Here is a 144,179-nt window from a genome sequence, read left to right on the forward strand (position 1 = left end):
TGCGCGGAAGGCTAGGGTGCCCTGGGCGTTCGCCCCCTAGCCGAGGGCGAAGCCCGCAGCCGCAGCGCCGGCCTGCGCGCGCCCGAGGGCTGCACTGCCCCACGCACGAGCATACACGTACGCACGGGAACGCCGGTTCCCGCGTCCCCGGCGCTATCCCGGCGCTGGGAGCCGGCGGGAGCTCTTGTCGGAGCGGAAGGCGGGAGCTCCAGGCGGGGCGGGTGCCCGGGAGCCGCGCTCGTGCATACGCTCCTCGGCTCTCGAAGCCCCGCCCCTGTCCCGCCCTCCCCTTCTCCCGCGCGCGGGCTCCGCGCGCCCCAAGTCGCGCGCGTGCGCGCGCGTGCGCAGGCCAGGGCCCTCCGGGGCGGCCCCGTAGACTCCAACGAAAGCGTCGCAAGGTCCCGGATTAACCCTTTCCGGGCTCGCCAATTTAGAGGCCCGGTCTGGTTCCGTGCCTGCGCAAGCCGGCGGCGCGCCTTCCCCCTAGCCCGCACCGCGCATGCACGGGAAGGGGGGGGTGCCGGTGGGGGTTTTCAAGGCCGGCTAGACATTCTGTGCTCGTGCTGGAGGAGGGCTGCTACCATCAGGGACGTGCACGGTTCCCCCCCACCCCGCCCTCTCCCCAAACTCTAAAAAAAAAAAAAAATCCAAAACACACTGCCACCCACCGTGCCCCCGCGCCCCGCGTCCATCCCGTCCCCGGCCTGCGTGCAGCGAGCGTGGGGAGCCCACGGCGAGTGTCTGTGGCTGTGCCAGGCTGCAGGTAAGCGCGGGCCGGGGGTGCGGAAGGGGCCCGGACCATCCGCGAGGCGGGCACGGGGGCGGCGGGCGGCTGGCGGGGCGGCCCGGAAGCGCGCTCTCGCCGTGCTCTGGGGCACCAGCCAGCCCCAGGATGTGCGGGCGGCCGGCAGCGGCGCGGTGCGAGCGGGGACGGGCGTGGGCCGGGGCTGGACCAGGCGTTCTGGGGGCTGCGCAGGCGGCGAGCTAGCTGGGACAGCAGCCGGGCGGCCCCGCGCGCGCGCGCTCGCCGAGCCTGGCGGCGGAGTTCATGGCCGTCCTCGCTCGCACCTCCGCAGTGCTCCGCGGTGAGGGCGGAGACGGCCCGAGCCCGGCGCCTAGTGCGGCCCACCGGGCGCCGCCCCTCTGAGCCGGGGACCCCGCCGCACCTCCCCCCCGCTGCCTGCGGAGGGGGCCGGGACCCTCGCGCTCGCACTCCCGGGTGCGCCCGCCGAGCTCGGGAAGCCGGCCGCGCGCCGCCCCCGCCCCCGGCCGCGGGAGGGCGGGGGAGGGCCCGGCGCGAGCCGGCCGGGGAGTGCGCGGGGCGCGAGCTCGGGGCTCGCGGGCGGTACGGGGCGCGGCGCGGCGCGGGGCTGCGGAGACCGGCCACACGCCCGCTCCCGCTCGCCGCTGCCGGGACCGCCGCGGGCTCTGCCTCCCGCGCTCGGAGCCGAGGCCTGCAGCCCGCGCGGGAAGCCCGATGATGAAAGGGAAGGTGGCCTCTTCACCTCCCGGCTCCCAGGCCAGAGCTTTTGTTGGGGAAGGAATACAAACGGCCTTATCCAGCCCCCCACCTCCCAGACAGCAAGAAATGAGAGCGTGGCTTGGAGAAACTCTGAAGGCCCCTCGGTGGCTCTTGCGCTCTGTTCTCCTTCTCCCCTTCTCGAAGTTGCGAGCTTTGGACAGGGAAGTCGGGCCGCCGCCATTGTCGCGGCTGTTCAGGGGTAGGGAGGCGGCTGCCGCTACTTATGTAAGTTTGGCTTTGCTCGAGCTCCCGCTCCCTGTTCTGTAAGGGCCCTCGGCGCGCCAACGATTTGGAGAATCTTAATAAAAGGGCAGCTTTGTTATGGAAGTGTAGTTAGGGCTACAGGTCTCACCGCCTACACATACTGGCAATGGGTATCTTCCAGTTTGACTCACCTGAACTTAGCCATTGGAACATCTCAATAGGAAAAAGTGGCCCAGGGAGAGAGAGAAGGCCAAATAACACCCTAGCCAAAAAAAAAGGGGGGGTGGGGGGAGAGGGCATCAGCACACTGATGTGTATGGCCACGCCCTCTCCCTAGTCCATGCCCTTTTATCCCACAAGCCAAAGGGTACAGGTAGTGGCAGCAGTAGCAAGTGTGACCTGGTAGGAAGTTTGGCCTGGCCACTTTCTTTTGGGGGTGACTACAGACCAGGTTCCATTTAAGGAACAAAGTCAGAAGCATCCCTAGAACTAATTTTGCCCAACCCTCACAATGGTTGCTGTGTTTGCTTTTGGGAACTTTTTGATGGTTTTCAGGGTTTGGGTATCTTGGTTTGTGTCTTGCACCACAGTTTTTGGGTCAGACTATTGCAGCCCAGTCCCTTGGTCTTACCACATTAAAGTCTGTGTGATCACTGTTCGGTAGAAGAAACTTTTTGTGTTTTTCAGGACATTGGTCTGCACGATGGAGTCCCTCTGGTATGACTTAAAATTAGAAAGCTAGAGTTCTGTCCTACCTGGTTTGGCTTAGTGGATAGAGCTTCGGCCTGCGGATTGAAAGGTCCCGAGTTTGATTCCAGTCAAGGCACATGTCCAGGTTGCAGGTTCAATCCCTAGTAGGAGGTAGCCAATCAAAGATTCTCTCATCATTGATGTTTCTCTCTTTCCTTCTTCTCTGAAATCAATAAAAATATTTTTTAAAATAAGAAGCTGGAATTCTTTGAGCTTCTCTGTAGGGATACAGGTGAAAACACCTGGATTTCTCAAATGCAGGCTTAAAGACCAGTGTAGCTTAAATGACGTGTGCTACATTGTACAAAGTGTGGAAAGAAGAAACCAGCTACTGTTCCCTCTCCTCCAATGTTAGCTGTTGGGTATATGAGCTTCTATAACTTTCTATGTATTTATAAATACATATATACATATACACTCTATATGAGCCTAGAGAAAAATGTGGAGGGCCACATACCTAGCAGGAAATGGTGGGGGGAAGGGGCACTTTCTGGCTTTTTCTGATATCTGTGTAGCTATCAACATCTATAAATGGTCTTTGTGAGGAGAAATTCTTTAGTGGCTTTCCAACACATACGCTGCGCACAGCCCCTCCACACTCCAAGTGCTGCAGCCCTTACCTGTTCTGCTTCAAGTCTACTCAGAGCCGGATCTGATGCTGCCAGGCACCCTCCTCTCTGTTCCCAACCTGAAAATGGGTACATGTGCAAGTGGCAGGACAAGAAAGGAAAGTTTATTTTTAAAAAATATTCTTATTTAGAATTTGGGATAGAGGAAGATTCTATCTTACTCTTGTGTGTCCTTTTCTCTTGTAGGACTGGCACGCCCTGATCAGTTATTCTGATCTGAAGAATTTAGTGTTTCAAGCATTAAGACAATAGCCTGAGTTGTTCATGGTAACTATAACTTTGGATATTAAATCTTGAAAATATGGTTTGGTATTTGCTTTAAGAAATATATACACGTGTGTGTGTGTGTGTGCACGCACGAACACATAGTTTATGTGTGTGTGTGTGTGTGTGTACACACACACACACACACACATATATACTATGTGTTCGCACTTCTCTTTCTCCCCCATTTATACTTGCTGAATGAATGGCAAACAATATTTTTAAAAGAAAACATAGAATACATTATTAAAAGGTCATTTTCTATGACATTATGACATGTCTTTTGTGCCAGTTTTAAATTCCTTTTGCTTGTAAAATACTTGCAGCACTTGTCAAGTACATCCATCTTGATGATGTTTTTGTCTGGATGGCAGATAGATTGGCATCGAGAGGGAATGAAACTGCTCATTTTTGAGGGTCATATTAAACCTTAACCCTCATTCAGAAGTGGCCCCAAAGTGGTGTGGAAAAGCTAGAAGACAACACCAAATGGAATATTTTGGCAATGATATCCCTTTCTAGTTCTGCTACAGTGACTTGTCAGTTCTGTCTAGGAAGTAGAACATTGAACACTGTTAGTTATTTTACTGAATCTTTCTCTGAAATTAGACTATACACAACATACATGACTGATGGATGCTTGCCTCAGAACTGTTTTTCAAACCTTGAAACTGAGTTATTTGCCTTTATTAACTCTACTTGTCAGGAAGCACACGTTTTGGAGCTAGATTGCCTAGATTTAAGTCCCAGCTCTCCACTAAATAACTACAATATTGGGCAGGTTCCCAACATCATCTCTGAAATGGAGATAGTAATACCTATCTCATACGTTTATTTGATCTTTACATTTGCGAAGAGATGGAAAGCACATAGAACAGTACTTGGCATGTATTATGTGCTCAGTAAAAGTTGGCTATCATTATAACTAGGCAAATACTTAGTAAACTGAAGATAAATAGAAATAACAATTTGGAAATCCCTAAGTTGGGATGTCTTTTCCTACTCATACTCTTGAACCACTCTTAATGACTTTCTGAAATAGTTAGGTACCAAAAATTGATTAGAAAATGAAAATCTACCTGTATTTTCTGTGTGGAAAAATGTTCATAATTATCAAACTTTCTTTTTAAAAATTTTTTGTAGGAGTTTTTCATCAGTATGTCTGAAACCATTAAATATAATGATGATGATCATAAAACTCTGTTTCTGAAAACACTAAATGAACAGCGCCTGGAAGGGGAATTTTGTGATATTGCTATTGTGGTTGAAGATGTGAAATTCAGAGCACACAGATGTGTTCTTGCCGCCTGCAGCACCTACTTTAAAAAGCTTTTTAAGAAGCTTGAGGTTGATAGCTCTTCAGTAATAGAAATAGATTTTCTTCGTTCTGATATATTTGAAGAGGTCCTGAACTACATGTACACAGCAAAGATTTCTGTGAAAAAAGAAGATGTTAACTTAATGATGTCATCAGGTCAGATTCTTGGTATCCGATTTTTGGATAAACTCTGTTCTCAGAAGCGTGATGTATCTAGTCCTGATGAAAATAATGGTCAGTCAAAAACTAAATATTGCCTCAAAATAAATCGCCCCATTGGAGATGCTGCTGACACTCAGGATGATGATGTGGAAGAAATTGGAGATCAAGATGACAGTCCATCTGATGACACTGTAGAAGGCACACCCCCCAGTCAGGAGGATGGCAAGTCGCCTACAACTACACTCAGGGTTCAGGAAGCGATCTTGAAAGAACTGGGGAGTGAGGAAGTTCGAAAAGTAAATTGCTACGGCCAGGAAGTAGAATCCATGGAGGCCTCGGAATCGAAAGATTTGGGGTCTCAGACCCCTCAAGCCTTAACATTTAATGATGGAATGAGCGAAGTGAAGGATGAACAGACACCAGGCTGGACAACCGCTGCCAGTGACATGAAGTTTGAGTATTTACTTTATGGCCACCATCGGGAGCAGATTGCCTGTCAGGCATGTGGTAAGACATTTTCTGATGAAGGCAGATTAAGGAAGCATGAAAAACTCCACACAGCAGACAGGCCATTTGTTTGCGAAATGTGTACAAAAGGTTTTACCACACAGGCCCACCTGAAAGAACACCTAAAAATCCACACAGGATATAAGCCCTACAGTTGTGAGGTGTGTGGAAAATCATTTATTCGTGCCCCAGACCTAAAGAAGCATGAGAGAGTTCACAGTAATGAAAGGCCGTTTGCATGCCATATGTGTGACAAAGCCTTCAAACACAAGTCCCACCTCAAAGATCATGAACGAAGACACAGAGGGGAAAAGCCTTTTGTGTGTGGCTCATGCACCAAGGCATTTGCCAAGGCGTCTGATCTGAAAAGGCACGAGAACAATATGCACAGTGAAAGGAAGCAGGTTACCCCCAGTGCCATCCAAAGCGAGACAGAACAGTTGCAGGCAGCAGCAATGGCCGCCGAAGCGGAGCAGCAGTTGGAAACAATAGCCTGTAGCTAGAAGTGATGGGACACGAACACTTTGCCTGAGCCGTGGAGACTGAGATTGCATTGTTTGTAATAAATGAACACCAGTCACTGTATTATTATTATTTTTTTGAAAACTTATGGAACATTGTACTCACTGGACTTAAGGCAGTGCCTGGTTAGGTATTTTTAAAATTTTTAAAGGAAATAACGTTCCTTGATTCTGACCAAACAGTTTCACTGTCCTGTCTGGTGTCTAGTATTAATGTTGCCAGTAAGTCTTGCCCCTTCTCTCTTTTTATGGTTTTAATTTGAGGACTCCTGTGTCCAGTTCAGAAGTGAGAGACTTTTGTTCCAATTTTTAATATCTCTCTGCACTTGCTGCACTGGTGAACGCACTGCACAGAGTGATGATTGAGTAAATTGATTTCCTAATCACAATTATATGTGGCTTTCGGTCAAAACAGCATTTTTAGTAACAAAGTACTTCATGTAGATGCAGAAAATACTGGTGGGTGGTTGACCAAGAACACCGCAAATATGAAAACGAGGCCTGGAAATGTAGAATGGTCTTAGGTTTGTATTGATTTATTAATTTTCTATCACTGTTTTTTTCACAGTTTTTGTGGACAAATAATGAATGGTTGTTTTGCTGAAGTGTTTCAATCCATTTTGATTGACCATACCTAACCCAAAAGATGTGGTTACAAGTCCCAAAGGCTGAACAAATCCATAGGGATATTGGTGATCTGGTGGCTGAGTTCCTTCATTCCTCTTATTTGGGGCATTACTACTCTGAAATTAAGTGGGGTTAGTGGAGTGGACCAGTGCTGAGAGGACTAGAAAGCAGTGACTAGAAATCTGGCTCTCAGAGACAAGGTTTTCACATATGCAATAATTCCAAGATTTCCTAGATCAAAATACATTTTAATTGATTTTGAAATTAGGGCAAGAACAGGTATGCGTCCTCAGATACATTTGTGTAACAGACTGTTATCAAACTTTTGGGTTCTCTGTAGCACATGATTTATCCATAAAGGAGATGCAATATCGTGACTTAAATTAATACATTTAAAATCTTTAAAGTGTGTAAATAGTATAGAAGTGTTGGTCTTACGTATTTCAAGGAAAGTAGACAGCTGCACTTTTTTTTTTTTGCACATTGAATAAAATAACTTCTATCAGCAAGAAACATCAGTCTGTTGTTAACCAATATTAAAGAGTGTCAGACCAAATGTTTATGTTTTTGAAGTATATTTCATCACTGGCTACAGTTTTAAGTAGAGTTGATTGCCTTTTCATAGATGTAAGAATTTAAAAGCTGTTCCAATTTTGGTGTATGAAAAATTTTTAAACCATTTATTTAGGAATATAGTGAAATACCAATAATAGTTTGAATTATGTTCTATAATAAAGCATTAGTCAATTATTTTAGAATGTACAATTTTAGAAAAACGTTGACTTTCAAAATTTATTTTTGGTTGCTAGGGTTTTTGTTTTTTTTTAAAGAGACATTAAAATAATTGCATTTCATAGCTTGTTGCATTAACACCTATATTTACTACTGTGGGAGAAATTTTATTTTTTAAAGGGTGTATATGTTACGCCCAAGATTGTAGGATGAAGATACTACCTTTTAAGAAACATATTTATTGGTAAAATGTTTAATTTAGTTTAAAATTAATTTAATTTCTTTTCTTAACAGTTGTTTTTTCCATCTTAAAGTAGTCCTGTCACTGTTTATATGCTATTAGTGGAAGGGAAATTGATTGACATTCCTAGGCTGTTTTAACCAAAGCAAAAGAAAAATAATTTCACATCTGGTTGATAGCTACTTCAACAAACCATTTTTGGGTCTTCACTTTAGTATATATAAGAAAATATACTTCTATCATTTCTGTTTTCATAGTAATCTTTCACACATCTGGGTTTCTACCAAAGTACATTTTCTACTATCTTCATCATGGTTTTTCAGAGTTGCAAGTTATGTGGTTAATCCTCATTGAAATCACATAATCATAGTGGTACCCAAAAAAAGAAAGCTTAATTTTCAGCCCTTTATTTGTATTATGTAAATATTTATCATTTGTCCTATTTTGCATGAGAAATATATTTGTGTTGCAATTTCTACCGCTGGTACTGGGTTTATATGTGTGTTAGGGTGCTTGTCTGCTTGGTGGCAGCAAAGTCATGACATGGCAGCTTTCCTGTCTGCTGGTCATTGAGACTGCCTCTCTCCTCATCCAGCAGGTTTTAGTAGCCTCCTGATGGTGAAACCATAATGTTAGACAGTTCAAGGGGAACTCTAATCACAGGGGGTTAATTTTGAAATATCCTTACACTGAATCTATCATGTGAGGGGAAGGAAATTCTAAGCTATCTTTTCCATTATTTAAAAGTTACTTTTTTCTGTTTGAACAAAGAAAATATCTGTAAACTTAATTTTACCTTTTATGCCAACTTGCATTGTATTGGCAGTGGTTGAGGAAGATAATTTTAGGAAGTCCAAACTTTAGGTCATTTATCTACTAATTAACTTGATCACAAATTTAAAATTGTTAGACAGTATAGAGGTCGCCATCAACTGAGCCTGATACCAATAAATTCTTCCTATACTTAACTGAAATCAGTGAGCACGTTCAGTGATGGGAGCTCCCTACTTCCCTGATGTCCCATGCTCCCAGCTTTAACTGCTCCTTATTCCTTGAATTTTGTCTCCATTTTTGCATGTCCCCTTGTAACTGAACTTCCTTCCCCTTGGAACTATTAAAAATAAACTTAATCCTGCAACTACTTGACAACACTTGCTTTGGACCCAACTAGCACAGTTTGTTCCCTTTCCCAGTCTTGTCGTAAGCATTATTTTTAAACTAGGGGCCCAGTGCACGAATTTGTGCACCTTGAAAGGAACTGTAGGCTATGGTGGGCACGGGGGTGGGTCTCAGCCCATCCTCTGCACCCCCACCTGGCCCCTCCCGCCGCGGCCCCTGGTTCCCTGTCTGCCTGCAGCCCCACTCGCACCACTGCTGCTCCCACGTGCTGACAGCGCCAGCCCCACTCGTACCCCCGATGGTGTGGAACGATTGGGGCCGGTGCCAGCAGCAGTGCGAGCAGCAGCTGTTGCCCCAATCACCCCTCAGGAGCAGGGGGAGGTGGAGAAGCCCTCAGGGGCAATCAGGGCCGTAGCCACCACTCACACCTGCTGACGGCGCTGAGCGATTGGGGCCAGCACCAGCAGTGGGTTCAAGTGCCCAGCAGGACTGTGGTGCGTGAGAGCAAAGAATTTTCAGTAGCCACCAGAGGCTCACCCCAATGACAGCGACCGGTGCCCTGCCTTGGTCTGTCACCCCCACTCACCTACTTCAGGCGCGGCCCCTGGTGGTCAGTGCACGTCATAGCTACCAGTTGTTTGGTTGTTCTTCAGTTCAGTCTATTTGCATATTAGGGATCCATATAGATAGATAATTTGCCCATCGCCTGTTATCCATAATTTCTTAAAGGTCACCATACTGATCTTAATGTCCCTGAATGTAATTTTGTTGGATTGTGATATTTCAGCAGTTATGTGATTTCATGATCTCCAAGAAATATTCCCAATTACCAGTACTCATGTAGATATTTTCAGTATAATTAGGGGGATGTGTGGTTTAGTGAAAAGACTTATGTAGTCAAACTTGAATTGGATCCTGGCACTGTTTATTAGTTAATGTCTAAATTTAGACAAGTTCTTTACTTCCCTGAGCCTTAGTTTTATATCTAGAATACTGATTGGGATTTCTACCTCTTGGTCCGCTGTGAAGATTAAATGTGATAACCAGTACAAAATGTTTAGCCCAGCACCCACTGCTTTTTAGGTGCACCATAAACATTTCCTCCTTAAAGAGCATTCTCTCTAGAGAAACAGAAGCCAAACTGAAGTTCTCTTGACTTTGACATGTCTGTTTTACAAAGTGACTTTTTTTTTTTTTTTTAATTCTCACCCAAGTATATGTTTTCATTGATTTTTAGAGAGAGAGAAACATTCATCGGTTGTCTCCCATATGTGCTGTGACCTGGAATTGAACCTGCAACCTAGGTTTGTGCCCTGACTGGGAATTGAACCTGAAACCTTTTTTTTTTATTATTATTATAATGTTATTTTATTTTTTTAAACATATTTTTATTGATTTTTTACAGAGAGGAAGGAAGAGGGATAGGTAGTTAGAAATATCGATGAGAGAGAAACATTGATCAGCTGCCTCCTGCACACCCCCTACTGGGGATGTGCCCGCAACCAAGGTACATGCCCCTGACCAGAATCGAACCCGGGACCCTTCAGTCCGCAGGCCAGCGCTCTATCCACTGAGCCAAACCAGTTAGGGCTGAACCTGAAACCTTTTGGTGTACAGGATGACGCTTCAGCTAACAGCCACCTGGCCAGGGCTCAAGTGGCCTTTTTCAGTGTATACTGAGAAAATATATTTGTTAAACATTACCATTTTCATTTATTAACATTCTCATCCTCATTTTTTCCTCATTGGTATTGAATTGAGAAAGGGGAGTATAATATGAGACTATCTTTAAAAGAATAAATTCTGGCATCAAGAAAGAACATGGATGCAAAGAAAATTAGACAAGTAAGAAATAACATGGCCCTAGCCGGTTTGGCTCAGTGGATAGAGCATTGGCCTGTGGACTGAAGGGTCCTGGGTTTGATTGTGGTCAAGGGCACATTCCCGGGTTGTGGGCTCGATCCCCAGTAGAGAGTGTGCAGGAAGCAGCCAATCAATGATTCTCATCGTTGATGTTTCTATCTCTCCCTCTCCCTTCCTCTCTGAAATCAATAATATATAATAACATGGCCTTCCAGCATCTTTGGACAAGGTACCATATATTAACAACTTGGAAGGGTTTTTTTGGGGGGGGCAGGTACTTAATGAGCAATATAGGGTATGTTCAGCAGCAGCTGTGAAATGAGAATTGTGAGTGAGCAGGTATTCCCTAACAGCCTCAAACCTAGCATTTGTTGAATATTTACTAAATATCAGGCACTATTTATACTATTTCTATGTACATTTTGTGACAACTCTGAGGCACACCTTATTACTGATGAAAACCAAGATTCAGAGAAGTTAAAAATCCTGCCAATGTCAAGTTGTTATCCGAGCCAGGACAGAACAGGTAGATCTTCCTCCAGAGCCTGTGTCCTTAGTTACCATGTCATAATGCCCTCAAACAGGGAAAGGAGCAACTGTGGCCTTGCACACATCCTTACCAACTCAGTGCACTTTAGGAGGAGGGAGAGCAGCTGGAGGAGAGAAAGGCATTTAGGCAAACAATTGACCCTAAGCTTATATCATTCATTAGTTTCAATATTTTGATTTCTCCAAGACATTTCTCATGCAAGGAACCAACTACTAAACTAACACTGTTTTACCTTCCTTTGGGTCTAGAGAGGCTCCCCCAAATAATACAGAAAACTGTAGATAAAGTGCCATGGAGGATTGCAAAAAACAGCTACTGGTTGGTTTTCTTCACGTTCCATTATTCTGTGAGCCAGGGGAACCCCAGCAGACCAAAGACCATCTAGTTTGGTGTCAAAATTAACTCTTTGTTTGTAAAAATAGTTATGTGTTAGGAGATCTCCCCCACCTCTCTGAAAAGTGCTAGAAAACTTGAATTAAGGTTTTACCTCTACTGCTTTCAAGCTGACACCACCTTGGGATAGTTGCATAATTTTTCTTAATTTCTTCAGCTAAAATGCAAATGGTGATTTCCGGTCCAGTTTACCCCACTCTTGCTTATTATTTCAAAAGATAAACTCATTTCTTACGTAAGTAATAGGAAATTTGGCTTTAAAATGGTTTTTAAGATCAGATATAATTGATTTAAAATATTACCTCAAGACGGAAAAGGTTAGAAAGGTAAACAGGTGGGGAACTTAAATTTACACTTTATTCTTATGCTGTTTACATTTAACTAAATCAAGGGTGTATGTATGAGTGCTATTTCTCCTAAATCTTGGAATGCTTTAGCCATTCTGTGGTATTCTGCAGTTTTCCAGCAATCTTTTAGCAAATATGAAATGGGAGCCCAGAGCGTGGGTCCATGCACTGAAGGGTTTTGGGTTCAATTCCTGGTCAAGGGCAGGTATCTGGATTATAGGTTAAATCCTTTGCCAGGGACATGTGAGAGGCAACCAATTAATATGTGTCTCTCACATCAATGTTTCTCCCTCTTTCCCTTTTCCCTTCCCTCCCTTCCACTCTCTGAAAATCAATGAGAAAAATATCCTTGGGTGAGGATTAAATATATATATATATATATATATATATATATATATATATATATATATGAAATTGGAAATAGTAACTGGATTGGAAGGCTACTGGATCAGTTGGCCTTGATTGGTATAAACAAGATTACACAGGGTGGAGCAAAAGTAGGTTTACAGTGGAAAATAATACTATAATTAATAATAATAAACTTTTTCACATACAACTATAAACCTACTTTTACCCCACCCTGTTTTTAATAATCTATAATAAATGTGGCATGGAAAAAAGGAATGAGTTTATTTTAGGGGCTATATAATTAATTATTATCCCAAACTTCTGTGAATTATGAGATCACTGGAATTTTCTCATTTTTTAAGTTTTATTGAGAAATAATTGACATACTGTAGAAGTTAAGGTGTTCAGCATGATGGTTTGATTTACATCTATATATATAAAAGCCCAGTGACAGGGACGACCAGAATGACCAATGGCTATGACGCGCACTGTGGCAGCCAACCAGCCTGATCCGGGCCCCAATCGGCTCCCCCAGGCTGGCCCAGTCCCCTATTGACCCCCAACACCCTGATTGGGGGTGGGGCCAGCTGGCCAACCGCCTGCGGCCTCTCCCCCACTGGCCCAGCTCGATGGGCCCCCATCAGGGCAGACCAGCCAGACCCCACCTGTGCATGAATTCGTGCACTGGGCCTCTATTATATTGTGAAATGCTTACCATTACTTAACATTCATCATCTCATATAGATACAATAAAAAGAAAATAAAAATAATTATTGTACTGAGAACTGTTAGGAAAACCTATCTTAACAACTTTCCTATATATTATACAGCAGTGCTAACTAGTCATCATGTCGTATATCCCTAGTTTACTTATCGTATAACTACGTTTGTATCTTTTGACCACTTTCCTCCAAGTTTCCCTCCTCTCACCCCTGCCTCTGGTAATGACAAATCTGATCCCTTTTTCTAATGTAGCTTTTAAAAATTAGATTCCACATATTAGTGAGATTATACAGTATTTGTCTTTCTCTGACTTATTTCACTAATCATAATGCCTCCATATTGTCACAAATGGTAGGATTTCCTCATTTTTTTATGGCTGAATGATATTCCATTGCATATATAGGGATACCTCAGAGATATAATGGATTTGGGTCCCAATTACTGCAATAAAGCTATTACCAGAAAGGGGACCTGCCCTTGGTGGGTCTGCCTAGGGCCAGCCCACAGTGTGTGGGTTCTTGACTTCATGCAGGAAAGATTTCACAACATGAGTCCTGGTGAATTTTAGAACATTTATTAAAGCTAGTGACACAAAAAAGGGCTGGGGAAATGAGTCTAGGCTGCTCTGCTTAGGCTCCCTAAGAAATCAGAGAAAAAGGGCCTTGGGGATGAGTTCAGGGGGTTTGTCTAGGACAGTGGTCCGCAAACTCATTGGTCAACAGAGCAGCAAACAGTGGCTCGAAAGCCACAGTTTGCCGACCACTGGTCTAGGATGAACTGCTGCTGCCCATTGCTGCCCTGGTTGCAAGCCTCATGGGGTCCCTTAGAGTTTAGGCAATGCATGACTATGGAGGATGAAGGGGTGGAGAGGTATGGGTGTGCTCCTGGGAGAGAGCACTCTGGGACCTTCAATTTGAGGGGTTTTAAAGGCTGAGCATTTTAGGGGAGGATCTCAATAGAATATTCATCAGCTTTATACTGATGTACCAAAATGAGAATTACTCTCTTCATCTTTCTTGGGTGTGGTTGGCAAATAGCACTAATGGGATCTTTGCTATCTTCTCCCTGAGTTGTGTGAATTACGCTATTTACCCTCTGGCTGGGAAGAGTTGCAAACCATTTACTTTTAAGTGTCCCTGGTTTAGGATTTACTAGGTAGCTGAGATTGCTTGGCATCTTGAGTTTCTAGATGGCTGCAAACTGCTGTTTAACTATCTGGTCTCAGTTTCCCTATTCCCCTTGTCCTGGCTTACTGGCCTGCCTCACTAATGGCCAGTGATTAGCATCATTTCATGTATCTGTTGGCTATTTGTATATCTTCGGGAATATGTCTATTTAGGTCCTTTGCCTATTTTTTAATTGGCAAATCATTTGCTTTAAATGAGAGGCTTCTACTACATGGTCTTTAAGTTTATTTCAAGATTCAAGTCTATTGTTTTATAATTATTTAATTAGTTCAGTTAATATCCTCCAAATATTTTTTTAATGTAATTGCTTTAAATTTGCTTGCCTTCTAACTCCATTTGGGCACCAAAGGTGATCACAAGATCCAAGTTCTTTAATATTTATGAGAGATAGTAGGAGAGGGGGGTTTGGAAGCCAGTGACCACCTCTCACATTTGTTTCACTTTTAAAAATGAATGGGATGTGCCTAAGTCCATCCAAACTATCACAGCTCCTAGCAAAATAATTTAAATCACACTTGAAGTAATGCAACTAAAGCTTTCCTGCTTATTTTAAGGACATTCTCCAACTTTGGAGACACATCTATGAAAACCATTCCCCAAACAGTATTCCTGGCTCCCTGCGGTCTTTTCATGATTCACTCTCTTGCTGTGGTGGAGGAGCAGATCCTCAATCTGATGAGTGAACAGGTGAACTTTTTGAGATCCATTTTATCTTCTTACTTATTGATGGTAGGGATTGCTTTCTGGATCAGAAAATAAACTGTGAGGAAGTGGATGATTTGGTGTTTCTGCACAGCTAGAGCTTCCTAGCAAACTTTCTGTGGCACCTTGGAAACTATAGCCAGAGATCCGCCAAAGAGATTTAGAGCCTTATCTCCTAATGTGTTTACATTTCAAAAGGGGATGAGCTACAGAGCCTAGAGCCAGTCATTTACATTCTAAAGGATTGTTAATGACTAGGGAGCAAAAGTTCTAGGGCTTCTCAGGAGGGGGGAGGGGCAGACCTCCAATGTGCAGGGTGACATATGGTTGTTATGTCACCCTGTAGGGCACTGGAATGGGGAAACTGGTACAGTTATTGCTCTAAGTAATAAACAACTTTGATTTCTGCTACAGAACTCTCAGCTCTGCTTTCAGGGTAAAAAATGTGGATAAATATAGATATTAAAAACATAACCTATCTTTAAACTTTTGAAAATATATTGAGAAGCCTGAAGCTATTCTGATTTCTGATCCTTTCTGTGTGTCCTATATATTTTTCTCTCTTTAAAGTTTGAAGAATCTTTTCTTCATGCCCATATGGATATTTCCCAGTGTGGATCATTGTACTGGAAATTGGTGGGTGGGTCCTTTCAATCTAGAATCTATGTTCTACACTTTGGGGAAGTTTTCTTGAATTATTTCATTTATGATTTCCTCATGTTTGTTTTCTCATTCTCCTGTTTTCCTAGACAAATGCTCTAAATTTATTGTTACTCCTTTTATCCCCCATCTCTTTGTCTTCTGAGAGATTCCCTTAACTTTATATTTCCAACATTTACATTGAGATTTAAAAGAAAGCTTCTTAATTTAAAATAATTTTAGTTTTATGGAAATGTTGCAAAATGAGTAGAGAGTTTCCATATACACTGATTAAACTTACCCTAATGTTAACATCTTATATAACCATAATACAATTATCAAAACTAAGAAATTAACATTGGAACTGAAAGGGCGGGGAGAGACCGACTCCATGTTCCCTTTGTTCCATGTCCTCCACCTCGTGGAGTCAGGTTCCTGCCCTAGAACCTCTCCAAGAGCCCAACCCACACTTTCGAATTAGCCAATAGAAATGCAAGAGGAAAGTAAGCCGCGTCCTGCATGTGCAACCTGACCCCAACCAATCAGCAGAGGCCACACTACCTCACCCCTCCTACCTTTCCCAGGCCCCCTATAAATCAGCGCGTTTGGAGCCCGGGAGCTCGAGCTAGCTCGATTAAAGGCTCTTTGCTTTTGCATCGGACTCGGCTCCCTGATGGTCTTTGGGGATCATGAAATCTGGGCATAACAGAACAATTCTATTAACTGAACTACAGACTTAGTTCTGAATTTCACCAGTTTTTACCCCCACTAATGTCCTTTTTCTGTTAAATTCAATCCAGGATATCACATTACAATTATCCTATCTAATAAAGAGAGAATATGCTAATTGACCCTCACACCATTGCAAAGATGGCAGCGCCCACAGCCAATAAGGAGGGAATATGCTAATTGACTGCCCCGCCCTTAATGATGGCAGTGCCCACAGCCACAAGATGGCAGTGCTCAGCTGCCCAGGGCTGGCGCGAGGCACTGGCAAGACTCAGATGGCAGCTTCCCAGCTGCCCAGGGCCGCCTGAGGCTCAGGTAACCAGGGCCAGCTGAGGCTTGTCCTGCCAGTAGTGGCAGCAGCAAAGGTGTGATGGGGTGTTGCCTTCCCCTGATTGCTGGGTTGCCTCCTGTCCCTGAGGGCTCCCGGACTATGAGAGGGGGCAGTCTGGGCTGAGGGACCCCCCTTCAGTGCATGAATTTTCATGCACTGGGCCTCTGGTTTGTTATATCTCCTTAATTTCCTCCAACTTGTGATGTGATGCTTATTCTTTTCATATCTTTTATGAGCTTGATACTTTTGGACAGCACCAGTGTGTTATTTTTGCTCAATGGGTCTCAATTTAAGTTTGTTTGGTAATTTCTTATGATTACATTGAGGTTGTGATTTTTGGCAGAAATACCACTGAAATGATATATCTTTCTCTGTGAATCATATCAGGGGGTTCCTGATATTGCTATGTCTTTTTTAAATGTTTTTAGTTATCATTTTAGTGAGGGATAAAAATATCAATGAGAAACATAATTGATTTGCTGCCTCTGGTATGTCCTGTACTAGGAATTGAGCCAGAAACTCGAGCATGTGCCCTGACCGGAAGGAAATTGAACCAGTGACCTCTTGGTTCCTGGGTTGATATTCAACCTCTGAGCCACACTGGCTGGGCTGTTGCTATGTCTTATTACTGGTGATGTTTACTTTGATTGTTTGAGCAATCTAATTTTTGCAAGGTTTCTTAATTATAAAGTTACTATTTTTCCTTTTTAATTAACATCTTGGAGGTAGTACTTTGAGAATATATAAACATTCTGTAGATCCTCAAACTTTCGGTCATTGATTTTAGCATCCAACTTTAGTTAAAATTGCCTACAACAGTTATTACTATGGTGTTCTAATAGAGATTTTTCTGTTATCCTCATTCTTTCTAGATGTGTTAATTGAAATTCTTTTATAAGGAAGAGATGGCCCTTCTCCCCCAATTATTTGTTTAATTATTTGTATTAGAACCCATGAATATTTATTTTATTCTATGAGATATAAGCCAATGCTATCATTATTTAGTTACTCAAATTGTTTCAGCTTTGTGATACCCTAATTGTAATTTCTAAGAGCTTTTTTTTGTTTATTTTTTGAATGCCTTCTGCCTGTTTGTTTTTGTTTTTTTTCCCTTGCATCCTGTTTTTGTTTTATGGTGGCAAATCTGAAGATGGTAATGATAGTTTATTTTTTGATATTCTTCTCCCTGTATCAATAATCTGTTTTCTTAAAGTTGCTTTTTTCTGTTTATTTGCTGTGGTCTCTCTCTTTTTTTAAAAAAAAAATTGATTTCAGAAAGAAAGAGAGTGAGAGAAAGAGAAATATCAATATGTCCTTCCACTTATATATGCATTCATTGGTTGATTCTTGTATGTGCCCTGACTGGGGACTGAACCCACAACCTTGACATATTGGAATGATGCTCCTACCAGGCCAGGGCACCATGGTCTCTCTCTTTGTGTTAGACTTTCCTCAGATCACATCTCTTCTCATTTCCAAAAGCGGATTATTAAAGCTGATGGGAATCCCTGAGCCCATTGGAGGGGCTTCAGTCTTTGGTGATCTGACTGAGATGTTTGTTAGTTATTACCTAAAGTCAGCATCTTTAGATCATTCCTTTTGATATGGTCAGACATACAAAGAATATTTTCAAATCTCCAATTTAGGGGAGAAGGTATAGCTGATAGTATTCTGGGAATTGAAAAGAGAAGAAGGTTGAACAATATCATCATTTAATATGTATGTATTCCCTTTAGTTTCCTTGTTTTCTAAATCCTTGCCTTCAGCCCTGGCTAGATTGGCTCAGTGGGTAGAGCGTCGGCCTGCGGACTGAAAGGTCCCGGGTTCGATTCCGGTCAAGGGCATGTACCTTGGTTGCGGGCACATCCCCAGTAGGAGGTGTGCAGGAGGCAGCTGATCGATGTTTCTCTCCCATCGATGTTTCTAACTCTTTATCCCTCTCCCTTCCTCTCTGTAAAAAATCAATAAAAATATATATATATTTTTTAAAAAATCCTTGCCTTCATCTACCTGCCATTCTTAATACCTGATTTTTAAAATTTTATTACTTTAAAAAATATTTATTGTTGACAGTATTACCAATGTCCCCCATTTTCTCCCCTTTGCCACCCTCCCCCCAACCCCTACCTCACCCAGGACTTCAACACTATTGTCTCTGTCCATGAGTTATGCATATATGTTTGTTGGTTAATCTCTTCCTGTCCCCCACATCCCCATCCTCATCATAGATCTGTAAGTCTGTTCTATGCATCCATGCCTCTGGACCTATTTTGTTCATCAGTTTATTTGTTTATTAGATTCCACATATAAGTGAGATCATGTAATATTTGTCTTTTTTTGTTTGGCTTATTTCACTAAGCATAATAATCTCCAGTTCCATCCATGGTTTTGAAAGGTTAAGACCTCCTTCTTTTTACAGCTGCATAGTATTCCATTGTGTAAATGTACCACAGCTTTTTTATCTACTCATTTACTGATGGGCACTTGGGCTATTTCTAGATCTTAGCTATTTTAAATAATGCTGCTATGAACATGGGGGTGCATATATTATTTCTGATTGTTGTTTCTGAATTCTTAGGATATTCTAGAAGTGGTATCACTGGGTCAAATGGCAGTTCCATTTTTAATTTTTTGAAGAAACTCCATACTGTTTCCATAGTGGCTGCATCAATATGCAATCCCAACAGTTTACAGGTTCCCTTTTCTCCACATCCTCACCAACACTTATTCCTTATTGTCTTTTTTATAATAGCCGTTCTGACAGGTGTGTGTTGAAATGTCACTGTGGTTTTGATTTTTGTTTCCCTGATGATTACTGATGTCGAGCATCTTTTCATGTCTTTTGGCCATCTGTTTGTCTTCTTTGGAGAAATGCTACTTAGGTCCTCTGTCCATTTATAATTGAATTATTTGTTTTTTTATATTGAATTGTATGAGTTCTTTATATATTTTGTATATTAACCTTTTATCAGATAAATTAGTTATAAATATCTTTTCCCATTCAATAGGTTGCCTTTTCCTTTTGTTGATGGTTTTCTTCATGGTGTAAATGCATTTTAGAAACTGCCAACTTGTTTTCTATAATGGTTGTGCCACTTTAAATTCTCACCAGCATTGTATGAGGATTCTAACTGTTTCACATTCTTGTCAACACTTGGTATGGTTCTCTTTTCAATTTTAGCTGTTCTGGTAGATGTGTAATGGTATCCCATTCTGGTTTTAATTTTTAGTTCCCAAATGACTAATGGTTTTGAGCATATTTTATGTGCTTTTAGCTGTGTATTTTCCTTCCTTGATAAAGAGTCTGTACAGATCTGTTGCTCAGTTTTTTAACTAAGTTGTCTTATTATTTTGTTTTGAGAGTTCTTTATATATGCCAGATACAAGTTCTTTGTCGTTCCATTTCTCTTCTCTCATTCTAGGACTCCAATCACACATACATTAATTTGCTCGATGTTTCACAGATCCTCTTATTTTCAGTCTTTTTTCCCTTTGGTTTCTTTTGTGCAGTTTCTATTACTCTGTCCTCCTCAAGTTCACTAATCTATAGTGCCAAATTTGTCAGTAACTTCATCTAGTGCAGTTTTCATCTCAGATATTGTCATTTTCAGCTCTAGAAATTTGATTTTTTTGTTCTTATCTCTCTTTTGTTTCCTTATATGCTCACTAGAGGCCCGGTGCATGAAATTCGTGTGTGTGGGGGGGGCGGGTGTCCCTCAGCCCAGCCTGCACCCTATCCAATCTGGGACCCCTGGAGGGATGCCCATCTTGGAGTGACAGTCAATTTGCATATTACTCTTTTATAAGATAGGATAGTTGTTTTAAACGCCCTTGTTTGCTAATTCTATCTTCTGTGTCATTTCTAGGTTTCCCTTTATATTTCTGTTTGCTGAAAGTCATATTTCCTGCTTCTTGGTATGCCTGGTAGCTTTTTTTCTTTTTAAAATCAGATTGTAGATTTTACCTTGTTGGATGCTTGACTTTTGTATTTCTTAATCGGTTTTGGGCTTTGTTCTGGGATGCAGGTGATTTAATTGAAAACAGTTTGATGCTCTAGGCTTGATTTAAAGCTTTGTTAGGGTCCAGAGCATCCTTATTCTAAGGCTAATGTGGCCCCTTTAGGAGGCAACTCCTGTGGATTCTCCTAGATGCCCCAAGCAGTAGGAGGTCTTTCTACTCTGGCTGCTCGGAATACAAACTACCCTTAGCACCCTGTGAGATCTGAGAGCTGTTCTGCTTGCTTCTTTTTGGTGGTTTTTCCCTACCTTCCATAGTTTCCTCACTCACACGTGTGGATCAATACTCAGCTAAGCACCCAAGGTGGATCCTTCTGCAGATGTCCAGAGCTTGCTCTCTGTGCAGCTCTCTTGGTTACTCTGCCCTGTGAATTCCAAATGCCTTGGCTTCCATTAACCTCAGAGGGATAGCCATGCTCTGTTTAGGTTCTACGTCTCTGCTCTGCCATGGGAAACTCTCTCCAGGTGGTAAACTAGGGCAATCATGGGGCTCCTGGATATTTCATACTGTGGGTTATAATCCAACTAGTGTCCTGGTGCACAGATTTGTGCACATTGAAAGTAAATTAATTAGAAGAAATATTTTAATACTAGGGGCCCGGTGCACAAAATTCATGCATGGGGGGGGGGTTCCCTCAGCCTGGCCTGCACCCTCTCCAATCTGTGACCCCTCAGGGATAGGGCCTAAACTGGCAGTCGGACATCCCTCTCACAGTCCAGGACTGCTGGCTCCTAATCGCTCACCTGCCTGCCTGCCTGATCACCCCTAACCACTCTGCCTGCCGGCCTGATCGCCCCCAACTGCCCCCCACTGCCAGCCTACTCACCCCCAACTACCCTCCCCATTGGCCTGATCACCCCCAACTGCCCCCCCTTCCCAGCCTGATCGCCCCTAACTGCCTCTGCTTCAACCCCACCACCATGGCTTTGTCCAAAAGGATGTCTGGAAGGTCTCCCGGTCTAATTAGCATATTACCCTTTTATTAGTATAGATTGCTATTCATGTTTTGCTAATGAAAAGAAAGTAGGATTCTACCGAGTCTCCTATCTACCTACTCCAGGACTTCTGTGAGGATCAAATGAGATGAGGCATGGGAAAACGCTTCATAAACATTTGGTTAAACTGTGAAATGTTTGCACCTGGCTATAAAGCAAGTCATGTTCCTGGCTGAAGAAACTCCAAGGAGGCTAGTCGCTAGGGAAAGGAAGCCAGGTGTTGCCATGTGACATCATTACCCGGTGCCTACAGCCACCATTTCTGGGCTGGGTTGGGCTGTGGGCTGCATTTTGAGCCATGGGATCTTGGCAGCATTGGCTGCGATTTGGTGGGGTGTTGCTCCAGGGTGATGGTGGGGCCTGTGTCCCACTTGGGAGAAACTGAATGTTGGTTTGTCGGCACAAGGTCCACAGTGCCGTTTATTTTTAAATGGCCAGTGTGCATCATGGCAGCTCCTGTGTTAAACATCTTCCCCCTGGTGGTCAGTGTGTGTGTCATAGCTACCGGTCAGATGGTCAGATGGACACTTAGGCTTTTATATATATATACTAGAGGCCCGTTGCACAAAGATTCGTGCAATAGGCCTTCCTTCCCCTGGATGCTGGCACTGGTTTTCCTCTGGCACCCAGCAAGGTTAGGCTTCTCTGCTCCGGCCGCAGCGGAGAAGCCAAGCCTCTTTCGTCTTCAGTCTTCAGTCGTCTTCAGTCTTCAGTCTTCACTCGGTACCTGTGTATGCAAATTAATCTGTCATCTTTGTTGGGTTAATTTGCATACTCACGCCTGATTGGCTGGTGGATGTTGCAGAGGTACGGTCAATTTGCATATTTCTCTTTTATTAGTGTAGACTAGTGGCCCGGTGCACAAAATTGGTGCACGGGGTGGGGGGTTGTCCCTCAGCCCAGCCTGAACCCTCTCCAATCTGGGACCCCGCGGGGGATGTCCAACTGCCGGTTTAGACCCGATCCTGGGGATCAGGCCTAAACCGGCAGTCAGACATCCCTCTCACAATTTGGGACCACTGGCTCCTAACTGCTCACCTGCCTGCCTGCCTGATCATCCCTAACCACTCTGCCTGCCAGCCTGCTTGCTCCCAATTGCCCCCCCTCCCCTGCCGGCCTTCTCACCCCCAACTGCCCACCCTGCCAGCCTGCTCGCCCCCAACTGCCCCCCCCCCCCGCTGGCCTGCTCACCCCCAACTGCTCCCCCTCCCCCCCTGCTGGCCAGATCACCTCCAACTGCCCTCCCCTCCTGGCCTGTTCGCCCCTAACCACCTCTGCCTCGGCCCAGCCACCATGGCTTTGTCTGGAAGGATGTCCAGAAGGTCTTCTGGAAGGTCTCCCAGTCTAATTAGCATATTACCCTTTTATTAGTATAGATACAGATACTGAACTATTTGAGCTTTTTTTTCCCCACCCTCAAGTTGTTACAGCTTTAATCATTGCAGGCTTTTTCAGGACAGGTCCAAATGTCCCTTTGACAGGCCCCATCTTTTAGTTTTTTTGAGCACTTCTTACTTTCTGGTACTACAAGATGCTCCAGGGTCATCTTTATATTCTCTGCTCTGCCCTATACTTATCCATTCTCCAAGGATCCCTGGTTCCTTTTATTAAAGAATAGTATAAGACACCAAGATCTGGGCACTGATCTATAGAAGCCAATTTATAGAGTTACTGGAGCCTAGATAAAAACTCACAATAATTTCCTGATGCTCTACATACTTTAAGATGCAATGGTAATATGCATTAGAATATTTTAAATAACATTATGAAAATATAAATATTTTAAAATGAGAAGATTGTGCAATTGCAGATGGGTGCACTTAATTATAATTTAATTCAACAATAAAGAGGCTTCCCAAACTCTGGTTACCAATTTTAATCAGTCATGTATTAGGATATGAATAGTGTTGAATTTACATTACAAAATAGACTTTTAAATTAATTGATAATTGAACATTAACAGATTGTATGTATTTAAAGTAATAAAATTTCTAAATTTTAGTTATATTAAATGAGAGTAATTACATAAATTATAAAGCAAAGAATGATTCATTTGAAGCAAAAAGATTAATTCCTATACTCCTAAATAATGTGTTTCAAAATTGTTCCACATTTTTCACTTCTCATAATCTTGTTACTGATCTATATTCTTTGATGCTATTAATGATCTCAAGCCCCATTGTACTATTGTTAGTTAATAATAATTGATTCCACAGTCAAGATGAATTCTAACCTCACACTAGTTGACTGCCCTGAGTGCCATAGTTCCTGATGTAGAAAGCATATCAGGAAAATCCAAGCAGAGAGTGATGGGTCATTTGCTCATGTTGTCCAGAGCCTGTTTCAATGGATCTGTGTTTAAATATGTTTACCCCCACCCAACTTCTTTTAACTCAGCCTCACCAAATCTCAAATAATGTTTATGGTCCTACTAAGTTCCTTCATTTCAAGGAAGCATAGCCAATGATTTCAGCACATCATCTTTTTGATACTTCATAGTCATTATAATTAATACTAGTGGCCCAGTGCATGAAATTCATGCACATTAAAAGGGAATTAATTAGAGGAAATATTTTAATATTGCTATTTGCCCTTTCTCTATAATAGAAGTGTCAGAGATGAAAGAAAATTAGTAAAATGTATATGAAAATCTCCCTCCTGTCAGAGTCTGGGGCACACCATGGGACCTAGAGTCAAGCCCCCACCCACCACCTGCATGCGCTTTGAAAACGCAGGAGACCCAGACCCGGCCGGCCCCGCCCCCATTGGGTGAGACCCAGACCCGGCTGGCCCCACCCCCATCAAGCCCCACCGGGCGGGGGACACAGCCTCAGGTCCCCCGTCAGGCCCTGCCAGGTGGGGGGTGCGGCCTGAGGTCCCCTGCCCCAGCCAGGCACCATGGAGCCTCAGGTCCCTACTGTTTGGTTGTTACGTTACAGCGTCCCAGCCAATTTGCATATTCCTCTATTATTAGTATAGATTTTCCCTCTGAATCTTAACTTTAACCTAATGTAGTACTTTATATCTTCTTTTATTACACTTAGTTCCTTGGTTATTATTTGTTTTCCTAACAAGTGAAGTTAGTTAAGGTCTATAATTTATAAAATTTTCCTTTTCATCAACCCCAGCTCATAGGCTTATTATGGATAATTGAATATACACTGAGTGGCCATATTATTATGATCTCTGAACACATAATAATCTGGCCACTCAGTGTATATCCTATATAATAAAAGGCTAATATGCAAATTGTCCCCTCAACCAGGAGTTGGACCAGCAGGCAGGCCGGCCAACTGCCCACATCCCCTCCCCCTGGCCAGGCCCACTGGACCCCATCCATGCACGAATTCATGCACCAGGCCTCTAATACATATATATGTATAGACACACACATACATACACACACACACACACACACACACACACACACACACACTGAGTGGCCAGATTATTATGCGTTCAGAGATCATAATTGGCCACTCAGTGTATGTTGAGTAGCATTCAAATATAGGGCTACTTATGGTTTAAAAGATATGTAGCTCACAGATTTGGCAAATATAAACATTGAATTCAATATTTGAGTTAGGAATCATGGTTCTGATTACTCCAATCTTTCCATGTTCTTTTATTAATTGATTTTTTTCCCCCTAGAGACAGAGAGGAAGGGAATAAGGGACTAATAGAGAGAGAGAAAAAATCCATGAGAGAAACATTGATCAGGAGATCGATTACCTCTCATAAGTGCTTGGAACAGGGATCAAACCCTAAACCTAGGAATATGCCTCGACCAGGAATCAAACCCGAAACCTTCCTGGTGCGTGGGATGGCACTTCAACCAAGCCAGAGTCCCATGTTCTTTTCCCTACAGCATTATTTACTTTCTAAAATTAAATACTAATTAAAAAAAATTGTTTACCTGGTTTTAGTTTACAAGGGCTGACATAACAAAGTACCACAAACTGGCTGGCTTAAAAGAACAGAAATATTGCTCTGGCCAGTGTGGCTCAGTTGGTTAAATCCTCTCTTAGATTCCCGGTTGGGGCAAATGCCTGGGGAGAGCATGTGGAAGGCAGCCTATCAAAGTCTTGCTTCACATCGATGTTTGTCTCTCCCTCTTCTTTTGTTTTTCTCTCTCTCTTTCTTTCTCTCTCTCTCTCTCAAAAAAAAAATCAATAAAAAAACCCTCAATAATATATATATATATATATATATATATATATATATATATATATATATATATATATATTATTCCCCTGCAGCTTTGGTAGCCTAAGGTCTGAAATTAAGGTGTCAGTCAGTAAGGCCATGCACCTCTGAGGTTCTAGGGAAGAATCTGTTCCATGCCCTCTTCTAACTTCTGGTGGTTGCCAGTAGTTCTTAGCATCCTTTGGCTTGCAGCTGCATCACTTAATTCTGCCTGTGTTGTCACATGCCTTTCTTCCCTGTGTGTCTCCGTTTCTCTGCATCCTCCTCTTATAAAGACACCAGTCATATTGCATTTAAGACACATCCTAACCCAGAATGACCTCATATTAATTTAACTATTTAAATCTGCAAAGATCCTATTTCTATATAAGGTCACATTCTGAGTTTCAGGATGGACATGAATTTTGGGGAGAGATAGTATTCAACTGAGTACAGCCCCATTTCTGTTATTACCCCCCCCCCCCCCCCCCCGCCACACACACACACCACCACCACCCTTTTGCTTTTCTCCTATCTTGCAGGACTTGAATCAGTTACAAGATAAGCAATGAGCTGGTTGTATTTGACTTGCTTTTGATGACTTTTTACAAATCATTCCTTGGTATGTTTTTCTCAGCATTCATGAACTGTAAGAGGATGAATAACTCATGAAGATACATTATTTATTTTAAACACGATCATTAGTCAAGCTTCATATATTTTCTTGGACTTTTTGCTTGTCTTCTTTAATTATCCTGTTCTTTTTTAGCTTGCTTGAACTTCAAAGGTCAGTCAATGCATTTTTCATAACTTTGTTGTTTCATTTTTAATAAGCCGTTCAAAAATGGAAAATATCTCAACTTATTCTTTTCTACTTTTACAACTGGAGATTGTGAGATTGTGTGGCTTTATTTTTTTGATGCATATTTTTAAAAAATATATTTTATTGATTTTTATAGAAAGGAAGGGAGAGGAATAGAGCGTTAGAAACATCAATGAGAGAGAAACATTGATCAGCTGCCTCTTGCACGCCCCGCACTGGGGATCGAGCCTGTAACCAAAGTACATGCCCTTGACTAGAATCAAATCTGGGATCCTTCAGTCCGTGAGCTGACGCTCTATCCACTGAGCCAAAACAGATGCAGATATTTATGGTTACCTGACAATGGCTTCAAACAATGAAATCAAGTGAGAAAGAAATGTATACAATATTACATCATAATAATGGCAATGCTATCCTTGCATCAAAATAAAACATAAATAATTGGAAATGCTTCTTACTAGTATCCCCATTGTTGTAGGCAAAAACAGGCTTCCCGTCTCTTTAGGTAAAGCAAATGAACTACTTTGGGAAATTAAGCAAAAATAACCACAACTAGTGTGGACAATGGACTGCAGGGGAGTAAGTACAGATACAGTTAGGAATCTATTGCCATAATGCCATACACAGAGTAACAGTAAGCACCAGAGCACCAGCACCTCACATGTCTCTTAAGGGCTCTAATACTATTTATGAGGGCTCCATCCTCATGTCTTAATTACCTTCCCAAAGCCTAGCACATTGGGCTTTAGGATTTCAATAAGAATTTCAGAGTGACACAAACATTTAGTCCATAACACCCTCCAAGGCTGAGACTAGGAGAATTGCTCTGTGCTACCAATTCCTGTTGCCATACAGGAGTTCTGCATTATAATGGCCTGTTTGTTTGTCTTTCCAGTTGTAAGCTACTTGAGAGTCAGGGTTGTCTTGTTTATAACTATGTCCCTAGTATACAGCATATTACATGATATACAATTGTCTGATGGCTAATACAATAATCATTGTATGTTACAGGGACCCTTGCTGCCTCTTTTCAGAATTTACTAATGGTTTGGAAAACATAAAACAAGTTTATCAATTTTGTAGATGCTATAAAATAGGATAAAATCAAAATTCAAGAATTCAAAGATTCAAAAAAAGATTTCAACAGGCTATCAGAACAGGGTGAAACCAACAAGGTTAAAGCTCTAGATAGCCCAGCCGGGTGTGGCTCAGCAGTTGAGCATCAATCCAGGAACCAGGAGGTCACTGGTTTGATTCCCAGTCAGGGCACATGCCTGGGTTTTGGGCTCAATCCCCAGTGTGGGGCATGCAGGAGGCAGACAATCAATGATTCTCCCTCATCATTGATGTTTCTATCTCTCTGTCTACCTTCCTCTCTGAAATCAATAAAAAAATATATTTAAAAAAATAAAGCTCTAGAGAGAAATTTAAAGTTCTACTTTTAGGTTCATTTGCGTAGTAGTTCTCAAAGTGTGGTCCTGATCAATGTAGGGGAAATATAATTAAAAAATAAAATTTCTTATCAACCTGAAAAAACTTCTCCATAAAGATAGATGAAAGAAAACAGTTTTATTATGGAATAAACACTAAACCAGAATGTGATATAGAACACAGGAAAGGCACAAGAGAGCAAATTCAGAAAGAAATCTCACCTATTTAGCCAAGCCATGAAACCCATTATATCCATGTTCTCAAGATAAATAATTCTTAAGAAGGACTAATTGCCTTCATATAAAGGAAAAATAAATTTCTCATATCTGTATGACAAAAGGCATGTTTGCAATTTGGAGCCAGGTACCTGTTGAAGTTAGGCTTCTGTACTCCCAGGAAACCAGAGATAGGGGTACTATTTTCCTTGATGATTACATTTCAAAGTGATGGCTCCAAATCCCATTTCAAAGATAAATTCTTGAACTGTAAATGAGGCAAGAGGCTTATTTTGCCTTTTAAGAGGGTTGCATACATTTCAAAAGGCAGAGAAAGAGCCTATAATGACAAGTTTTTTAAAGTAAGTACTCTCTTTCTGTTCTTTGTACTAGGGAGAATTAAATATTTTTCTAATTTCTAATATTTTTACTCTTACACCAAGAGCATCAGTATCACCTAGGAACTTTAGTTATAAATGCAAATTCTCAGATCCCAACCCAAATGTGGTAGATCAAAAACTCTGGAAGTATGGTGTGGCAAACTGTGTTATGGTTTTTTATTTTTTTTAATCCTCACTCTAGGCTATGTTTCTTGATTTTAGAGGGAGGGAAACATCAATGTAAGAGAGAAATATCAATCGGTTGCCGCTGGTATGCGCCCCAACTGGGGATCAAACCTGCAATGGAGGTATGTGCTCTGACAGGGAATTGAACCTGCAACCTTGTTGGTATATGGAATAATGCTCCAACCAACTGAGCAACCTGACTAGGGCAATCTGTTGTTGTGTGTTTTTTAATATAAACTTTCTTCTTGCTTTTTCCTTCAGAAATATTTTTTTAATATATTTTATTGATTTTTTACAGAGAGGAAGGGAGAGTGATAGAGAGTTCGAAACATCGATGAGAGGGAAACATCGATCAGCTACCTCCTGCACACTCCCTACTGGGTATATGCCCGCAACCAAGGTACATGCCCTTGACTGGTATTGAACCTGGGACCCTTGAGTCCGCAGGCCGATGCTCTATCCCAGCCGTGGGCAAACTATGGCCCGCGGGCCGGATCCGGCTGTTCTATCCAGTTCTCTTGCTCTCCCCTCCGCTCCTTTACTTTGAATTTATATTAGTTCACACAAACACTCCATCCATGCTTTTGTTCTGGCCCTCCGGTCCAGTTTAAGAACCCATTGTGGCCCTCGAGTCAAAAAGTTTGCCCACCCCTGCTCTATCCACTGAGCCAAACCGGTTAGGGCTACAATCTGTTTTTTAACAAGCCCCTCAGGTGATGCTGATGCTCCCTAAAGCTAGAGAATCACTGTAGAGAACTGTTGACAGCAGGCCACTTAAAAGGATCTGGGGAAGATGAAGGATTTTATTTTACTTGAATTAATAGTTATCTGAAGGTTGCATTATGTAGGTAGCTACCTGCTTTGTTAGGACATTGCCTTCAATTAACTGGCAAGAAATTAAGATGTCCAAAATAAAGATATTTGATAAATCTTAGTTTAGCCAAGGCAAATTTTAACAAGTTGCATCACAGAGGGAAATAAAAACAAAAGCATTGTAACAAATTATGCTTATCTGGTTCTCCAGTTGCATTCCCTAATTTTAAATATATGAAGAGTTGCCTTTCTAGCAAATCACAAATGCCCAAATCAGGTAAAGCCATACAAGCCAAAGTCAAGAGGAACAGAAAATTGTGCATTTTTTTTCACATGAACCCCTTAAGTTCACCTGCCTCTCTACTGGGACTAATATATCCTTAATCAGTGCCTCTCAATTTTGCACTTAAATTGGAATCACTTGAGGATAAAAAGATACTACTCTCAGGGGAGACTCTGATAGCAGCGAGTGAGGAAGGAACAGTGGATTCTTTGGATACATCCATTCACACAAGCAATCCAGGCACCGAGCCCTGATCTTTCTCGGCACAGGTCACAGGATGTCGCAGACCTTAAATAGAATAACTTCAGAAACCCAGTTGAAATTCTAGGCACCAACACGGCGATGGGTCATTTGGAGCAGTTTGGAACATCCTCATTTAAGGAATCTGCTTTGAGAAAACAGTTCTTTCTACCTCAGATTTGACCCACTGCTGAAAGACAGCTCTCAAATAAATTGGTTTCTGTGGCCATTGAGACAAACAGCATTCATGATGCCAAGTCTTCTTGAGGAAGTCTACCTAAAGCAAGGCTGGTGGTGTTTGATTTCTTAGGAGCTCTGGATATTCCTGTGACTGACTTTCCTCCATGTACTCTTGGGCTGTGGGCCTGCCTCTGTCCATTGGTCCCATCATGGATGTACTGCAGGTTAGCCAGAAGAACCTGGACATGATGATTAAAGCCATGCAAATGGAAAACCTGGAATTGAAAAGCAAGTATGAGGAGCTCCACCTGAAATACCTAGAGATGAGAAAAATTATGGATTTTTAGGGATTGTACCCCAGGTGATGGAGGAGGCTCAGAAACAAAAGGAGATTGCCAAAGCTGAAATATAGGTCTGAAAGAAAAAGGTCAACTTATTAGATATAAACTCCATGAACACATCTTTCTCTGGCCTTTTCAAGGGATATGAGAAGCAGAAAGTGGTGATTAAAGGCTATTCTAAGAATATAGCATCACTGAATTATGAATTCAAATGGAAGGCCAAAGACACCAAGAATTATAGGCCCACAGAGAAGAGAAACTCAATCTAGCAGATGAGGAAATTGCTCAAGTCCATAGTAAAGTTCTAGTGGCCTGTGGCCATCCAGGTGATCCTAACAAAGGGCCAGATGAGGAACCATTCCCTGGAGATCATTCAGCAGAAGACTAAAGAAAACAACAAACTGATCATAACCTGTTATGACCCGATTTCAGATGTGGAAAAATCTGAACGTGGACGTCATTGACCAGTGACCCTTCTCTCCTGGCTACTATCTGCGTAACTGTCTGTGAGCAAGCCTCCTGTACTTTCTTATTCCCCGCTCCCCCCCACCGCCCCTTTTGGTGGAGATCTAAGTGATCCTCAACAATAAGAGATAACTATAGAAAATTAAGTGACATTTTGACTTTACAGTTACATTTTTGATGCTCTATTTGACTTATTAAATGTTGATACTTATCTTTCATTAGAAAAATTTTGTATGCTATCAAATATGTGCTCGTGAGGTTTATTGAAAAAAAAAATTTTGGTGCTATATCCTGTAACTTTTTTTTTTTTAATACTCACCCAAGGAGTGAGGATATTTTTTTTCCACTGATTTTTAGAGAGAGTGGAGAGAGGGCGGATGAGGGGAGAGAGACAGACACATTGATTGGTTGCCCCCTACAGGAGCCCTGACTGGGGCAGAGATCAGACCTGCAACCCAGGCATGTGCCTTTGCTGAGAATGAGAATAGAACCAGCAATCCTCCTGTAAGCAGACCAGCGCTCCAACCACTGAGCACGCAGGCCAGGACTGTAAATTTTTGTTACTATGGGAAAACATTGCTTTGAAATTAACAGTCAATACACCCAAGATTCAGTTTATTTTATTAGTACCTCATATACGATATATATATATATATATGTATGTATGTGTATATATATATATATATATATATATATATATATATATGTATACACACACACACACACACACACACACACACACACACACACACACTGAGTGGCCAGATTATTATGATCTCTGAACGCATAGTAATCTGACCACTCAGTGTATTTGTATCTCAAATGGGTACCAAAAGTATTCTAGACTTTTGCTGGAGATCAACCACCTATTTGCCCTGAGCAAAGGTTCTATTAGCCAGTGCAAAGGGGAAAACTGATCAGGTGCACGGTTTATAGTATCTCTGATATAAAATAAATGAGGTACTCAAGAGAAGTACACTGAGTGGCCAGATTATTATGTGTTCAGAGATAATAATAATCTGGCCACTCAGTGTATATATATGAGGTCTCCTTATGAATTCTAGTAATGCCAACCAGCAATGGTAAAATAATTGCTATAATCTGTCATTAATCACATCTTGCAAAAATACAATTAGAGGTTTTTGCTATGGTCCTTGGGTATATAAATTGTCCACGAAGGTGGCAGTGATGAGTTTTTCTGAATATAAAGATGTCTAACCAAAAATTCAAGAAGACATTTCAGTGAAACTATATTCATTACCAGAATAACAAAATCTAAGGACTTTCAAGGAAAGGCAGTTAGGGATTTTTCTCCTTCAGGGTTTAAAGAACCCCTTTGTTTAAAAGGAAGGCTCAGATCCTCCTTTTTCCTTCCTTTCTTTGGCCTCTTAGGAGAATCCCAGAATTCTGAAACAAATAATCAAGTAATGCCTTTAATTACAGAAGAAAAACTGAGGCCAAAAAGCAAAGTAATTTATAAGAAATGAGGGAGCTAAATTACTTAATAAAAAGGAATGAAGCTAAGTGCATACAGTTCAAAGACTGTACCATTCCCATTTTTTTTTTTTTTACTGTTACATGCATTTTTAAAAACAACATCTTTGCCTGATTTGGCAGCAAATATAAACTGTTCAGGTGGGTTTTTCTCTCTCCTCTGTAAGCTGCATGTGTTTAAACTATAGGGCAAAGTAAAAAAAGGCCATTGAAAAATCAAATATGCCATTCTTTATACACAAAAGCATTATTTTACCAAACATCAGAATATGCACTTCCAATTTTTTCTCAGAACATAATTGTTTCTGAGGACATATATTTTGTCTTGGTGTTACCAAGTACAGTACTAGGCATATAGTAATGTAAAATGTACTTAAATTTTAAAAGTACTTTTTCCGTGTAGTGTCCAGTGCCTGGTTTTCTCTAAAAGGCACTATCTTTGAGACTCTTGTGTTTTCACAACAGAAATGAAGGATGTGAAAAATTGGTTCTTTGGGTAGAATGTCAAAATTTGGCTGCCAGGCCCTACTGGTTTGGCTCAGTGGGTAAGAGCATTGACCTGTGGACTGAAGGGTCCCAGGTTCGATTCTGGTCAAGGACACATGCCCTCTTTGCAGGCTCGATCCCCAGCGTGGGACCTACAGGAGGCAACCGATGGATGAGTCCCTCTCATCATTGATGTTTCCATCTCTCTCTCCCTTACTCTCTGAAATCAATAAAAATATATTTTTGAAAACTGGCTGCCAGGAACAGCAATCATGAAAGCTATCTCTGGGCCTGAGCGACCCCCATCAGTGTCCACGGGGGTTGTGTCAAACTCCACTTTCTAGGTTGGCCCCGATTTTGAAAGGCGGTCAACAACAGTCTTCAGAGTTGGCAGGGCCGTGATCCGGGGTGGCCCATTAATTTCTAATAGTTTCTCAGCAAGTGGCTGTGTTGCTGGGCAGAGTGCGAAGTAGAGCGGGTGGCAAGCACAGGCAGCAGGCCTGTCTAGCAAGGCCCTGCAGCGGAACTGGGGAATTCTTTATGAATCAAAGCCAGGCAGGGCCGGTGGTTTTCTACCCATTCCTGCCAAAGGCCCGCTTCAGTGCGTCCACGGAGCCCTCCTAATGAGCTAGGATGGGGGTCTCCCTCTAGATGCAGGGGCCTAACCACTCCTCTGCCGCCCAGGACAGGCGGCGGATTAAAAATGCCACCTTTAGGTGTGTCGCTGGAGAATAGGGCCTCGAAGAATCTCATGTTAAGAAACCGCTTGGATCAAAAACTAGGGAAGCAGGGCGGAGTCGCCTTCCAATGTTCCGGGAAAAGCCGCGGTGCAAGCCGGCGGACGCACCTGGGCAGCAGGTGGGCCTTCTCGCAAAGCCTCCGCCGCACCTGCTCCACGAGCTCGTGGTTCTCCCTGCGCAGGGCATGGTTCTGGGTCAGGAGGTCCTGCACCAGGACCGTCGGCGCGTCCATCACGCCGCCGCGCGCCCTGCTCCCCTGGGGCTCCGTCCCTCCCTCGGCGGCGACGGAAGTGCATGTGGGATCGGGAGCTGGTCCCGGTGGCGGCGCTGTCTCCTCAGACCAGGCCGGGCCTCGGTCCGAGCACCGGCGGGCAGGATCGCCGGGACTATTGGCCGGAGAAGCGACAGCCAGCAGGCCGGAAGTGGGCGGAGGAAGAGGCTGGAATCTGAGGTAGATGTCGAAGCACCAAGCAACGAGCTCGGCGGAGGAATCTGACTTCGTGGCAGCGCTCACGGACTTCCGGCGCCTGCGCAGGGCGGGGCGGGGCCTCCTGCTGCCTCCGGCGCGGGGCGGGCCCGCAGGTGCTTAAAGTGAAAGCTGCGCTTCCCTGTGAGGTTGTGGTTAACTCTGCTCCTCTCCGAGGTCCGGGTAGGCCAGCTGTTTGTGTTCCGTATTCTTGACCCTTCACACATTATGCCCAAGCCCTCACCGCTACGAGGAGGCAATTCCAACGAAGTGCTGGCGCCTCCAGAATTGACTGTTCCGTGGGGCTTCCAGCCTGACAGCTTGCTGGGTGCCTTACAGAGTCTTAGCTACACCTCCTTTCCGACCTCCCCCCCCGCCCCGCCCTCCTCCAAAGCCCTTGTTTTGGTTTGTTTCCTGAAGACGAAAGTCAGCTCAGAGAGTATATACACTTACTGGGCCACAACGTCAGTGGGACAGTGGGAGAATGCTTCTTGAGTGCCAGGTCTTTGAAGAGAAACTTAAAATTTCAGGTGGTGGGCAGTTTGTAGATAGGAAAGGACCGTGTCTACATTAATGCCATTTATGTTTATACTAATGAAGGGAACAGATAACATCTGGTTCAGTTCAGCCACCATTTACAGAGATTGCATTGAGTCTGTAGATCACTTTGGATAGTCACCTTAACAATATTATGTCTTCAGATCCAGAACGAGGGTAGCATTCCATTTATGTGGGTCTTTAATTACTTTCAGCAATGTTTTGTAGTTTTCAGTGTACTGTGTGCTTGCTTAAACTTATTCCTAAGTATTTTATGGTTTAGGATGCATTTTTTAAAAAAATTTATTTTTGGCTTGTTGATTGCTGGTATATAGAAATACAATTGATTCCTATACCCTCTAACTTTGCTAAATTGATTAGCTATAATATTTGTGTGTGTGTGTGTGTGTGTGTGTGTGTGTGTATTCTTTGGAGTTTTCTATATATAAGATCATGTCATCTGCAAGTACACATAGCTTTGCTTTTTTTTTTTTTATTGTTGACACTATTACAGATACCCAGCATTTCCCCCACTTTGTCCACCTCCACCTAGTCCCCGCCCACCCCACTACCCTGGCCTTCACTACACTGTTGTCTGTGTCCATAGGCTGTGCATACATGTTCTTTGGCTAATCTCTTCAACTTCCTTTATGCAGTCATGCCCCCCCCAACCTCCCCTCTGAGATCTGTCAGTCTGTTCCATGTGTCCATGTCTCTGATTTTATTTTGTTCATCAGTTTATTTTGTTCATTAGATTCTGTATATAAGTGAGATCATATGGTATTTGTCTTCTTCTGACTGGCTTATTTTGCTTAGCATAATAATCTCCAGGTCCATCCATGCTGTCACAAAGGGTAAGAGTTCCTTCTTTTTTATAGACATGTACTGTAGTATTCCATTGTGTAAATGACCACAGCTTTTATATCCACTTATCTACTGATGGGTACTTGGACTGTTTCCAGATCTTGGCTATTGTACTAGTAAATGAAGCTGCTATGAGCATAGGGGTGCATATATTCTTTCTGATTGGTGTTTCAGTATTTTTAGGATATATTCCAAGAAGTGAGATTGCTGGATAAAAAGGCAGTTCCTACAAAAGAATGAAGCTAGAAATCAACTACAATAAAAATCTCAAAGACATTCAAACACATGGAGGCTAAATAGCATGTTAGTAAACAATAAATGGGTTACCAATGAGATCAAGGAAGTAATAAAAAACTTCCTGGAAACAAATGAAAATAAACACACAACAAGCCAAAGTCTGTGGGACCCAATGAAAGCAGTCCTGAGAGGGAAGTTCAAGAAGCAAGAAAAATCTCAAGTAAGCAATCTAACCCTATACCTAAAAGAACTAGAAGAAGAACAACAGGAAAAGCCCAGAGTAAGTAGAAGGAAGGAAATAATAAAGCTCAGAACAGAAATAAATGACATAGAAATTTAAAAATAATACAAAAATCAACAAAACCAAGAGCTAGTTCTTTGAAAAGATAAACAAGGTTGATGAACCTTTAACTAGACTCATTAAGAAACAAAGAGACAGGACCCAAATAAATAAAATCCGAAATGAAAGAGAAGTAATGATTGACATCACAGAAACACAAAGGATTGTAAGAAAATATTAAAAACAACTATATGCCAACACATTGCACAACATGGGTGAAACTGACAAATTCCTAGAAACATACAACCTTCCAAAACTGAATCAGAAAATCTGAATAGACTGATAACAACTAATGACATGGAAGCACTAATAAAAAAAGCTTCCAGCAAGCAAAAGTCCTGGATTGGATACTTCACAGGTGAGTTTTACCAAACATTCAGAGAAGAACTAACACCTATTCAAAAAATTCAAGACGAGGGAAGACTTCAAGCTCTTTTTATGAGGCCAACATTTTCCTATTTCTAATACAGACACTACAAAGAAAGAATATTACAAGCCAATATCCCTAATGTACATAGATACTAAAACCCTCAACAAAATATTAGCAAATCAGATCCAGCAATACATTTAAAAGAGCATACACCATGATCAAGTGGGATTTATTCCAGGTTGCAAGGTTGGTACAATATTTGCAAATCAGTAAATGTGATATATCACATAAACAAAATCAATGGTAAAAATCACATGATCATCTCAATAAATGATGCAGAAAAAGCACTCAGTAAAATCCAGCACCCCCATTTATGATAAAATTCTTAGCAAAGTGGGAATAGAGGATCAGACCTCAACATAAAAAAGGCTATATATGAAAAACCTATGCCAACATCAGACTCAGTGAGCAAAAACTAAGTGTTTCCCTTCAGATCAGGAACACGACAGGGATGTCCTCTTTCACCACTCTTATTCAATATAGTACTGGAAGTTCTAGCCATAGTGATCAGACAAGAATAAGAAATAAAAGGCAAGCCAATTGGAAAGGAGGAAATAAAACTGTCATTATTTGCAGATGACATGATATTGTCCATAGAAAACCCTAAAGACTTCCACCAAGAAACTACTAGATCTAATAAGTGAATTCTGCAAAGTAGCAGGATACACAATCAATATCCAAAAATCAGTGGCATTTTTATATACCAATAATGATCAGAAAAGGTAACTAAGAAAACAATCCCATTAACTATTGCAACAATAACAAAAAAGTAAGGTACCTAGGAATAAATTTAACCAAAGAGGTAAAAGACCTGTACTTGGAAAACTATAGGACATTGAAGAAAGAAATTGAGTAAGATACAAATAAGTGGAAGCATATACTGTGTTTATGGATTGGAAAAATTGACATAATTAAAATGTCCATACTACCCAAAGCAATATATAGATTCGAAACAATTCTTATTAAAATACCAATGGCTTATTTCACAGATCTGGAATAAATATTCCAAAAATTTATATAAAACCCTCAAAGACCCTGAATAGCCTCAGCAATCTTGAGAAAGAAGAACAAAGTTGGAAGGAATCACAATACTGGCTAACAAACTATAACACAAGGCCATTGTAATCAAAGCAGTTTGGTATTGGCATAAGAACAGGAATATAGATCAATGGAACAGAACAAAGACCCCAGAAATCAAACCACATCTTTAGGGTTAATATTTAACAAAGGAGGCAAGAGCATAGAATGGAATAAAGACAGTCTATTCAATAAATGGTGGGAAAATTGGCCCTAGCTGGTTTGGCTCAATGGATAGAGCATTGACCTGTGGACTGAAGGGTCCCAGGTTCGATTCTGGCCAAGGGCACATGCCCAGGTTGCGGGCTCAATCCCTAGTGGGGGAGTGCAGGAGGCAGCCAATCAATGATTCTCTCTCATCATTGATGTTTCGATCTCCCTCTCCCTTCCTCTCTGAAATCAATAAAAATATATTTTAAAAAATCAATGGTGGGAAAATTGGACAGGTCCTTGCAAAAAAATTGAAATGAGACCACCAATTCACCACACACAAGAATACTCTCAGAATGGATAAAGGACTTAAATTTAAGTTGTGAAACCATAAAAATCCTAGAAGAAAACAGGCAGTAAAATCTCAGACATCTGTTGTAATATTTTTGCTGGTATATTTCCTAGAGCAAGGAAACCAAAGGAAAAATAAACAAATGGGACTACATCAAACTAAAAAGCTCCTGCGCAGAAAAAACAAACAAACCATCAACAAAATGAAGAGAGAACACACTGTATGGGAGAACATATTCGTCAATGATATATCTGATAAGGGGTTAATATTCAGAAATTTTAAAGAATTTATAAAAGTCAACACCAAAAAACCCAAATAATAAATTAAAAAATGGGCAAAGGACCTGAAGAGGACATATTGATGGCCAATATACATGAAAAAAATGCTCAATGGCACTAATCATCAGAGAGATGCAAACTAAAACCACAATGAGATATCGCCACACACCTCCCAGAATGGCTACCATTAATAAATCAACAAACAACAGGTGCACTTTTGCTTTATATAAAATTTAAATGTAATTCCCATGTAGCAATAAAGTCCGCATCTTTGTATAATCTGAAATTTGTATTATGAAGCCATTTTCACTGCTTAAAATAGTGAGCCATATTATGTCTTCAAAGTGCATATGTGGCCCTGGCTGGGTGGCTCAGGTAGTTGGAGTGTCCTTCTGTGCACCAAAAGGTTTCAAGTTAGATTCCCAGTAGGGCACATACCTAGGTTGCAGCTTTGATCCAGGTCAGGGCGCGTACAGGAGGCACTGATCGATATTTCTCTCTCACATTGAGGTTTCTCTCTCTCTCTCTCTCTCTCTCCCTCTCTCTCTCTCTCTCTCTTTCTTTCTTTCTCTCTGAAATCAATAAAAACATATCCTTGAGTGAAGATTTTAAAAAAAAAGTGCATTTGTGAAATGTTGGTTTTGATATAAACCTCATAATTTAAAATTTAAATTTTTTAACATTTATTTTTATTGTTGAGAGTATTATAGATGCCCTCCATTTCCACCCCCTGCCCCCTACACCCAGTTCCTGTATCATAAAATTTAAATTAAGTAGGTTACCATTTTTAATACCAACTAAATATGGTGACCCAATATAGAAAGTTGGATCAATGTTAGAAATAAAGACTCACAGTTTATCTCCTCAGACTTGTCATTAACATTTCACAGTATGGTCTTGGTTTTGTTTGTATGCCTCAGATGAATTCAAATTTAAAGATAATTCCACTACAGCATAATGTTAATTAGGCAGTTTCCCCAAATCTGAGAACATCAATGCTAATCTAATCTAGTTGTGATGCAATACATTCTTCAGGATTGTGGAGAATGGCTTCAGAGAAGTGTTTTTGTTCCTGTAATAATCCAATTAAGGAACAGTTTCAGAAATTGTTGGAAGGTGGGTTATTCTGTAGTAACCACATTTCAGTTGCCATGCAGTTAGTCCAGAAACAATCCATTTCAACTTCTGAACAGTTGGTTTAGAACACTTGTTTGATGAATATTCAGTTAAACACTTGGATACGAGCTCTTGCCAGGTCAAATTTCTACCACTTATCTTGGAATGTTTCTAAAGACATTCCACACCTTCTGTTAACTCTACACACCTCTGAGCTTGGATCACCGATGCAATGATAGACAATGCCAACAGAGAAGGCTTAGCTTAAAAAAAAAAAAGATCCTGCAGTGGCATGCCTTACACTGAGCTTCTAATCTTTCAAAATTAAGGCTATTCCTTTTTTTCCATTGTAAGTTCTCTTGAATGAGTGAATAGACATGCAGACATTGGAAGGCGGAAGCAGCTTTGCCTTTCCAACACACCTTCTGAAACACAATCTTTTCCATTCTCATCAGACATTTGATAATTTTAGAATAGTAGTTGAAGATATTAAAAGAGATGGTCTAAACAGAAGCTGGCATTTATGAGAACTAATTGGAGGTTGTTTTTTATTTGACTCAAAATTCTTTTAGAAAACAAATTAAATCAGGAATATTTTAAAACAGCTACTTCTTTAGAGAAGCAAATGAATAACCATGCCTCTATCTGTGAGGAGTTAATCAGAATATATTTGCAATTGCTAAATGCAATTATGACAAAGGACAGTGTGCCTATCAAATAAATGGTTGTTTTTGTTGTCCAGGATCTACCCTTCATCACTTGCTCGCTCTCATTGGGGGATCATTTACAGTGACTCAAACTGTGAGTCAGGAAGTCAGAGTCTCCCTGGTGTCACACTAAAAAGACTTGTGAGACTCATAAGCTACAGGGGCTTGATGAATATATAACCTATGGGATTGAAATAGCACTTAAAGATGGATATATTTTTCTTGCAGATATCCTTGGGAGACAGAATGGGCTTTATTTTGACATGGAACCCATTCCAAGGTAATATTGTTGAATATAAAATTTACTGATATAATAACTGTAAATTAAAAAATCATTCATGTGCCTTGATTTTATTGGGAGTAAAATTAATTGCTCTTATTAAAATATAAATAAGCAAAAGCTGAGTTAGGAGGATATTGTCCTTTGGCCGAGTAGCAGTAGTGTGTTGGAGCAAATGAAGAGGTGATGGGAGGAAGTGATGATGGAAGGTCAGAGAAGAAGTGAGGATGGGCCTTACAGAGAGTTTTCTCTTCTGTCCTTGACCTGTTGAACTGGTTTTTACTAGTTCATTTTACCTCGTATTGCCATAGTAGGCTAATCAAAGGCATTTTTTTCCTTCTACTACTATCTAGGCCTCTGTCTAGCTTGGAAGTCTATGGGAATCCATCTGGATTCCTTCCTTATATAACAGAAAGATGCACTCTGAGGTTGAAGGAGATGTAAGTAATTTATTTCTTTTTAAATGCTGATATATCTAATACCTTGCTACTTAAAATATAGTCTGTGAACAAGCAGCAATTGCAGCATGAACATCACCTGGGAACTGCTTAGAAATGCGGAATCTCAGGCCCCACCCTGCTCTACTGAACCATAATCTGCATTTTAACAAGATCTCCAGTGGGAGTCACATGCACATTCATGTGTAAGAAGTATTGCTTTACCATATTCTTATAAGGTGCCATCTATTCCCAGGGTATCAGTAATTTCCTGGAATGAGTTTAATTGAGGTTGTGCTCTCTCTTAATTAATCCATTATTACATTTAATCCCAACAACAAACCTTGGAGATACATTCATCCTTATATTGCAGGTAATTTAAGAACATACAACTAGTACATGGTGAAGAAGTTATACTTGAGTGTGACTGGTTTCCAAGTATTTTTTCTTTCTCTACACTCTATTGCTTTTTCTTGAGCTTAATCATGAATGATTGTTTATACATTAGGAAAATAAAGCTCATTACAAAATACATTGTAAAGGAGAGCCCTATTGAGTGTGTTAAAAGAAGGAGGTCTTTCATTCATTCAAAGATTATTTCAAATAGTGTTTCACACTTATGGTGATAAAGCAAGTAAGACAGAGTGAAGCATCATTGGTCCCTGGCTTTTGGTGTAACTTGGGAAAATGAGCAGACTGCATCTTGTTATGCCCACACTTCATCTGTCCATCAATTGATTTGCATCTTGTTGCTGCTGAGGCAGGTCCCATCTGTTAAAGCCTGTGTTGAACCAGGTGCTAAGAGCAGTACTGATTATGTTATGTTGAGGCTGTTCATATGCCTCCAGGCAAACTGTGGTTCAAGAGCTGTAAAACTATTTGCCATTTCAATCTATCAGATGGCTTGGAACAAAACCAGTTCCAATAAGGCTATTTGAATGCTTTATGTTTTCCAAAAGAATGTTGAACTGATGGCCACCAATCAAATTATTAAGAAACATTGTATTTTCAGAATAACTATATTTTCCAGGGAGAAGTGCAAGTGAAGAAACCCTATAAAACACTGGAGATGACTCTGATCACCCCTTGTTCTTGTAAACTCCATTCAACTGCGAAAATAGAGGATTAAACCTAAAGCAACTGACATCTGCTTTGAGGCTGGAGGGTCCTGTATCACTTTTAGCACTGAGGTTATAACCCAGAGGTACTTGTTTCAAGCTGGGTAACATCTAGTTTGGCCGATGTTACAAGCATTTCTTGGGGGAACTAGATAGTGCTTTAAAATGAGCAAGGATTAGAAGCGTGAAATGAGTGCGGCATTATGTCCCACTATCTTAGAGTAGAACTGAGTGTATACATGGGAGGGCATAGTTTTCAGTTGGGTAAAGCTAGGGGAAGCAGTAATGCTTCTTGATGGGTTTCAGGGCTGTTTTCACACTTGAAAGGGACTCTTGACTCATCCTTCGGTAGGATGTGTGAGTTTGTCCCTGGAGGAGACCAGCCTCACCGAGGTCTCTTTCCAATTCCTGGTGGGGCCCTGCTTTCTCTAAAGTGATGACCTTGAGGGTCTCTAAGCCTAGGAGCTTTTAGAGCCAGATCCGCTGCCTGGGAGCAGGGCCTGATAGCGACCGACGCCCTTCTCATGCCTTCATAGTCACCCTGTCCTTCCCTCCTGCTGTCTTTATAGTAGCACAAGACTGGGACTTTGGGCCCAAGACTGATTAACTTGTAGGTCCCACCCCTCTGTTCAGAGCCAGCCCAACTCGAAGAACTCAGTCAGCCGCCTCGAGAGTAAAGCTTTTTGCGTTTTTGTTTTTTTTTAAGAAAAGAAAGAAAGAAAAAGAAAGGACAAACCCATTCAAAATATCAGTCCTGTATCCACCGGGGCTAGTGACAGCAGGTAATTGGAAGCAATTAGCTGTCCCCCTGCCGAGAAGCCGGGCAATTACCTTTATCTCTCTTCCTCTTCGGTCCTTCTCCCGTACAAGCTGTAGAAGTGCTTTGCTCTCTAAACAGCTACGTATGCTGAGCTGGCACAGGAATGAGGGATGAACTGAGGGGGAATTCCGTCTCCTCCTCCTGCCGCGGCTGTGGCCGCCGGCGGAGCAGTGCATTGTGGAGGCTGAGCGCGCCGCAGCGGCCGCCGGAGCTGCAGCCCGGGATCGCGCGGCGGGGAGCTGTCCGAGGTGCTGACCGCCCCGGCCCGCAGCCGGTCCGCGCCCTGCGCGCAGCTGCACCGGACCCCTCCAAGTCCTGGCCTTCCTGTCTGTCTCTCTTTACCTAGGGGCGTAACGGCTGGAGGAAATCATGGTGTTCGCTCCAGGTACACCCGCACCTTGCTTTTTCACTTGGTGTCCAGGCGGGGAGTGGGGAAGCGAAGGGAGAGAGTAGGTAGGGAGGGCCTTTACCTTAATGCCCATCTGTGCGTTTGGGAGTTACAGTCTGTGAGAGAGAGGCGAGAGAGTGCCCCTGTGCGGAGTCTTCGTCCCTCTCCCCAGTCCTGCTCCATTTATCCTCTATCTCCAGCCATCGTCCCATCGCTGTTCTTCCTGCTTAGCTCCTCCACATCCCATGCGAGCTCAGGCACCTTGAGAACTGGCACCTTCGCCAGCCGCACAGGCGCCTGAGTGGGCAGGAGGGTGGAGACCGGGGGCAAAGAGTAGTGGGCTTTGGGCTACTTCGGTGGGAATCTCCTTCACCGAACTTCCCGCTCTACAGAAGCGCCAAGTGACCTCCCGAGGAGAGAAGTGGGTGAAGCACAGGGGAGTGGGACGCAGGGCAGAAGAGCGACGCTCCTTAAGGAATTAGCCCTGTAACTCTGGCCGGCTGAAGTCTGCGGCACAGAGGCTGCTATTGCGACGTCGCTGGCCATTGCAGTGTCTTTTGGAAGCTGGCGGTGAAAGACTTGGGTCTCTGCTGCTATCTGTGGCTACAAGTTGGGGAAGTCAGATTTGTCTGCTTTGGGCTGGCTTACCAGCATGTGCGTGTGTGTATGAAGTCGTGGATGTGTGTTTCAGATGAGGTCAGGAGGAGTTAGGGAAAGCTGGGAAAGCTTGGCCCTTGTTAACATACCAAGCCCTCTCTAGGGGTAGATACAAAGTCTTCCCCCGCACCTTCTTAAATTCCAGCCTCCATTTCATCAAAGACTGCTGTGGGAAAAGGGGGGAGTAGGGGAAAGAGTAGAGGGGCCTGGAACTCTTTAACTGTGTCATAGTTTAATTTGAAAGGTTGGTTTGCATTTGCTGTGGCCATGGACCTCAGAGATCTGGGGAGGAAAGGTATTTTTATTTTTATTTTTATTATTTTTTTTATTAAGGTATTATATGTGTACATATCTTACCATTGCCCCCCCACCCCACTCCCATACATGCCCTCACCCCCCAATGTTTTGCATCCGTTGGTTACTCTTATATACATGCATATAAGTCCTTCAGTTGATCTCTTATTTCCCCCACCTCTCCCTAACCTTCCCGCTGTAATTAGACACTCTGTTTGATGCTTTACTGCCTCTGTATCTATCTTTTTGTTCATCAGTTTATAATGTTTTTCATTATTCCCAAATGAGTGAGATCATGTGGTATTTTTCTTTCATTGACTGGCTTATTTCACTACCATTTGTAGGCACCTGGATGGAATTAGAGAACATTATGCTAAGTGAAATAAGCCAGTCAATGAAAGAAAAGGGTATTTTTAAAAGGGAAGAATTGAGTCTGGACTTCAAATATTCCTTAGGAAAACTGAGCAGAGGAAGTTGCATTCCCTCCCCCACAAATTAGGATGTTAGCTGGGAAGGCAGGGATGAGTTTCTGTCAGTTTTGATACCACATCTGTGACTCAGAAAAATGAATAACTTAGAGAAAAGCCCATGAGCGTCTCCCCTAACCCCCCCCCCCAAAAAAAAAATAACAAAGTGAAGAAAGTGTTCTGCATAGTGAAGGACATTCAATCAACCCGGGTTCTGTGAAGCTGGAAAACAACTCTTGGATGAATATGTAAATTACTTAACACTTCATAAAGCACTTTCATGCCCTTAACTCATTTGATCTTTATATTGCCCTTTGAAGTAAACAATATCATGCCTGTTTTACTGCCCCCAGGGAGGCTGATTCCAGATAGTTTTGCCAGCCTCAGCTGGCGTTTTCTGACCTCAGATTCCTATACCTCAAAGCCTATCTTCCTAAAAAAATGTCTAACCAGATCCAGGGATAGCTGCTTTTTGGTTCAAGGTCAGATGTAGCCAAGGGGAAGTATCCTTCCATTTCCAAGGTGGGGGATGGGTTGGTGTTGTCCAGAGTTAGGGTTATTGGATGATGCTAAGGCATTTTCTAAAAGCATTGTGGGTGAAGGATTGTGTAATGAGCAGTGGGAAATTTCTGGAGTTGATTGATTTGGCTTAAAAGTAGCCCACTATTTGGATAGGGCTTTACTTTTCCATTTTTCTTCTAAGTTTTGTATTAGTTTTTTTTCCCCATATGGAAAAAGTATAAGTTATTCATAACTGTCAGAGATGGCATAAATTGACCTGGATAAGATATGTGAAACACTTTTTGAGTAATTACTTCATTATTGAGTTTCTCTTGAAAAATCATAAGCATTTGGGGGCAATAGGAAAAGTGTGATACAAATGTCAACTTATTTTCTCATCTACTGATCATATGTCTTCTAACTCATTTAATGATACTGTTCTGAAAGAAAATCAGAACAATGAATTGTTTTTGAACTCTGCCAGCTTTTCAGCATTACAACCTCTATATCTGGGGATCCAGTTGTTTTGTACTAGTCAAGGAAAATGCCCCCACCTCTTTCTCCAAGCCAGCCTAATGTCCAGGAAGGGAATATGTAGTGATCACTCCAAAAGTCATAAAATGTGTTTGATAACCCAAGCTGAATAAAACAATAAATTAACAATCAGCTGTTTATAAAATTGAGTCAGTGGATACTGTGCACTTCAAAACCCAGTGTAGCTTTTTGAAATTTAGCACAGGGAAATAAGAACCTTGAGGTCTAGTTCTGGTCTTGCCTCATGGATTGTTTATCCTTTGAATGGTTCTGCTGCCTTTTTGCTGATAAGTGACAGAGATTCATGGAGCAAGTTTCAGTCCAGAAGTACAATGGAATGAAGACGGAATGGAATAGGACTTTATATAACTCTAGCTAGAATTTACTCTTATCATATGGTATGACATATTTTTACATTCTCTTGTTTAGGTTAGTTTACACATTGTAAGCTACAGGGCTTTAGTTGGGCAGAGTCTTTGGGTGGTTTCTCAGTTTGCACAAGGCAGACAATTCAGTTCTACACTTTCCCCCTTTCTTATACCATTCATAGACTTTGTAATTTTGGAGGGTTTTAATTTTGTGCACACTAATTTTTAAAAATCTTAATGGTGAAGGGTCATGAATGCTAATCATTTAAGGATTCAGTTACTGGGAGCCTATCACTCATTTCTTCTTTCCTGTAAAGGAACTATACAAAATTAATATGAGTTAAATGAGGAATAAAGTATAAATATATTAATTTCTCTAGAAGTATGATATATTCCTAAATACTGATTAAAGAAACTAAACTGGGGCACTTGGCTGAGGCAAAAAGATCCCTTTTCCTAAGTCGCTTTTTTACTTCCTTTCCCAAGTCTCTTTTTCTAAGTCTTTTTTCTACTCTCCTTCATCCCCTCAGCTCCAATCTGAAGATGAAATCTTTCTTTCTGGAGCAATATGAGAAGATTTAGAAACGTACCAACTTAGCTAAAGGAAAGCAGACGACACAACCAATATGGAAAAATATTTTGGCTCTGTGCATAACAATAAATTGACCCATGTTACTTAGTCTGTGGCTGTGCAAAAGCTTTCATTTGGGAGAAACAAAAAGTTCTGGGAGAAGATGTCTGGACTTCCCATTGTGTGCTGTTGGTTTTGCGGGGAATTCATGAGGAATAAAAATGGTATAATTGTAAGGAATTAGAAAGCCAGTATCTTGACTTCTAAGATTAAAACAATAGTTTAGAGAGTGCTATCAAAATATTTAAGAAAATCTTATTTATTATAAGTTATAATATTTATTTATTTATTTTTGCATCCTCACCCGAGGATATTTTTGCATTGATTTTTAGAGACAGTGGAAGAGAGAGGGAAAGACAGAGAGAAATATCAATGTGAGAGAAACACATCTCTTGGTTGCCTCCTGTATGTGTCCTGACAAGGGCCCGGGCCAGGGAGGAGCCTACAACCTAATCTTTTGAGAAAACTCAATACTGTTTTTAGAATATGGTCTATCTTGGTGAATCTTCCATGTGCACTAAAAAGAGTATGTATTCTGTTCTTTTTTAAAAAAAGTTGAGTGCTATTTAAATGTCATTTTGATACATTTGGCTGATAGTGCTGTTCATTTCTTCTATGTCCTAACTCATATTCAGCCTACTTGGTCTACTGATTGCTAAAAGATGGGTACTGAGGTATGGTTAATGTTAATGAATCACCCCAACTGAGGTATATGCCCTTGACCAGAATTCAACCCGGGACCCTTTGGTCTGCAGACCGACGCTCTATCCATTGAGCCAAACTAGCTAGGGCAGCTTTTATTTATTTATGTAAACCAATTCTTGAGAAATCAATCAGTAAATTATATAGCAGATTGTCTTAACCCTAAGGCTTACAGTTTTCCTGCCCAATAAGTTCTCTTCTATTGACATAAATTTTTTTTTACTTTTATTAACTTATTATTTAAAAATTATATACAGTTAAATTGACTCTTTTGGTGTACAGTTCTATGAATTTTAACATATGGATTCTACTATTTATTCCCCCTTTGCCCTCTTCTACCTCCTCCACCCCCTTTCCTTCTGGCAATCACCATACTGTTGCCTCGTCTGTTATTTTTTCTTAATCCCTTCATCTTTTCACCTAGTGCCCCAACCCCTCTCCCCTCTGATAGCTGTCAGTCTGTTCTATGTATCTATGAGTCTGTTTCTATTTTGTTTGTTAGCTTATTTTGTTAATTAGATTCCACATATAAGTGAAATCATATGGTATTGTCTTTATCTGAACACTTATTTCATTTAGCAAAATACTCTCCAGGACCATCCATGCTGTTGCAAAAGGTTAGATTTCTTTCTTTTTTATAGCTGAGTAGTATTCCATTGTGTAGATGTACCACAGACTTTTTAGCTACTCATCTACTGATGGGCACTTGGGCTGCTTCCAAATCTTGGCCATTATAAATAACACGGCAATGAACATAGAATTAGTGTTTCAGGTTTCTTCTGATACATTCCTAGAAGTGGGATCACGGGGTCAAAAGGCAGTTTCATTTTTAATTTTTTGAAGAAACCCCATACTGTTTTCCGGCTACACCAGTCCGCATTCTTACCAACAGTGAGGAGGGGTCCCTTTTCCCCACATCCTGCCAACACTTGTTTGTTGATTTATGGATGATAGCTATCCTGATAGGCATGAGGTTTTAATTTGCATTTCTCTCATGATTAGTGATGCTGAGCATATTTTTATATGTCTGTTGGCCATCTGTATGTCCTCTTCAGAGAAGTGTCTATTCAGGTCCTTTGCCCATTATTTAATTGTGATTTATTTATTTATTTATTTATTTATTTATTTTAGTGTTGAGTTGTGTTAAGTTCTTTATAAATTTTGGAAATTGATCCCTGATCAGATGTATCATTGGAAAATATGTTCTTCCATTCAGTGGGTTGTCTTTTCATTTTGTTGATGATTTCCTTTGCTATGCCAAAAGCTTTTTAGTTTGGTGTAGTCCCATTTGTTTACTTTTTTGTTTTGTTTCCCTTGCCTGAGGAGATATGTCTGAAAAAAATTTGCTACAAGAAAAGTCTGAGATTTTACTGCCTATAATTTCTTGTAGGATTTTTATGCTTTCATGACTTACATTTAAGTCTTTTTTTTTAAAATAAATCTTTATTGTTCAGATTATTACAGGTGTTCCTCTTTTTTTCCCCCATAGCTCCCCTCCACCTGATTCCCCACCCCACCCCATGCCCTTAGCCCCCGCCACTGTCTTCAGCCATAGGTGTAAGCTTTTTGTCCAGTCTCTTCCCGCACCCCTCACACCCCCTCCCCCCTGAGACTTGTCAGTCCACTCCCTTTCTATGTCCCTGATTCTATTATATTCACCAGTCCATTCTGTTCTTCAGATTTTTTATTCACTTGAATTTTTAGATTCACTTGTTGGTAGCTATGTATTTGATGTCATTTTGTTGTTCATAATTTTTATCTTTACCTTTTTCTTTTTCTTCCTCTTCTTAAAGAACACCCTTCAGCATTTCATGTAATCCTGGTTTGGCGGTGATGAACTCCTTTAGCTTTTTCTTATCTGTGAAGCTCTTTATCTGACCTTCAACTCTGAATGATAGCTTTGCTGGGTAGAGTAATCTTGGTTGTAGGTTCTTGCTGTTCATCACTTTGAATATTTCTTGCCACTCTTTTCTGGCCTGCATAGTTTCTGCCGAGAAATCAGCTGACAGTCGTATGGGTGCTCCCTTGTAGGTAACTAACCGTTTTTCTCTTGCTGCTTTCAAGATTCTCTCTTTGTCTTTTGCCCTTGGCATTTTAATTATGATGTGTCTTGGTGTGGTCCTCTTTGGATTCCTCTTGTATGGGGTTCTGTGTGCTTCCTGAACTTGTAAGTCTGTTTCTTTCACCAGGTAAAGAAAGTTTTCTGTCATTATTTCTTCTAATAGGTTTTCAATATTTTGCTCTTTCTCTTCTTCTGGCACCCCAAAAATTCGGATGTTGGTACGCTTAAAGTTGTCCCAGAGGCTCCTTACACTATCTTCATATTTTTGGATTCTTTTTTTCTTTTTGTTTTTCTGGTTGGGTGTTTTTTGTTTCCTCATATTTCAGATCTTTGGTTTGATTCTTGGGGTACGTTGATCTACAGTTGAGTTTCTGTATATTCTTTATTTCAGACCGTGTATGCTTAATTTCTGACTGGTCCTTTTCCATTTTTTTGGCATTCTCATTAAGGTCCTTGAAGGTCTCACTAAGCTCCTCTGAGGTCTCATCAAGTTTCTCGGCGGTTTTTAGAAGATTCTTGAGTAACCTTATAAATGTGGTTCTGAACTCTATGTCGTCCATTAGTTTGCTTTCCTCCATTTCTCTCATTCGTGACATGTTTCTTTGTCTCCGCATTTTGCTGCTTCCTTGTGTTGATGGAGTGGCTTTGTGTGGTAGGTGACCTATAGGGGCCAGTAGCTCAGCCTCCCCAATCACCTGAGGTGGACGCCTTTGGTACACCCCTTTGTGGGCTGAGTGCAAAGTCTTGGTGTAGTTAAGCCTTGATTGCTGTTGGTACACTGGGAGGAATTGACCTCCAGGCCAATTGGCTGTGAGGACCCGCTGTGTCTATAATGGAAGAACTGCTACGCTGGAGACATGCTTATGGTGCAGGACTTGTTTCAGTGGGGCTTTGGTGCTCACTGAGTCTGCCTCTTGAATGTGTCACTTATGGATGTGAGGAGTTGAAATCTGATGTCTCACACTGACCACTAGGTACACTGGCTTCTGGATCTCCAATGGGGTGCAGGTCAGCTACTGTCTGAGGCCACCCAGCAGGAGCTACAGCAAGAACTACAGTTTTCTCTTCTTTGCTTGGGGTTTGGAGGTTTTGGAGCTGTCTGACCCGGGCTGCAAGTTTGCTAGGTTAAGCTGCAATAGGGCAGACCATTTATATGCTAAAGCCGCTGCTTGGAGCTTGGGTGGGTTTGTAGATTGTGCAGGGCGGGGTCTCAGGGCGTGACTAGGCTAGGACGTGGCAAACAGCGATGGCTGCCAGTAAGCCGGCTCTGCGGCTCTGCGGCTCCGACCCTGTCCCCACATCCCGCGCCCCAGCACAATAAACAATTGTTCCTGCGCAGCCCTGCAAGCAAGCCTCCCTCACTTTCCGACCCCACGGCAGACAGTCCAGCTTCTCCCCGTAGGAGTTTGGGTCCCCCGCGTCTCCCCAGAAACGAGTTCAGAGTAATGGGGAGCTTATCTCCCTTCGAGTTGAAAACAGCAGCGCTCCCAGTCACCTGTCGCCAGCCCGATTCTCGCGTCTCCATACCTCAGCTTTTCAGCGCTTGTGCACCCCTCAATGCTGTTTGCTCTTTCCTTCTAGTTGTAGAACTTCCACTCAGCCAGCTTTCCCGTGGTTCTGGGTGATAGACGTTTTGTCTTTTAGTTGTAGTTTTGAAATTGTGCGAGGTAGCAGTTTAGGTGTTTACCTACGCCGCCATCTTGATCTCCTCCACTGTTTTTCACATTTAAGTCTTTAATCCCCTCTGGCAATCACCAGTCTGCTGGCTGTGTCTAAGAGTCTATTTTAGCTTTGTTTGTTTATTTTCTTCTTTATTTATTTTTATTTTTTTATTTTATTTTTTTTAATTGTTTGAAGTATTACAAATAGTAGTATATATGTCTCCTTTTTTTTTTTTCCCCATTGACCTTCCCCCGGCCTCCCCTTCCCCCCAGTACATGCCTTTACCTGCCCCCCACCCCAGTGTTTTTTATCCATTGGTTATGCTTATATGCATGCGTACAAGTCCTTCGGTTGATCTCTTACAGCGCCCCCGCCCCCCCCCCCCCCGCAACCTCCTCTGCCTTCCCGCTGTAGTTTGACAGTCTGTTCAATGCTTCTTTGCCTCTGTATCTATTTTTTTCCCCATTTCATTCCTTTAAAAAATCTTGCCTCTGCAGACTAGAAATAAACATATAATAACAAAAAATGTTTGAGTCCCAATTTCCATGTCCAACAGTTCTGAGTCCCCGTTTCAATGTCAAACAGTTCCTTAAGTGTACATGTCAGCAATGATGTCTGGATGGTGGGCACATGGTGGCAATGCAGGTCCGACCCTCTCTGGTTTGGTCCAAGGCAACTTACTGCGTCACACAGCTGCTGACTGCTAGCATGGCAAGGCGTCGTCAGCGTCTTCCATCTCTGGACTGTTTCTCCTCTTGTCTTCGTGGTTGGAGCAGACCTGTCAATTCCTCTCTGTTGCAGGAATTCACATGGTCTTGGAGTTGTTTTCTGAAAATATACAAACATATTCTCGACCAAAGTTAATAAGGGAATCTTTTCTATATAATTGATTTGGGATCCTTTTTATTTTTGCCCAAACGATTTTCCTTTGTCAGCTGCGCCTCCTTCACCAATTTGGGCTGGATTCCACTCGTTTCAGCTGCTCCCTCTATTTGCTCCGGGACAAGGTTCAGGACACATCTGTCTATTCCGCTGCCATTTTGTCTCCCCTATTTTCTTCTTTAGATTACACGTATAAGTGAGACCATATGATATTTGTCTTTCTCTGTCTGACTTATTTCACTTAGCATAATGCCCTCTAGGTCCATCCATGCTGTTGCAAATGGAAATATTTCATTATTTTTTATGGCTGAGTAATATTCCATTATATATATACCAAAGGTTTGTGTTTCTCACCTGCTTGTCTTTTGATGAGCACTTGGTTGCTTCCATATTTTGGCTATTGTAAATAATGCTGCAATAAACATAGGGATACACATAATCTTTTGAATTAGTGTTTTGAGTTCCTTCAGATAAATCCCAGAAGTGGAATTGCTGGGTTATAAGGCAGGTCCATTTTTAATCTTTTGAGAAACCTCAATACTGTTTTTAGAATATGGTCTATCTTGGTGAATCTTACATGTGCACTAAAAAGAGTATGTATTCTGTTCTTTTTTTAAAAAGTTGAGTGCTATTTATTTTTTATTTTTATTTTTAAAAATATATTTTATTGATTTTTACAGAGAGGAAGGGAGAGTGATAGAGAGTTAGAAACATCGATAAGAGAGGAACATCGATCAGCTGCCTCCTGCACATGCTAGGGATGTGCCTGTAACCAAGGTACATGCCCTTGACTGGAATCGAACCTGGGACCCTTCAGTCCGAAGGCCGACGCTGTATCCACTGAGCCAAACCAGTTAGGGCTTGAGTGCTATTTAATTGTCATTTTGATACATTTGGCTGATAGTGTTGTTCATTTCTTCTATATCCTAACTCACATTCAGCCTACTTGGTCTACTGATTGCTAAAAGACGGGTAGTGAAGCCTCTAGCAAAAATTGTAGCTTTTCCCTTTTGGCTTATTTATTTATTTATTTATTTATTTATTTGTTAATTCTCACCTGAGGACATTTTTTTATTGATTTTTAGGGAGAGTGGAAAATAGAGGGAAAGACAGAGAGAAACATCGATGTTGACTAGTTGCCTTCTACACAAGCCCCAACCAGTGCTGTCTAGTGTTCCTAAGTGCGAGAAGGTTGTGATGTGCCTTATGGAGGAAGTTGTTAAGTTAGCTCCATTCAGGCATGAGTTATAGTGCTGTCAACTTTATGGTTAATGTTAATGAATCAACAACATATATTAAATAAAGAAACAGAAGACCACATAAAACAAGGTTATGTATTTTTCAGTTGACAAAAATGTTGTGACCAGAGGTTTGCAGGAAGTTAAACTTGAATTTTCATTTTTATAGGTGATAAAAGTAAAGCTCAGAATGCCTGACAATTTTATAACCAAGATTTGACATTAGATCCACTTATTTTCTCCACACAACATAGTTTTTAAATAAAAGAAAGCATCAAACGATTTACAAACTAGAATTATAGACAAAGAAAAGATAAAATTAATCTCATTTAGAGGAAACCTGTGTATTAATACCTCCTCTTCCAAGTTAGACTATATAAGGGGTTCTTTCAACCATACAGAAATGGGCTCTGTCCTTTCAGTTTCTGGATCCTTCCTCTTCTCCAGGCTGTTGCTCTTAGTGATGGAGAGGGAAAGAATAGACAGTTAGGATTGCCAAAAGTTGACCAGGAGAATAAAAAGATCTAACAAATTTACACAGTGCTTTATACTTCTTAAAGCATTTATATGAACTAGGTGCCATATATAAGATATTTTTTTTTGAGTTGAGAATAAATGGCATTGGACTAAGTATAATCTCCCCTCTATACAACTGATGAAAATATTTCAGTTATTCCATAGCAATTCAAATATTAGGCAGACTTGGTTGCTGTAGAAGTATGGGTTTGGGGACAGATAGGCCTGGGATCAAACAGCTTGCCTTTGCCATATCTGTAATTATTGGAGTTGGGTAATCATCTAGTCTAGTGATTTGCTCATGTAGAAATGGAAGGTCGTAATAACTATTTTCTAGAGTGGTAATGAAGATAAAGATGAAGTATCTGGCCCACAGTAGGCTAAATGGTAGCTATTAATGATGTTACTATTTTAAAAGGGAACAACCAATAAAGTGATTTTAATGTACATATGCGCATATATGATTTCAAGATTGGACCATCCATCTTGGGAGTTATACAGTTGATTTTTTCTGTGGAAGAAGACTGACTTACTGGTTCACTCCAGTGGTGGGCAAAAGTAAGTTTATAGTTATTCATATGAAAAATAACACAAAAATTAATAAATAGTAATATAAGAATAAACTCTGCTTTGCTACCTCACAACTATAAACCTATTTTGCCCACCCTTGTATGTTACCTAGGTGGAGGTTATGAAATTTTAAAGCAAAATGCTGTGGCAAGCTGAATTTATGATAAAGCAGATGTCTGAGTCCATCCTGCAATGAATAAGTTATGAATCATGGAAAGTTGCTGTTTAAAGGCTAGCAGCTGCATGCTTGAAAGCAGATGGGCATCTCGCTGATCTGAATAATTCTGATCTTGTCTAAATTTAAAAGCTGAATGATTTTCTGGTGAGGGTATAATTCATTATGTTTTTAATACTTAACTTTTAGTTGGGTAAATTTGTATTTTGGGATTTGAGATATTGTTTCACAATCTCTATACTTTTTATTTTTTCTTGGAGACATAAGTCCGAATTTTGTGACTTATGTCATAGCCACACACACATCCTCAGATACTATTCTTGGAACATTATCTTTGGTCCTACGTGAACCTTCCCAGGAAGAAAGCTTTTTTCTTCTTATAAAGAAACAACCACATAGTTACTAACTAGAGATTAGGAGAGGGGTTCAGTTTTTCTTCAGAAGTTTTCCTCACTTGCTATGTGATTTTGAATTAGTTAATTGGCTTCCGTGCCTCTTTCCCAGTCATTTTCTAGTCATCCTCAGCATCCTAGAGGTTCATTATCGTAGTTCTCAGTTACAGAGATTTACAAATCAGAGGAGATAAATGTAAAAAAAGGCAAAGGAGCTACATTTGTAGAAGACCTACTGCATGTGCGGTATGGTGATTACCTGAGTGAAAGGGAATGGGGGGAAGTAATAGAAGGTAAAGGGGGTCAAATATATGGTGATGGAAGGATATTTGACTTTGGATAATAAACATGCAATGCAATGTACAAATGATGTACATGTACAATTATAGAATTGTACACTTGAAACCACATAATTTTATTAACTAATGTCATCCCAATCAATTTAATAAAAATTATCTCTATTACCTTTAAATGACAATAAAATGCCCTCAGAACCATATTGAAGACCTGAAAGGAGACTCTCTAAGGGGAGCAGTATTTGATCTAGGCCTGAATCTGGCTCCTGAAGTTTATCTTCTGCTTGATTATTTCCCTTTAATGACCATGGCTGCCACCAGGACAGGACAAGGAATGCTATGCTCCCTTTAAGGAATTGCCTGGAGCATAGGTAGATGTGTCTTTTCCTGTTTCTCTAAGTATAGGGAAGGTGGATGTTTGTTTATTAAATACTAAGGGAGAACTCAACCGAAATTAGCATAAAATAATTAAAAAGGTCAGGATTTTGATGTGATCATAGATTTTTTTCAACTTCTTGGTCCCTTTCTCCCCTCATTCCATTTGTATCTGTGTCATAGCTCAGGGGTTCTCAGTGCTGGCTAAATATTAAAATCACCTGGGAAGCTTCTAAAATATATCATTGCTCCAGGTCCAACCCAGGCTGGTAAAATAAGAATCTCTAGTGGTGTGCCCTAAGCATGAGTGTTTGTTAAAAGCTCTCCAGGTGGTTGATTGTGCATTTGGGCTGAGAACCACTGATCTAACTTCAAAGGGCAAGCACAATAGGCAGGTAGCATCCTTGTTTCCTTGTACTTGGGGTGGCAAGGAATGGCATGCTGCATGCATCTTGCTACAGTGTATGTTCCATCGTCCCATTAAACTTCACTTACAAAACTCAAGTTGAAAGATACAATTATTAAGAATTTCAAGATGGCAACAGCAGAGCAAAACAAAACAAAACAAACAGAAAACCCCCAAAATCCAAAAAACAAAAAACCAAGCACAGGGTCCTTCTGAATGTGGGGCTACGTGTGACTGCACCAGGCGCGTGCCCATGAAGCCGGTCCTGGTTACTGACATCTAGTCGCTAGAAACTAGGGATGCTGCTAAACATCCCACCGTACCCAGCACAGACCCCCACCTCAAAGGCACTGCTGCAAAGGGTGGTATTCTGTCTCCGAAGAGCATCTGAGGCCTGTACACAAGGCTGGTTCTCTCCTTCTCTGAAGAATTGTTCTCATGGTGGGGCCTGCTCTGTTCCACCATGTCACGGTCACTCCACCTGAGACAGCCGCTTTCTGCTCTTTGAGGCACTTTTACTCTGCTGTGGTCAGCCCTCAGTGCTTTATCTGAGTGGGCAGTTTTGCTTACTGCTCTTTGCTGTCAGTTTGCTGATGAGGCCAGAGAAGGTTTCCAAGGTGGATCTTGACCTCATCTGCATGTGTTATGTAGACCTTAGGGTCTCTGTAGGCACTGTCCCCTTGAAAGGGAATCCTCATGGGCACTGCCTCTCTCACAGGCCAGGGCATTAGGACAGGTGTCCCTCAAGAGCTTGGACCTCCTTATGCGATGGTTCCCAAAGTTGTGCTAGCCGGGCTGGATTATCTCCAACACCAGAGTCCCCACCACTATTGCAATGTTCCTATGAGTCTGAAAGTTAAAAAAGAAAATGTTTGTGGGAGAAAATCTGGCCTGGCAGGCAGGAAACCTAGGGCAGGGAGCGAAGAGCAGGTGTGGAATGAGTGCAGGGGGAGAGCTCTGGGCACGTGCTTAGAGCATCTTTCTTGGATTTTGGTTTTCACGTGCCAGGAGGAGTGCTGAGGGTGGGTGAGTGAAGATCTCAGTGCAGAATTAACCCACCAAGCCCCTTTCCTGGCTGGAATTCAATTTCTGGGTTTCTAACCATGCACAGCAGATGGTGGTGGGGGTTGAGGATCCTACCAGAAAAGAACCAGGCGGGACAGGCGCTCTCATAACACTTGCTGTAGCTGTTTACCACCATCACTGTGGTCAAGTGTTCAATGATCACCAACCCCACTATGGTTCGCTACTCCTAGAGTTCAGGAAGATTCTTTGAAATTTATCTCTGAATTCCCAGCATCTATAGCAGAGCTTGGTTCATGTTAATGGAATATTCATTAGGCAAACATTATGTACCAAACCTGGACTAGTGCTAAACCAGTGTGACCCCTGTCCTTAGTGGGTTTAGCATGATTTGGTACAAAGGCCAGAAAAACAACACCTGCCAGTTGTCTTGACTATGTTTTCTCTTCAAACAAACAAACAAACAAACAAACAAAAAAACCCCACGTAATTTTATTCCAACTAGAATATAACAGAAGTCAACCCCTCCTTTCTGATTTGGCTCACAGTAGAGTCGCCAGCTGCTCTGTTGGGCTTTCATGTTGCTGATGGCTGTTCTTCTTTTTGGACATGGGGAATATGTTGTTCTTTTGAATCAATGATTTGGAAAACAAAATATATAAAGACATTGGGAAAGCTATAAAATATAATACAATAAACACAAAAATCCCTACAATATCACAAATGTGATATTTAAAATTTTTGTTTAATTCTACAAAAGGCTTCCAGCAATTATGTCCATTTAGTCCTGAGAAAATGCACATATATTATGTACAGTGTTATGGTCAGTAAAAGCAAGCTCTCTCCTTGGAAAGGATCTGAGCATTATCATGATTAGTAATAATTAGAATGGTTTATTAAGCTCTTTATTTTGCACATAATAATGTCAATTTGCAGGATTGTAATGATCATATAATTTTTAACCAGTTGTGAATTGAAACATTTCTCTTGCATTATAACTCAATGTTTAAATAAGACTTTTTGCCAAATCACTTATCTTGCTTTAAAATAGCTAATTATGCTAGTAAACTTTAAAGCAGAAAGTGTGTAATTTAGATGCCACCCTCATTTTCTCCCTTCATAACTCTTTTTCCATTGGCAGGACTCTGATCTTTGTAGTCTTAATATGTTCCTCAGAGGGAGTTTTGTAGATATGGTATAAATAAATTGAGTCAGGCTCCCTAGAAATTGCTTCTCCCAGCAGTAAAATTTCAATTTCTTATATTATTGGGAAATATAAATAGAAGAAGCTAAGAAAAACTCTTTTCTGATGTAAGGTTTTGTTTTTCCTAAAATGTTATCAATCATCTTAGCCTTTAGTAGCATGATTTCTTTTAAAAAATATTTTTTATTGATTTCAGAGAGGAAGGGAGAGGGAGATAGACAGAAACATCAATGATGAGAGAGAATGCACACCCTGATGGGGAATCGAACTACAACCTCCTGGTTCATAGGTCGATGCTCAACCACTGAGCCATGCCAGCTGGGTGGTAGCATGATTTCTTGGGGAAAATACATATAATGATATACCAATTATATAAAATATACAACATATTAAATAATTTAGTTAGGTAAGATGCACTATGAAATATCACAAGGAATAAGCAGGGCTGTGAATCAAGGACTAATAATTCTATCCATTACTTATTAAATGGAGTATAGTATAGTGTCCAAGGGCTCACTCTCTGGAGTTAGACTGCCGGGTTCCAATTCTGCTTCCACGCTGTGTGACCTTGGGCAATTTACATAGTCTCTCTTTGCTCAGTTTCCCCATGGGTAAAATGAGGATAAAACACTACTAACCTTGTTCTGATTATCTAAAACTACATAACAAACCACCACAAAACTTAGTGGCTTATATTTTGTCATGATTCTTCAATTTGAGGTGGGGCTGCTTGGCAAGGTTAGCTTGTCTCTGTTCCACTTGGCATCAGCGGGGAATTACTTGAATGCTGGGGGCTGAAATCATCTGAAGGCCCATATACTTTCATACCTGATAGTTGATTCTAGCTGTTCGATAAGATCTCCACTGGGTGCTGTCAGTTGGAACACCTATATGTAGCCTCTGCTTGTGGCTTGGGTCTCCTTACAGCATGGTGGCTGGGTTTGGAGATGACTATCCTAAGGGAGAAAAAGCCAGTGGAATATCTATGCCTAACCTTGGAAGTCATGTCATGCCCCCTTTATCATATTCTGTTAATGAGGCAGTCACAAATCCTTACACAACTCCAAGGGGAAGGGACATAGATTCCATCTCTTGATGAGTGATGCAAGATTTTGAGGACATGGGATAAGAACAAATACAAGTTTCTACTTAATATGGTTTTCATGATGATTAAATGAGTCATTTCATACATAAAATGTTTAAATATGAGTGTGCTGTTGTTATGATTGAACATGTAAAATATGGTAGGGGACTGTATGGATTCTTTGATTAGCAGACTCAGAATTTTAGAGTTGCCAATTTAACCTCTAGTTTAAACATAAGGAAATAGAAGCCGAGAGGTTAACTTGCTCAGCCATCCAGTGAAAGAACTGGGGCTATGCAGCCACAATTGTGATGTCATTTAAGGTCAGACTCTGAAGTATGGAAACTTACAGAGCAGGCAAGCAGGGAAATAGACCTCTAAATAGTTAATTAAGTCGAGTAATGAATGCTCTGTCTCCAGAGATCCTTGGAACCTTATTTGACTATAGGCCTGATTATAAAAGAAACGGGTCTTTTCTCTAACTTGTAGCATGTTTGTGTTCAGGTGTAAAGTTGTGTTTTTTGCCTTTGTAATTAAATGTAATTAATTTGAATTCTGCCCAAATTGCTAGTACCACATATTTACCACATAATGCATAATAAGCACTATTTTTGTTAAAAATTAGAATTTTTTTAATATCCCAAATGTGTGAATTAGTAATACAGAATTTGTGCCAGTCTTATCTTATCTAATAAAAGAGTAATATGCAAATTGACCATCACTCCAAAACACAAGATGGCTGCCCCCATGTGGTCAAAGATGGCTGCCCCCATGTGGACACAAGATGGCCGCCACAAGATGGCCAGCAGGGGAGGGCAGTTGTGGGCAATTAAGGGTGACCAGGCCAGCAGAGGAGAGCACTTAAAGGTGACCAGGCCAGCAGAGGAGGGCAGTTAGGGGGATCAGGCCTGCAGGGGAGGGCAGTTGTGGGCAATCAGGCCAGCAGGGAGGGCAGTTAGGGGTGACCGGGCCAGCAGAGGAGGGCAGTTGGGGGAGACCAGGCCAGCAGGGGAGAGCAGTTGTGGGGGGGAACCAGGCCTGCAGGTGAGAATAGTTGGGGGGGACCAGGCCTGCAGGGAAGGGCAGTTGGGAGGGACCAGTCCTGCAGGGGAGGGCAGTTGGGGACAATCAGGCCAGCAGGGAGGGCAGTTAGGGGTGAGTGGGTCAGCAGAGTAGGGCAGTTGGGGGAGACCAGGCCACCAGAGGAGGGCAGTTGGGGGATACCAGGCCTGCAGGGGAGGGCAGTTGGAGGGGACCAGGCCTGCAGGGTAGGGCAGTTGGGGGGGACCAGGCCTGCAGGGGAGGGCAGTTGAGGGGGACCCAGGCCAGCAGGGGAGGGCAGTTAGGGGTGACTGGGCCAGCAGAGGAGGGCAGTTGGGGGAGACCAGGCCAGCAGGGGAGGGCAGTTGGGGGTGATCAGGCCACCAGGGAGAGCGGTTAGGGGTGACTGGGCCAGCAGAGGAGGGCAGTTGGGGGAGACCAGGCCAGCAGGGGAGGACAGTGGGGAGGGACCCAGGCCTGCAGGGGAGGGAAGTTGGGGGGGACCAGGCCTGCAGGGGAGGGCAGTTGAGGGGGACCCAGGCCAGCAGGGGAGGGCAGTTGGGGGGGTCAGGCTTTCAGGGGAGGGCAGTTAGGGGCAATCGGGCCAGCCAGGGAGCAGTTAGGCATCAATCAGGCTGGCAATGGAGTGGTTAGGGGGTGATCAGGCTGGCAGGCAGAAGCGGTTAGGGGCAATCAGGTAGAGGCAGGTGAGCGGTTGGGAGCCAGCAGTCCTGGATTGTGAGAGGGATGTCCAACCGCCCGGTTAGGCCTGATCCTAAATTCGTGCACCAGGCCTCTAGTATACAACTATAATTGTGCTCATGTAAAATTTCAAATGGTTATAGTTAATAGAATTCTGGGCCAGTACAGGACTGAGAGGCTGAGGTGAAAAGTAACTGTAATTGCTGAGCATTGCCTGTAATGATATATGGTCAATTCAGCAGGTTTTCACAGGAGTATATTCACTTCTTTCCTAGAGAATTATGTATGTAGTTATAAAACTTTATATTTTTGCCATCTCTCTATGAATTTCACCTAACCCTCCTGTGATGATTAATTCTGTGTCAACTTCACCAGGCAATGCTGACTCAATTTTGGTTAAACACTAGTCTAGATGTTGCTGGGAAAGTATTTTTTTTTAGGTGTGATTAACATTTAAATCGGTACACTTTGAATATAGCAAATAATGCTCCATAATATGAGCGGGACTCATCTAATCAGTGGAAGGCCTTAAAAGAAAAGACGGAGGTTCCCTGATGAAAAAGGAATTCTTTCTCTAGTCTGCCTTTGGACTCAATGCTGCAACATCAACTCTTCCCTAGGTTTCTAGCCTGCTGCCTGCACTGCAGATTTCTGACTTCCCAGCTCCAACAATCATGTGAGCTAATTCCTTAAAATTGGCAAAACCATTTCTAGCTCTTAGAAACAGCCACAAGGAAGAAGGAGTCCATGTTCTGTTTTATGAGGATGTGATGCCTGAATCTATTGCAGACATTTTGTGGACATGAGGGAGAGAATAGCCATCATTTTATTATTATTATTATTGGCTTACTTTTGCCTGGGGAGAAAGGCATCCTATCTTTTTTTGTTTTGTTTGTATTCTGGATGAGGATAATTTTTATCCTGAAAAAGGAGGATGAATACATATTACTGTTGCCTTTGAACATTCCTCCTGAGTTGAATCCTGCTTCTTACATCTGCTCCACAATACAGCAGATTCTGATCCCAGAATCTCTCTGTTCTCTTAGGCTGACTGAGTTCCACTTTCTTGGAAGTCCTCTTCTAGTACATTCCAGGCTGTGGCTTTTTCTATTTCCTATGTCTACTCAATCCTATGTGATTTTTTTCTTCCAGAAATTTGTAGATATCTCTCTTCATTGGTTCCCTTTGTCCCATTTTTTTTTTCTTGTCATGGCTGTGGGTTTATTCCTTTTTGTATATCTATACATTGGAAGGTACACAGGTTAATGCTTGTGCTTAGTTGATCATTATGACTATTTCTTTTATAAAGTGGTCATTATAATGAACTCATGTTTATATTGGGGTTATTATCATTTTGGAAGACATCTACACTAATAAAAGAGAAAGATGCAACTTGACCATACCTTTGTGATGCCCACCAGCCAATCAGGAGTGAGTATGCAAATTAACTCAACAAAGATGGTAGGTTAATTTGCATACACAGGCGCCTCTCTGGGCCTCTGGGCAGTGTGGGAAGGCAGAAAGGTGGCTCTGGGCTGGAGCAAAGGCGGTGCTGGCAGCCAGGGGAAGGAATGCCCATTCTTGCATGGATCTTTGTGCATCGGGCCTCTAGTATCTACATATTAAGATAACCCAAATAATTTTTAAAAGGCAATTGACAAGGAAAAATATTTGCTACCCTTTTTCAAATATATAGCAAATATTTTTCCTTGTTAATTGCCTTTTAAAAATTATTTGTTTTACTTGATGTACTGAAGATTTTATTGTAGTGTAGTAAATTTTATCATCTTCTTTGTGGACTTTTGTGATAATTGGTGCTATTTGACTTTTCTCCCAAAGATCAGATATATATTCACTATATATTTTTCATTCTCCCTTCCTCCCTTTCTTCCTTTTTTTCTTTCTTTTTCTCCCAAAGATCAGATATATATTCACTATATATTTTTCATTCTCCCTTCCTCCCTTTCTTCCTTTTTTTCTTTCTTTTTGGACTCAAATGTGCTGAATTTAACTAATAACATTTCTCAGTTCATGGTACGCTATCATCACTGGTCCATGCAGAGTCCCTGTTTGTTATTTTATTAATTTTGTTCTTTCATCCTTCAGCCTCAGTGCCACTTTTCTCCCCAGCCATATACATTTATTTTAGTGTATCTAGTACATGTTCTTTATTTTGAAAAACATTCACCATTTTTTTCTCCATCTGGAGTTAGAGATTAAAAAATTTTTAAAGACATCTAATTTTCTCAGTACCTTTTGAACTATCATTTGAACTATAATCTTCATCAAATGTGAGGTACTAGCCTTTCTAACCTGTTACATTTGTCCATCTGTCTGTTTTTCTGTGGTAGGGTCATACTGCCTTAATTGTTATATAATTTTAAAAACATTTTACTATGCAGGAACAAAAATCATATGTAATGTTCTGTCTGTATCATTTAATTCGTTTCCTTTTAAAATATGATAGCCAAAGGGGGCATTTTAAATAGCACATCGATGGATGTTAGCAGAGCCAATTGCTAGTCTCTGTCCCCCAAGCCAATCATGTGCAGTGTTTTGCAGATGGTGAAAAACATTATGGAAGATGTGTCTTTAGGAGCAGAAGCATATTCAAAGGAAACAGATGCTCATGTGTTTTTGTGAACTCTGGTTTAGAATTACTCAAGATGCCTACTGTGATTAATTCTTGCAACCTTAAGTTGTGCTTTGTCAACTTGTGAGAAAACAATTTCAAATTTCATTCTGAGAATTGATGAAATAGGAGCCAAGAATGAAATCAGGTTCTCACCCTATTTCTATCCATGTTAAACAGTTTATCTGGAATTGATTTTTATCAACAGTGTTTGCCTTTTTTTGTGTGTTTATCTTGGGATGTAGTTTGAATATGGTTCTTATTTGATGAAATATGTAGAAATATTGTGCTGGTCCTGAGAATCAGATTTTGGGACACAAAATGGTGCCTTGTTCCATGAAGCAGAACTGAACAGGGGATCCAAATGTATTGCTATAAGATGTGAGCATTTTAAGTCCTACAAATAATCAGTACTACAACAATGAATTAGCGGGGGGTTTACACATAGATGAACACATGACACTTAGGTAATTTATATTTAGTTCAATCTTCTCACTGGATGCCTATAATCTTTCTGGGTATTATCTATGTTTTAGTTAATTTGCTAAAATCAGATAGTTTAAAAGCTATGAAAATAATAGCTTATCACAATAATGATAAGCACTTTGTAGAACATTGAATATTAGAGGAATTTTTCTTTTTAGAAAAGAAAGCTTGAAGCCAGACAGGTCAAGTGATTTTTCAGAGTTACTTAGTAGGTTAGGGTGAAGCTGGCTGCAAGTCCAGATCTTTACCCAAGCCCAGTGTGCGTCTGCCATCTGGGAACTGCAAAATGCTTTCTGTGAGGACGCCTGGCAAAGGCCGCATGGAGCACTGTGTGGTGAAGGTTCCTGAGGGTTGGTAGCCAGCCTCACAAGTCACAGGAAGGACTGGCAGTGCTGGCCTTAGAGAGAGGAGTGGTGAGACATGAGGCCTCTGTCTGTTCTTCTTGTGTCACACCTCGCTCACTTAGAGAGACCAGTTTGCATCTATTCTTATCTTTGAAGGGTTCCACTTAGTGTAGGTAGAGCTCCCTTTTACCCAATTTAGGGACAGCATGAAGGTAGCACAAGTGCACAGATCAGAACACTTAACATTCCAAGTGTCTTCAAAAAGTCTCATTTCTGCTTTATTTGAAAACTGGGTGTGAGCCCAGAGTGCGGTTATTCTCATACTGATTTTAGGGGTTTAAGTTCATTACAATTACAGAGAGGAGACAGAGCTCATGAAGTGGAGTGCTTTGTCCTGGCTGCTGTTATTCTTTGCACCTTCCTTTCTCATCATTTCCTACCACCCTTGGAGTGTCGACAGGTATCTGCCAAGCAGGCCGTGGTGTCTCCTGTTATGAGCTGAGTGTGAGATAAAACCAGCAGCTGATGGCCCATTTTATCTGCCTTTACAGGCACCAGTTAAAGCCTCGGATGACATCTCCCTTGATAAGCAGAACACACCGGTTGAAACATTTCAATAGAATGTTTTGATGTTTTGCTGGGTTTATCTTTCTTTTCTAATGGGCACTTGTACTGACTCATATTTCCTCGTTAGTTTTCATGCTTTACAACCTATCTGGCTGGCAGATTGGAGTAAACAAGAGAGACACTAGTTGTATACAACCAGAAATGAAAAGATGAATTGAAAATTGTTCAACAAACAGGCTAGAAAGGTGAAAATTGACTCAAAAAAATTTGTTATCTTTAGATATAATGGAATAAAAATTAGTGATTTTTACTCCAACTCTTTAATATCTAACCAAAAGACCAGTGATATAGCAATTTACCTTACCCATCACCACTAGGAATGCGTATTGTACCAAGTTGTATGTTATACATATTGTACATGGGTGATATAAATGTTATGAGCTGTCCTTTGTATAAAGGATGACACTAATGTACTATGTATTATTTGGAAGGCAGGTGCTATAAATGTTTTCAAATGTTGTGGTGAAGTTTTGTTATGCTACTTACCTTCAAACAACGCTTTCCCTATGGCCATTGGAGATACAATGAAGAAAGCTTACATGGCTGAGAGATGCTATCTGTGATCCTGGCAGGAATGGGGCCTTCTGGCTCATCATATTATATGACCTTGACCTTCTCATCTCTGTGTGAAACAGTTGAGTTTATTGGATTGGAGATAATAAAGTTGAAGTTAGATACACACTTCTTACTTGCTTTTCCTAGAGCTTTCCCTGCCCCCCCCCCATTAATAAAAAATTCATTTGAAAAAATAAATACAAAATTGTCATATGTCTGCAATCCACTGGTGGCTCTAAATTATGTTAACCCTACCTCAAATCACAAGCTGTGGATTGCTTATTCCTCTACTTCCCTGAATTCTAGTCTGTTAAACCAAATGAACTTTGTAATAATAGTGGGCACAATAGAGCATATTTTTCATCCTTTATCACCTTGCTATGAATTAATTTATTGCTTCCCCTTGGGTTACATGATTTTATATCAAATTATTTTCATGTGCATTTTAAATTCAAATACGTGCTGGGTTTTATTTTCACTGTCCTTTTTCACCTTGTTCTAGATTTTCTGCGCACAAAGAATATTTTCCAAATGCAGGCACAATATTTGCCTATGATGTATTTTCAAATGTGTGATGATAGAATTTCAGTCCCCTCCCCCCCAGTTTTCTAAAAAGGGATAATTGTTGTATTATTGAATTTTTAAGATAAGCTGCCTAGTACATTATGTGACTCGCATAAGTATACCAGATGGATCATATTGTTCAGTCTTCTGAACACACATACTGATAACATTATCTGCCAACATTTCTTTTTCATCATTGCAAATGTTCTACCTGTTAATGCCTCATGAGATTTAGAAGTGTATCTTCTAATTTTCTTACTTCCTGGAATTCACACCTATTAACTGCAATCAAGTATTGACAAAAATAGCTTGAAGGCTGCCAAGAAGACAGCACAACTTTAACATACAGAGAATTAAAAGCTTTTATAAGAGAGGAAATTTTTCCACAGATAAGAACTTCTAATTTCCATTTCCCCTCAACAAAAGGTTGTTTCTTATATTGTCCACAAACCTGAGTCCTTCGACAGATTTAACTATATAATGAAAGAGGAAAACCCTGGAAATGATACCAGTCTCCATAAGCCTGGTTTGAGACCTGGAGAGGGGGTAGATGAAGTAACAGCCAGAATTTAAAGTTAATGGTTAAAACCTTGCTGAAGATTAATGGCTGATTAGTGTTTCCCAGAGTACAGTGCAGATTTGGCAATTAGCTAATTCAGTAAATGGAGAAGGCGCACCTTGCACTTTGTGGCTTGAATCATTTGCTTGGTTGTCCCATTAATTAAATAAATTGTGAAATGGTCACTTAGCCACTTAATTTCCTCATGCTCTGTGGGTATAGACCGAAGGTGAGTTTTAAATAAAAGCGTGGCCCATCTGAAACATGCATCAGAATTATCTGCAGTCACGGCTAAATATGTACATTCCAGAGCCACTATGGATCATTGTCATTGTCACTATGGATCCTCGGTGGTTCTTATGGTGCCAGATGTTGAGAACTACAAACCAACCAGATGCTCAATGACCTGCCTGAGCTCTGTCACCAAGATGCCACCTTTCCTGTAATAGATCATCCTCTTTATCACTTTTCCCCTTGTTCTTTTTTTTTTTTTTTTCCCCCTTGTTCTCTACTCTCACCACCTGTGCTGTGACAGACGAGCCCTTCCCTCTTTACACCCTAGAACAGCCTTGGGCAAACTACGGCCCAGGGGCCGGATCCGGCTGTTCTATCCGGTTCTCTTGCTCTCCCCTCCACTCCTTTACTTTGAATTTATATTAGTTCACACAAACACTCCATCCATGCTTTTGTTCTGGCCCTCCGGTTCAGTTTAAGAACCCATTGTGGCCCTCGAGTCAAAAAGTTTGCCCACCCCTGCTAGAAGTTAGTAGTGCTGCTGTTAGGCCTTTCTAAAGAGAAATGTATGTGAAATGAGAATTTTGAACTCATGGAATTATATATATATACTAGAGGCCTGGTGCACAAAATTCGTGCAAGAGGTCGGGGGTCCCTCAGCCCGGCCTGCACCCTCTCCAATCCGGGACTCCTTGGGGGATGTCCGACTTCCAGTTTAGGCCTGATCCCCAAGAGGCAGTCAGATATCCCTCTCACAATCCCGGACCGTTGGCTCCTAACCGCTCACCTGCCTGCCTGCCTGATCGCCCCTAACCACTCTGCCTGCCTGCCTGATCACCCCTAACCGCCTCTTCCTTGGCCCCCGCCACCATGGCTTTGTCCGGAAGGACATCCGGAAGATGTCTGGTCTATCTGGTCTAATTAGCATATTACCCTTTTATTAGTATAGATGTATATATCAGAGTCAACTCTTCATAGCATTTGAATATTTCTTATAAATTTTTATCCTCATATTTATCCTATAAGATATACCTTGGAAGGATTTACTATTGTGATTTGAAAGATGAGTTAAAGTAGGCTAGGGGGTTAAGAGACTCATAGAACCATATTATATCCTGTGCCTTCTGTGAATGTCGTGAAAACCAGGAAATGTGAATTATCTCAGCACCCCTAATGCCTAGCACATTGCCTGGACATAGGTGATGCTTAATAAACATTTGAATGACTCCATGTATCATGTATCTTCTCTGGCAGGCCAAGGGCAAGGGCAGAGAGAGCACTCAGAGCAGGGGGCTGCCTAGATTGCTGTGAATCCTGAGCCCGTGGAGATGAGACCCACCTGTTACTCTAGAGCCGTGGTCGGCAAACTGCGGCTCACGAGCCACATGCGGCTCTTTGGCCCCTTGAGTGTGGCTCTTCCACAAAATACCACGGCCTGGGCGAGTCTATTTTGAAGAAGTGGCGTTAGAAGAAGTTTAAGTTTAAAAAATTTGGCTCTCAAGAGAAATTTCAATCGTTGTACTGTTGATATTTGGCTCTGTTGACTAATGAGTTTGCCGACCACTGCTCTAGAGAGTATATCAATGTAAATTTTTGCATCTTAAACTGCTTGTAATGTGTCTTGTATAACTAATTTATATTTATTATAGCTTGCTTGCTAGAAACCTTTAAAGGCACGATTACCCTGTTAATTAGATGCATGCAATTTAATTTTAATTTGCACCCTCAAAGATACTGTTTCTCTTTTCCTCCCTGCCTCCATTTCTCCTTCCTTCCCTTATTTCTTTTTCCACATCTGACTCTTACAGCAAATGCACAGTACACTTGCTGTGCTCTGACTTGGAGTTTTGATGCTGGCAGCCAAAGCTCTAAGACAGTGGTCGGCAAACAGCGGCTCGCGAGCCACATGTGACTCTTTGGCCCCTTGAGTGTGGCTCTTCCACAAAATACCACGGCCTGGGCAAGTCTATTTTGAAGAAGCGGCATTAGAAGAAGTTTAAGTTTAAAAAATTTGGCTCTCAAAAGAAATTTCAATCGTTGTACTATTGATATTTGGCTCTGTTGACTAATGAGTTTGCCGACCACTGCTCTAAGACACAGGTTAGGTTGAGACAGGTGAAATTACTCTCCTGTTGCAGAGCTGTAACAGATACTTCTAAAGTCTGGGCTTACTTTCCTTCAGTTTCTTTTCCCTCCTGAAACAGCACTGAAAGAAACTCCCATAAAACATCTGATTGTGTTCTTCACTTCCTTTCTATTTCCAGCCACCTGTTCTCTTTTTCTAATTAACCCCAACACAGCAAAGGGAGCCAAGATCCTCAAGGTTATATAAAAAAGGTATAATAACAAAAAAGCCTTATATACTAGAATTTTGCCCGAGGAAACTCATGGTTGAAGAAGGAGTTTTGTATTTCTTTGTGCAATTTGTAGATGAAGCAATGAGGACTTGTCATCTCATTCCTCTGCTTTAAAATAACTGATTGAATATGTTTTCCTGTGTGCTCAGAGGGAAAGCCGAGGCTTGTGCAGGTGAACTTGAAAGGCCCAGAGATTCACACGCAGAGCCTCTGGGACAGGGGCCTTCTCAGCCCCCGAGAGTTTATAAATGCCTGGGGAGTGTGTTCATGGCCAACGGTTGGCCAATGGAACAAACCACTGGGGGACGTCACTGGACCTAAGTGAAGGGGCTTGTTTTCACACCACCTTGTTCTGAAAAGTATTTGAAACCTAATGGAGAGAGCTAAGAACTGATCATCAGAGGGACTGACAGGGACGCAAAAGGAGAGAATGGAGAAAACCAGGAAGATAGGAAATGAGAGATAGAAGCTTAGTGCAAATTTAAAAACTGGTAATTGGCCTAGTTATGTGGCCTAGAAATTGGAGCAGCCTTTCTGATATTCTCACCAAGGAAGGTTTTGAACCATCGGATGACATATTGGATTTCCATTGAAAAACATTACTCGGGCTGCTGTCAGGGCAGCAAGTGGAAGGACAAATAGAAGATATAATAACAAGACAGTGATTTGATATGAAAAATCAGTTAGGAAGCAAGTGAGGGCATTCGTTTACCTATTTCCCATTTTGGGCAGAGAAGAAAATAACCTCTGGGCTCTGTTACTAGCTGCCAGCTCCTCACCTTCCGGAAGACCAGGCAGCAGCAGGAGGGGGTACTGGGAAGGACTCCTGAGCATACAGTTCTACCCCAGCTCTGGACTTACTGAGTAGGACCCCACATGAGTGACTCCCTGCAATATTTGAGCCTTTTGAAAAATTGAGAGGACTGATTATTGTCTCTGCTAAACTTTTAAAGCCTTAAAATATTTTTTCATACTTACAACTGTGAGAAATCTTAGGCATTATATCCTTCCTGAAGGTGACAGTTTGATTTGGCTATCTTGTGCAAACCCGTCATACGGAGGCATTTAATAAATACTTCATGGGTGACTAGGAGTAGGGGGTAGAATTTGAGGATAGCTGGTGGAAAACTTCTTGCTCCATACCGCACCTGGCTGCTACCTGCGTTCCATCATTAGGAATTAGTTTAAAACATCTACCTGGCTTTCATTGCTTCTACATCTGCCGTCTGGTGTGGGAGCCATGGAGCTGTTTTAAGGGACAGGGACGCTGGGTTCCACCCCACTGTGGTGGTTGGAATATGCCATCTTCTCTAACTCCTGCAATTTTCAAATGTATGTGGAGGCTGTCGTGATGAATACCATCCAGATTTATCTGAAAGCATCACTGAATTCATAGCCTCTTTTTGTCATTGTGTCATGAGGGGATAGGTGAAATATTTTGACATTACAAAGGAGTCATTTTCAAAAGGTGGGGAGCTGCTCTTCAAGGAGAGTAGAAAGGTTTTACTTTATGTCAGAGCATAATCTCCTTCTGAGAGTCTTGCTATGTACTCACATCCTCCAGGGATGATGGTTTCGCTTTGAGACACAGCGTAGTTAAGATGTAGACGTGTACTCTCTGCTGACTTGTCACAGCTGGGATTTGATTCCGTCTTCAGCCGAAAGATGATGATGGTGAAGGCTGTGCTCTTCGTTGTAGGGAGGACAGTGTGAGAGGATTTTTTAAAGCATTTATTTAAAATCACTCAAAAAACTAATATTAATTCCTCCCTCCTTTCCTCTCCATAGTGGGTGGGAAGGGAGAGCATGTGGCTAGTTTTGCCCAGGAACTCAGAATATTTTGTGAAATATTTAAGAGATATTAAATATTTCGGTCAAGCAATTTTCATCTGAATCAAGACAGGAAACCTCTGGACTATATTCCCAGTTGCCCCTGAACTCTTGGGAGGACATAACTGTAAAGGTCTGTGTGAGGTTTTATGGTCAGACAGTAAGTACCATGGTGAGCTAGTTGTGCTAAGTGTGTTTGATAAGATAAAACCACACCTTTGTCTCATGGACATTTCAAGGATTTCCCCTATAGTAACATGTATTTACACACTGACACAGCCACACATTCACACACACACACACACACACACACACAGAAAACACACAGAGACATAGAAAACACACACACACAGACACTACCCATCCCAGGAATCAGGGCAGGCCACTTTCTGCCAAAGGACTTCCTGTCCCTGAGTCTGTGGCAACCCTAGGAATGGCCACCAAGGGGCAGCAGAGGCTGCAGAACTGGGCAGTGGGCAGCCTGGGTGGTGGTGGACTGGCCACGGAGCCTCTGCGGGGAGGTTGTGTCAGGGGGTAAAGGCCTGGCTCCGAGAGTGGGAAGAGTGTGTCATCCTCAGGGTTCCAGGGTTTGTTCTGTGTTCTATTCAGGTCTAGTACGGCCACTTTAATACACAGGCTCACACGGTGCCTACGTTTTCTGTCGCTTAAATACCTGACTTCCGATTTCCAGACTCCTTTCTGGCATACCCCTGGGGCAGTAACGCAGGAGCCCACAGTTAGGGCCAGCCAGGTTTGTTTGGTGGTTTTGGGAGGGGAGAGTGGACACTGGGTGACACGGCCACTCTGAAGAAGTGAGCAGTTAGAGAAGGTGAGAAGGCAGGCAATGGCCTCATCCCCATCTCACCCCGTTTGATATGAAAAATAGGCATTTTATCAGCCCTGTGTAAATGTCATGCACACCCCAGTTTCAGAACAAATTCTTGGTTTCCCTTTTCTCTGATTGCCATTCCTAAACCCTTCTTCATGGAAATTCTGAAGCTGCTACTAACAGCAAGAAACTAGGAACTGGGAGGAGTTAGATTTCCTGAGTGTTTCTGGATGAAAGGGGAAAAACCTGCAGCTAAATTTTGCCGAAACCTGTGAGGTCGTTAAACCATCCTTTTGGGCCTCTCTGAACTCGTAACCCAATCTTGATTGCATTGTTATCTGAGTGTTCAGAAAAGAAATACTTAAAACATTTCCAAGATAGCATTTCTCCTGCCTCAATTTCCTCAAATGAAAAGCCTTTTAACTGTGTGTGTGTGTGTGTGTGTGTGTGTGTGTGTGTGTGTGTGTGGTGTGTTTCCATGACAATATACACTTAGTTTAATGTAGCCTGATTTATCAAATTTTTCTCAATGGCTGTTGCATGATTTTATCCTGTGTTTGATTGCTTGTAGCAATTGGCTATGCCATATAATCTATGGTGTAGTAGGATGTGCCATCTAGGTTTGTGTAAGTCACTCCACAATGTTTGCACAAGGACAAAATTACCTGATGATGGTTTTCTCAGACCACATTCCCATTGTTAAGTGGTGCACGACTGCACTACAGCTTTATCCCTGGTATTGAAAGCTGCTAAATTAAGTCCTCCCTATTTGTTGTTCTTTTTCAAAATTACCTCTGCTCTTCTTGGCCAAAATACTCAAACTTGACTTCTAGATTATAATTGTCTTTTCCTTTTCAAGTTTTATTGGGACTCAAAGGCTGTGACTCTCTGTTGCTGGGAAGTCACATAACTTGAGCTTGCTCAGTGACACAGCAGGGCAAGCAGGATGGCTTTCTTAGCTATCGGTGTAGATGAATGAGATCTAACATCTGGTCCTTCATGAAAAATTCCTGTATTTATAGAGCTGGAAAATTGACTATCATTCCATTAATTAAGGGACCAGAATTAGTTCTTGTTCTCTGCGTTCCATAGGCTAGTCATTGATGAATGATAATGTCTTTATCGTCTCAAGCAATCAGTGGGGAAGATAAAAATATGCTCTGTGGTCACCATCAGCCGCACCATGTGTTGGAGAGTGTGGGCAGGTAGTGGTGGCAGAGCCCTAATAGGCACTTGCATATTTAGTGACCCAATGGGGAGAGACAGTGCCTATGACAAAACCTCTGCCACATTCTCTGTGATCGAGGGAAAAAATCACTAACCGGATTCTGCCTCACAGCGGGAATGCTAACCTTTTCTAAAACCCACCTCACTGGAATGTAATAGGGTTAATGTAATAGAGGCAAGTGGCACTTAGATTCTTAGGGGAAAAATAATGTAAATATTTATCAGGAGGATCTTCCTATGGTCGATAGAAGCACAATTTTAATTATATAAATAAGGAACTAAGACCAGTTATTAACCACATTGCAGTTGAGTTCCTCAGACCCTTTCCCCTGGTCTGGTGAGGATGGCACCTGGAACAGCAGGCTGGGAAGGGTGGGGGGAGGGCCTGGAGCTCAGGGGAGTCTGTGGAAGGCTGGCCCTTTGTGTGGGCTGCGTGTCACAGGGAAGCATGACCCAGGGTGCCTGCGTTTGTGTGGTGTTGGGAGGGGGAAGGAGGGTAATGATTTGAGCTGGAAAGACACAGAAGGCAAATTTAGTTACTTCACATTCTTGACTTCAATGCATTTATAATGAGCATTTAGAGTTTAAAGCTAATTACATCAATTCATCATCTTTTGTGAAATACCAAAATGATCTTGTAAATGCTAATTAGGCTGAGGACATTTGCACCATTTAAAACCAGGCAATTGGCCTAGATTTATTAATTTCAAATAAATGTAGTGCATGTAAGTAAATGGCAAAACCAGGATTTTGTGGCTGGCTCTGCCTTCTGTCAGCTGTAATGCACTTTTGCACACTGTACTTATATGTATATATGTATTTAATTTAATAAATCTTCATTGTTCAGATTATTACAATTGTTCCTCTTTTTTCCCCCCATAGCTCCCCTCCACCCGGTTCCCACCCCACCCTCTGCCCTTACCCCCCCCCCCCACTGTCCTCATCCATAGGTGTACGATTTTTGTCCAGTCTCTTCCCATACCCACCACACCTCTTCCCCCCCCAAGAATTGTCAGTCCACTCCCTTTCTATGCCCCTGATTCTATTATATTCCCCAGATTATTCTGTTCATCAGATTTTTTTATTCACTTGATTTTTAGATTCACTTGTTGATAGATATGTATTTGTTGTTCATAATTTTTATCTTTACCTTTTTTTTCTTCTTCCTCTTCTTAAAGAATACCTTTCAGTATTTCATATAATACTTGTTTGGTGGTGATGAACTCCTTTAGCTTTTTCTTATCTGTGAAGCTCTTTATCTCCCCTTCAATTCTGAATGATAGTTTTGTTGGGTAGAGTAATCTTGGTTGTAGGTTCTTGCTATTCATCACTTTGAATATTTCTTGCCACTCCCCATCTGGCCTGCATAGTTTCTATTGAGAAATCAGCTGACAGTCGTATGGGTGCTCCCTTCTAGGTAACTAACTGTTTTTCTCTTGCTGCTTTTAATATTCTTTGTCTTTTGCTCTTGGCATTTTAATTATGATGTGTCTTGGTGTGGTCCTCTTTGGATTCCTTTTGTTTGGGGTTCTGTGCACTTCCTGGACTTGTAAGTCTATTTCTTTCACCAGGTGGGGCAAGTTTTGGTCATTATTTCTTCAAATAGGTTTTCACTATCTTGCTCTCTCTCTTCTTCTGGTGGGGGAAGTTTTGGTCATTATTTCTTCAAATAGGTTTTCAGTATCTTGCTCTCTCTCTTCTTCTGGCACCCCCATAATTCTGATGTTGGTATGCTTGAAGTTGTCCCAGAGGCTCCTTACACTATCTTCATATTTTTGGATTCTTTTTTCTTTCTGCTTTTCCGGTTGAGTGTTTTTTGCTTCTTTGTATTTCAAATCTTTGACTTGATTCTTGCGATCCTCTAGTCTGCTATTATATCTCTGTATAATATTTTTTATTTCAGTCAGCGTATGCTTAATTTCTAGTTGGTCCCTTTTCAAATCCTCGAGGGTCTCACTAAATTTATTGGCCTTTTCTAGAAAATTCTTGAAAAACCTTATAACCATGGTTTTGAACTCTATATCCAGTCGTTTGCTTTCCTCCATTTCTTTCATTTGTGATGTTTCTTTGTCTCTGCATTTTGGCTGCTTCCCTGAGTTGATAGAGTGGCTTTGTGTGGTAGGTGTCCTATAGGGCCCAGTGGCTCAGCCTCCCCAGTTACCTGAGGTGGACACTCTTGGTGCACCCCTTTGTGGGCTGTGTGTACAGTCTTGTTGTAGTTAAGCCTTGATTGTTGTTGGTATTGCTGGGGGGAATTGACCTCCAGGCCAATTGGCTGTGAGGATCAGCTGTGTCTACGCTGGGAGAACTTCTGTGTTGGAGACACCCTTATGAGACAAGACTTGCAAAAGCCTCTGTGCTCAGCTTGGATGGGACGGAGTCTTAGGGTGGAGCAGATAGCATTGGTTTCCCGTCAGCCCTGCCCTAATAGGCCCCTGTGTCTCAGTGTCCTGTGGTAATCGCTGCAAGCACCTCTGAGAGAAAGCCGCCCTCGAGTTTCGCCCACTGCCAGACAGTCCAGTTTCTCCCCGAATGAGTCTGGGTCCCCAGAGTTTTGCCCGGAACTGGAGTTCAGCGCAGTCGGGAGCTTTTGTCTCCCTCCTGCTTGGGAAAGCCAGCCGCGCACTCAGTTGCCAGTCCTCTCTGCACACACGTCTCAGTACCTCTGCCTCCTGCAGCTCCTCTGAGTCTCAGTGTGCTTTTCTCTTTCCTTCTAGTTGTAGAATTTCCACTCAGCCAGCCTTCCTGTGGTTCTGGATGATGTCCATTTTGTCTTTTAGTTGTAGTTTTGAAATTGTTGTGCGAGGCAGCAGTTTAGGTGTTTACCTATGTTGCCATCTTGGTTTTTCTCCCACACTGTACTTATATTAAGGGTCTCCACCAGGGCGTTCTCAAAAACCCTTTCCTTTAAAATGAATGCCATAGGAGCACCAGTCTGTTATTACAGTGGACAAAGTCAATCCTGACAATGCGTGGTCTGCCCACAGTGCCTTCCCAAGACAGGGGCCAGGCAGTTTCCTCCTCCTAAGTAGCTGTGCTCTTACCTCTTGATCCAGCTCTCAGTCCCCAGCTGATGGGCCCACACTGAGCCACAGGCATTTCAGTCTGTGGCTAGCCTCCCATGTGGCTAGACGTGACCACCACATGACTCAGTTTCCCCCAGTAGCAAATGAGCAGAGTGATTCTTGCAACTTCTATGACAATTCTTTAGAAGAAAATTGCTTTCCCTCCATTTTCTCTTTGGCTCCCTTCCAGCCCCAAATGGCATATTAGTTAACCAGCTCTACTCATGCAGCTGAGGCCAGGAGAGTAGGAAATGGCTGAGCAGGAAGATGGAAGGGAGTTGAGCCCTTAGATAACCTGGGAGAGCACAGCCGCCTACACACTGGGGCACCTCTGAGCTGTTATGCAGAGAGCAATAAATATCTCTCCCTTGAGTGAGGTGCTGTAGTTCTGTTTCTTTGTTATAACAGCCTAATCTGTATCCCAACCAATACACAATGGTGGATACCAAGTGCTCAGGAACTACGCTAAGTGCTGAACAGTTGTTATGTCACTTAATCCTCTAGCAACCATCCTAGTAGGTACTACTTGCCCGTCTTACTGATGTGCAAACAGGCTTAGAGAGCGAGGTGACTTACTCAAGATCACATGGCTATAAGTGACAGAAAGAACCTGAACGCTTGCTCAGCCAGTGTTGCTCAGTTGTTGAGTGTTGACCTATGAACCAGGAGGTCATGGTTCAATTCCTGGTCAGGGTACATGCCCGGGTTGTGGGCTCAATCCCCAGTGTGGGGTATGCAGGAGGCAGCCAATCAATGATTCTCTCTCATCATTGATGTTTCTATTTCTCTCTCTGTCCCTTCCTCTCTAAAGTCAATAATATATATATATATATACACACACACACACACACACACACACACACACACACACACACATATATATATATAATAAGTTGAACTCAACTCTGAAGTGCTTTAAAATGCACATTCTTAATTGCTGAGCCCTCATGTCTCTTAATATTACTCTTCATTCTTTTTCTACAGAGAATATTTAAAGAATTCTTCTCTGCTGCTTTTACAGTTTTAATCTGTTATATATCGTAGCTCTGGACTCCTTTGCTAGGTTTGGTGTAGATTGCTGATTTTATCCTGTTTTTTTTTTTTTTTTTTTTGAAGGGGGTGGAGAATGAGTATTGTTTTCTAGTTTTGGATAGACTCATCTTGCCTTGTTTATTAGTCTGTAAATCCCTCAGGAGATGGTGCTAGTGATACAAATGCTGAATAAATGACAATTATACCTCTAAAGGGATAAGCGCTGTCTGGTCTTCTAGAATGACTCAATATTCTCTTATGCGATGTTTTTCTTATGGGTGCATAAATTCTGTTGTTCATGAATCAATCCTGGCAAAAACCACCCTTTGCCAATTTAAAATACATTTGCATGGTAGCAGAGTATTTAAATAGAGTGAACATCTGAAAAGATGAATTTGAATAAGGAATGATGCCCATTTTATTTGTCACTATAAATATAAACAGGTGGGCTTTAAAATTTTCACGATTGCACTTTAGTCAAATGTTAGCTTCGTGATCATTCTGCTATATATGAATTAGTAATAAGTTTGATGCATAGTAAAATAAAATCCAAAATGACACTGCCTTAAATTTTATACATATACATATACATATACATATACATATACATATACATATACATATACATATATATTCTAATATAAAAGAGGCCTAGAGGTGAGCATTTAAGGACTAATATGGTCTAATATGGTCCTTAGAATCTTAGGGCCCTTCTAACTTTTTCCTTCCAAATCCCTGAAAATGGCTTCCATTCTAAAGGTTCCCTCATGGCCAGCCAGAGCCCCTGTAAAGACAGCCATGTGTCTGAGCCGCAGGCAGCAGGAAGGGAGAGGGTAAAGGGCCTTTACCTGCCTCTTCCCTTTTAAAGACCCTTTAGTTTGTTTAGAATTTTCACTAAACAAACTCCCACCCATTGGTTAGAACTTCCCTGTACCTAGTTATATAGCTGGCCAAATAAAATTAAGGTTTTGACTTGTTTTTAACTAAGGAAGAAGGGGAGGAGTCAATGTTGGGTATATTGCCTTGCCTTTCTAGTTAGAAAATTCCCACCATTCTAAGTCAGGGGTTGGCAACGTGGCCCCTGGGCCAAATCTGCAACATAGTTTTTTACTTTTTCTTGTAAATAAAGAGTTACTGGAACAAAGCCATATGCATTCACTGATGTCTATAGCTGATCTCATGCTACAAGAGCAGAGCTGAATGGTTTTTACAGAGGTGGTATGGCCAACAGCCCCAAATATTCCCTATCTGGTCCTCTATAGAAAAAGTTTGCCCACCCCTGTTCTAGATCATGGAGAACAGATTCTGATGAATGAATAGCTTCATTCTTTGGGATGCTATTACAGGAGCAGGGTTGCATTTAATATGAATTCAGTCACAAGCTATTTTTCAGCCCCAGTGAGCTCATATCTATTAGGCATATTTTTGGGTGCTAGCAACATAAAACCTGACTAGTGGCGGACTAAACAAAAAGGGGTTTATTTATCTCACATATAAACACATCTAAAAGTACATGGTCCAGGGCTGGTGCAGATGCTCAATGATGCCTTCAAAACTGGCTCCTTTTGTCTCCCAACGATGCCCAGAATGTTGACTTTCCTCTCTGTGCTTATTGTCAGATGGCTGCAGCACCGACAAGCATTATGTCTGCATCCAAGGGCGGGGCCAAAGGCCAAAGGGGCTAGGAGCCTCTCGCTTTCCAAAAACTCTCCCAGGGGTTTCCTTGGCCAAGACTATGTCTCATTACCCCGCTAGCAGCAGAGGATTCAGGGATGCTGAGAATATAAATTGGGCGCATTGCTGGGGCAAACAAATGCAGATTCTATTGGAAAAGGAGAAAGGGAGGCAAGAGGGGTATGTGCTACAGAGAGCTCCTCACAATTAACGGGGCCACCCTAGTATGTTCTTATAGTCTCCCCTTCCCTTTCACCTTTTCCACCTGCCCCTTCCTGTCACAGTTCCTGAAATTGATTTGGTTGTTTCACCTCCCTTCCATATTTTTGTCTAGGCGAGAAACCTGGAAATGAGCCTGAAGAGGTGAGGCTGCAGAATGCCAGCAAACAGATTGTGCAGAATGCCATCCTGCAGGCTGTGCGACAAGTCTCCCAGGAGAGTCGGCAGAGGGAGGAGAGAGACGGTGACAACCGGGGCAGCTTCCAGCTGGGTGTGGGGCAGTTAACCAAGAAGCATGAAAAGAAGTAACACGGTGGATTTGGCTTTTGTCATATGCTTGTCTTTCAGCCTTTCTCTTAGTATAGGATGCGTCGCCAAAATGTTGCCAGTAAAGCAAACCAAAAGTGCCATTGGCACCTAGCGGCAGAATGAATTCATACTAGCCCTGGCTGAGAAGCACTGTTTTGAAAAAGTGCGCTAGATGATTCTGTTTATATTAATGCAGTGCCTCTGAAACATTGTGGGGCCAAACCCGACATTGTAATTGCAGAAGTAGTTTTGCAGCACAATTTATTTTAAAAAACATAATTCTATCTATTGATTTCTGCCTTTTATGCATTCTTTCTGTGAATTTAACCAGTAGTCCTTTTTGCTGTAATATTGAGTAATTTCTTTGTTCATTATAGTTTTAAATGACTTGCTGGAAAGGGGAAAGATTGGAGTTTCAATCTTCAATATGGAACTGAAGGTCAAATTGAACAAAGGCAAATTCTAAGACTGAGTCCCTCAGGATCTTATATATATTATAAAAGGAGCAGATAAACTTTTCAAGATCTCAGTCTTTTGGTTTCAGTTGTTTGATAGTTGGTATTTACTCTCTGTGCAGAAATCCTTTAGAAATATTATGGATTTCTTTTCTTTTCATTTCAAAATTAAAATAAGACAATTACCTCTATATGTGTAAGTTGTCATTGACTCAGTTCTTTAGTAGCCCCATGAATAGCAACTAGAATTGTAGATTTCATCCTGGAGATACACTAGGGTCTGACTCCGGGGTGCAGTGCTCTTGAAAGGACCTCTGGGGCCTATAAATGCAGCATCGCCATTTGGCGATGCATTTGCACTAGTACCTTACTAATAAGAACGCCTCTTTCCCATCCACAAATTAGAATCATTTTCTTGAGATAATGAAAATCATACATATCAGGAATGAATAACACGTGTGTATATGAATAAAGCTCTCTATTGCAACAGTGTGACTGCTGCATCATCCCCATGTGGATAATTCAGATCTTCCTGGAGTTTTAGAATCCTATTTCCTGGGAAAGAGGAAGAATTTTACCTGGGTAAAAAACCTTTTGGTTTCAGAGTATTAATGGCTATATTTGATAGTGGGGGTTTTTTAAAGCCAAGTATTTACATATAAAGTATGACTGATATGAAGATATATTTATAAAATTTCAATGTAACATTTTCCATAATGGATACTATTGATAGTGTACATGAATGACAGCAATCTCTTAGAAGCTCTGCCAGACTGTCTCACACAATGCACACCTGTAATAAATTCATAGGAGAATGGCTGTGGGAGAAAGCAGAGGGGTTACAATTTAAATATGGTTTATTCATAAACTTTTTTCAACAGAACTCATGACAATCAAATAATGTTTAAGCTGAGCTGAAGGCATATCACTGATGTGATAGAATTGCAGTAGTAGATAGTAGGAATGAAGGTATTAAGGAAAATTATTTAGGAGTATTCATAAATAAAGTATAAACCCAATGCTTATAGTTTGCAAATAATCTGGCACTATGTCTACTAAACCTTCTGGATATAACCAGCCTTGGATCTTGCTGTCATATGGCGGAAACACATAAACATGCTATATTTCCTTTCTGGTGTGTCTTTGCTAATATATTGGGGATCTTTGGAAACATATGATTAACCTCTGTATCTAAATGTTACTTGTAAATAAAATACACCCAACTTTCAAATATGTTGTCATTTTAAACAAAAGTTTCCTATGTCCTACTTTTATGGTTCATTCTGCACATGGGTCTTACATTCATATGGTACCATGAGGTGTCCCAACATTGTTTTCCAAGTTCCTAAATATCATGACCTGGAAAAGTGCTTCTTCAATGGGCCTTCACTGTAACTGTCTGAGGAGAGTGGGGGACGATGCTTCCTGGGGCTTGAACAGAAAAGGACATTTGCTAAGAAGTGGCCTTTTGATCTCAGAAAGTAAAGATAAGCGTATTTGCAAAGTTGAGTGTCTTTCATGGTCTTTCTGAGATGGAAAGTCTACAGCAAGAAACAGAGATATGGGTAAGTTCTTCAAAGAAGAAAGTTAAGCAACCCCTGGACTCCAGAGGTAGGTTCCATATTGGCAGAATCTTAAGGAACTCAGTCATAAAAATAAATACATATGTTAAAGTTTTACTTGTATCCTATCTAATAAAAGAGTAACATGCAAATTGACCACACCTCTGCGACACCCACAAGCCACGCCCACCAGCCAATCAGGAGTGAGTATGCAAATTAACCCAACCAAGATGGCTGTGACCATGGAGAGAGCAGGAGGCTTGAGTTGCCCCTGGCGATGGAGGAAGCCAAGCTTCCTGCACACCCTGGCCGGCCCAGGCCTCTGCTAAAGGCTACAAAGTTTCAATTATAGAAGATAAATAAATCCCAGATACCAGGGCCTCTGCTTGGGTTGCCGGGGGGCGTGGCCGGCCTGCAAATCACCGCAGGCCCCTCGCCCAGGCTGCCCCACACCCCAAGGGAACCCCACCCTGATCCAGGACACCCTTCAAGACAAACCAGCTGGCCCTCACCCATGCACCAGGCCTCTATCCTATCTAATAAAAGAGTAATATGCAGATTGACTGTCACTCCACCACACAAGATTGCTGCCCCTATGTGGTCAAAGATGGCTGCTCCCATGTGGACACAAGATGGCCGCCACAAGATGGCCAGCAGGGGAGGGCAGTTGGAAGGGACCAGGCCTGCAAGGGAGGGCAGTTGGGGGTGATCAAGCCTGCAGGAGAGGGCAGTTAGGGGTGACCAAGCCGGCAGAGGAGGGAAGTTGGGGTCAACCGGGCCTGCAGGGAAGGGCAGTTGGGGGGGACCCCGGCCTGCAGGGGAGAGAAGTTGTGGGGGGACCAGGCCTGCAGGGGAGGGCAGTTAGGGGTGACCAGGCCTGCAGGGGAGGGCAGTTAGGGGCAATCAGGCTGGCAGGGGAGCAGTTAGGCATCAATCAGGCTGGCAGGGGAGTGGTTAGGGGGTGATCAGGCTGGCAGGCAGAAGCAGTTAGGGGCAATCAGGAAGGCAGGCAGGCGAGCGGTTGGGAGCCAGCAGTCCTGGATTGTGAGAGGGATGTCCGACTGCCCGTTTAGGCCCGATCCTACCGGGATTGGGCTTAAATGGGCAGTCGGACATCCCTCGAGGGGTCCCAGATTGGAGAGGGTGCAGGCTGGGCTGAGGGACACACCCCCCATGCATGAATTTCGTACACTGGGCCTCTAGTCTCAGTATACAGTTACTGGATTCTGAAGGGGCTGGCAGAATGTCACTTGACATAGGATTAAGATGGGCTTCCCCTGATTATTATCATAAACCAGCATGCAGCCTTTGGTTTTAAAAATTAGAGGTAATACTTGTTTAATGTTCTTTATCTTCCTGATTTACATGGTAAAGCACCTATGGCCTCTGCTGTGTGTTGCTGTTCACTTTTCACTTTCCATGCAGCTGGGGTAGAACTGAAGAAAGAAATCTTTTCTGTTACTTTGCTTTTCTGTAATCATGTGAACAGTATTGTAAATATATAGAAAGCAACTTAGTGCTTTCTGGGCTTCAGTTGTGTGTTGTTGTGTGTTTTTTTTTTTTTTAAACTACTTAGTCTTCCCTTATGGTGGGATTTCAGGTTACAAGTGAATCAATCAAACATTTAAAAAAAAAATCACTGACTATATGTCAGTCAGGGTATTTTGAACATTTTAGGTCTCTATGCAGAAACAACACAACAAAGAAGGAATTTTTAATTTATCCACTATAATAGCTATTCTAGTAACATACAGTAGAGAATGAAATCTGAAAAATTTGGTAACTAGTTTTGCCATTATGTTACCCAAACAGTAAAGAATAAATACTTGAGTACATGACTCAGTTCATGTAAGGAGAAAGTGGAAGCTACTATAACCTCTCTCTCGAGGGTGAAAATGTTTTCTGAAATATATTACTACTAGAGGCCTGATGCATGAAATTCGTACAAGGGGTTCAGCCCTTGCAGCCCCAGCTTCATCCGGAAGGTCGTCCAGAAGGACATTGGAAGGACATCCAGGAGGTTGTTCAGCTGTCCAGTCTAATTAGCATATTACTCTTTTATTATTATAGATACATGACCTAATTTGTCTCAAGGCTACCATCTCACAATAGTGCAACAAGGAAGATCTTATTCTCTTGTTGCAGATGAAGTCACATTGAGTCAGAGAATAAGTATAGGGCGTGACAAAAGGAGGTTTACAGTTGTTCGTATAAAAAATAATATAATAATTAATAAATAATAATACAAGAATAAACTGTTTCATATACTCACAACTGTAAACCAACTGTTGTCCCACCCTGTAGATCCTAGGTGGTGAGAAGTGAGCACTGTTGGACACAAGAAGCCATGAATCACTGATCTTGAAGTTTGTGAGTATATGAATTATCAGGGGAATTTAAGATGATAAACTATAGGAATATCTATATTTAGATGGAAGAATAAAACTGCCTTACAGAATATCTTTGTGTGTAAGAGAGGTGACAAAAGCATTAAAGAGGCCCCCCCTCCATAATTATCAATAGAAAAGGCTCAATCCATTACCTAAAAAAAGTGAGTGCAAAGGAAGAACAGGAAACTCCAGAGGAAATCAAATGGGAGATCACCACAGAGCAGGCAGCCACTTCTCTTTCTTCTCCTCCTCAGAAGCCACGGAGGTAAGTCCACAGAATCCTGACGAAGTTGTCGAGAGAGATGAATGAGAGGGTGACTTTATCATTTGTCTTCTGGCTACAGTGTAATAGAAATGGCTTTTGGGAAGAAATTGGTGAAATAGGAAAGAAATTTCTCTCAGAAGTAATAGGCTCATCTTACAGAAATAAGAAAAGAAAATCAAGAGAGTGAAAGGAAAGAAAGTGCATATTAAAAAAAAAAATCCCCTCATCATATTCTAGGAAAATGGATACCAAATGCTCAACAGCAATATTTCCAAAATAAAAGAAAAAATTTTAAAACTTCTAGGCTGAGTGTGAGTCATTTACAAAGGTGAAACTTCAGGCCGACATCAGACTACTTCATGGCAACATTCAACACTATAACATAGGAAAGAAAAGGCTGCAAAGTAGCTCTGAAGGAAGGAAAGTGTGAAGTAAGAGTATTATTTCCAGCCAAGATGTCACTCAAGAATAAAGGCAAGCATTAAAAAATTTCTTAAGGGTTAGTAGTACTTAACAGACTTTCTTGAAAAAACTGCTTGACAACTTAAACATAAATCAAAATAAAGAATGTATGAATGTGGGAGCTCCAATAAAATGACTGGTGAGGAACAGTGCCTTCACTTAAATATAAAGTGAATATTACAAAAGTGTGAAAACTAGGCTAAAGTAAAAAGTGTAAATGGTTGTATTTTGACAATATGAAAACACAACTAACAAAAATCAGGAGGTGGGGTAAGGGAAGTAACATGCAAATTATTTCATCTGTTAGAGGAAAGAGAATGTTGGTACGCTTGAAGTTGTCCCAGAGACTCCTAACACTATCTTCATATTTTTGGATTCTTTTTGCTCTTCTGATTGGGTGTTTTTTGCTTCCTCATATTACAGATAGTTCAAATTCTCAGAATCCTCTACTCTATTGTTGAATCCCTATATATTATTCTTTATTTCAGTCAGTGTATGCTTAATTTCTGACTGGTCCTTTTCCATTTTTTTGGAGGTTTCTAGAAGATTCTTGAATAACCTTATAACTGGTTTTGAACTCTATATCCAGTAGTTTGCTTTCTTTCATTTCTTTCATTTGTGACATGTTTCTTTGTCTCTGCATTTTGGCCGCTTCCCTGTGTTTGTTTCTATGTATTGGGTAGAGCTGCTATGTCTCCTTGAGTTGATAGAGTGGCTTTGTGTAGTAGGTGTTCTATAGGGTCCAGTGACTCAGCCTCCCCAGTCACCTGAGCTGGGCAGTCTAGGTGCACCCCTTTGAGGGCTGTGATTCCAGTCTTGGTATAGTTGAGACTTGATTGCTGTTGGTGTCACTGGGAGGAATTGACCTCCAGGCCAATTGGCTGTGAGGACCAGCTGTGACTACAGTGGGAGAGCTGCTGTGCAGGAGACACCCCTATGGAGCAGGACTTGCTTTAGTGGGGCTTGGGTGCTCACTGAGTCTGACCCTTGAATGTGTCACTTATGGATGTGTAGAGTTGTAATCTGGTATGGTCTGACACTGACCACTGGGTCCACTGGCTCTTGGGTGTCCAGGGAGGTGCAAAGTCAGCCACTGCCTGGGGCCACCCAGCAGGAGCTACAGAGAGATCTGCAGATTCCTCCTCCTTGTATGGGGTTTGGAGGTGCCTAGATGAGGCCCTGCTATGAAGCAAGGCAGGCTGGTGCCAGGTCTTGGGCCTTTTATTGATAGGTTTGGGGCTCCCTGACCCAGCTGCAGCTTGTTGAAATTTTAGCCTAAGCAAGGACAAGCCATTCATATGCAAACACTGCTGCACACAGCTTGAGTGGGGTTGTAAATTAGATGAGGCAGGGTCTTAGGGAATCACCAGGGTGGGGCAAACAGAAATGGCTGCCAGTCAGCCCTGCGACCAGGAGGTCCCAGCACAGGAACAATGATCTCTGTCTGGGAGAAAGCTGTCCCCAAGTTCCTGCCCCGATGCCAGACAATCCAGTTCCTCCTAATATGTGTCTGTGTCCCCCAGAGCTTTGCCTGGCATTGGAGCTCAGAGGAAGCAGGAGCTTGTAAATTCAGTTCGTGGTGCTGGCCTTTTAAGAGGAACAGCTGGATCTCCAGCAGCCTCTGTGTCATTGAGCCCCAATCCGCACTGATTTTCACAGCCCATAGGTCTTACTGCCCATAGCAACTTCTTTTCCCAGCTCTGGGACCCTGGGCTGGGAGTCTGGTGTGGGGCTGGGGCCCCTTGCTCCTCCAGGCAGCCTCTGCAGAAACTATCTCCCTCCAGATTAAAAAAAGCGGCCCATGTGGGTGCCGACTGGCCCGTTCTGAGCCTCTGCACCTCCTACCAGTCTCAGTGTGCTTTCTTCTTTACTTTCCTATTTGTAGGACTTCCATTCAGCCAGCTTTCAGGCGGTTCTGGATGATGGTTGTTCTGTATTTTAGCTGTAATTTTGATGTGGTTGTGGGAGGCAGCGAGTACAGGCATTTGCCTATGCTGCCATCTTCGGGAGCTTTCTTTTAAAAAGCTTCTTTTTTTAAAAAAAAAAAATAATTCTTTATTGTTGAAAGTATTACATGTACCCCCCTTTCCCCCCCCGCATTGATGCCCTCCAGCCTGCCCCCACCCCTGCCCCAGGCCTTCACCCCTATTGTCTGTGTCCATGGGTTCTGCATATATGCATACAAAGTCTTTGGTTGATTACCTCCTCCCCAGTCTTCCCTCCAAGGTTCCGCACTCTGTTCCATACGTCCATGTCTCTGGATCTGTTCTGTTCATCTGTTTATTTTGTTACTTAGATTCAGTTTTTTCTTGTGTTAAATTAAAAATAAATTAAGTGGCATATATATAATCTCTATATAATTTTTATGTCTAATCCCATATGCCATAAAGGACCACTACTCACTTATTCTTCTGATAAAGCTGGCCAGGAAGACCTTTGCACCACACAAAGATCCCTGGTGATCTTCCATTGAGAAAGTGATTCCTTTGATCATTGGGCTTGCAGGGGTGGGCAAACTTTTTGACTCGAGGGCCACAATGGGTTCTTAAACTGGACCGGAGGGCGGGAACAAAAGCATGGATGGAGTGTTTGTGTGAACTAACACTCAAAGTAAAGGAGCGGAGGGGAGAGCAAGAGAACCGGATAGAACAGCCGGATCCAGCCCTCGGGCCGTAGTTTGCCCAAGGCTGGTTAGGCCCAGCCTGATGAGTCCCAGGTGTGCACACCCGTTCCTGTCTCTCACTTCGCCATCTTCCCACCTGTGCTTCCTAAGGTGAGCTCCCAAATGAACTATTTTTACTCAAATGTTTGTCCCACGATCTACTTCTCAGCCAACCAAATTGAAGACAGTAGTATTACGGTTGTTTCTTATAGCAATCCAAGGTTACTAACGTGCTCTGTTACAGGAAAATTGGACCGGCCTTTCTGCAGGCAGCTGGCCCCAGCCAGACTCTGAGCAGTAGCCGCATCTTTTAAAAATCCCCAGAGTAACAGACTGTGAGTTGCTCAAAATTCAGATGTGTTGTGTGTTTTAATTTTATTACGGATATGTTGGTTGGTTTGAGATTGATCTATCTCAGTAATGTTGTCTAAGTTGGCTGATTTATAAGCACTGGATGCACACAATTATCAAATAAGCAGGCACCAGCGGCTGCTCCGTTATCAGAAAGTGGCTGAGAAACGACTGCCGGGCAGACAATTTATGAATCTAAATAATTGCTATTGAGCGAACAGGAAACAAGTTTTAAGCCAAATAATCTTAGCAGTACTTTTCTTGCTGAAATTAAATGTTTTTGGCAAGTCTTGGGAAGTCATTTAAAATTTATTTATAGTTTTGCTTATACTTCACAACTGAAGGTCGCCCTTTGAAAACTGGGGAAATAAATTCATGAAGGGCTATGATTTGCTTCTAGTTTCTAAAAAGTTCAAAGTTTATGGGAAAGGCTGTGTTTTGGAGTCAAAAGAGCACTACTTTGTCAGCCAGGTGAGCTAAGTTCCAGCTCCAGGTGTGACTGCAAAAAACTCCCAGTGCAGGCCCTTCACATTTGTCACAAAATGGAATGTTTCATTTTTGGGTTATTTAACATCTGTTTCTACAGCTAAACTGCAAGCTTATGAAAGCAGGTCATGTGTCTGTCTTGTTTGACCTGTAAACTAGTAGGTTCTCAGCAAAGAGCAAGCGCCCAGTCATGACTTGTTGAACAAATGAACAAATTACCTGCATGGCATTAACAAGCGTCCTAGTTTTTCTGAGCCTTGGTTCCTCATCTGTAAAACAGAAGTTGGCCAAGGTGGTCACTAAGCTTTTTTCTAATTCTAAAATTAGATGATTCTGTGTGCTCTGTATTTTTACTGAGGTTTCACAGAAGTATATAGCTTGATGAATTTTTGTGTATGTATGTAGCCAAGTAAGCGCCACCAGACTGATATAGTATATTTCCTATGCCCCTGCCAGTTGATACTATTCTGACCTTTATAATCATATATTTGTTTTGCTTATTTTTGAACTACATATAATTGGAAACATGCAGTGCAGTCTTTTTTGGTCTTTTTGCCCTCAACTTGTCTGTGAGATTTACTCATGTTGGTGCAAATAGTGAGAACTTGTTCATTTATTTGCTATGTATTATATTGTATAAATATGTCAATACTTATCAACTGGGAAACTAGAGTTTCCCCTCAATTTTGGCTAATACAGATAAAGCTGTTATACTTATTCTTGCTTTTAGGTAGGTATACACCATCTCCCTTGGGTAAATACCCAGGAGTGGAATTGCTGGGTCACAGTATATACATATTTTAAATTACTGGATTCTGCCAAGGAGATTTCCAATGTGGTAGTACTGACTTATCCTTCTACTAGTAACATATGAGGATTCCAGTGGTGTCATATGTTTGAGGCAGACCCTAGCCTTCTAAAGGGATGTTGTTTCCTAAGCATTGAGAAATTATGGGAAGTTTCACTCTCTTTCAAATTCCTTGGTTCTCCCACCTTGTACTTGTAGTACCAGAATTCAGCAAGAGTCCTTGGGAAACCTGTCCTAATTTTGGGTAATTCGAGTTTCTATTCTGTCCATCTATCTGCCAGAATCCTTGCTGATTTCATTTTCCTCCAGTCCTCATCCCAAGTTAGCCAAGACCCCCTCTCGTCCCTCTCATAAGAAAACAGTTGATGATAGGCAGCTCACCCTGGAAAGACTTCCCCTAATCTGGAATTCTAGTTAATTTAGTTGACGTGGCAACCATGTCACTTTGCTGTATGTAAAGTATGTTTTTTTGTAATTTATCTCCTCTTTTGTGTGTGTTTGTGTTTTAAATTTATTTTTTATTAAAATATAATGATATACAATATTATATTAGTTTCAGGTGTATAACATAGTGATTTGGTATTTATATTCATTATGGTGTGATTACCACAAAAAGTTTAGTAACCATTTGTTACCATACAAAGTTATTATGCTAATATTGACCAAGTTCCCTTTGTTGTACATTAATTACATTCCTGTGACTTTTTAAGAAAAAAAATAAGACGGTTGCTCTTTTATTCCCACTCATCTTTTTTACCCATTCCTGTCCCTCTGTTAACCATCAGTTTGTTCTCTGTATCTGAGTTTGTTTCTGTTTTATTTTTAAACTAGAGGCCCAGTGCATGAAATTCGTGCATGCGGGTGGGGTGTGTGTCCCTCACCCCAGCCTGCACCCTCTCCAATCTGGCACATCCCTCTCACAATCCAGGACTGCTGGCTCCCAACCGCTCACCTGCCTGCCTGCCTGATTGCCCCTAATCGATTCTGCTTGCCAGCCTAATCACCCCCTACCACTCCCCTGCTAGCCTGATTGATGCCTAACTGCTCCCCTGCAGGCCTGGTCACCCTCAACTGCCCTCCCCTGCTGTCCTGGTCACCCCTAACTGCCCTCCCTTGCCAGCCTGGTGGCCCCTAACTGCCCTCCCCTGCAGGCCTGGTCCCCCCCAACTGCCCTCCCCTGCAGGCCTGGGTCCTCCCCAACTGTCCTTCCCTGCAGGCCTGGTCCCCCCCAAACTGCCCTCCCCTGCAGGCCTGGTCCCCCCCAACTGTCCTCCCCTGCAGGCCTGGGTCCCCCTCAACTGTCCTCTGCAGGCCCGATCACCCCTAACTGCTCTCCCCTGCAGGCCTGAATGCCCCCAACTGCCCTCCCCTGCAGGCCTGAATGCCCCCAACTGCCCTCCCCTGCAGGCCTGAACACCCTTAACAGCCCTCACTTGCAGACCTGGTCCCTCCCAACTGCTCTCCCCTGTAGGCCTGGTTGCCCCCAACTGCCCTCCCCTATAGGCCTGGTTCCTCCCAACTGCCCTCCCCAGCTGGCCTGATCACCCACACTGCCCTCCCCTGCCGGCCATCTTGTGGCAGCCATCTTTTATCCACATGGGGACGGCTATCTTTTGTGTTGGAGTGATGGTCAATTTGCATATTACCTCTTTATTATATAGGATTCCACATATAAGTGAAATCGTATAATATTTGTCTTATTTTACTTAGATCCATTCATGTTGTTGTAAATGGCAATATTTTATTTTTTTTATTGCTGAATAATATTCCATTGTGTGTGTGTGTATGTACATATGTACACACATACATACATAAAATCATATCTTCTTTATCCATTCATCTAACAATGAAGCCTAGGTCACTTCCACATCTTGGCTATTGTAAATAATGCTGCAATGGACATGGGTGTGTGCATATGCATATATCTTTGTGAATTAGTGTTTTTGTGTTCTTTGGATAAATATGCAGAAGTGGAATTGATGGGTTGTATGGTAGTTCTATTTTTAGTTTTGACGGTCCTCCATAGTATTTGCCATAGTGTCTGCACCAGTTTACAATCCAACCAACAGTGAGTGCATGAGGGTTCCCTTTTCTCTATATCCTCACCAATACTTGTTACTTGTTGACATTTTGATAATAGCTATTCTGACAGGTTGATGTGATATCTCATTGTGGTTTTGATTGTATTTCCTTGATGATTAGTGATGTTGAGCATCTTTTCATGTTTGTTGGAAATCTGTATGTCTTCTTTGGAGAAATGTCTGTTCAGGTCCTCTGCCCTTTTTTAATTGGATTCTTTTCCTTTCTTTTTTAAATATTGGGTTATTTCTAGTCTTTTTTTCTAGCTGCTGCACTGGGAGAATTTGGGTTATATCCATTTGAGAAGTAGAAATCCTCTGATTCTATAAATTATTAAACCAGACATGTTGGTACTGGTGATATACCAATTATAGATCACATTTATGATATTGGGATAAAATATAAGAACAAAACTTGAGTAGCTACTTACTCTGCTGATGTGTTTTCTGATACACAGTGGTTTGCAGTGAGGAAATTTTGATAGGATTATAGTCACTTAAAATTATGCTTAAGGTATCCTATATAACAAAGAGGTAATATGCAAATTGACCATCACTCCAACACAAAAGATAGCCATCCCCATGTGGATAAAAGATGGCTGCCACAAGATGGCCAGCAGGGGAGGGCAGTTGTGGGTGATAAAGGAATTCTGTGCTATTAGCTGACAACTCTTTCCATCTCGTTATTTTTGTTCAACTTTCTGCAAATCGCCCTGCACTTCTCGATAAAATTCTCTTCTCTACCTCCTCCAAGCTTCTGTCTCATTACCATTTCTTAACAATTTCGAATCTGACTGTGAAAGGAGAAGAAGTGAGAAAGAGGAGGAAAAAGACAGAAGGCTAAAATGAGTCAGGAAAGGAGTAAGTTTTATGCTCAATGTGCAAATATGCATGTATGTGCATGTCCATCTGAACACACATGTATGTTTGTGTATGTTAGGATGTATTAGTGTCCTAAGTCCAAACATGTACATTTAGAATGAAATTAGTTATTATTTGTCTTGGTTCTATTTTATAACAATAATTCACATAAATATTAAACAGAAATGATTTGCATAAAAGGTACTTTTACTTTCACTTTTTCAGACACTGAGCTCTGTGGCATCAGGACTATTAAATATGGTCCTAAGACATAGGACCTCCTGATTTCCTGAAAACTGCCAAACTTCCAAAGAGAATTTATTTCAATTGAATTGAAAGGTAAACTCAGAGTTCTACTATTATTTTAGAAAAACAAAACAAAACGTAACACACAGCAAATATACTCTCCATCCTGTTTGTAAAATTATTTTCCTTATGGGGTAGCCTAATATCCTAATTTGTCTCAAGTTATTTTTATTAAATTAAAAGTTTATTGAAAATTAGGGTTTATGTTGAAATAATATACTTATTGAACTGTTATAAACCACTGCTACTATTTGTTCAAAACTAATTAGATTTGTGGCCTTAAGCAAATGAGTTTATTTTTCAGATGCTTGTTTTCATTATTTCTGAGAAAGACGTTTATTATACCAGTTCCGCTTATTATTAGTCATGTTGGTATATGATTGGTGTCCAAATGTTGGTGACGTTAAATTCAGTCCTGTGGGGTCCCAAGAACAAAATGAATGGAAAGCTCTTGAAGCAAGTACATCTTTAATACTTGCTAGACATCAGTGCCAAAACCACTAATCTGGTGAAACAGGCCGGATAAACATTTCTACCTAGACCAGTAGGAGGCCTAAGTATCCTGCTGTACACCTGCCTTTTATTTTTTTAAGCCCTCCTTCATTCTTTTTTAGCTTTCATGAGGTAAACCTTGGCAAGGTCTTTTCATATTATATACATGGAAAGGTGAGAACCATCAAAAGGTTGGTCTATGCAGAAAAGAATTCCAAGTAAATAAAATATTTCTCCAATACAAATCTAATTATACTATCCATAAATGCTACACCCAGTCTCTTAAAAACTATATCCCAAGGTCAATGATTGAGTTATATATCTAGGAGGTTTCCTTTTGTCCTTGACCCACAAGAATTCTTTGGAGCTGGAGTGAAAGGAAATGCCTCGCACTCCCTCTAGAGGGGAAAGTGTGCTATTAACTTACTTCAGAGGATGAGTTCAGAACATGTGTGAATGAGGATGCTTAGTTAGAAAAGCCCAAAGTATTACAGATTCATTTAGTTGAGAAACTATGATACTAGGCACTGTGTGAAAATCCTAATAAGCAAAATGGTTTTAAAGTGTAGGAAAAGGAAGGGAGGTAAAATATTATTTATGCAAATGCATATAATATAAAGTAGAAACCAACAGATTTATGAAGATAGGTATAAAACAACGAAGGAAGGCAGGAATGATTCCATGGATGAAATAATATTTCAGTGGAAATCTTCATGAACCAGAGACATGGGAGAAAAGGGAAGAAAATTTATTGTTTAAATAAGCTTTGTAAATTACTATATATTTTTTTAATTTCAAAAATACATTTTTCACATACCAAAAACACTTTGTAAATTATGGCCTTCCTTTGCCTGTTCAGCTTCACCTTCCGCCACTTTATGCTCTAGATGTCCTAAAATACTTGCAGTTTCTCTGATTTCACACTTCTGTGTCTGTGATCATGCATTCTCTTTGCTTAGAACACTTCCTCTTCTTTTATCTTGGAATCTTTTGTTCACTCTTAAGAATCAACTCAAACATCTTATTTTCCTGAAACTTTTTCTTATACCTCTGCTCTTTCATTCCTTCAACCAATGAGATTGGTCTAAACCCGTGGTCGGCAAACTGCGGCTCGCGAGCCACATGCGGCTCTTTGGCCCGTTGAGTATGGCTCTTCCACAAAATACCAGGGCCTGAGCGAGTCTATTTTGAAGAAGTGGCATTAGAAGAAGTTTAAGTTTAAAAAATTTGGCTCTCAAAAGAAATTTCAATCGTTGTACTGTTGATATTTGGCTCTGTTGATTAATGAGTTTGCCGACCACTGGTCTAAACACATTCTTCCTTGCTCCCACAGCTTCCTGGCTGTCTAGTATCTACCACGTATTTTTGCAGTTGTCACTGACATGGCCCCTGCTAGTTTATAAAGCCTTCTAGGAGAGGGGGCACATCTTCATCATTCTTATATTCCCATGATGTAGCACAGCGCCTGGAATAGGGTTTGTTCTCAGTAAATGTGGAGCTGAGTTGTACTTTTCGACTTTCCGGTGTGTCTTCTAAGCTGTGCTGTATTTTAGGGATGGGGCACAGGTGCAGGTAGATCCTTTGTTTATTTTGCACATGTGATGTAATAAGTCAGGGGATATGATTGCCTCTAATTATAACGTTCTTTGGAAGCTACTCAGAGGTATATGAGGACTAAGATTTTACATTATCTTGTGACAGAAATTACTTATGTCAAAGGAGTATTCAATGAATCGGAGAACTCTCAGGCAAAATGCCAATGTTTATGTCTGAGGTAAAGAAAAGAACCACTTTTATGTATTTTGGTTGAGAGTGACTTGACTCCAGTTCTTTAGGAGCCACATAGAGAGGGTTAAGGAGATCCTCAGCTCTGACAGTTATTCTACTTTTTTGTATATTTTCCATAATGTCAGCCTTTTCTGTACTGCTCATACCTATACCCATCTATTCCACTATCATAAATATCGCCCCTCAGTGTACTGAAAACATTACCAAACCAAAGAGGAGAATATGGCCTCTGAACAGAAAGTGAAATTGCTCAGGAGAGAGTCTCAATTGTGATTTATAATTGGACCCCCTCAGAATAGAAACCAAACAACAGCTGAATTAAAACGAGTATGTTGAATCCTTCAGAAAAACGATAACTGCATACCCAAGAACTAAAAACTACTTATGATTTATTTCCATAGAATATTTTCCCAAGCTTTTGGATATCCCTTGAATTATTTTCTCTATCTAATTGAGAACTTAAGACAGTGGTTTAAATTAGTTATTCTTTAAACCGAAATGGCATGATGAAAATTCTGCTACCAAGAAATCTGTCTGAAGAGATGAATGGAGGTTTTGGAAAACAGAGGTATGAATACTATTAGAAAAGTATTAACAAGCTTAATTTTTCTGATGTCTTATTATTATTTTAAACTACTTAAGCTCACCTAGATATATTCCATCTCCCCATCATGGGGTTCTTCTCTTGCTTCTAATTTATCCCTTAGTCTTCAGCTTTTTGGTCTTTTAATCTAATTGCTCATGTGACTTATAATAATTATAATAAAATAGCTACAGAATCCACCAGAGCAGTGACCATGACTCCTTTGTCTGGCACAGAGTGGGTACTCAATAAATATTTTGTGGATGAATAAACAAATTAATTAATAGAACCTTTAGTAAATTGATGAATTAGTATTTATTATATACTGAAATCCATGGTTGATTTCTGACATGCATGAAACAAATCCTTATCCTTCTGTAAAGCATGTGTCATAATATGCCCATTTTTCAGTGGGGGGAGTTGAGATGTAGGGAGGTAACATAACTTGCCAAAGCCATCCTAAATAAATGGTGAGATCAGGATCTAAAGAAAAGCGCCTTGCTGTTTGCCAGTTGTGACCACAGCCTATTGTGGAGCCTCGTGGTGGAGCGGGGAGCACCATGGGGTAGTCAGAAAACAGGGTCCTAAGTCTTCCCTCCGCTCTCCTCACTTGTGGAGGGTGACAACCCCCTTTCTGTCCTTTTTGCCAGATTACTGTCAGGATTAGATTTAGGCCAATGTGATTATGAAATACCTGGCAAAGAATGTAATTTTGAAATGCCAGGTAAATGAAGAAGGGGATGTTAGCAGTTTACTCAGGGTAAACTCCTTCTCTCAAAGCTGAGGAACCCGAGGGCTGCGCATATCCCTGGAAGTCTTGGTCAGGGTCAAGGGCCCAGGAGTAGGGTGTGGGAAGAAGAGAATCCTTTGATTTTTAAGTAGAGAAATTGGCATATGCAGAACTGAATACTGAACTTGTATAGATTATAAATGTTAATTTGCCTTAGAAGGTCTTGATCAATACTATTAAAGTGTTTTGTTAATAATAGTTAAAATGCATATTAGTAATTTTAAATGTGATTAGAGGATGTTTTAAGGTACAGAATGATCCTGTCTGTTAAAGCTTATTCCTTTTGTGCTGTATCTGGAACATATCTCAGGGTTTCATTCAAATGTGGGATAAAGTTAAAAGGTTTCTCTCATCTAATTAAGGATGCAGGATTACCTAACTAAATTATAAGGAGCTGATCTCTCTCCACCCCCTACCCCTTATCCTTCTGCTTCTTTTATAAGTGAATTAACATGCAATTTAATTGGAATGAATTATAGCCCATCAGGAGATATACTTTAATAGTTCCTGGAACAAAAACTAAGAGGAAAATAAGCTTAACTGAATCTCAATTGGCCTTAAAGTTTATTCTGAAATTGGGCTTTGAATCACTTTAACTTAATACATAAGTACCAGAGTTCAAAACTATGATGCATTTAATTGTTTTTGTGTTATTTGGTAAATATTTTGCACATTTTTAAACTGTGAGATTTACTTGTAACAATAGTGACTATATTGACTTTAATAGTTTGTAATTAACCATGGTATGGTCATAAAATACTGAAACTGAAGGAAACTTTCAAAATAGTATTTCTCAGAGTTCTGCAGAAGCCTAGTCTGTAAGATACTCTGAGAACCAAATAAACGAAACCAACTACCCGCCCCCCGCCCAACCTCTGTGCAATCAAGTTGAGAAACACTACACACCATAGCTCATGCTCAGAAACTGACAACGCACACAGACGTATTAAAGACTGAGAAGTTCTACAAGGATACCTATTGACCTTTGTTGAACTGTTTCTGTAGTGTATTTCACCATGGACCCTTTCCAGCCAAACAGCTATTAGTGACTTGTAGGGAACATACTTTGGATTATTTAGTCCCAGATCAAGTGACTTATCCACAGCCACACAAACTCAAGGATTTTGATTCCCGATTAATTACAGCTAGCTGATATTCTTACCCAAAAGAAAAGAAAATGTGGTTGTTATGGCCTATTTTTAGGAAACACATGCTTGCTAATTAGTGATTGCTTTTTAAAAAGTGTTTACAAGCCATCTCTTTAATAAACTGTTCTAAAATATTGCTGGTTATTGATATCAAGTTCATCAATCTGTAATGACTACTTTTTGAAACTTGAAATATTTGCCAATTTTAATCCTGATAGCTTTTTCATTTGTTTTGGTTTCTTAAAGATTGTTGATACTATGGTTCTGTAAACATATATTCAAGTCTTATGATACGAGTCTTCTGGTTTAGATACTTAAAGTCTTTGAAAGCAACAGCTATTCTGGTACAATTACCTTTTATATCTTGGTTTCCTGAACTTTCCTTCCCCTTTAACCTTTGTTTTGCCTTTTCTAGTACTTTTCCTTCTTAAAGAAAAAAATTGCATGTTAGATATATTTCTGCTTATTACCAATTCTGTAAAACAGCATTATGGTGTCAAATTTAATCTAATATATAATACTTATATATTGGCTTTAGATACAAATTGAATAATTAAATATTTTTGCTCATGATAGGCCACAGTTTGAATTTAAACCTGTAGCATTTCTAGACTTTATTCTGAAAAATTAATTTATACATTTAGATTAATTTCTGATTCTTTTAACATGCCAGTGTCCTCACTCCCAAATAAAAAGGAGAATTAATAAGATGCTGAATATTACCTGGGTTAAAAACAGAAAATATTCCTTGTATAAATGGTGGTAGGTTCATACCCGGGATACCTGTGAATTCTTAACACAGAGCTTCTCTAAAGACACAGAGCTGAGAGCATCCACAGAGGGGCCAGCCTTCAGTGACATTTATTAGTGAGAAGCCTTAGAGCCTGAAGCCTGGAGGGAATACACTTCAAAGCCAGCAGCTTAGGGTAGATTCATGATGTATAACAAGTCCAAGAATGTTGCCCCTGAGTAGTGGAACTGTCACTATGCTAATTATTGATTGATGATCACCCATCAAGAAAACTTTCCTTTCAGGAAATTTAGAAGCTTGTTATCCTGGAGGGTTCTGTTCTGTGTGAAATGATGAGGCACGGAAGTGAAGAAGATTGGTACACCTGAGAAAGGAGCAGGTGGAAAAATGGGGAGGTCAGAGGTGTGGACCCAAGTTTCAACCAGGAATCATTTGTGACCTGCTTAGTAGGAGACATGACCCCAGGCACAGCATCAGCTCTAGGTATAGCCACATAACAGTGAATAACATTTATTTCCCAAGCTTCTGCTAATCCAGCACCACCAAGTTAAATACTATCATTATCCTCATTGTACAGTGTTGAAAGCTAAGGCTTAATAAGTTAAGAAATTTGTTGAAGACCCTAGAAAGTGTCAGGGCTGGCAACTAGGTCTGAGTCTGTTGCCTCCAGATTCCAGAACCTTAGCCAGGTGCTGGCTGTACTGTCAACACATAAAAGTGGCCAGGTGAGCAGTTGACCGTGGCTGCCCAGCATATCTAAACAGAAGGAGTACAGCAGTGGAAACATTTGACAAAATATGCACTCTGCCACTGTGTTCTGCACTGTAAGGCATGGTGCTAAGCACTAGGGCTATAATGAGTTAAACATAATACTTTAGGGAGGTCTCAGTCTAACGCCGGAAGCACCTACCTCCAATGCATATGGACAGGAATAGGGGGATGTTAAAGCACTTGATTTTCATGCCTTCTAATGAGCATGCCTTTCTCAGAGCCCACAACTTCCTACTGTGATATGATTCACCAATTTTCAATATGCTCCTAACCCCTAAGATATGAGTTGGCAACTTAGAGCCAGAATTTACTGCAAAGAGGAGAGAAGGGGAATGTTAAAATAGATCCAGTTGCAGTGAGATGATGAATATATGAGTAGGAAATAATGTGACATTTTATACATTTGGTATTTGTATTTTTTCTTACCCAATTTTATGTTGTCATTAATGCTGGTGACTTGAACAGCTCTACCTACAACTTCCTGTTAATGTTTCTAAGATTAAAGGAGCCAAAGAGGGTCCATTCTAACGAACCTTTGACAGAGGATGTGAAGCAAGTGAAGAAATGTCTGGTGACTAAAACTTGAGAACTGCCTCACTTCTCCTGCTCAACACTAGGTGTCACTTTAGCTGTTGGAAAGCAGTATTAGGCCATCTTCAGAAACGGAAATTCTTCAGCATAGACATTTAGGCTTAATTTCTGCCTAATCTCTTCAGTGATGATTACTTATATTCTTTCTACTTTTTTTTCTTCTTCTATGACTACACTGTAACAGCACCACTCGGCTGGTTTCACCAGATAAGTATCTTTCTGTCCTGTTTTGCCTACTTTTTCTTTAAAAAGAAAACCTCTGAAATACTAATTTTTGTTCCCTCTTGCCTTATTATTTAAAACTAAGAAACAAAGAAAAAACTCCCTACAAAACCCAACCCCCCAAAATAAACAAATGGAAACTAACCAATTAACCAACCAAAGGAACCAAAAAACCTGAACTGAAAGTACTATAGTACCTTAAGTTTGAGAAGTCTCTATTCAGTTGTGACACCCAGCATAAATAAATAAAACGTTCTTTTAGTTTCCTATTAAATAATGAACTTGAAATTCCAAAAATCATGCTTATGAATTATTTTGATGATTTATGGGGCAGGGTTGAATCCAAGTTCAATTGCTTTGTCTTTATTTGTTAAGTACTGCCCTCCCTGTCACGGTGTGTTTGTATCTATGGAGAAGAGCTTTCTTCAGGGACACAATAAGAAGGCACATGCTACATTAAACCCCTGTTGATTGCTACAAGTGATTGATTTCTTGGGCTCTCAGATGATTAGAATGATGGTGTTGAGTCTCCTTTACAAAAGGGCTGTCGATATAAAATGTAAGAAACGTCCAAGTCTGTGGGGAATTTGTATGAGTTTACTTGAGCCAAACTGACAACTATTGCCAGAAAGCAAAATCTCAATGGATTGAGAAAATGCCCTGGAGAAGAGCAATTTGACAGCTTATTTCATACATTGAAATCAAAGAAGATGTAAGGAGGATTACATGAAATTAACTGGTGGCAGATTAAGGAGGTGGGAGAAAGCAAAACTTGGAAAATCTCTGAGATTGGATAAAAGTAAAATGAAGAAACACATACTTCTTTTACATTGGTGGGTATAGGACAGTTAGCAAGTAACATAGCACATAGAGATGGTATTTGGGGAACAAGGTAATAATGCGGGGTTCTGTGGTCCTGTGCTATGGTGTCAGTGTTTGTGCCTTTGATGGGTCTGGAAAATAAGATAACAATGAGGGGTTCTGTGGTCTCTGTTCTGGTGTGATAGGTTGTCCCCTGAGGTGTCTAGAAAAAGGGGATTACTCTGACATTTCAAGGGTCTATTATTGTAGATTCAAGAAGACAGTAAGTGGCTTACTTAAGGTAAAGACTGACCTTTGTCAAGGAAGCTACAGGCCTCAGGGTGATTACCACCATGATTAGTTAGGAATTTTTATGTTCAGATCATCCTGTGGGGTTATTTTCAGTTTCTGAGTTTGTAAGGCCCACTATGCAGCCCTCCCTTGAGCTTGTCAGGATTAGTACGTGGCCAGATCATTGGGAGCTGACCTATATTGGTTAGGTTAAGTTTGACATTGATGGGTGCACTAATTTCCCAACCAGCTTGCTTGCCTCTCTTGATGGGACTGCCAGATTAAATCCAATTGCTCAGAGAAATGAGTGTCTTTGTGCTTAAGTTTTATTCTATTCTACTTCAACTTATTTCCTGAGCATAAAGTCCTATGAATGGAATTACCAGGTCAAAAGTTATGCACAGTTTTAAAGATCTTAACACATATTACCAAATTGATTTTGAAACAGTTCAACTGAATCTTAATGGAGAAGAGCTGTAAATTTGTTCTCCCATGATAGCTTTTTAATTTAGTTATAGTTTACTCAAGACATGACCATTTTAGAGATGTTTGAAGTATTTTCCTCTTTCATTGCAGATTTATGGGATCATCTTTCTTTCAGAGAAAATGAGATTTATTTTTTTGCAACTTACCTTACTATATTCAACTAGTGGCCCGGTGCATGGATTCATGCACATTGAAAGGAAATTAATTAGAAGGTGGCTGGTGGGATGGGACTGGGCCAGACGGGCACGACACGCCCTGGAGCCAACCTCCCGTGGTCCCTCCCTGGCTGGCCACACCTGGGGCGGTGCCAGGGCTTGAAGGGCATCTGCAGTCACCGCAGCTTGGCAGTAAACCAGATTCGGGGCTGACAGTGCCCCAGTAACAACATAACCCATGGCCAAAGGTGGAATTGTGCAGTCCTGCGAGGAATTGGGCTCCCTCCTCTGTGGTTCCAGGGTGTGTCACCAGAGAACCACCACTGCCAAGTCACCACAGCTTGGCGATTCCTGCGTTGAGCGTTTGCCCCGTGGTGGTCAGTGCGTGTCATACCTACCAGCTGGTCGGCCAGTTGCTTAGCCTTTTATATATATAGATGTGATTGTGTGCAATAAATTACAAGGCTTTAGTAGATCAACTTCTTAGTTCCCTTGTTACCTTGGGATTTGTGTGATATGGACCTGCTGACTTCATGGTTATATCATATTTTCCAAACATTCTTGTAGACTTTTCTTTTTTTTTGCAAGTTTTTTTTTTCAGCCTTGTCTCTCATGAGTTAGAAAGCAGACTAGAAATATTAGTAAGAGGACAAATCTTTAAATTAATTTAGTCTGTTTTCTTTCCTTATTTGATTTGTAGATGTTGAGATTCAGACATTGTTTTTGGCTCTCTGATAATCCTTCTGGATAAGCTCTGGGGTTGACATCTGTGATACCTGATACATTCTACCTTTTTAAAGAACTGGGAACTATGATGCATTACACTCTGAATTATATACTGGGGCTCTCTCACTTGCAGTCAATATTATATGACTATCCCCTGTCTGATTGGGAAAATTTGGTTTATTCCTTTGATGTATATGAGCCAATTGTAAAAGATATACTAACAGAATGCTACATACTAGAAGTAAGAAAAATATGCAGTAGACTAGTTAGAATACTTTAATTGTCATTGAAATCTAACCAGAATTTTAGACTGACTATATAATTATCTTAAAATAAGCTATTAACATCTAATTAATAAAAGACTACATATTTTTAATAAAATTTGGTAAGTGAAAAAAGTACAAAAAAGATGCAGTAGTCAGAAATGTTTTGTTATTAGATGGCAGAAACCCATCCAAACTAATATGAATACAAGGTGAAATGTATTGATCACATAATTAGGTTCTAGCCATTCATCCTATCCTTCCCACCCTCGTTCATTTTAGACCCTTGACACACATTGTCATTTTCAGTTCTGGCATGTAGTAGTTGCATCTCCTGTCTATTTTGTTGTTAGGTGGAGCCACATGACATGTCTTGGCCATTGAAATATGGGTGGAAGTTATAGAGATCACTTCTGGTCTAAGAAAGTAGAAATCCCTGCACAATCCTGCAATCTCTCCTCTTGAGTGGAGAAAACAAAGTCCTTCTATAGAGAGAACAAAATCACAAAAGTGGTGTAGTCTTTGCCAGCTGAAGATTTTACAAGTATGAGAAATATACCTTTCTTAGTCAAATCCCTGAGATTTTGAGGGTGCTGTTCATCACAGCATAGTTTGTTCTATCCTGAGTGAATTCACTCACCTTGGTGTTATCACTTGGACTGAGAACTGCCCTTGGTCCTAAAGGGAAATCAACTCCAAAGCTAATTTTTAGAAATTTACTAGTTCAGGAGTGCAGGGAGCATTTTATTTTGTTACAAAATATTTTTATTGATTTCAGAGAAGAAGGGAGAGGGAGCGAGAGATAGAAATATCAATGTTGAGAGAATCATTGATCAGCTGCCTCCAGCATACCCCCTACTGGAGATGGAGTCTACAACCTGGGCTTGTGCCCTGGCCGGGAATCGAACTGTGACCTTCATAGGTCGACACCTAACCAGCGCCACGCTGGCTGGGCTCAGGAAGCCTTTTAGTAGAACCAAAGGTTTTTTCAGGTTCAAGAGCAGCTTGGGAAACCCTTCCTGGTAAGATTCTACAATTTTGAAGCCCACGAGGAAGGAAAAGAAGTCTAGAAATATTGGTTTCTTCAGATAAGTTCCAAATGTGGTGAGGAAAGGAGCTTGCAGAAGAATGGGTGTCTGAACACAAGAACACACTATTTCACTGGATGGCATATGCAAATGGGAGCTGGTGGTAGCCGGCTGTCTTTGACAACAGGTCCCAGGCACACTTATTGGCAAACAGGGATAGTGTCACCAGTAAACATGCCCTAGTCTCCAGCTCCTCAACATTAATCTTCCTTGTCTCTGAAAGACCAAGGGTCTAATTTTAGGGAAGAAAAGCAAAAAGTTCTGCATTGTTGCAAGAAGTTTAAGCCTAAAAATACATAAGGTAACTGAATCCAGACATAATGATTGGGAAGCATCAATCTGATTCCTTTAGCTTTCACCTCATATTGTGACACTTTATATTATGTTTATCATTTAATAGGCATCTAGGACATGAGCAAATAAAGAAAAACATTTAGGTTAGACTGATCCACATTTCCTAGATGTGTCTAGAACTTTTTGCCATGATTACGCAGTAAGTTTATTCAGGGACCTCTGTATCTTTTTCATTATTGTGTTTACCTAGCCTCTGACAGAACGACTGGCATGTTATTGGTGCAGTTTAAAGAACTGAATGAATTTATGTAATTCTTATTGGATACCAGCCACAGGAGGATCCAAAATGTCATCTGTTCCTCAAAGATTTATGGCCCACAGATGTTCATGCTGTTTTCAGCAAGGGCACAAACTTCCTGTGGCTTGAAATCTTGGGCATTCCTCTGTAACTCCTACCCAGAGAACGCCAGGGGAAGCAATGTTCCAGAAATAGGATGTGGAAGTCACTTGCTCCCCCTTCCCAACCATTGGCATTCCACCTATTTTAGAAGGTAGGTAGTCTGGGTGACATTTTTGCTCTGGACTTAGTAATAGACCATCTGCTGATACGGGTTTCTATTTTGGTGATGTTCAAGGGCAGGAGGGGGTTTAAGTGTTGAGGTAAGAAAGGTGTATGGTGAGGGCATGGGAAGATAAAGGAAAGATTGAAGGATGGAAGAAAAGAGGGAAAGAAAAAAAGAGAGGGATCTTGCACATTGTGAATGTAGGTTTTAGCTTGTGTGTATATGTCAGTAGCAATGTGGTTGAATGATATTTTGAAACATTTCTAGAATTTTTATCTGAGTTTTTTTTTTTTTTAAATATATTTTATTGATTTTTTACAGAGAGGAAGGGAGAGGGATAGATAGCTAGAAACATCGATGAGAGAGAAACATCGACCAGCTGCCTCCTGCACACCCCCTACTGGGGATGTGCCCGCAACCAAGGTACATGCCCTTGACCGGAATCGAACCCGGGACCTCTCAGTCCGCAGGCCGACGCTCTATCCACTGAGCCAAACCAGTCAGGGCTATCTGAGTTTTAATGACCTAATTTGGGTGGGGGTTGGAGAAGACTTAAAGTAATAATGACTCCAAAATATACTCTTTACTGAAGCTGTTATTGCTTTGATAGGTTTGCAAATAAAAATCGTCATTCTTTAGCGCAGACTTAAAAGCGTAAGTATGCTCTGGTTTGTGAAACTACGCTCAATTAATCACAGAAGACCGGCTGAGTCATCACTTAGAAAAAAGACTCTTCGTTTTGAGCCCTGAATGGTTGTTTGTGCTTAAGCCCAAGAAGATTTTAGAGTTAGGTTTTAAAGCAAGAAACCATTTCTCAGGAGTTGGATTTCTGGATGCAATAGGAAAGATAATTTTTACTTGAGTCTTTCTTTATTAATACCCTGCAAGACAGCAAACCTCATTATAGCCTGGTCAGTGTGCTACTAGCCCAGATATTGATGCTTTGAATAGTAAGCTCATGGGAATTATCTCATGTGTAAAACACAGTGCTTAAGCTTGTAATCTACTACAGCAGCTATCGCCCTCGAAATGTTTCAATTGATTTTGGTTTAGTAACAAAACTATATGAAAGCTGTGTTTTATTGGTTTACAATGCACAACACAGGAAAGCTCATGCAGGACTCCACACTTCCTGCAGAGTCATTCGGGGATTTCTGAGAGTCCCCAGATGATGTCCTGGTCTTCACCCACAGGGCTGGTCAGCTACCACAGGGAGACTGACCCCGGTGACGCACTGCTGGCACCAGGCATTACTGCTTCTACTGGGCATCGTGGCTGCCATCTATTTCAGTGTTTTTTTTTTTTTTTTTTTTTTTTTTTTTTTTTTTGTAGTATCCAGCTTCATCGTGAATCTAGCTTGCCAAGGACTAAAATGTGGGATCTATTTGTATAGATACCAGGTTTTAAATGAGCTCCCCAGTGCTGAATCCTAGACCTCAATCCTCATTTCTGTCATTTTGGGCCACAGGCATATCCCCCCGTATCATACCAAAACTACATTCTTAGAGCCCAACCAACCAGTGAACGAACTGCTCTCTTATGTTCTGTAAGGAAAATCCTCTACTGATGCTCCTAATTCTTCCTTGGCCAGGTCAGTTCTATGGAAGGCTTTTTTTCTTAATGTCTTAGTTTTATGAAATTATATACTTTTAACCTCCTTCTAGTCATATTCCTTTTTATTGAATTAATCCCTGTGTTGGTCAGGGAGAGAGAGAGAGAGAGAGAGAGAGAGAGAGAGAGAGAGAGAGAGAGAAAGAGAGAGAGAGAGAGAGAGAGAGAGAGAGTGAGAGTGTCAATAGGAGGAGGGAGAAAGGGAGAGGGAGGGAGATATTTATTTTTGAGGAATTGGCTCATGTGATTGTGGAAGCCAGCAAGCCAGAAATCTGTAGGCCAAAGCACTCTTTTGCCATTTCTCTGCTCAAAAACGTCAGTGACTTGTCATGGCCTGTGGAATAAAGTCTAAATTTCTTAATGAATTTCTCTGAAAACCTGGGAAACTGAGCCTCATTTTACATCTCCTACTTTCTCTTTTGCCACCCTTCTGCTTGAGCCCTGCGCGACCACCAGACTATCCCACTCCCTCTCCTCTTTCCCAAATCTGCTTAGAAAACCTGACCCCACTAGGAAGCGTTCCCAGAGAATTTGTGCGCATAGTTCTCTTCTCTAAACCCACGCAGTTATTGCTGAGTTGCTGGTGAACGTTTTTATTTACCACATTCGCTTTTCTTGCACTTGCCTCACTTATTAGATATTGAATCACTTCCTCATTTCAGCACCTCTTTCTCCATGTCTCTATTGTCTTCCCGTCTATGAGCCCTTTGTCCTTACCCAGCCCGGACCCTACAATTAATCATCTAAACAGTTTCACCAGTACTCTAATCCTTTAAATACCACCCCCCATCTTCCTAATACAATTTAAACTCCGAATTTACCTTCTTTTTTACACCCTGCATCCAGACAGCTGAGCACTATCGAAGAGAAGTCTGCGACCATGCAGATTGGTTCAGCTGTGTATTCATGCCCTCAAATGCAGCAGGGAACTTCAGTACCTTTTAATTTTTATTATTTTTCAAATTGAATTTATTGGGGTGACATTGGTTTGTAAGACCACACAGGTTTCAAGTGTACAACTAAATAAAACATCATCTGCACACTGCAACCTGCACCCATCACCCCAAGTAACGTCTCTTTCTGTCCCCATTTCCCCCCCTTTGCCCACCTCCGCTTACCTCCCAACCCCCCAAATCATATAGTTGTCTTTGGTCATCTTCCTCTCTCATCTCTAGCAGCTACCCTTCCATGCTTGAATTATTCTTAAGCACCCTTATCTACTCCAAGCCCACCCTCTCACATGAGCTTCCATCCAACTTATTAGAAAACATGGCAACCATCAGGCATGGCCTTCTTTGATCCTCTCTTCCTTTTCCAGTACAATATATACAAGTATACGTTCACCAATCAGTACCTGCTTTCCTCTAGTCTTGGAGGATTTGGTGTCTCCATTCTGACTAACTGCTTCACCAGGATATGAGATCCAATCACAAGTATCATTCCAGAATCTTGATCTGTCAATTATTCCTTCTTTGTCTTCTCTCTCCTTCTGGTTTCTTCTTTATAGACTATAAGAATGCCTAAGGTTTTCACAGCCCCACAATGACCAGTTCTTTTCTAGGACCCTTTAATAACTGAAGACAGTTATGGCTGACTGTCCCTCCCTCAGTCTACTTCTTTGACATGACAAAGTGGGTTTTATATCTGGCTAATGAGAGTGTGCAAGAAGACCACTAGGGTATTGCCTCAGGGCAGACCAGCACCAGGAGAGGTGGTTCTTTGGAGAAATAAACTGTTTCTGTCCTTTTTTCTTATTTCCCCTTCAGCATTTCTTTAGACAGAGATAAATTCTGGACCTCTGATCAATAAGAGATTTATACTCCCCGAGGAAGTATTCTACCTTCCTTCCCCACCCCATTATACAGGAGGTAGAGTGGCAAACATTGAGGGTCTAGGGATCTACTTGCTGGCCTTGTGGGTTTCTGCCAAGCTCTGTGATCTCTAAAAGCCTATGAGCCCCCCCTCCCCCATTGTCTGGAACCCTAAGACTCTGGACTGCTATGGAAACCTGTAGGAAGCAGCACCTCACAATAAGCAAGGTCAGATGGGCTGCGTGAATGATTAATTAACTCTTGTCCTTTCTTCTGTCAACATAGTTCTTTCTGTTTTTTTCATGTCATCAATTTTTAATGGGTTTTTCCTTTACAAATACACCAGAGAATCATGCAATGCTGCCAGCATTGGATGCAATCCTGGGCCACAAATCTGCACACTCCTTTGCAATGGGTCCTGTGATGGCAAAACCTTTCATTTCCCCTTTATTAATTACTATGACCCCCGCATTATCCTCAAACTAAAGAAACACGCCATCTTTTCTCCAGTATGACTTTTGTTGTCTAATTACCACGGCTGGATGTACCTCCTTTCTGAGCTCTGGTTTGCCTTTTTTTACTGTGGCCATCACCATGTCACCCACACCGGCAGCAGGAAGTCTGTTCAGTCGTCCCTTGATCCCTTCACAGAAATAATGTACAGATTTTTGGCTCCAGAAGACCCAGGGAAATCTGGAATTTCGCCCCGGAGACCCACCACGTCCTCTCTTCGACATCTTGGATGCCGGAAAGGGATGGAAAGGTGTCAACATAGTTCTTTCTGCTTTATGCATTTTCACTGCTGAGTTGGGATCCTGTCAGCTGTGACCTGAACAGAAGGGGATGAATGGCCATCTCCATAAACAACTTCTGGTCTTCTAAACTGTAGCCAGTAATTCTTTCTCAGATTGGGATTGAAAATTTCAACATTGTCTCTTCATTAGCAGAGCATTTTTCTTCTCACTCAATCCAAATGTTTATAAATGTGGTGCTGAATGTTCTATTTATTTTGGGACAGAGGCCAAAGTGAATTGCTTCTCCATCAGTTATGCTAAGCAGTGTGTAATGGGGTAAATTGATAAAACAGCCACAGCTGGTGATGTGATTCCATTTTCAGAACATGACATACCCTTTGGACTAAAGGACTGCCTTCTTCAGAAGCCAGGCATGCAAACAAGTCCCCATGCATGCTCATTAGCATGAGTAATATTGCCAGACCTGCCAAGGTTCTGACTAGCAGTGGGCTGGCCCTTGAGCTGGCAGAATCCTCTTAGACAACCCTGCACATCCACAGTGTGGACCCTCTTGGAACAATTAAAGCTGCTTGTGTTGGCCTTGCTGCAAACACATTTGCACAGAATGTGAATGAAAGACAATGCTTTCCTCACAAATCTACGCACTGTTCACCAGGAGAAAAACACAGGGCAAGACTGGGAAATGCAGGCTCAGTTTCTGTGAGCAGAACACTGAGTCACCACTGTGATGTTCAGGGCAATGGAGCAGAAGATGGGCCAGGGCACTGCCTCCAGCCAGAAGCTAGCTACATGGCAGCCGGGAGCACTGCAAGCTGTCTGAGGGACTGGGCCTGGAGAGAGGCAATATTTAAAGGAACCTACTTAACAAACAAACAAACAAACAAACACAATTTATTTTTTACAGCACTTTTAGGTTCATAGAAAATTTGAGAGGAAGGTACATAGATTTCCCATGTACCCCCCTTTTCCACACATGTATAGGCTCACAGAGTGGTGCATTTGTCACAATTGATGAACTTACATTGACACATTAGAATCACCCCATATCTTTTTAAAAATACTTTGTTATTTTTCAACTACAGTTGACATACAATCCTATATAACAGTGGTTCTCAACCTTTCTAATGCCGCGACCCTTTAATACAGTTCCTCATGTTGTGGTGACCCCCAACCATAAAATCATTTTTGTTGTTACTTCATAACTGTAATTTTGCTACTGTTATGAATTGTAATGTAAATATCTGTGTTTTCTGATGGTCTTAGGAGACCCTGCTAGCGGTTCTCAACCTGTGAGTCGCGACCCACAGGTTGAGAACCGCTGCTGTAGAGCCTAAGACCATCGGAAAACACAGATATTTACATTCTGATTCATTAACAGTAGCAAAATTACAGTTATGAAGTAGCAACGAAAATGATTTTATGGTTGGGGGTCACCACAACATGAGGAACTGTATTAAAGGGTCGTGGCATTAGAAAGGTTGAGAACCACTGCTATATAATAAAGGCTAATATGCAAATCGACTGAATGGCAGAACGACCAGTCGCTATGATGTGCACTTACCACCAGGGGGCAAATGCTCAACACAGGAGCTGCCCATGGTGGTCAGTGCACTCCCACAGGGGGAGCGTCGCCCAGCCAGCAGCCAGGCTCACAGCTGGCAAGTGCAACAGCAGTGGTGGGAGCCTCTCCAGCCTCTGCAGCAGTGCTAAGGATGACTGCCGGGGAGCAGGCCTAAGCCATCAGTTGGACATCCCCTGAGGGCTTCTGGACTCCAAGAGCGCGCAGGCTGGGCTGAGGGACCCACCCCTCCGAGTGCACAAATTTCGTGCTCCAGGCCTCTAGTATTATATAAGTTTCAGGTGTACAACATAGGGATTAGACATTTATATAACTGAGTGATCACCCCAATAAGTCTAGTGCCCATCTGACACCATACATACTTATTACAGTACTAGAGGCCTGAGGCACAAAATTTGTGCAAGAGTAGGCCTTTGCAGCCACTGCAGCTGCCTTGATCCCTCTCTTGCAGCCATGGTGGCTGCCTCGATCCCGCGGCTGCAGCCCCGACTTCATCCAGAAGGTCGTCTGGAAGGTTGAGTTGCATATTACACTTTTATTTTTATAGATTATTGACTACATTCTCTATTCTATACTTTATATCCTCATGACTTCCAATTTGCACACTTTAATCCCTTCCCCTTTTTGACTTATCCCCAACTCTCCTCCCATCTGACAACCATCAAAATGCTCTCTGTATCTATGAGTTTGTTTCTGTTTTGTTTGTTCATTTATTTTGTTTTTTGGATTTCACATGTAAGTGAAATTATACGACATTTGTCTTTTTCTGTCTGACTTATTTCACTCAGTGTAATACCTTTTAGGTTCATTCATGTCGTCACAAATGCAAGATTTCATTCTTTTTTATGGCTAAGCAATATTCCATTGCATGTACATACAACCTCTTCTTTATCTATTAGTCTATTGGTGGACACTTAGGTTGTTTCCATATCTTGACTATTATAAACAATGCTTCAATAAACATAGGGATGCATATGTCTTTTGATTTATTGTTTTGGGTCTCTTCAGATAAATACCCAGAAGTAGAATTGCTGAGCCCTCTTTTTTTAAAATCTCTTGTTATAGCCTTAATAGATTCTTAAATAATTCTTTAGTGGTTTGGATTTCTTTAGATCTGAGATGGGAGAAGTAGGACTAATTTTTTCCCTCCTATTTTATTTTTGATGATTTTTTCTGCCTTTTAAAAAATTACAACTAGCCTTTACTGAAGCACCCATGGCAGGTCCTAGTCTTGCTGTTCCCTTGAACTCCCACATACCTTAAAGGCCCTGAGACTTCATGGGTCACATCTAGAATGCTTATCACTCCTTTATGTGTATTAGTTTTAGATTGTCATTGATCTCTCTTTTTTTTTTAAGAGAGAAAGGGAGAGATAGAAACATCAAGGAGAGAGAAACATCATATTGATCAGCTGCCTCCTGTATGACCACCCTCACCAGGGACCAAGCCCACAACCTGGGCATGTGCCCCGACTGGGAATTGAACTGGTGACTTCCTGGTGCACAGGTTGACGTTCAACCAATGTGCCACATTGCCAGGCTAGTTTTGAGTTTTCAAATGTGAGCTCTCCAAGGACAGAGACCCTTTCTCAATGCTGAGCTCATGTGTTGCTCTACAGAAGTTTATTTGGGAGGATAAACGTTGGAGGCATCCAAACCCTGGGATACTTCTGAAAGAATTTGGTTATTATAATCATTCATTTTGTAATCACACTGTTTCAATTATGGAAGGACAGTATGCTGTAGAGCCTGACAATAATGTAAGATGCCAGGCTGTGGAAATGGGGTGGAGGGATGCCCCAATGGCCCAAGTTACATGGTCCAGACTGTGTGATGGAGTTTGTAACAGACACATGAAAAATGACTCTGTCAGAAGTAGTTCGATATTATGAAAATCTCATAAATTACATGAAACACAGGTCATTTGCTCCAGAGCAAGAGCTATTTCAGGTGCACAGACAAGCACAGTTTGGAGAGGAAGATGTCGCTAGAATAAGCAGGGGACACTGATGGATCTTTTCAGGAATCATTTCTGACGGCAAGCGACTTTTCCCACACTTTTACCCACAGGCCAGTAAAGGTTCCCAGAAAAACACAATTTTCATTACATATTTTACAGTTTTCTTTACCATTTTAAAAGGAAATGAATATGTGATGCTAATTTTGATTTCTTTTTATATTACATAATTTATTGTGTTTACTATTAAATGTCTGGAATATTATATTATTTTTGTTCATTTGTACATAAGACTAAGTATTTTTAACTGATATTGAATTTAGTATAAGTACTTAGTACATTCTTCAATTGATTTGTATGAAACAAAAGACTTTGTAAAACTTACTTCTTACTACACTTTATATCCCCCCCTTGTTTTGCACCATTGTCTCATGGGCTACAGTCTTTTTAAAATATTGTGTTACTTTCAAGTTAAGCTTTCTAAGCTTCAGAAATATCATTAACCTGGAAGCAGTCAGTTCCCTGGCATTACAAATAAACCCTCTATTATAATTCCGTGTTTATAAACAAATAAAAAAATTATCTGAAAAATCATGGTGACTTGTCACCATCTTTTTTTATTATGTTTTACACTATCAATTTAATTAGCTAAACTTAAACTAGAAATTTAGAGTTTGTTCTTGACAAATTCTTCTCAACTTCATATCCATTTGCAGAGACCTGCCAATTTGAATTCCTAAATACCAATCATGTCTTTCCACCTTTCTTCTGTGAACTGAGGATCATATAGCTTCCTGGATCTTATTCATATACTAACTGCAGCCTCTAACCTCCATGTGAGTGGGCCTTAGGTTTGCTCATAAGTTTGTTCTTAATCCCCAGCAGAGTGCCAGATAAGTACTAGATGTTCAATGAACAAAATCCCTATGTAGTTTGAATTATCAGGAATTCTGAATTAGTAGTGAAGTTCAATTAAGTATTACAAAAATTTTATAATGTTCCTGATTATCTATAGATTCAATGTGCTCTCTTTGGTTATGATTGCCATAACCAAATTAATGTGTTGGCTTGAAATAACTATAATGTCACAGTGTGGGTATATGATATTTTCTCCAAAAAAGGAGACCAGAAGAGAGTGATGGTATCTATTTTGAAAACCAGACAATGAGGCAATGATATAACAACCATGTTATATTTATCCAGGAGAATAGGTAATAATAAAGTAAACACAGATATACTAAGGGCCATGAAAATATAACCTGTAGGTCAGGTCAAGCCAAGGACAGGATCAAAGAGGTCTGTGGAGAACATGGAAATTTGCGATCTCATTTGCTGTCTGCTCTTCTCGATCTGTAGAGGGATTTTTTTTTTTTAGCTTGGGGAGAATTTTTAAAAGCACTTTCCTAGTGAAAAATAAACACAAAAACTTTTCTAGCATGAGATGTGTATGTTTGGGGTCCAAATGGGTGCTGACATATGTAACACCTTAATCAATAAAGAAATTTAAAAAAAAAAATAATGGGCTGCTGGGAGAAACCAAGATGGCGGCATAGGTAAACACCTAAACTGCTGCCTTGCACAACAATTTTGAAACTACAACTAAAAGACAAAACGGACATCATCCAGAACCACAGGAAGGCTGGCTGAGTGGAAATTCTACAACTAGTAGGAAAGAGAAAAGCACACTGAAACTCAGAGGAGCTGCAGGAGGCAGAGGTACTGAGACGCGCGCACGGATAGGACTGGCAACTGAGTGTGCGGCTGGCTTTCTCAAGCAGGAGGGAGACAAAAGCTCCCAACTGCACTGAACTCCAGTTCCAGGCGAGACTCTGGGGACCCAGACTCATACAGGGAGAAACTGGACTGCCAGGAAAGAGAAAAAGCACACGGAGACTCAGAGGAGCTGCAGGAGGCAGAGATACTGAGACGTGCATGCAGAGAGGACTGGCAACTGAGTGCGCGGCTGGCTTTCTTAAGCAGGAGGGAGACAAAAGCTCCCAACTGCACTGAACTCCAGTTCCGGGCGAGACTCTGGGGACCCAGACTCATTCGGGGAGAAACTGGACTGTCTGGCAGCAGGTGAAACTAGAGGGCGGCTTTCTCTCAGAGGTGCTTGCAGTGATTACCACAGGACACTGAGACACAGGGGCCTATTAGGGCAGGGCTGACAGGAAAGCAATGCTGTCTGCTCCGCCCTGAGACTCCGCCCCATCCAAGCTGAGCACAGAGGCTTTTGCAAGTTTTGTCTCATAAGGGTGTCTCCAGCACAGAAGTTCTCCCAGCGTAGTCACAGCTGATTCTCACAGTCAATTAGCCTGGAGGTCACTTCCTCCCAGTGATACCAACAACAATCAAGGCTTAACTACAACAAGACTGTACACACAGCCCACAAAGGGGTGCACCAAGAGTGTCCACCTCAGGTAACTGGGGAGGCTGAGCCACTGGGCCCTATAGGACACCTACCACACAAAGCCACTCTATCAACTCAGGGAAGCAGCGAAAATGTGGAGACAAAGAAACAGATGACAAATGAAAGAAATGGAGGAAAGCAAACGACTGGATATAGAGTTCAAAACCATGGTTATAAGGTTTTTCAAGAATTTTCTAGAAAAGGCCTATAAATTTAGTGAGATCTTTGAGGATATGAAAAAGGACCAACTAGAAATTAAGCATACACTGACTGAAATAAAAAATATTATACAGAGATCTAACAACAGACTAGAGGATCGCAAGAATCAAGTCAAAGATTTGAAATACAAAGAAGCAAAAAATACTCAACCAGAAAAGCAAAAAGAAAAAAGAATCCAAAAATATGAAGATAGTGTAAGGAGCCTCTGGGACAACTTCAAGTGTACCAACATCAGAATTATGGGGGTGCCAGAAGAAGAGAGAGAGCAAGATACTGAAAACCTATTTGAATAAATGATGACAGAAAACTTCCCCCACCTGGTGAAAGAAGTAGACTTACAACTCCAGGAAGCGCACAGAACCCCAAACAAAAGGAATCCAAAGAGGACCACACCAAGACACATCATAATTAAAATGCCAAGAGCAAAAGACAAAGAGAGAATATTAAAAGCAGCAAGAGAAAAACAGTTAGTTACCTACAAGGGAGCACCCATACGACTGTCAGCTGATTTCTCAACAGAAACTATGCAGGCCAGACGGGAGTGGCAAGAAATATTCAAAGTGATGAACAGCAAGAACCTACAACCAAGATTACTCTATCCAGCAAAGCTATCATTCAGAATTGAAGGTCAGATAAAGAGCTTCACAGATAAGAAAAAGCTAAAGGAGTTCATCACCGCCAAACCAGTATTATATGAAATGCTGAAAGGTATTCTTTAAGAAGAGGAAGAAGAAGAAGAAGAAGATAAAGATAAAAATTATGAACAACAAATATATATCTATCAACAAGTGAATCTAAAAATCAAGTGAATAAAAAATCTGATGAACAGATAAACTGGTGAATATAATAGAATCAGGGGCATAGAAAGGGAGTGGACTGACAATTCTCGGGGGGAAAGGGATGTGGAGGGTGCGGGAAGAGACTGGACAAAAATCGTACACCTATGGATGAGGACAGTGCGGGGGTAAGGGCAGAGGGTGGGGTGGGAACCGGGTGTAGGGGAACTATGGGGAAAAAAAGAGGAACAATTGTAATAATCTGAACAATAAAGATTTATTAAATTAAAAAAATAATGGGCTGCTATCATCTGTCTTTTTAATGACCATTTCTTCTTTAAATAGCTTCCCTATAAATTTTATGTGTCTGTGTGTATGTTTGTTATGCTCTTTCTTCCTTGGGCTTCCTCACTGAAATAATATTTGAGATTGTGAAATGACACTTCGCTCCAAGGCTCCTTATAGGTGGAGTAAGATTTTCTCTGTTTCATAATACATCTTGTATCATTACGTGTATATTTCTTCTCTTCAGTGTGTGGTCACTTGACATTTTGCAGTGAGAGAAAATGTCTGTAAGGTTTATTTCCCTTCTAATTACAGGAATTCTGCACTTCAGAGCGTATCTTCATAGTGGGAATTTTTATGCGCATTAATCTTGGGTCCAATGTCTCCTGAGTCACTGTGGGTGAGCAGTGCTTGTGAACTTCAACAAGAATCAGGTGGGCACCGCAGGGGCCCAGCCACCTGCACGCTCAGTGCTCCAGGCTGACATACAAGGGTGAGGGTCCCTGAAATCCTTATTTATGATCTGGAAATTGCCCAGATCTAGAGGTTTTAGGGTCTAGAATTAATTGGAAACATAGAAAGAATAAATCTGGTATTTGAGTAAAAGTAATGATTTCTATGTTCCAAACAGTATTATAGTGGATAGAAAGTCTTAGATCTTTGGTGACAGAGGTTTGAGAATCTAGGTCAAGTGAAAAGTGTTTTCATGGCTTTGTCTGCATAAAGCTGAGAAAGCTCCTAAGTTAGAAATTAAAAGCCAACCATTTTTATTAGCAAAGTAGTATGTTTCTGAAAGGCCCATCCATGAATATCAAAAAAGATGCTCCAACCAACTGCAAAGCCGGACTAAAGCCTCTAAAGTTCCAAAGCAGTAAAAATATTTCTACCCTTAACCCGACACGTGTAAATCAAGAGGAAATCAATTTTACATGGTAAAATAAGTGTAGAGAAATCAAAGAAGTTCTGCCTTTTTTTCCTCAGAACGACTATTTTCAAGTGTTCTCTTTTTAACTTGAAAGATCAAATAATTTAAAAATAATTGTGAATGGGATGGGGAGGCTGTACTGCTTTGCCCCAAGCTTAATGCAGTCTGCATTTTGTAAAATTCTGTGATAAGCAGAATGGCTCCAGGAGATACTTATTTTTATAATAGGCACCTGGGCAAAATATGTCCCTTGAGAACAATGTCAAAATGAAGTACAATGCTGTCACCTGGTGACCACATTTTGAAATTGCAAAAGCATCAATCTCTAGGGTCCTGCCTTCTACTTCCTGTACCCCCTACGTTAGGTGACATCATGGGGTTTTAGAGCTGGAGCAACATTAGAACAAATCACATGCAGTTTCTCCAGGTTACAGATGGAAAATCAGACTATAAGTTTTAAGTGACACAGCTAGAAGGTGGCCCTGGGTGTATGCCTAGTTAGTGGTGCATTTATGGTAAAAGTAGGCACTTGACCAGACGCGCTGAGTTTAAATGGCAGCTCTGCAGTTGACTAGCTGTCAGTTTTTGGGCATACTGTCAAACCTGGCTGAACTTCCGTTTCTTCACATGTAACATGTGAAGTCTGTTAGAGTATACCTCATGGGGTTATTGGGAAGATCAAATGACATATGTAATTTGCCTGCTACATAATATATGCAGTTTGCAGACATGATTGAGACATGCCCAGCAGAGGACTAAATGTTGTCAGAGTAAATGTGATAATGGACTCAGGGGTGCCTTGCAAATTTACAGAACTGTATAAATATAGAATGGTTTAATGGATGATCAGCTGAAATCAAATGTTGTAGAATAAAAAAATAACTATGTTGATATCAGGACCAGTGAGCAGGAATTCTTCTCGGGATCATGTCATGGAATCAAAGAATGAAGCCTCGGACCAGAGGAGTTCAAACAAGGTAGGAGTTTATTGTGAGCAAACATGAGCTCCCCGCTCAGGGAGGGGACCCAAATGGATTGCCCCGGAAGCATTCTGCTCTTCCCCTTATATCTGCTAAAGTCCCACTCTTTATCTGTGCTGCTCCCTGATTGGTTCCTGGCCTTTTTGCAACATTTTATTTTGCACTTGCAAGAAAAACATCCTTGTTCCGAAACAACCTGTTTATCTGCTATCCACCCTGTTTTTCTGCAAAACGTTTTGTGGTTTCAGCTAGCTCTGTGATTTCTCCTTCTTCCACCCCTTTCCCTGTCTACCTACTTCTGCGTTAGCTCCTTTAACTGTTATATTAATCCAGGAGAAGAAGTAATAATAAAGTAAACACAGATGTACTAAGGACCATGAAAATATAACATGTAGGTCAGGTCAAGCCAAGGACAGGATCAAAGAGGTTTGTGGAGGACAGAGATCTCATTTGCCTCCTGCTCTTCTAAATTCTATGCAGGGATTTTTTTTAGCTTGAGGAGACTTTATAAATCCAAAGGGCAGGCATCTTTCTTTCCTAGTGAAAAACAACCCCCCCCCAAATTTTTCTAGTGTGATATGTGTGTATTTGGGGTCCAAATGGAGCTGTTAAAAATAATGGGCGCTATCATTTGCATGCAGAAAAAGTACTTAATAAAATTTAACACCTTTTCTTCATAAAAACATTCAACAAACTAGGAATAGGAGGAAACCACCTCAACATAATGAAGGGCACATCTGAAAAGCCCACAGCTAACATCAAAGTCATTGGTGAAAGACTGAAAGCTTTTCCTCTAAAATCAGAAACAAGGTAAGGATACTCATTCTCACTGCTTCTATTCAACAAGTACTGAAAGCCCTAGCCTGAGCAATTAAGCATCCAAACTAGGAAGAAAGAAGTAAAATTATCTCTGTTTACATATGGCATGATCTATTCATAGCAAACCCTAAAGAATACATTTAGAAAAGTGTTAAAACTAATAGACAGATTCTGCGAAGGTGCAGGATACAAAATTAACACGCAAAAACCAATTGTGTTTTTATACACTGGCAATGAACGGTCTAAAAAGGAAATTGAGAAAACAATCCCATTTATGATAACAACAAAAATAATTAAATAGAAATAAACTTAACCAAGGAGGCAAAAGACTTGTACACTGAAAAACGACAAAACATCGCTGAAAGAAATTGAAGAAGACACAAGTAAATGGAATGCCATCTTATGCTTATGGATTGCCTGATATTGTTAACATGTTCATACTATCCAGAGCTATTTACAGATTCAATGCAAAATTCCCATGGCAGGTTTTTTTTTTCAGAAATAGAAAAGTACTTGTAAAATTCATACAAAATCTCAAGGGATAACCAAAGTAATCTTGAAAAAATAATAAATCTGGAGGCCTTATACTTCCTGATTTCAAAACATATTACAAAGCTATAGTGAGCACAACAAAACAAAACAAAAAATATACACCAGTGACACACCATAGAGAGTCTAGAAATAAATCTTGTATATATGGTCAAATGATTTTGACAAGGGTTTCAAGACCACACGGTAGGAAAGAAGTAATCTCTTCAACAACTGAGGTTGAGAAAAGTTTATATCCACATGCAAAAGAATGAAGTAGGACCCTTCCCTTATACCAGATTTTAAAAAATGACTACAAATGTAAAGACCTGAATATCAGATCCTAAAACTGTAAAACTCCTAGAAGACAACGAGAGGAGAACCTTCATGACAGTGGATTTGGCAATGGATTCTTGGTTGTGACACTAAGAGCACAGAAAACAAAAGCAAAAATAGATTAATGGGACTACATCAAATGGAAAACTTTCTGTGCTTCAGAGGAAGTAATCAACAGAATGAAAAATCAACCCATGGAAAGGGAGAGGATATTCGCAAACCATACGTTTCAAAGGAGTTAATATCCTGACTATATAAAAGAACTCCTAAAACCTCAATGACAAAAAACCCAAATAACCTAATTAATACATGGGCAAATGACTTGAACAGACATTTCTCCAAAAAATATATAGAATGTAGGTGAATTTGAGAAGCTGGAGCATGCAAGGGATGACTCCTGCAAAACCTCCAGAAGAAATGTAGCCCTGCTGAAACCTTGATCTCCAAACTTCTTATCTCCAGAACTGTAGGATAATACATTTGTGTTGCTTTAAGCCTGCAAGTGTGTGATAATTTGTTATAGCAGCAATAGGAAACTAATAGTCTCTATAATGGTCTTTCAGCTTTTTAAAAATCTTTGCTTTCTTCAAATTCATCTTTCCCATGATTAGTTTTATAAAACACAATAAGATCATATGACTATGGCCTTATGGTGAATTGAACCATTCACCATTAACCTTCTAAGTGATTGTTGTATGACCTTCATATCTGCATTGGCTTTTAAATGACTTTACATCAAGGGAACTGATCCACAGGAGGGTAACAAAGTTCCTTTCACATAGTAGAAACACATGCACATATACACACATGTTTCTACTATGTGAAGGCAAGAGGAGGCAGGGGAGGGAAGAGAGCAGATGTCGCTGACACCTTCACTCCTTGTTATGGGCTGAAATGCGCCCCCCTGACCCCCAAACTCCACCACCGAATTTATGTGTTTAAGTCCTAACCCCCAGCACCTCAGAATGTGACTGAGTTTGGAGACAAAACCTTTAAAGTGGTAATTAAGTTAAAATGTGGTCATGCAGGTGAACCCTAATCCAGTACGCCTGGTGGCTTTATAAGAAGAGGAGGTTAGGACACAGAGACACAGAGGGAAGACCATGTGAGGACACAGGGAGAGGTGGCCATCTGCAGGCCAAGGAGAGAGGGCCCAGAGGGAACCAACCCTACCAACACATTGATCTTGGACTTGGAGCCTCCAGATGATAAGAAATGAAGTTTCTGTTGTCTAAGCCACCTACTCTGTGGTACCTTGTCACAGCTGCCCTAGCCGACCAATGAGACTTTTGTCTCCCATTCAAGGGCACAACCCAACAGGCAGTGGGAGAGCAGGGAGCCTGTAGGATCCTGTCTGCATAGCTGACTCCCCTGGCCACAGAGTGGGAAGAGATGTGTTGTGGGTGGGAGGAGAGGAGGGCAGGGAGGCAAGCAGAGAACTACCAGGATGAGGGCACGTGCAGGAAATATAGCTGAAGAACACAAGAGAACATTGCATATGGAACATATGTTCACATGGAAAATGAGAATGTGCCGTGTTTAAAAAAAAAGTTTAGGGGATGATTCACACTCTTATTTAGTGGAAATATATCTAGAGATTGCAAGATTAACACTATTAAGGTGTTGAATCTAAAAATAGCCTTTTGGGATCTAATCTATTGGTAGGCAAAGAGTTCTGGTATTCAACTTGAAATTGAGATACGTCTCTTCCAGTTAATTATAGGTCCATGGTTGGACAGCTAGGCTTGAAATTCTCTAGAGCATTTCATTTATTAAGTGCTTATGGAAAAGTGTGGTGCTGAGCGCTCCTCAGGATGGAGGGTTTTATGTAGAATGTTTATGAGACTGCTACCACAATGCCTCCTCCAGGAACAGTACTTGAACAGACTCAGAACTCCTATTTGACTGGAACAATCAGTAAAGGTATTGTGCTTCATTTAAGTTACCTTGTGTTCCAGGAAAGGAACAAAGTCTTTCGTCTTTTTTTTTTTTTTTAATATATTTTATTGATTTTTTACAGAGAGGAAGGGAGAGGGATAGAGAGATAGAAACATCGATGAGAGAGAAACATCGATCAGCTGCCTCCTGCACACTCCCCACTGGGGATGTGCCTGCAACCAAGGTACATGCCCTTGACCAGAATCGAACCCGGGACCCTTCAGTCCCCAGGCCAACGCTCTATCCACTGAACCAAACCGGCTAGGGCAAGTCTTTCGTCTTTAGGTTAGTCCAGCCCTGGTGTAGTTACTATCTATGTCCACAAGATGGCAGGCACGATCAGGAAGAGCCTGAAAGAGCCACCACTGAGTATCAGTCTCCATCAACTGGTGAGGTATCCAGAGTTTCTAGAGGTTAGTGGGTTGGGAGACTGGGTTTCCACAAGAGCTCTTCCTGTGAGAAGGTGGTAGGATCAGACAGTGAAATAGTTGGGAGGCAGTCATGGGGAGGGGAGTAAGGAGATAATAAAATTTTAGTAAAATGTCTGGAGGTATATAGATGTGTAGAGTTGAGTTAAGGAAGATAAACCACAGGGACAGGAGGAAGGTCTGGGGGCCAGAACACCATGTACCAAAGGGAAAGGCTGTGGAATATGCCAGAATAATGTGAGACAAATATCTGGGCGACATGGCTCAGCTAAATCAACACAAAATTAATCATCAGAGAAATAATGTCGAAACATTGATGTTATTGTCACTATGACTTTTAATCTGTCTGACTCTATCAGAAGAAGGTTATAATCTCTGCAGCCACTGTGAGATAGGCATTAGCAGAACACTCCACATCAACACTGGAGGCTTTTCTCAATAGAACAGTAATGCTAGGAATACATTTGCATAATTGAAGTGATGGGCTAATTAGCATAATAAATGTGAGAAATAGGCTTCCCTTGCTACCCTAGGTCATGTGGCTTAGTTACATTTTTATGAATACTCCTTACCCCTTGCATTGACTGGATGCAAGAATATAGTGAAGCTTCATCCGATTGTCTCTCCTATATGGGCCTGAGTCGGATGCTGGGAGGAATCAGGTGGCCTGATGCTGAGGGGATGCCAGCAACACATTTTCTGTAGAGTACGTGGCTCCTGCCTCGAATGAACCTGTATGGCCGGATCACCTAAAGTCATATCCATTGAGCTTACAAAACCTGTACTGCTTACAAATGTTTGTTCGGTAAGCCTTGGGATGTGTGCTCTGAGGTTGGCTTTCATTATAACCTAGTAGCAAAGCTGTAGGGAAGGAGCTCACCCTCACCCACCTCTAACCCTTGGGGGAAGTTGTGTTTATTAAACCTGCCTAAGATAGATTCGCTCAAGGTGGACCTAATTTATCATCACCCGAAGGAATAATAAACTGTACACCTCAGAACAAGCTGGTGACATGGCATCAGTAATCCCCTGAGCAAAGCTCCCTTGAGCATGTCTAAAGATGATACTGATCACTCAAAGGGATGTTAGGAGTGCGAGCAGTCTTTTGACATCCATTGCTGTTTTACCCAAGAAAGATGGAGAGGATGTTGTGTAGTGTTCTCTTTATGGGAACTGACGGGGGAAACATTTTTTTGGTGTTCATTTCAAGAAAAATAATTGCTTCTAGACAGCTGGTTTATTTGCACTGCATGACTGCTGCGGGTCACATACCCGACCCTCCCTGCACTTTCTGCTGGCTACTAGAAAAGCCCACATTGATGGAACATGACTAGAAAGTACACAGAAACTCTGGAAATATGTTTAATTTAGACTTCTCTCCTAGCTTTATCTTATCATTAAGGTCCCAGTTTTCCTTTTCCTGATTTCTTCATAGATACAGGGTGGGCAAAAGATAGGTTTACAGTTGTGAGTACACAAAACACAGTTTGTTCTTGTATTATTATTTATTAACTAGAGGCCCAGTGCATGAAATTCGTGCACGGGGGGTGTGTAAGTCCCTCAGCCCAGCCCGCACCCTCTCCAATATGGGACCCCTTGAGGGATGTCCAACTGCCCATTTAGGCCCGATCCCGGTGGATGTTCCTCACACAATCCAGGACAACTGCTGGCTCCCAACTGCTCACCTGCCTGCCAGCATGATCACCCCATAACCACTCCCTGACAGCCTGATCGATGCCTAACTGCCCCCTGCCAGCCCAATTGCCCCTAACTGCCCTCCCTTGCCAGCCTGGTCGCCCCCAACTGCCCTCCCCTGCAGGCCTGGTCACCCCCAACTGCCCTCCCCTGCTGGCCTGGTTGCCCCTAACTGTCCTTCTCTGCAGGCCTGGTTACCCCCAACTGCGCTCCCCTGCTGGCCTGGTCACCCCTAACTGTCCTCCCTTGCCAGCCTGGTCACTCCTAACTGCCCTTCCCTGCTGGCCTGGTCACCCCAACTGCCCTCCCCGGCAAGCCTGGTTCCCCCCAAGTGCCCTCCCCTGCAGGCCTGGTCACCCCCAACTGCCCTCCCCTGTAGGCTTTGTCCCTCTCAACTGCCTTCCCCTGCAGGCCTGGTCACCCCCAACTGCCCTTCCCTGCATGCCTGGTTGCTCCCAACTGCTCTCCCCTCCCTGCAGGCCTGGGTCCCCCCCAACTGCCCTCCCCTGCTGGCCCGGTCACCCCTAACTGCCCTCCCCTGCTGGCCTGGTCGCCCCTAACTGTTCTCCCATGCTGGCCTGGTTGCCCCCAAATGCTTTCCCCTGCAGGCCTGATTGCCCCCAACTGCCCTCCCTTTCAGGCCTGGTCCCACCCAACTGCCCTTCCCTGCTGGCCATCTTGTGGTGGCCATCTTTGACCACATGGGGGCAGCCATCTTGTGTGTTGGAGTGATGGTCAATTTGCATATTACCTCTTTATTATATAGGATTATTGTACTATTTCCCATACAAACAACTGTAAACCTACACTCACCTCTCTCTCTCTCTCAAAAAAAAAAAATATATATATATATACATATACATAATATGCAGTTACTATTTTTTGTAGATCTATATGTATATTGCATGCATTTATATAAGTAAATAAATCATTTATCATATAAGTAGGGAGTCTAAACAAGCATAACACATATTTCAAATATTTCTTTAACAATCACTTTTTTTCTGTCTGGGACTCCAATGACACGAAAGTTATAAATTTTGATATTGTATTAATAATAGTGAAGTTGTGTTCATTTTTTCTTGAATAATTTCCCACTCCATTCTTCTGGCTGAAGAATTTCTATTGATTTTTTTAAGTTCAGTGATTCTTTTGCCATCTCCTTTCTGCTATTGAGCCCATTTAACAAAGTTTTCGTTTCAAGTACTGCATTTTTTCAGTTTTAAATTTTCCATTGGGTTCTTTTTTTGTAGGACCTATTTTTCAATGGGAATATCTCTCATTTACAGTAGATTACTTCATGGAACATAGTTATGGTAGGGGGAAGGGAATGCAACAAGAAAGGACCACAGTTGTTTAATGATAATCCTCCTTACTATAGATGAGAGGTTTTCTTACACACCCTGGGAAGCTGGAGGATGTATTGCAAGGAGAAAAACGGGACTGTGAAACGATAAGAGATGCCGCTAAGCCCAAATGGGTCCATTGCTCAGAAGAGAAAATACATTTTGAGAATAAACCAAAGACAGGACACACTTTGATTAGGTTGCTGTGCCTGGACCCTGACCCACTCTGGGCATTTGCCTCAGGAATGCTGACTGTTCTCTTAACCTCATAGAAAATTAACTACCTTGTTATCAGACTTCAAGACCCTGGGAGGAGACACATGACCCTACAGCCGCTTATCCTACCTCCCTTCCCCCTTGCACGTAGCCTTTCTTCATTATCCATATGTAGTCAGCCAGCTAGCAGGGGAGGTGAGAGTAGAATTTATAGGATGACCTGCTGCTCTCTCCACACTGCCAGCATTATTGGAATAAACACTCATATAGGATTCACCTTTGTCTCTGCTTAATTGGCTCAAGCAGTGAAAGGTTGCCTGGACCAGTGTCTGGTTTCGGTTATAATAGCTGCTTCAACGCCTTGTCTGATCACTCTAACATCTGGGCTCTTTAGGATTGCCCCCTCAGGTAACTGTCTTGTGTGAATCGGTCATGTGTCTTTGGGCTGCCCACACTGCTGCTTTGAAGTTTAGTGTACTTGGAGTCACCCTTGACACAGTGGCAAGACAAAAGCAATTTCCTTGCACTCTTTGGACCATAGGATCTCCTTTTCCTTGTTCTCCGACCAGAAGATGGGCTAAAAGGTTTGCTGCTGCCTCTGCCTGGGGCCACCCTTTGTTCAAAGCAGAGAGGAGAGACAAGGATAATCTCACCCACAGAGGGGTTGCTTCTTCAACTTTTGACCTACTTCTTCACGTTTCCTCTACCCTTATGTTTTTGCATTTTCTATTTTGTCCAGAAGTTTTAGTTGTAATCAATGGGTGTATTGGACTTACTCCACGTTGCTGGTACCCAAGGTCCCCAGTAGAATGCTAATGTTGTCCTTGTTAGTATGGGAATCCTATTAATATCTTGATCATTAGGACCATGAAGTTTTTTTTACATAAACAAGTTATCATTAAAACAGAGACAAATTTGAGAATGAGTTAAATCTTCACCTGTATGTTTGCAACAGGAACCATCCATCATAGGACGGATACCCAGCTGAAAGGATACACTGGATCTAAACACAAAACTACAAAGGTACAATGAGCCTGCTCATTGTTCTCTTCACTGAAAAAAAAACAAAAAAACACACAATAGTTCTTTGTGGTACAAGTCAGCAATAGATTTACTTTTCCCTAGGAAGCAGGAAACTTACAGAAAACGATCCTAAATTCTCTTGAATTTCAAAGAATAGGTTAATGGAATAAATATTGGTAAACAAACAAACAAACAGCCAACCCAAAAGATTCCTGCTTATCATGATTTATCTTGAAATCCAGTGTTTTCGGTATATGCCATTGACACTGTATTGCTGTAATGGTGGACGTGGGTAAGAGCTAGAGGCAACTTTTTTTCTTTTTCTGAGAATAAAGGAATTGAAGAACTTCGGCAGGAAGAGAAAACATTTTCCAGAATGTTTTACACAAACTCATTTTAGAACTTTGTATGTTGTGAAAAACAGTGCTAGGCAATGGGAGAATAACAGAGATAATATGTGAGGAAACATTTATTGAGATGTTACTGTGTTCCAAGTACTATTCTAAGCACTGTACATGCTCATAGTAATTCTCATTGTGTAGATGAGAAAACAGCCGCAAGGACATTGTCATTTATCCAAGTTCTCCCAGCGGGTAAGCATCAGACCTGGAATCTGAAAGCAGGACGTCTGATGACAGAGCCTGTGCTTTAACTGATCTCCTCTGTTCATTCAGGTGTAAATATTGCCACATAAACATAAAGTCAAAGCCAGTGTGGTATAATGGTAGCTAGGAATCAAGATACAGATTTTAGGCTTGGCTCGGTGACTAATGAAGTATGCATGCTTGAAGATGTCATGCGATTTTTTTGGTCTTCAGTTTTCTTATTTGGATGCTCTCTAAGATCCCTTCTGACTAGAAGTATAGAAAATGTCAGGTCTAGGGAGGGATAATGAGTTTAAACATGAAAAGAATTCATTTGTGCAGCACTTAATATATATTATATACTCTTTTGAGAAAGGAGAATACAGAGTGAACAAAAGATAAAATTGCCAGTATCATGAGCTTCCATTTAAGTACAGAGGACAATATAGAAATATACAATAAATACATCATATAATGTTAGGTAGGGATGAGTACCATGATTGAAAGCAAAGTAGTAGGTGGTTATATTTTAGACAGGGTTTCTCCGACAAAGTAACATTTGAACAGAGAACTGGGTAAAGTGAGGGAGCAAGCCTTGTGGATTCTTGACAAAGAGCATTCTTAGCAGAGAGAACAACTCTCCCAGTGCACAAGTATCTTGCACACACATCTCAGTATAGCTGAGCAAGTATTTCTTTTGAGTTATATTTATGAATATACATTCTAATAAAAATTAGTGGGTTTCTGAAGAAAATTTGAATAAGTTCAAAGTAGTTTATTTCATTACCTTCAAATATTTAATTAGGCACGGATTTACAAGTTTTCTTACATTTTAAATGTTCTACGAAGCCTGGAGCCATTAGCTCCAGGTCAGAATGATTTGTTCTTGTGTTCTGCCCAAACGGATGGAACTAGGAAGCTTGCCATCAAAGTGGGAGACATCCATCCTCTAATTTCTGAGTGTAATTGAGAAGGGAATTTCATTTTGAAAACAAAATATATTTCATTCAGAAAAGGTGAGTTCACTTCTTGACTGATTGATATAAACTGACATGAAGTTATTCAATAAAACAAGAGGACTTTGAACTATATAAATCAGATCACCAATATTCCTTCTTAAAGTAAAAATCAAGAAAGGCCTAAATATTAATTTGTATTTGGTTGTATTCAATTCTTATTCATTCAAAACCTGAATTTAGGAGTGGTATTTGCCTATTAACTTAGGAGAAATATTCACTCCAGAGAGGAGGGTTAGGAATTTCTGTGGACTGGGGAGAAGGAAATGTTCAATCATTGTTGGTTTCTGTAGGGCACTCAGAGAGAGTTTGGGAAGAGACAGTGGTGCAAGCAGGTTGCTATGTTTCCTGCATTCCTGCTACTTAAAGTCCTGTCAGAACACATTCTTGTAGGCTTCCTTGAAGCACTTGTGGTTAAAGGAAACATTCAGATTTGATGCTAACTGTATGTGCTGCAGTTGTCAAATCAAACATCAGAAGTGAAGAGATGTTATGTAGGCAAAGCATACACTTCTTTCTTATTGTTGAGAGAATCGCCTAAGCCTCTAAATGTTATTAGGAATGAGTGTGGTGTTTTTCGAGCCTCCCCTCCACCCATGCTGGTTGTTTAAACACACAGGGCTTCTGTAGGTCAGTCCTTGCAAACACCATGGGAGAAAGAAACCGCACATGAGCAATTGTGCAGGTGTCTGAGCACAGGGAGGTGGGAAAGGGAGCACAGGCTGGTGGCACTTGGTGACCTTTTCTAGGAAGAAGAGCCCTGCATGAGTCAATGGGGTACCCTGGGTGGCCTCCAGTTCTAGAGCTCATTTACCCCGACATGGTTCCAATATGACCTTCAGGCCATGGCTGCTGAGTCCAGAGGGACTTCTAATCTCAACCACATCCTGAACAAAAATCAATCCTGCCTTTCTACACCCTTAAGCTCTTTAGTAAAAAGAAATATAGGAAAATAAAATTGTGATAAACTCTACATGACACAAATCTTGCCATTTTAATCATTTGAAAATATATAGTTCAGAGACATTACTCTCTTAGGTTCTTATGTTGAGTTAGGAAATATATTTTTAAAAGCCACAAGTTTATATTGGTATTGACATTTCCAATTCAAATTTAATATTCAGTGCGCTCATTGGTTTTCTTAATTGCCTTACTTTGCAACATACATTTAAACATTGGGAAACTGCAATTCTAATACGACTTTTAACAGCACAATTACTGAGTTAAAGTTAGGATTTTTTTGCAGTTTGGTTTGTTTTTAGAATATAGTCCATATAGGTCAGAATATAGGATTCAAAATCACCTGTAAAAATTCTCTGTTAGGTTCATGTGTTTCAGTGTGTTTTGAATGTCAGGATTTACTTTTGAAAAACCTTTAAATTGATACTTTCAATATATACATGATTCAAAACATTTACATGTTTCAAAATGAAAATGTTTTTAAAAAGTTACTCAGCCGAAACCGGTTTGGCTCAGTGGATAGAACGTCGGCCTGCAGACTGAAGGGTCCCGGGTTCAATTCCGGTCAAGGGCATGTACCTTGGTTGCGGGCACATCCCCAGTGGGAGGTGTGCAGGAGGCAGCTGATCGATGTTTCTCTCTCATCGATGTTTCTATCTCTCTATCTCTCTCCCTTCCTCTCTGTAAAATATCAATAAAATATATTTTAAAAAAAAAGTTTACTCAGACAGGTTCCATTTCCATTTTTATTTTTTTTCATCCTATTCCCCCTTCACCTAAGGCCCCTAAAAATAATTTTTTGTTGTTGTTAATTTTCACTTGAGGATATTTTTTCCATTGATTTTCAGACAGAGTGGAAGGGAAGGGAGAAACAGAGAGAAAAACATTGATGTGAGAGCAACACATCGATTGGTTGCCTCTCACGCATGGCCCTGATCAGGGATTGAGCCTGAAACCAAGGCACATGCCCTTGACCAGAATCAAACCCAGGACCCTTCAGTCTATGGGCTGACGCTCTATCCACTAAGCCAAACAGGCAGGGGCCCTAAAAAAATTAATTTATCCTTTCAGTGTTTCTTTTTGGAAAACAAGTATATATATACACATATATATATTCATACTAGAGGTCTGGTGCACAAAATCTGTGCACTGGAGGGGTGTCCCTCAGCCCAGCCTGCACCCTCTCCAATCTGGGACCCCTCAGGGGATGTCTGACTGTCACAAAGATGGGGCCTAAACCGGCAGTCGGACATCCCTCTCACAATCCGGGACTGTTGGCTCCCAACCACTCGCCTGCCTGCCTGCCTGATTGCCCCTAACCACTTCTGCCTGCCAGCCTGATCACCCCCTAACCACTCCCCTGCCAGCCTGATTGATGCCTAACTGCTCCCCTGCCGGCCTGATTGCCCCCAACTGCCCTCCCCTGCCAGCTCGATCTCCCTCAACTGCCCTCCCCTGCAGGCCTGGTCCCCCCCCCAACTGCCCTCCCCTGCAGGCCTGGTCCCCCCCCCAACTGCCCTCCCCTGAAGGCCTGGTCCCCCCCAACTACCTTCCCCTACCAGCCTGGTCGCCCGCAACTGCCCTCCCCTGCTGGCCATCTTGTGGCAGCCATATTGTGACCACATGGGGTCGACCATCTTGTGCGAGGGTGTGATGGTCAATTTGCATATTATCTCTTTATTATATAGGATTCTCATTTCCCTCCTTATATAAAGTGTGCTATTGTTCACTATTGTGCATCTTCTCTTTTAAAATTAATAATCTGGCTTGGAGATCAGTTTAATCAGCACAAAGCGATCTTTCTTCTTTTTCTGACTGCATAGTATTTCACTGTGTGGATGTCCCACAGATTATTTAACCACAGTTCCTACTGATGGACATTTGGGTGGTTTCCAACATATTGCTATGATAACTAATGTCTCAATGAATAACTTTGGACATATGTTTCATTCTTGTGAAGGGTATTTTCAGGGAAGATGCCTCGATGTATAATGCTGGGACAAAGGGCAAATACATATTTTATTATTATGTTATGTATTGCCAACCCCCCTTCCTAGAAATCACACCATTTTGCACTCTCACCGACAATGTGTTAGAGTATCAGTTTTCCCGTAGCCTAACCTGCACATTGTGTTGTCAAGTCTTGGGATTTTTGCCAAAAAGTTTTGGATTTTATTTTTTAAACTTTCACTAGCTTTGCCCAGAGTCATAAGGAGAAACAGGACATCTGAGCTCAGGGGTATGCTGGAGCTGGCTTGGACTGGGTCATATCATGATCACCAAGGTTACAAACCAGAGTCTTTTCATATAAAAAGATGTCCAATCTCACTAATCATCAGAGAAATGCAAATTAAAAGCACAACGAGGTTTCGCCTCACACCTGTCAGAATGGCTATCATCAAGAAATCCTCAAACGTTAAGTGTGGGCGAGGGTGTGGAGAAAAGGGAACCCGGGCACATTGTTGGTGGGAATGCAGTTTGGTGCAGCCACTGTGGAGAACAGTATGGAGGTTCCTCACAAAATAAAAAGTGGAACTGCCTTATGACCCAGCAATTCCTCTTTTGGGAACAAATCCAAAGAAACCCTAATTACTGATTTGAAATAATCTATGCACCCCTATGTTCGCTGCAATGTTATTTACAATAGCCACAATTTGGAAGCAGCCTAAGTGTCCATCAGTAGATGAGTGGATAAAAAAGTGGTGGTACATATATGCAATGGAATATTACTAGGCCATAAAAAAGAATGAAATCTTACCATTTGCCACAGCATGGATGGACCCAGATGATTTTTTGCTCAGTGAAATAAGTCAGTCAGACAAAGACAGATGCCATATGATTTCACTTATATGTGGAATGTGAAGAACAAAATAAATGAACAAACAAGATTGAAACAGGTTCAGATACAGAGAGTGATCTGGTGGTTGCCAGAGGGGAGGACATTTGGGCACAGGGTGAAAGAGATGAAAAGACTAGGAAGGATAATTTGGTAGTTACAGAATAGTGAAGGGGAAGTAAGTAAAGCATAGGAAATATAATCAATACTATTGCAATAACTATGTATGGTGCCAGTTGGGGTATGGAAATATTGAGGCAAACACTATATAAAGTAGATGATTGTCTAACCACTAAACTGTGCACCTGAAATGAATACAAAATCAATTTGAAACAAAACAAAACAAAACAAAACAAAACAACAACAAAACGAATGAGGCCTTTATTTCTTCCTGGAGAACCAGTTGTAAACAGTCACCTTCACATCACTGGGCACACTATTAGAGACATTTCCAAGCCAAAACCTGGGCTCTGACATTTTTACATACAAATCCCACCCAACCCAACCAACCTGTACTCTTGTGTTTCTTCTCTTTACTCTGCCTCAGACCTCCCTCATGATTATCTTGCAATAGCATCTACCCACAGATATTAGGTGCATATTGCTTTTTCCTTTTATTATCGTGACATTAAGCATGGGGTTTGGTTTGGTGTCTCAGCCTACTTTGGTGCCTTAGCAGGCTTTTCTTGGTGATAATCAGAATGATATTTAATTTTGTTCTGAGTTTATGCATGCCATATTATGCTGATATTTTTAAAACCATGTAAGGATGAGGTAATTATAACTCATTGATGTCAGTGCAAACTGACCAGTCTGTTTTCCACTATTCATGTTTTTTTTTTCTCCTCTTTTCTCTGGCAGAGACTTATTTTTACTTCTGTTTTCATGTTTCTAGAACCCATGTGAGCCCAATTTTATATCTTAATTTAATCTCCATTCCCTTTCAAAACTAAATTTCATCTCTTTTGGTTTCACAATATTTAATAAATGTTGAACAAACACTTCCTGAGGGATTTAATCATACAGCTTTATTTTTGGCTTCCATTGTCCCTTACTCCTTTCAAGATTAAATATAATGGTGTTTGCTGGCTATTCTCATTTTTTCCAGCAAATATAAATGGTTTCACTCAATGTCCAATCCCACATACAGCACACAACCGTACCCACCACTTAAAGGTGAATCTTCTCCCTCCCCCTCAGCCTGGGCCCATTGCATGTGTAAGGTCTCTGGTTAGGTAGGGAGGCTTGGTCAGCATCTTCTTTTTTCTCTTCCTCCCTTCTGTTCTTACTCCATCAGGGTTGCGTGCAAGGAGAGAGTTGAGGAAAGGGAGTCAAGGAAGTTCTCACTGGATGGCTATTGCATGACCTGGCATAAGCACTCTCTGCCCTTGGCAGAATTTTAAAGCAGAGCCAGCCAGTCCTCATAGACAAGACCGGACACTGGGTCTCCCATGAGCATCCCAAACACTCACACACTCTTTGCTCTGAAAAACTCATTTAATGCAGAGCATTCAAGATCCAGCAATTTTTCTTTGACCCGCCATCAAAGCTTATCTCTTATACCTCAGATCTTTCAGGAAGGAACAAGACACCAGGTGACCATGTCTTCTAACTTAGGTGACACGTAAAGCCCCTTTCTCATGATTTAAGGTGAAAAGGAAATACATTCATTCCCTTCACTCTTGGGGGTGAACTCTCTCCCATAAAAAATTATTCACTATCCAACATTTAATTTTTTATACAAGTAATGTGAGTGGGGGGATGAGGTTTATAAACTGTTTCCAGACATTGCTTATGAATTTCACATATGGCCTAGCACTTTCTCTGGAAGGCAGTATCTGCTGTCCCCCTTAGGTCTTTGGGTGACACTGGCATTTAATATCCTGTTACATGAAGAGGATGACAGATGCTATCATGTTCTTATTGCATAATATGAATAATTTTAAATTTGCATGTTTAATTATGTACAAAAAATTGGCATGATGGCTCATTATCAATTAGTTTCAAATGTGAATTCAAACCTACTCATTAAATTTGAGTGCATTTTTGTGCTATTTAAAAGTATCACTTCAACTTTTTTTAAAAAAATATATTTTATTGATTTTTTACAGAGAGGAAGGGAGAGGGATAGAGAGTCAGAAACATCGATGAGAGAGAAACATCGATTGGCCGCCTCCTGCACACCCTCCACTGAGGATGTGCCCGCAACCAAGGCACATGCCCTTGACCGGAATCGAACCTGGGACCCTTCAGTCCGCAGGCCGACGCTCTATCCACTGAGCCAAACCGGCCAGGGCATCACTTCAACTTTTAAAACTTAATTCAAAATCTAGTTTCAGCAGCCTATGTTTATGGGTAAATTAATACATATTATAATAGATGTGTCATGCTGTCGTAGATGAAATATTAGTTATTTCGAAAGATAAATACCATTTAGAACTAAGAACAGGGATGTGGGAAGCATGCTAGCTAATAACTGTAAAATAATCAAATCAGGGGACATTGTAGAGCAAGATCTTCATGAAGGAGAATGAAATAAGAATAGGAGGAAGAGTGTAAGTATAAATTAAAAAGGAATAAACTTAATAAGAATTACATGCTTTTACCCTGGATTCCATGGATCACCTGATTGTCAATTTTAGGGAGTCTGTGAACCTCTTGAAATTGAAAATATTTGTGTTTATATGATAATGTGCATTTTTTAGAAGAGCTCTTAGCTTTTGCCAGATTCTCAAAGGAACCCCAATGACTACCAAAGGAAAGGAACCATGGCTTATTCCCAATGGCATTACAAATTTGGACTTCATAAGCCATTTTTTCACTAGCTAGGCACACAATTGAACAAGTCGCTTTCACCTCTCTGGGCATCAATGTTTTCACTATGCCATGGAGAGAGCTCTAACTACCTGTGGAGCATGCCGTGCCCGGGGTGGGACTTAGGGAGTGAACTAAGCAACATTATTCTTCCCCTCCAGAATTTGCAGTCTCGAATGTAAAATATGCGAGTAAAACAGATGAACACCAAATTTCAATTTTAAAATGTCAATTTTATAAAAACTGGATTGGAGAAATAGTTTAGATTCACAGCCAAGTGTACTTCCTTACACCTCATTATACTGCTTTCCTTCTCAGGGCATTGATGCATGCACGGGAACAGCAAATTTATGCCTCTATAAACTAACTGCCAGGAAAAGCAGAGAACCTATGCATCTCAAGGGCACACTTTTCCAAAAATATTATCCAGAAGGTATTGAACCAATGTCCTTTTCTCAATTATGCTGAACAGATAAATGGAAGAGTTCATAGAGACAGTTCCCTTCCAGGGGAGTAAGCCATCCGCTTCTTGCTTTATGAAACGGGGTGGGAATGCTGCACAAGGATGAAAAGCACTCCCCTGTAGATGCAACTTTCTCATGCAAGCAGAAAGGCTGCTTAATAAATAGCCCGAAGACATCATTGGGGTAAGTGGATGTTGAACATTTTATCTAAATCTAGGAAAGTTTAATTTGATCAAATGGAACATAGTTATTTACTTTTTAAAATATTTTTATTGATTTCCGAGAGGAAGGGAGAGGGAGAGAGAGATAGAAACATCAATGATCAGAGAAAATCATTGATTGGCTGCCTCCTGCACACCCCCTTTTGAGGATCAAGCCTGAAACCCGGGCATGTGCCCTGGGGACATGAACTGTGACTTCCTGGTTCATAGGTCGACACTCAACCACTGAGCCATGCTGCTGGGCTAGTTATTTACTTTTTGAAATAAATGTGATATAACCAAAAGTATTTAGATAGGTTAGCATGGGATGATTATTATACAATACACTAGAGGCCCGGTGCACAAATTCATGCACCCGTGGGGTCCCTCAGCCTGGCCTCCAGGATCGGGCCAAAACCGGCTCTCCGACATCCCCCAAGGAGTCCTAGATTGCAAGAGAGCACAGGCCAGGCCGAGGGACCCCACCGGTGTACAATTGGGGCTGGGGAGGGACACAGGAGGTTGGCCAGCCGGGGAGGGACCACAGGAGGGCTCCAGGATATGTTTGGCCCATCTCGCTCAGTTCTGATCTGCCAGACCCTGGCAGCAAGCTAACCTATCGGTCTGAGTGTCTGACCCCTGGTGGTCAGTGCACATCATAGCGAGTGGTTGAGCAGCCTTAGCATATCATTAGCATATTGTGCTTTGATTGATTGAACAGATGACTGGACATTTAGCATATTAGACTTTTATTATATAGAATTAGAGTAATAAAAATAGAAAGACAGAAACATAACCAGAAAGTTATTACACAACTAATGGTGTTCTGTGATAATTTCCTGGACAGTTGGTAGTAGAAATTAAGATAAACAACTATGGTGGTGATTCACTGAATGCCGGGAGCAGAAGGGCTATGGAATGAAAAGAATCATGTGCATTCTAAAGCTTAGGTCTTTGGAGGATGAGGACAATAAATGAGGAAGGAAGCTTTTGAGGTTGTGACCAATAATGGGTGTTAATTTTGCCATTTTCATTTGTTAAATTAAATTGATGAATTGGGTGAGTAATGCATATTTTGTAATTAATAAAACTGAAAAAAAATGTTAGTTATTTCCTGTTCTAGATTATACATTAATTAGGACTTTCCACATTGGCTCAGGAAAATGTAATTGGTATTGGTGTTATTATTTATAGATATTTTTATTTTAGTTTTATGATCCTTTAATATGTGTTATGCCAATTTTCAATTTATACCTCTGAGTTGCACATTCACCCTTCATTACCTTCTTTGCCATAATGGAGCATTTTTCCTTAGAGGCAAGTATAATAAGCTTTGCCCGCAGAGGGAGCTGAAGGGACATTGTAGGATGAAGGGGGTTCCAAGTTTAGAGGCAACTGCTGGCTTTTTCATGGATTTATCAGCAGTATGTTTGTGTGTGGACAGGAGTTGAGTGGGGAGCATCTCCAGCCGTGGGCAAACTACGGTCCGCGGGCCGGATCCGGCTGTTCTATCCAGTTCTCTTGCTCTCCCCTCCGCTCCTTTACTTTGAATTTATATTAGTTCACACAAACACTCCATCCATGCTTTTGTTCCGGCCCTCCGGTCCAGTTTAAGAACCCATTGTGGCCCTCGAGTCAAAACGTTTGCCCACCCCTGACTAGGCCCTACCCTAGCTCTGTGCCCAGAGTACACAGTCATTTTGGAAGGTCCCAGCCCTAACTCTGGCCTGATGGCATTATGGACATCACACACCCAAGACCTGCTGTGCAGGTGAATGGGATTTTACCATTGCACCCTTTGTGCACTCACCTGCCAGCCTCTGCCAGTATCTTCAAGTCTGCAGTTTCTCCAGTGCTGGACCCTGCAGAATGTACTTCTCCAGGGCTCACCTGCCCAGCATGGTTTGCTCTAACCCTAGGCTCCTTCAGGATACATTTTCTTCAGAGCTCAGCTCTTGCAATGGAACAGCTTTCTCTAGCTCTGGGATCCTGCAGAGTCATGGCTTTTTCTTACACTGGGCTTCTACAGGGAAGGCTGCCTCCAGCTCTCAATTCCACTAGTGTCCAGACGCCAACAGATTAGTTGGTGCCTAGAGGACAGATTTTCAGCAAGTCCCACTTACGAGGCACCTCAGCAACTTTCTCACCATCCAGAGAGCCGTGGCTTTGCCCTTTCCAATGAGGATTGGATTTCAGTCCTGGAGAAGAGTGTCCTTCTGTGGGTATCCTATTTCAGCCTTAAAAATACTGGTTGCCTCTTTTATCTGCTACTCCTGTGTTCTTAAGAATTCTCTTTAACTCTCATTAACCAACTCTTCATTATTCCAATTCCATGTGGATAATTCTTTATGTTGAACTTTTCTCACTCACATTACTGTCTCCTGACTAGACCCTAATTGATACAGGCAATGACCTTACAACCTCATTCATGTTCTCTCATCCCCTATCAGTGGCTATGTGTTATGCCAATTTTCAATTTATACCTCTGAGTTGCACATTCACCCTTTCTATGTAAAATAGATTCTACTTTGTAATGACTCCTTTTTTAAAAAAATATATTTTATTGATTTTTTACAGAGAGGAAGGGAGAAGGATAGAAAGTTAGAAACATCGATGGGAGAGAAACATCGATCAGCTGCCTCCTGCACACCTCCCACTGGGGATGTGCCTGCAACCAAGGTACATGCCCTTGACCAGAATCAAACCTGGGACCCTTCAGTCCGCAGGCCAACGCTCTATCCACTGAGCCAAACCGGTTATGGCTGTAATGACTCCTTCTTGTGTCTAAATAGTTCTGTCCATTTGAAAAAGTCCCAAGGTAAAGCAGCTTTATTCTGAATTACGTAAATCTTGGAGATCTAACTCATGGAGAATGATTTCTAGTTGCTCACTTGAGTAGAAATCTTAATGGAATAGAATGAGAAAGAGTGTGGGTCTTGAAAGCAGGAATCTGTTCTACCTTTTTTTTTTTTTTTTTTTTGTCAGCAGGCAACTGGTTGATAATATAGATTTGAAATGGGGAGGCTGGAATGAATTATGGTGAACAAAACACTGCAGTTTTCCAAGCAAGTTCAAATGACTGTAATCAAGACATTAATTAGATAAACTTCCAGTAAGATTATCCACGAAGAAATGTTGGGGCACTTACTAGTACCTGGCCATTGAGGGGCACTTCACTCTGCTTCTCTTTCTATTTCCAGACCCTACCCCACCCTCCAGGCACTCAGTGTCCACGATGCTGCAAGCTTCTTAACCCTAATATAGTCTGCCTGACTCCTCCTCCCTAAGCCATTCATTTCCCATGATTGCTTTCCTCTTTCTTTTCACTTTAATGAAAAACTCCCAATGATTGAGCCTGAAATAACTTAGTGTGTTTCTTAACATTAAGGAATAAATGACTATTATATTTCATAACCATTTGTAGCCCCTAATAGGAGCTTTTTACCCAAATTAACTTTAATTGATGGTATTTGGTAAGGAAAGGAGTAGGCAGATAGTTCTGAGATGGGTATCTAATGATGTTTTTTGATCAACCTAAATGTCTCCCCCTTCTCCATCATGCCCAAGCTAGGTTTCTGAGGGGAAATATGTTCATGAAAATTATTGGTAATTAGCTTGGAGCTGCATGCCACTCAAATCTTAGTAGTTACCTCCACAAATGTTGCTCTGTTCCCTGGAGAGCACATAAGACTAAGGAATTGTGCTTAGATTGGCAAAGTAAACTCTAGAAATGATGGGTTTCTAGACCTTCTTTTGAGGTGTGCATTCACTTCTGACAAACATTGCTTTTGACAATCTCATTTCTCCTGTAAAGTTGACAGATCAAAGTATTTATTTCTCTTGGCTGTATAAAATGAAGTAGTCAAAGAGTTAACTAAGTTGTTCAAGGTCATGGTCCATCTAGGCATCAAAAATGATTAGAATCTTGAGTCTCGCTATTGGATCATGCTGCTTTCTATTAGGAAATTTGACTTTGAATTTTTTAAATCCCTGACCTATTTTAAACTTGTAGGTTGGACTTGTGAACTAAGGAAAATGATTATTTGCAGGGGAGAGATTTCAAATTCCTATTGATAGGAACAACTGCCTAGCGTGGCATAAAAGATCTCAAGAGTTTTCAAAGTTACTTCACAAGGCTTTCTGAGCCCTCTGAACATCAAATGGTTCTCACAAAAAGAACATACTTTTTATCTGAAAGTTTAAAAAAGGAGGGTGAAAGGCAAGAACTCTTGGCAGGGACTGTTCTAAAGAATGTAAAAGGACACGTGAGCAGAAGAATGGATTAGTATATTTTCATCTATATTTTGGTATAATTATGTGGCAGTTTCTCTCCTTGCATTGATTTAAAAATATCCAAATTAACTAGTAATTGGTTTTATAGTTACATATTGTGGTTTAGAATAATGAATGATGTTGAAAAATTAAAGCAAATTAAGAAAAATATTTTAAGCACTTTTAATTTAGATTTGCTAGATTAACACTAACCCTGATAATTTTTTAAAAATTCCTTTTGTTGAGACAGTGTAGGATATCTGATTGATCAACTAAATTTTCTTCAGGTACAGATAAAGAAATAATCATTCACTCAATCGTTTATTCATGTATTAATTTTATTAATCCTATGCATGTAGAAGCAAAGTGTTTAGATTTCCTTCTTTTCTTAATTATATATTAATTATATACATTTGTGTGTATGTGTATATATATATATATGTATGTGTATATTTGAGTGTTTTAATTGTAAGAATTGTAGAGGTGCAGGATAATTGGAATTTTTAAGCTTTGCAAGATTATGGCCCCAATTTGGCAGGAATAGAACATTAACAGTGTAGTTGGGATCTAGACATTTGATTAATGCACCTAAATATCTAGAATTTCCTGGACCGTGTGAACTGCAGAAGAGCTAACACTTTTTCCATTTGAAGGCTAGTTTCAAGACAAATTAAACTTGCTTAAAGACAAATTGTCCCTTTGTAATTTACTTGCACTTTCCCTTCCAGTCACAATGACAAGGAACACTCAGAAACACTGAATCTTCAAGTTTCTGTGAACTTTTCCTAATTAAGGGTTAGTGCTCCCACTCTGTTTAAAGATGATGCACTGCCTTCTGCCTTGCAAGCAAATCATGTTCCTTTAAGATCTATCCCAACTGTTCTTCCTAGTCAACAGACCAATAGATGGGATCAAGTTGCAACATAATCCAGCTGGGGAAGTGCTGGGTCTGCTAGGAGCAGAAATGGACTATTTACCAAAAGAACTGCAGTAATCAACACGTACTGGCAAGGGCTGGAACAGTATATTTGGGGGTGGGTCCTTAGGAATTTTGATTAAGGAAAAACAGAACCTAAGTTGTAAAAGAGAGATTTTATTAATATGTTGTACATGATCTAGTAACACTGGATTTATAGTCCTGGAAAAGACCCCTTCTAAGTTGGCTCTTAGAAACTTGGGACAAGCGATTGCCTACACCACATAAAATAGAAAAGCCAGATATGCTATGGTAAATACAGAAGAAGGAATCAAAAAGTCCCAAAGAAATAGTCACACTAGAGTGGATATACTATATAATGCCAGAAAATCCATGAGTTAGTTGTTTTGCATGAGAATGATCTGAAGATATTCCATTCGCTAAAACAATAAGAAATGTGTTGGTAAGATTACAACAATGTGATTATTGAGTTTGTTGGTGGTTTTCCTCTGCAGACCCAGGCTGACATAGGAGATATTAAAAACCTGAGGTCTCTGATAGGAATATGTTTGATAGATCCCAAAGTAATAGAGGCTAAGGGTCAGTGCTTTATGATGAAAAGCACAATTATAAGGATCCAAACGTTTGGAATGATAGCTTAGGGGCTTTGACATATAGAGAGCTATGGAGATAGTTAATAGAATAAAATGTTCTCAGAGACAAGATAAGTAGAAAGCCAAGAGTATTTATCGATACAACAAAACAAATATTTTGAATGGATAGTGGGTTTCAAAAGTGGTATTTTTCTCTGGAGCAGATTAATACTGCCTGAGGTGTATGCCATGTGGCCATTGATCTGGCAAATGCATTCTTTTCCATCTCTGTAAAAAAGTGGGACTAGAAACAGTTCACATTTACATGAGAGGGATAGCAGCACACATTGGGGGTTTTGCCTCAGGGCTATGCTATTCTTCCGTGTGTCATAGTATATAGTCTGTGGAGATCTAGACCCGACAGTCTGGACATTTTACAAAATATCATACTTATTGATGACATCATGTTAATCACACCAGATTAACAATATGTGTTAAGTACTTTGGAGGGCTTGTTTTTCATAGAGTGAGAGAAAACCAAACGAATATTTAGGGGTTTAATGCATCACTAAAATTTTTAGGGGTTCAGTGGTCTGAGGTGTAGCAGTAAATCTCTTTCCAGACTAAAAGAGAAATTATTGTAGTTTGCGTCCCCACCCTTAAGAAAATTGGTAGGATTTATTTTTCCATTTTGGAGGCAGCATACTCCACACTTGGAAATATGGCTTTGACTCATTTACCAAGCCACAAGGCAGGTTTCCAGCTTTAAGCAGTGTCTGGAGCAAAGTAAGGGCCTGCACGCGGTCCCGGCTGCAATGCTAACAGTGCTGCTGCTTGGGCCGTAAGACCTGGCTTTCGAGGCATCTGTGGTGGGAAGAAGGGATTGTCTGAAGTTTATAGAAAGTGACAAATATGAGATTATTGATAGAGCCCTACAGCTCTTGAGCAATATACATGTTATTTGCATCGGAATTTCACCACATTTGGTAAACTTGAGAAGTGCTATTGGGCCATCTTAAGGAGAGATATGGAGGGTTGGCCTTGGGGTAAGTGACCGTAGATACAGAGCTCTCCATCATGAACTGAGTTCGGTCAGAGCCACCAAGTCTTAAGCCAGGCAGGCTTCCCAGCATTGCATTGCTGGGTAGAAGTGGTATCAGTGGTATCTGGCAGGCACAAGTGTCTGAGTGAACATTAAACGCTATTTGGTTGAGGTGAATGACTTACTTAAAGGCAGAACTAAGAGAACACTGTTGATTTTTTTAAATTGCAAGTTCTAGGAGATCAAGGAATGGATTGAAATGATTTGTCTAGATCTTCTTTCTTGACTGAGACACTTCCTCTTGCTACTGTTGCTTGTGTTGGCATTACATTATTTTAAATATTCTTTGAATGGTTTATGTAATATAAGAATGATCTTTTCCTGAAAGACTGGATGAACTTACAAGTAAGCCAATGTGGGACTAGAATCTTTTTTAGAAAAAAGTTTGCACAGCTTTTCATACATACTAAACAGAAGAAATTACTTGAAAATTATCCCCACACTAAAAGAATTTGATGCATGAAAAATAAACACCATCATAAATCCAGTGGATGGAAGTACTTTGTTCCACAAATTGGTAAAAATTTGCTGTTTAGAACAAAAAAAATCTACACTTAATGTATTTTCTTCTTAAGTTAAATTTTCCATTTTTTTTTGTTTCACAAAGTTCTAATACATGGAGATTAATATATTATATACTAATTCTAAATATATTTTGAATCACTTGTGTCTTATTTTATTTCTAATGATATTTATCTGGGTGTGATTTTATTTTCCCTTCACCAGATTTGCTAATGTTTGGGCTGTTTTAGTATCTTCTACCTCACTTTCCTCTACCCTACACACCCACTCCAGTGATCCTGCTCTTGGTTTTATTTATTACTATACTAGTGGCCTGGTGCACAAAATTTGTGCACAAGGGTGGGGTAGGGAGGAGGTCCCTCAGTCTGACCTGCACCCTCTTGCAGTCCATGACCCCTCAGGCAGACAACCCTCTCGCAATCCGGGATCCCTCGCTCCTTACTGCCTGCCTGCTTGCTCCTTACCGCTCAGCTCACTGCTCCTTAGCACTGCTGCGGAGGTAGGAGAGGCTCCCGCCACCACCGCTGCACTAGCCAGCCATGAGCCCAGCTTATGGCTGAGTGGCGCTCCCCTGTGGGAGCACACTGACCATCAGGGGGCAGCTCCTGCATTGAGCATCTGCCCCCTGGTGGTCAGTGCACATCATAGCGACTGGTCATTCTGCTGTAATGGTAGCTTAGGCTTTTATTATATAGATTCTTCTCCATTCTAATTCATTGATTAACCTTTTATCTTTCTTTTTTTTTTTAAATATATTTTATTGATTTTTTACAGAGAGGAAAGGAGAGGGATAGAGAGCTAGAAACATTGATGAGAGAGAAACATCAATCAGCTGCCTCCTGCACACCTCCCACTGGGGATGTGCCCGCAACCAAGGTACATGCCCTTGACCGGAATCGAACCCGGGACCCTTCAGTCCGCAGGCCGACGCTCTATCCACTGAGCCAAACCGGTTTCGGCCCTTTTATCTTTCTTTATCAATGGGTATGATTACTGACTCCATGCCAGGCATTGTGCTAATGATTTTACCTTCAGCACATTAATTTTCTTTTTATTTACATATTTTAATTTTTTCTTTTTTAAAAAATTGTAGAACTGAATACTGAATTTATTTAAAATAACCTTTCCCCAAAAATGTTATTCTTCAATAAAATTGCATTTTGTAAACATTAGGAATGAATCATGGAAAAAATACAGTTGTGTAGACTTTAAATGGGAAATACAGTGTAGAGCAATGTTTAAAACATATCTAAGTTTGGGAGTAGCAAGGAATAGACCTGCTAATTTAAAATTGAAAAGCATGTTTTAAACCAAAGAATTATTTTCTAAAAATTTCAAATGTTATATTATCTTCAGTTGATTAAAGTTATGAGAGGATGTCTCTTTGAAGCTGGAGTGAAGGACTCTGGCAATTCAGTGCTGTGGATTTAAAAAAATCTTTATTGTTGAAAGAATTACATATGCCCCTCTTTTTCCCCCATTGATCCCTTCTAGCCACCCTCATCCCCCATCTCAGGCCTTCACCACCCTGTTGTCTATGTTCATGGGTTATGCATATATGCATACAAATTCATTGGTTGAACTTTTCCCATCCACTCACCCCTGCTTCCCTCTGAGATTCCACAGTTTGTTCCAGGCTTCTGTGTCTTTGGATCTATTTTGTTCATCAGTTTATTTTGTTCATTAGATTCCACATATGAGTAAGATCATGTGATAGTTGTCTTTCTCTGACTGGCTTATTTAGCTTAGCATAATACTCTCCAGGTTCCTCCATGCTGTCTCAAAGGGTAAGAGATCTGTCTTTATACAATATATAAGAATAAACTCAAAATGGATAAAGACTTAAATGTAAGTCCTGAAACCATAAAAATCCTAGAAGAAACCATAGGCAGCAAAATCTCAGACATCTCTCATAACAATATGTTTACAGATACATCTCCTAGGGCAAAGGAAACTAGGGAGAAAATAAACAAATGGGACTACATCAAAACAAAAGGTTTCTGCTCAGCAAAAGAAATTATCAACAAAATGAAAAGAGAGCCCACTGTATGGGAGAACATATTTGGCAATGATACATCTGATAAAGGGTTAATATCCAAAATGTATAAGGAACTCATATAACTTAACCAAGGAAGACAATCCAATTAAAAAATGGGCAAAGGACCTAAATA

At 41.2% G+C, this 144,179-nt stretch overlaps 2 protein-coding genes and 2 pseudogenes across 9 annotated transcripts; 2 read left to right on the plus strand and 2 right to left on the minus strand.

Annotated features, from left to right (window-relative positions):
* The first annotated feature begins 504 nt into the window (after positions 1-504).
* ZBTB14 (zinc finger and BTB domain containing 14) lies at positions 505-79,551 on the plus strand. 6 transcript variants are annotated; one of them, XR_013961578.1, is made up of 5 exons: positions 505-763; positions 3,292-3,372; positions 40,465-40,516; positions 40,870-40,956; positions 79,411-79,551. XR_013961578.1 is itself a non-coding variant. In XM_080686971.1 (4 exons), exons 3-4 carry the CDS (start codon positions 3,370-3,372, stop codon positions 5,857-5,859), a joined length of 1,350 nt encoding a protein of 449 aa, XP_080543097.1. In that variant the 5' UTR covers positions 1,315-1,747; positions 3,065-3,207; positions 3,292-3,369; the 3' UTR covers positions 5,860-7,954. The 6 variants fall into 6 exon arrangements, 3 of the variants coding, with proteins under 3 accessions (XP_080543095.1, XP_080543096.1, XP_080543097.1); XM_080686971.1 differs by lacking the exons at positions 505-763; positions 40,465-40,516; positions 40,870-40,956; positions 79,411-79,551 and adding exons at positions 1,315-1,747; positions 3,065-3,207; positions 4,513-7,954; XR_013961579.1 differs by lacking the exons at positions 505-763; positions 3,292-3,372 and adding an exon at positions 34,107-34,331.
* Positions 39,500-39,981, minus strand: LOC308256495 (cyclin-G1-like; annotated as a pseudogene). The gene has a single exon. The product of its transcript is annotated as a cyclin-G1-like (transcript).
* Positions 43,008-80,252, plus strand: AKAIN1 (A-kinase anchor inhibitor 1). The gene is made up of 2 exons (XM_080686972.1): positions 43,008-43,276; positions 79,411-80,252. Exons 1-2 carry the CDS (start codon positions 43,261-43,263, stop codon positions 79,602-79,604), a joined length of 210 nt encoding a protein of 69 aa, XP_080543098.1. The 5' UTR covers positions 43,008-43,260; the 3' UTR covers positions 79,605-80,252.
* Positions 80,253-107,842: 27,590 nt separating this feature from the next.
* Positions 107,843-108,252, minus strand: LOC308256540 (large ribosomal subunit protein uL14-like; annotated as a pseudogene). The gene has a single exon. The product of its transcript is annotated as a large ribosomal subunit protein uL14-like (transcript).
* Between the last annotated feature and the right edge of the window lie 35,927 nt (positions 108,253-144,179).

This window comes from Plecotus auritus (assembly GCF_963455305.1).
Source record: "Plecotus auritus genome assembly, chromosome: 8".
Taxonomy (NCBI): domain Eukaryota; kingdom Metazoa; phylum Chordata; class Mammalia; order Chiroptera; family Vespertilionidae; genus Plecotus; species Plecotus auritus.